We start from the raw sequence: 144,179 nt of genomic DNA, 5'->3' as shown, positions 1-144,179 counted from the left end.
CACTTTGTTCTCTTTGAGAAGACAAAGAGAACCCCTAAAGGGAAACCTAGAACATCTTATGATGGACTAGCTGAGCTCAAAGAGGTCAACCTAGCAAGACCTAACGAGGATCCCAAACATTTATACATTTATACATCTTATGATGGACTAGCTGAGCTCAAAGAGGTCAACCTAGCAAGACCTAACGAGGATCCCAAACATTTATACATTGGGAAGGACCTATCCCCAAAAGAGGAAACAAACCTCATTGACCTACTCACAAAATTCCAAGACTACTTTGCTTGGAAATATACTGACATGAAGGGCAAAGGATTCCCAGTGGAGCACGGCCCCATTAAGATAGAGAGCCTACCAAATGAACCCAAAGTAGGGCCCCCATTAAGACATAAGGCCTACCAAATGAATCGAAAGTAGTCCAGAATGGTCAAGGATGAAATTGACAAACTCATTGAAACTGGATTCATTTTACGAGATAGAGCACACGAAATGGCTATCCCTAATAGTCATAGTACTACCTAAGAAAAACGGGAAGATTCGGGTTTGCATTAACCTCAAAAAGGTTAATGCAGGCACAGTGAGAAGGACGTTACCATTCACATGGAGCATGTGGTGGAATAAGTAGCATGCAAGGAGGCCTACAACTGCTTGATGGATTCTCAACCTGTAACCAAGTGGAAATAGACACGAATGATCAACATAAGACTGCATTTGCCACAGAGAGTGGGGCACTTATGCGTACATAGTTATGCCATTTAGCCTATCCAATGCCCCAAGAATTTATGTGTACATAGCATACAAGGAATTCCTTAGGGAGTTCCTTGAGGTTTTTATGGATGACCTTTGCATCACTTCCAAATGGAAAGCACATCTCTAGTTCCTTAGAAAGGTATTAGAAAAATGCAAGTTATGCTGAATATCCCTTAACCCACTCAAATGCCAATTTTGGGTGAGGCAAGGTGTAATGCTAGGCCACATCGTTTTAAAACATGGCATCTCCACCCACTAACAACAACAAGGTGAAGCTAATTCTTGAACTTCCACCACCCAACCACTAACTTCAAGGGCGTCCAACATTTCATGGGATGTGTCAGATACTATAGACGATTTGTAATCTTGTGCACCAACATAGCAGGATCCTTGGATAGGCTTATTGTGATTTTTAAGTGGACGAATGCATGTTAAAAGGCCTATAACACTCTCAAGAAAGTCCTAGCACAAGCACACCAATTCTAAGATCTCCCAACTGGGATATTATTTTTCATGTGCATATAGATGCCTCAGCTTTTGCAATTAGCTATGTTTTAGCACAATGAGAAGAGCATAACATGGATTTCCTTGTTAGTTTTATCAGCCATCAATTGAATGATGCTTAAAAAAAACTACACCACCACAGAAAGAGGAGTCTCAATGGTCTATAATGTGAAGAAGTACGACCATTATCTATAGGCGAGAACAAATTTGTATTCTTCGTAGACCATCAGGCACTTCTTTACTTGGTCAATAAGCCTTGCGCCATGGGAAAGATAACCCGACTTGATCCACTAGAGTTTGATTTCATAGTAGTGACCATTTGGAAAGGCTCACAACATGTGCATGTTGTGAGAACTTGTCGTGCATCCCTAGAACTATCGGTATGGTCAGAGTGAAAGATGAACTACCTGATGCCCCACTCTTTAAACTCTGTGTTGTTCTAGAATGGGCCAAAGGGATTGCCCATTATTTGGCTAATGGCTTAGCCTAGGAGAGATCCCTAAATCTCGCCCCGATAGAACACAACATATTATCAAAAAGGCAGCCCCTTACCAAACTGATTGACAATTATACAAGTTAGGGATCATGAGGCACTGTCCTCAAGAGTTTTAATATGTTGATATCCTTGCGCAAGGCCACTCTAGCATAGCTGGAGGCCATTTCTAAAAGACACCACTACCAAAAGAGTTCTACTCATAGGACTAGTGGTTGGCCCACTTTATTTGGAGATGCAGCTGAATTTGTAAAAGGCTGTAATGACTGTTAATGATTTGATTTTATTCACAACCGTGATAAAATGTCCATGCATGCTGTAGTGTTACTTCAACCATTTGAGAAGTGGGGCATTGACTTTGTTAGATTTATTAGTCCAACAGCGCGAGGAACTCGAGTGCAATTTATCATTGTTGTTGCCACAAACTATTATACCAAATGGGTTAAGGCCTATGTGACAAGAAAGGTTAATGCAAGAGCAACAACCAAACTCCTTTATAAAAATATAATCACAAGATTTGGTGCCTTGCTAGAGTTAGTAAGTGATAGGAAAACCTATTTCATCAATAATGTAATCAAGTTCCTATGAGGTTCCTATTGGGCGAATTTATGGTAGTGCATCAAAGATCCTCACCCTACTAACCCCAAGCTAATGGTGAGGTGAAAAGCACCAACAAGATTATTTCTGCTATCCTGACGAAGACTGTGGAAGCCTCACACAATGACTAGGAACAAAAGTTACCAAGTACTCGTTGGGCTTACAGAACACTCTACAAAGTAGCCATCCACACAAGACCTTTTGACTTGATATATGGAACAAACACTGTCATTTCTATGGCCAAGCTTAAGAATTACCGTCAAGGAAAGGTTAACATGGAATGTATTGATGATTGACTGATTGTTTGAACTTGAATGCTTGGAAGAAGCCAAATCATGTGCCGTCTACAAAATGGTTGAAAAGTTGAGGTGCAAGGAATGGCTCGATGAAAAGCTTAAGGGAAAAGATATCAAAGTCGGGGACATGGTTCTCATGTACAACATAAAAAATTAAAATCACAAGCTAAAGTATAAAGGGATGGGATCGTTCCTTATGTGCGAACTGATCACTCCGCAGCAGCAGCAAAGACCTACATGCATTGAAAATTTTAGCGGTGTTAAAATGCAAGGATTCTTCAACAATGGTAGCAAACTTAGATGCTACTATGGCCCTTTAATAGGGAATGCCTTGAAGGCAATTTATCAAAAAAAACAAGACAAAATAAAAGAAGTTGCACTCAAACGAGAGGCCCAGCAACAAGAAGCCAGGGCTAGATAAGCAACTGCCATATTTTGATTAACATGGCCCAAGTTGTTAGAAGAGGAGGACTTGGAGGTGAAGCTTTCCAAAGGCTGCATGACCACAAAGACTAGCTTAGAGCACAACCTTGCACTTCTTGACACATGGGTGCTATAGCCATAACCTCATGTCCCACATAACTTGGTATATTGGACACTGTACAATAACCAAGTTACGAGCTCAAGGAGTAGTTACATTCAATACCTCATGTCCCACCCAACTTGGTGTATTGGTGTACGCGCTACAATAACCATTGTTGACACACACAAATGCACGAGCTCAAGGAGTAAACACATTCAATACCTCATGCATTGGATTGTTCACGGCTATGTTTTACATTGGTAATAACCCCTTGGAAGGGAAGATCTATTTTATGCTTACAGGGACCATGCGTGAAGAAATGCTCCTCAACATACGGACTTTGTGAAAGCTTATGGTAATAAAGGAGCTTGTTGAGTTACTAGAAAGGTTTGGAAAGATATCCATTTATAGGCAACACCTTGGTCAACATGTATGCCTAATGTTGCTCTCTTGGATAGACTGTTGGATTGAGACGCATTTTCATTTAATGATATACAAAGCACATGCCTCTCATAGAATGATATATAAAGCACATTCATGCACTTGACCCTTTTGAGAAAATGCAATACAAGGAGGTTTATGTACATCGTTGAAGTCTTGAAATCTTCTAATGGCTTGTGAGTTACAAGGGACTAAGAAATACATGTTATAATTACCCAAAAAAATGGATTTCATCACGTTTGTTGGTAGCTTTGCAATATGTGGTGGCAACATAGGAGCCCTAGATAGAGAGTAATGAATACATGCTCAAATTGCAAGAGAATGGGTTGTTACAAAGAATGTTTTTTTTGCAAATATATTTACCAACTACATGTTTGACATGTAGTATTTACATGGGGACACAATATTAAGTGATTGCTATCAAATTTGTTTGTAGCTTCTTGAATGTTCATGGCAACGCATGAGTCACAATCAAGGGGGGATGTTAAATACATGTTGAGATGATAGAAAAAGTCTAGAAGAGAGCTACTTGTTTTGGTGGCACCATAAGCAATGTACATTGAAAAGTTGTAGATATAAGAACCGTAGAAATAGAATACATGCTAAGAACGCATGAGTCACAATCAAGGGGGGATGTTAAATACATGTTGAGATGATCAAAAAAGTCTAGAAGATAGCTACTTGTTGGTGGCACCATAAGCAATGTGCATTGAAAAGTTGTTGATAGTGATATAAGAACCGTAGACATAGAATACATGCAATACATATTTTCATTGCATATGCCGTGAGTAAGCATTCAATTGCTTACATACGCAACATAAGGCATCTCTCTAAATGTGAGTACACTTTTTAACAACTCTTATATTATTATTCTTTGTCAAATGTATCTATGAACACATGCAACATGAGAGCATCTCTGCACGTGCTATCACATTTGTCATTTCATCTCCATTTTAGGTAAATATACTCATTTGGTCACTTTAACTAACTGACATGTCCAATTTAGCATGTAGTTCTAATTAGACTGGGGGCTTTATATCTCTTCCAAAGAGATGATGCTTGGAGAAAGGACACATCAAAACAGCTCATGTAGTTCTAATTAGAGTGGGGGCTTTATATCTCTTCCACCACCACAGAGAAGATGCTTGGAGAAAGGACACGTCAGAGTAAACTCAAATAACTAATTTATCGTACTATTATATGATTATCAAGTCATCATAAAATAACTAATTTATTATATGATTATCAAGTCATAAAATATCACATGAGTCATAAAGTAAACTCAAATAACTAAGTTATTATATGATTATATTATCATTATAAAATCAAGTCATCCCTTCAAATCATGGGGCTTTATACCTCTTCAAAGAAGATGATGCTTGGAGCATGGAGACATCATCTAATCAAATCACATGGTTTCAAGATGAAGTTACAAACAAAACTCAAATTACTAAGTTATTATATGATAATAATGACTTTAAGATGAATCTAATATAAAGTCAAGTCATTATCAACGAGAGTAAGAAAGGCATACTAAGCTTTCTAGTGAAATGTTTTTTTTCTCAAAATTGAATTTAATGGAGAAGGCCGCCTTGAAATACCTTATAGAGGCACACAAAAAAAAAAACTAATATGGATCGTACTAAACAAGTTTAATTTTTATTGATTTGTTTTGATACTATACAAGATCGACCACTAGTGTAAAGAAGATCGACCACTATACAAGATCGACCACTAGTGTAAAGAAATTAGGCATGATGTGCAGAGCCGAAGGTAATTTGTCATCGTTTACACCTTTTTGTAGCTTAATAAGGTCTTAATTACCTGTAAATCTGGCGTGATCAGAGTGTGAAAGTCGTGGATTAAGGCGGAGACGCGCTGTTGGGATCCTTCCACTTCCTCTTGTAGTCTAGCACAGCTCCATCCATCTTGGCGATATTGCCATTGAAGGGGAGATAACCCTGCAGCGCGCTCAGCTTGGGCGTTCGCAGCCCGGCGGCTGCTACCATTAGGGATTTGTCGCCGCCCGCCAGCGCAGGCTCCAGCGCCCTGAAGCCCTCGTCCGAGTGGTGATTAAAGAGGTAATGGTAGTGGTGGTGGTGGTGGTGGTAGTGATGGTGTTGGTGGTGGTGCACTTCATCAGAATGCTTATTACTGCAACTCAATGTGTCATCCGCCGGCGCACGATCTCGAAATGGACTGGCGGATTTTGAGTCGCGAACAGTACCTGCAACGCCAGTTCGATTATAATGAAGAAGCAGCTGGTGAGTCTTGGGCGACAAAGCCTGACGGAGACGTGGTTGGAGCCGCTGGTGAGAAATACTGCGCTCGCGCCGCTGGGCGGCAGAGGAAGAGTGGGTCAAGTGGGCGATGTGGTGAAAGGCCTTGGACAAGCTGTGGAGGCGGGGCATCCGGTGCTGCGCCTTGCTACTACGACTGGCCGGCCTGGGTTTCTTCACCGCATCATGGTTACACAAACCCACCTCTTCAGAACCGCAATTCATTCTCGCCGAGCTGTCGTACCGGCAGAACATGTCATAGATCGCTTGCTTGGAGTGCTTCTGATCTGGATCGGATGTCGGCTCAGATTCGCTGTTGATATGGCCGTGCGAGGTAATGCCAACTTGCTCTTCGACGCCGACACAGGTAGTAGGCAGAAAAACCAGCGGCTCATCTGCAGCTTGGACAGGCTCCTCCTCCTGTTCGTCTAGCGCTGCAGCACTAGTGATGTCGGGAGCTGGTGGACGTACTTTGTCCATGAAAAAGTCGTTGAGCTGATGGGCATGCTCAAGCTTCTTCGACATGGCCACCAGCTCGAAGGAGTCGAAGAGCGAGCTGCCGCAGTCCCAAGCCACCACGCCGACCTGGCCGGCGTCGGAGCGGGCCAGCATGAGATCATTTGCACAGCTAAAACAATGGACGCCATCAACCTCCGGCGGCAATGAAGCACACTTTCTGTGTCCCGCGGAAGTCAAGGACGTGGGACAATCTTTCACATCAGCCAGATTGACGGGCGACTGAGATCGCTCTATCTCCACCATCTCAACTGCTACGTCCTTCCGATGAGAAGTCGCAGAAAGAGCTAGCAGCTCGGCTTCGAGTTTGAAGCGGGAGGGAGTGAGGCGGCGGGGACGCCGATGAGGGGAGGCAGGGAGAGCCTCGGAGAGACCATCGAGGGCTGGGTGACGGCTGGCGTGCTGGTACCAAGCCCAAGCCGCTGCTTTGGTGCGAGAGGTGGAGGCAGCGCCGTCCATGGAGGTAAGGACGGGGGAGGGAAAAGGGCGGAAGGGTGGAGGCGCTACTGTCAGAGTGTGTGTGTGAGAGAGAGAGAGTGAAAGAGAGAGGGGGGGGGGGGCGGCAGAGCTCTCTCTGTGTCTCAGGAGAGTGCAGGCGTGCAGCTCGTTGTGAGAGCTGTGTGTGTGTGTGTGTGTGTGTGTGTGCAGTTGTCTGGTTGTGTGCGCTACCTGTCAAGAGAAGCGGGGCCCTGCTCCCGCGTGTTATGTGGACATAGGCCCTCCTTCCTCGTCCAGCTTGATTCCTATCGCCTACTTAGCATTTTAAAAATCCCGCTTTACGAATTGTAAGTCGTGCTCTATCATCTCTCACGCAACCCATCACGACACGAAAGATTTTAATACTTTTCTCCGGCCTTTTCACCCTATAACTTCCAAGGTAGCGTCAGAAATAATCCGTTTTACTACTAAAACTGAATGTTGAAAATCAAGGCCAAGCCAAAACCTCTTATAACTAAAATTGAATCTTTAAAATCAAGGCCTCGCAAAATTACAACCAGTTTTTCTCAATTTGAGCTCAATTTGAGCCATTTAGTACACTGCTCTGATGAACCCAACCTAGAAGCCTTCAACTTTATGACCTTGGCCTCCATTTAGATATTTTTTTAAAATTGCCTCCTAGGTTATAACCCACCGCCGGGGAGCACCCTCCTTGAGAGGAAAATGATCGCATGTAATTTCAGAACCAATCCTCTCAATACAAAAAAAAAAAGGTTGAAATGCCTTTCGAGGCCCCTAAATCCGTTAAGAAAGTCGGATTTGCGGAACGTATGCCGTCCAATCTCTTTACATATTAAAAAAAAGGTTGAGGTACACAATGACCAAATAGTGCCGTTAGTGCCCATTACTCAAAAAATTCCGATACAACCTACCTCATAGGCTCCAAAAAACTTGACAAATGTTGCTTCATCTTTTAGAGGATATCTCATCACATGGACGAATGGGGTACTCAAAAGTGTAGATTGGGAATACAACATTGAGACCCAACTACTTAGGGACTTGTCTCCTTTGGCAAGAACTTGTGCAAGCTGTATCTAGTACCATGAAATGAGCGAAGCATCTTCAAGAGGTTACCAATTACATTGCTAAGGTAGTTCAGAATGAACAACAATTGCTTGCAACCTCCCTACCTACAAATGTGCCCAAGCCACAAAAGCTCAAGAAAATAAAGTAGAAACTATGGTGCTAAAACTAGAGGGAACATCACCTCAAAGCCCAACGCATCATGTGCTACTTCTATCATGCCACCACCAGGCTTTCCGAAAAACAAGCTCCAAATATGCCTCCACATGAGGCGGATGGCAACAAGATGCTCACCGCCAATGTGGCTATGGTATACCGCCAAGGAGAGTGTGTTTCCTAGCTCAAGCTCACAAGCTATGAAAATGAATAATATACCTAGCTCAACTGAGAACTCCACCGTGGACCCACAAGGAGGACCAATTGCTAGTGCTAGGTGCTCAAATGCTAGTTCTATTGGCTCTTCAGACTCTTTAGTGGACATAACAACAGCTTTCCCTAAAGATAGTCCAAAGTCTCCTCAATCACCTACTTCAAGCTCTAGGGTTATTCAAAAAGAGACCATTGGCACCATGGAAATGAACCTTGAGCAGACTTCTCAAAGACCCTTGAGCACACGGATGGAAGGAATTCTAAAGGGACAAGATTGGGAGTATAACATAGCAACAAACATGCTTATGGATCTTGTCACCGATAAATGCTATCCTTTAGTTTGGCAAGCACTTGTGCAAGTAGTCATCGAGGACCTTGGAATCGAACCAAGTCTTCATTTGATGATGTTGGGCCCCTCGATCACTCCATGGAAGAAATGAGACAAGAGTAGAACATTGTTGTGCATGCCAAGAAATCTCAGGAGTTGTCAAAGATAGATGCATCTATAGTTGCTTAGGCCTCTAAGCAAGGGGACAAGTCATTAGCTAATTCACGAATTACATCTAGCATGACATCCCTACGATTTTTTCTAAATCCATCAACTGCTCCACAAAATCAAGAAAAGGTCCAAGAACCATCTAACTCAAGCATGAATAGAGCCCCAGATCAAATCCTAGCTAGTGATCCATATGTTCCTCTAGCTAGTGAAACCATGGCCATGACCACATCTTTGGAAAACTACTGCAATGTTGCCACCTCTTGGAACTCTAATCACACGGGTGAGATTATTCCAAAAGCTTCTACTTCATGTGTTGAAGCACCTGTGGTTTCAGCTATAGCACCTCTGGAACCAAAAAGAAAATGCGTTGAACTGGCTAGTGCCTATGGAAAAGTGCTATTTAGTGCATTGATTGATGGGGAAACCATGCACAACTTGATCTCTTTTGCTGCTTGGTGCCAAGTAGGAAAACCTGAACTTGAACCGAGTGAAGCTATAGTGAGAGGTAGCAAGAAGAAAATTACAAAAGTGCTTGGTTTATAAAAATTGTCACCTATTATGATAATGAGTATCTTGTTCGTGACTTCCTAGTCTTGCCTAAAGGTAACTTCAAAGGGCCAATCACCCTTAGTTACAATTGGTTGATAAGTGCAAAAGGTAAAAGTGACTCTGCAAAAAAAGAGATTGAACATATGGAGAACATCCTAAGTGCAAAACTTTGGTCTTTATGCAACCTTCAGTGAAGTTGCTAGCTCTCAAGGATGATCACAAGGAGGGAGCTTTGCCACCATCAAATGGACTTGAAGCTAGTTGCTCAAACCCCTCTACACCATTATAAATGGAAGATTCTCCAACCTCAACTTCTCCATCGACTACTCTGAAAAAGAAGAATCAAATAGCTCATAAACGAAAACCAAAACGTGTTGTAGAGACCACATATGAATCTACTAGGGAGTAGACTTCCCAAGAAGTTCGAATAGATTTTCAACCATTAACTCCTCTCCACAAAAATCAAAGCTTACAAAAAGTAGAAGAAACAACATCAGCAAATGGAGGAGGTCAAGGCTACAAACTACTCCTCCGTGGAACCAAAAGGAGCTTCTACAAGCACAAGGCTTCTATAAAGGAAATTATTGGATTCGGGTCCCTAAGCAAAAGCAAACTACCATCTTACCCTAGCCCAAGTATATCAAGGTTTCTTCTCAATGACCATAACCAATGTGCCCCAATGTCCAAATAACACTTGGAAGAGGAGACCTATCCGAGCAGAGGCCACCAGTAGAAAATTCTTCACTGAGAGTGGACAAGGGCAAGGCACTTATGGATGTGTCTACAACATCCCCACACCTCCCAACTTGGCTACCTAAAAAGATTTGAGGGTACAACATAGCTCAGGAAGGGGGGATTCAAACCATGCTTCAATATAAAAAATCCATAGACCTCCTTGCCAAGAGGCTTCTTCACCCATCAAAGCATCAACTCATGCTACTAAACTCCAACTCTTCAATGCAACACCCCCTCAAGAGAAAATAGACATGCCAATACATCATGAAGAGTACCTAAACCAAATTCACTCCTATGAAAGCACATTGCCACCTCTTCAGTTAGATGTAAGCACTTCTTGAGCACTCACATGTGTACCATCACCTAGGCCTTCTCAACATAGTACTTGGAAATGATGGTTTCATCAAGCTTACACCAAAGTGAGTATAGGAAAAACTTGAGGTGGTGACCCAAGGAGATAGTCTCATCTTTCTTAAAACCCTCTAAGACACCTTACTCCCAGACATTTCACCATGTTCATGTATCGGGAGGGAGCTTCTTGGAAAAATTAATACTGTAAAAACTAGTATTGACCCAACATGTAAGCATTAATACTTTGTACACAACTTAACATTATTTATTTCTTTCATAATCACAAAAAAATAAAAAAATAAATTAAGAAGAGAGCACTAATCAAGTAACAAGTAGGCATATACTTCATAATCTTTGGCTAATCAACATGTGTAGGGCTTTTCCTAAGGATTTTTATAGGTTTATCATGATGCAACAACAAAGTCTTCTACAACAGCAGAAACCTATACAAAAATCTTCATTCTTGATAAGTAGCTGCAAAGTCTTTTACTAAGATCAAGAGAAAAAGGATAAGCAATGCCTTCACAAGCTTCAAATTAAACAAGTGTATTCAAAACCTCCTCTTTGTACATCTCTCTTTTTCAATTCTATACTTCAATTGTTCCCTTGGAAAGCATATTTGCATTGCACTTGACTGGTTTGCCTTTCTCTTAGTGGCTTCCAAGATGAATATTTATGCTAGCATATTTTCTTTTAAATTGTCCTAGTCTTAGGATTATGTATCTAAAGTTAAAGTATACCAAAGGAGTATGGCAAGAACTCCATTTTACATTTATCAAACCATCTTCAACCATATTCTAACTCTCTAGGTAGTGTATGAGTAAAAAAGATGGTTGTGACATTGTAAAAAAGCATAAAAAATTTAAAAAACAAAAACAAAAACAAAACAAGACAAAAAACGTGACCAAAAAGATAGCCACAGCCATGTGGAATCCTCGTAGGTCTTTGGAAAACTAGCAATGGTACCATAAGACCGATGCCTTGATTTCTCATAGGGTGGAACCTTGTGTCTTTGCTTCACTAATAAACCATCGTTGTCAGAGGCTCTTAGTGGTTCTTGATATCCTTGGCGGGAGTCATTGCGCCATTACTTTGGTATCCATGGGGTGGTAGCCTATTACTCTTCATTTCACAAAAGAAGCAAAAAAAAACACACACACACACACACATACACACACTTCTGTTATATAAGTAATCATCTAATCACATGAAGTTTTACTTCTAGAGCTAACATATTATAGCTTCAAGTGGTTTGTATGTGCATCATTGTGTTTAAGACTGTGGTCGTAACCATAGGCATATTTTTTAAACTCAGTTCATGAACCATAGACTCTAGATCAACATTAATCTTCATCTTTGTAGTATCTTTGGGAAGCTTATCCAGTCTTATCCTTGATTTCATTACTGCTTGTTCAGCTATTTCCTTGTTACAACATTTGCGTGTTGCTCCAAGAACATATTAATTGTTACTATTGTTGCCATGCAGATCATCCCAAGCCTGCATTGCTTTCATCCTATGACCTCAAATGTTCTTCAACAACATCTTCCGATGAGAGTTGCCTCACTAATGCATTGTATGTTTTCCATGCCATATTGGGTTTAGGCTAGAGTTTAGGCTCCCCGAGGCATGAGAGAAGAGTCGCCATTGAATGGCCGAAAGGCCCGACAAGGTGCACCGAAGAAATGTGTGTATGGGCAAGTGCGTGAATGAACAAGGTGCACCAAAGAAATGTGTGTATGGGCAAGTGCGTGAATGAACAAGAAACACTATTGTAATTGCAAAGGTTACCTAAAATGATTCCCTCCCAAAATGTATGAAAGCTCAAAAATATCTTTAAAACACACTTTTTTTGAAAGCACATCTAGAATTCCATGTGTACATTAAAAAACTACATGAATTCTGACACTTTTTTTCAAGAGAGAACACGTGTGATTTACAAACTGATAATGTTTAACATAAAAACAACTTGGCTTTTAAATGAGATAGATGAAGTCCGCATAACTTAAAGAAATAACAATTTTTTCAAATAAAAAATTATTTTATAAATTTGATGAATGAAAGAGACTTTTTTTAATGGACTTTGAAACAAATTTTACCACTATACACATTATTTGAGAAGTGATAAAAAGAAGATTAAAATAGATAACATCATAAGCTCTATAATTTACAAAAAACCCTACAATCATTCTTGAATCTATTTCTAGACCCAAATAGCAAAAGCCAATGTATGAAATAAAAGTTCTTCCTACAAAGGTGAGGTAAAACTTCCTAAAGGTTTCCAAAGCAATAAACTAAAGTATATAAAGTAGTAGAGTCATGATAAACTAAATTATGTAAAGTAGTAGAGTCATGATAAAGTAGTAGAGTCATGATAAACTAAATTATGTAAAGTAGCAGACTAAAAAATCTAAACATCTAGCACTTGATTTGGATCTTCCTCTCCCTAGGCTCATCAAAGAGGAGAGGCATAGGTTCTTTTAATTCTAACTAGAACTTAGCAGTAATATTAATGAAGATCGCTCCCACCTCTTGATCTTCATCTGTAGTTCCATAGCACCCTTCACAGGCATAGTAATAAAGACTACTTGGATCTCATCCTTTTCAATTGTAATGCAGTTTCTCTTTCTCTTAACTGCACGTCACAATTGTACATGCAGTTTTAAAAAATGTATATAAGAACTAACACAAAATCAATAATAAGCAATTATATATTTGAATATGATTTTTTAAAGCACGAATAAGTGTATACTAGTTCCAAAAAACAAGTCAAGTATTGAATCATTTGGCGCAGAAAGTAGGTCAATCAAACGATGCTGAGGCTTCTCGTAGGGATTCATCAAGGCTTTGGACTCAGTCACATGCCTTAATTTCCTAGTTACTGCGGGAAAAGAAAGTACATTGGAGCATCCAAACTCATTGACATGTGCTTTAACACATCTTTGCTCAATGTCATCCCAATAACCAACCATGAGCATTTCAAAGGAACTTTTGAAACAAAAACCAAAAAAATCATCTATATTTGTTTTGACCCTATATTCAAATTTAGTGAAACATAAATCTAAAGTGTTTCAATAATAATGAAAAGAAACTAAAAACATAAGCTCTTGAAATCATACCAAACAAGAGACTCCATACCAACCAAGAGACTCCATACCATGTGATTCTTTTCTCAAAGCTGTAGTTTTACTGATGTAGCTTGGCTAGCACTATGAAAGATTACAAATCTCCACATATTTGATGTAGTTACCACTTTAAAATTCTGCAACATCTTTTGAATTTCTTGATAGGTATATGCTCTCTCATCATTTGTAGAACCACTCATATTAAAACCATATGGGATATCGACATAACAAGACCGTAATCTTTCTTTGGAATGATATTCTGAAGATTATTTACATCCCCACAAATCACTTTACAAGATGCTACTTTACTTTCCTATCTAGTAAGAAAAAATTCTTCTAGTTCATCTCCTTCAGTTGGAGTAGCATTTCTTAGAAGACATCTTGCTTTCTCTTGTGCCGAGCTCTTTCAAGGTACACAAGAAAGTTTTGTGGACACTCTGATTCCTCTTGAAAGAGTAGAAAGTTAGTATACAAGAATATAATATTAAGTGGTTGGTTTCTTAAAACATAATAACAATACTAACATACCATCACATTTATATCTTTAATACAAAAACAAAATAAATTTACCCAATCTCTGAAGGATAAGCCTGAGAGCTAGACTGCCCATGGATTTGGACAACCCTTGCACTAGCACAACAACTAGAGCATATACCCCCATCCTTTTGAACTGGGTTAGGACTCAAAGGACCCTCATGTGAACTCCCCATGGGCAACAAACATACATGAGCATAACAGCCTATGAGGTACTGGTCACACATACGACATCTATGCACCACGGCACCAAATCATAACAATACAAATGCGATTTAAGTAACATAATAGGCATCTAATCTAGAAGAAATAAACCAATCCAATTTCAGATAAGATATAAGTCAATCCCACTTTCTCTCACTACACATTTATGTGTAAATCAAGCATATACCCCTACTTAAATTTTAATCTTAAGGGTATCTTTACTTAATTTACTAAGGTCTTACTATTTTTTAAGGTAAAACCTTAATCTTAAGACCTCATAATAATTAATGTGTATCTAACTAATTAATTTCTTAAGGGTCAGCGCTACACATTTTTGTGTAAAATCCCCTAATCTTTCCAATAATTTTACATATGAATGACCTTAATCTTGATTTATCTAATCTAAATTATGCACATTTAGGTATAATAGTTTCATTAATTTACACTCCAATTCTTTTTATATTATCTATCTTACACATATATCCTTTAACTGTAATTTTTGGGATCTAAATATGAGTAGAATCCATCTAGATTCTAAAACTAATTTAGTAATCCATCTATAGGTAAAAAACTAAAGTATGCCTTTATTTAATTCAATTCTAAGATTTTACTTTATGGTAACTAGTTAATTTAATGTGTAGCCAACCTTAATCTAGACAAAAATCTAAATATGAGTAGAATCCATCTAGATTCTAAAACTAATTTAGTAATCCATCTATAGGTAAAAAACTAAAGTATGCCTTTATTTAATTCAATTCTAAGATTTTACTTTATGGTAACTAGTTAATTTAATGTGTAGCCAACCTTAATCTAGACAAAAAATTAAAGATCAATCTTCTAAACTATAGTTTTAACATATTCTACCTAGAATAATTACTCCTAAGGCTACAACATAATATAAATTCATTTAAATCAAGCTTCTAATCCTTAGACTATCTTTGCATAATTTTCAAAGCCTAAAAGTCACCTAATAATTTAATAGAAAACTATAATAAAATATTTTATAACAATTCTAATTCTATGAAATAATATAGTAAGCTATTTAATTTAAAAATAATAGATTTGGATAATTCTATATACATTTAACCTATAAATGAATAATTATAAACTGAGGATTTATGCAGTTCTACAAATGCATTAATTTAATTCTATGTAACTAAAGAGAGAGCCAAAATTTCAAGAGAACGGAACTTCTTTGAAAACAATAGAAAACAAGAAGACGAGGTACAAATTGTACAAATTTATATTACTTGTAAGAGGGCTTAAATTTAAATTTGACTTCTTGTAGTGATGATGTTGAGCTCTCTTTCCTTCTCTTCTTTTCCACAAGTTTTCTCCTTGGAAACAGAGCCTTAGCACTATGTTATGTAAACTAGCAAATAAACACTAGCACTATATACTTATACTATGGAGGTACTTGAATTTGATAAAAACTACTAGAATAATAATGGCTAGTAGGCATGAAAAATGAAGGGGGGGAGGGGTCCTATTTATACAAAAATGCAACCTAGCTATACTTTACATGCATGTTAATGCAAGTACATGCATGTACTTGCATGGCTTTAGTTGAAGTAGACCTTTCACTTAGTTAGCTAGCCCAAATCTTATCTCATGCAAGCACGATTGAGTTAGTTAACTAGCCCAAATCTTATCTCATGCAAGCACGATTGAGTTAGTTAACTAGCCCAAATCTTATCTCATGCAAGTACGATTGAGTTAACTCAAGCTTTCTCATGCAATAATTTGATATTTGAATAAATTGACCTTGGCCCTTTTAACCATTCCTAACACATCTTTAAATTTTTCATGTTTCTAGGATCCAACCTTATAAATCTAGTTGCCTACACATTAATTATTTTTTTACTTGACCATGCCCATTTTAAGTTATTTTCTATGCTCTAATTAATTTTTAGTCCATGTATGTATGTATGAATATGTATACACATGCATGGTAAAATTCACATGGGTTAATTTCTTAATAAAATCAAATATGAACATTCTTCACCTTGATTTTATCGCTTATTAATTTTCTTTTTATTAATTTTTATGTACCTACATGATTACATTACTTTCATGCACATTTGGCATGGTCACATGTGTCACTAGTGTGCACATATGCACATTTTTCACATCTTTGCACATTTAGGTTTTCTCCATGTATAATTTTTTTATTTATGGTTCTTCCTAGTTATTTAATTAATTTTTCTTAAGCCTTTGTATAAAGTTTGACTATATGCCAATCATCTTACCCTTACAATGTTCCTAGGGTACACATCTATACATGGGACCTAGACATAAATCTCCCCCACATTTAACTTTTATAAACTAATTTATCTATCTTACCAACTTAATTTTCCAACTCAACTTTGAAAGAATATGGACATATTTTGAATATTCTCTCAGTAAAATATTTTAGAACTGAAGTTTATTTACAAATACTAGAAATATATATAGAGGGATCTTACTAGAAATACCTATAGAGGGATCTTACTAGAAGTTTATTTACAAATACTAGAAATAACTATAGAGGGATCTTACTAGAAATACGTATAGAGGGATCTTATATTCTCTCCTACTTAAGATTCAAGATGCCCTCATCTTGCAGACTAGGGTATTCCTTGAATAACTTTTCTTCTTTTTCCCAAGTTACATCTTCAACTGGATAAAATTTCCACTTAAGAAATACCTATAGGGATCTTATATTCTCCCCCAAATAAGATTCATGATTCCCTCTCTCGGAGACTAGGATATTCCTTCAATAATTTCTCTTCTTTTTCCCAAGTTACATCTTCAACTGGGTAAAATTTTCACTTTAAAAGATACCCTCCTATAATCTTATTTCTAAAAGGGTTATCTCGAACCTCCTAAATATATTGAGGTTCAAGCTCTATCTGATTTTGAGTTGGAAGAGTTATCTGCTCATCGTCAAGAATATGAATAGGATTTGGAATATACTTCTTGAGAGCAAATCCTAGTCAAGAATATGTCTAGGATTTAAAATATACTTTGTAAGACCCCTCTGCCCCCTCTGCGCACCGGATTCCTGGTTGTTAGCAGCGGAAGTAGCTTCCTCTTGCACGGGGCAGGGTTAGAAATTTGAACTCTCATTATGGGATTTGAGTAAGTCAAAGGTGTGAGATAATCCTCTCCATATAATGCTTTGAATAATTGGCTCATCTTTATGCTACGATGATAAGAACCATTATAGGCAAGTTTCACCAAGGCCACACTATGATCAAAGAATATCCTCAATCACTTGATTCACCTTTTTTATATGGCCATTAGTCTCTAGGTGTGATAGGTTGTACTAAGATCCAAATATGTCCCTATAGCTTCAACTAATTCTCTCTAAAATTCCGAAGTGAACTTCATATCATGATCATTCATAACTCTTTCGAGAAATCCATGTAATTTGGAAATTTCCTTGAGAAAGACTTTGCAACACCAAAAGCTGTATAAGACTTCTTTACTAGGATCAAGTAGCAATCAAGAAATATAATAGGTATTCATTATTTCCTTATTTCTTGTCATGTACTGAAATACAACGCTCTCACAGTAGCTTCATAGTCATGATTAAATGCCATTTGTCATGTATTGAAATACAATGCTCACAACTTCATAGACACATAGGTAATGCCAGTTTTATTGCTGGACCATTTTGCAATTTTGCTCTATTTAATTAAACATTTTTTAAAAGTACACAATTTAAAAGCAAGATAGAAGACAATTTACGAACATGAAAAACTATTATGTGTGTGTGTGTGTGTGCGCGCGTGAAGTTTTATTAAAATCGTATGCCCATACTTCACGTACAAACTCAAAATCCTTCCCAAGAATCACAATCCTATTTAGGGGTATGTAACCTCTAATTAGCCTATACAGACTACGTTAAAGTACAAGGTTCGAGATCATGGTAGTGTATAATACTATCTCCCAAACAATTCCCAGTCATATAAGTACCATCATCAGAGTGATGTTTTCCCTAAAACTCGATGTTAGGCTGCAAATAAGCACGAACCCTCTCACCATAGTACCATAGGAAGCATCGATCTTTTGGAGTCAAAAGGAATTAGTCTATGCAATGTCATATCAAGGTGGGTTAAGACTGTGGATCCCATAAGAGAAGATGCTCAAAGTAGTCAACAATCATTTCTAGCTCCTCTATGGTCTCTTGTACTTAAGTGATTTGGGAGTCAAAAGGAATTGGTCTCTGCAATGTCATATCAAGGTGGGTTAAGACTATGGATCCCATAAGAGAAGATGCTCAAAGTAGTCAACAATCATTTCTAGCTCCTCTATGATCACTTGTACTTAAGTGATTTGGGATGCGAAAATCGGTTGAGCCATCTGGAAAAGAAGGAAATTGGATAAGTTTCAATTCCTTTTTAGATTTGGCTAGCTAATCAATCCTACTTAATTAACCACACTTTGATCCCAGCTATAAAACCCCCACCCCTCGATAAATAAGGTAAACTTGATAGTGGAAGACAACCACAAGGGGTGGTGCACCTCACTCGTCGAGGACTCTCCTAACATTATCTCAATGAATAGCTACTTTAGTATCTACTTGTATGAGATATTGTAAGAAGGCTTCGTCAAGAAATGTAAGGGGATTCCTGCAGAGCTCTATTTATCTAGACTTCTATAACTAGATTCATCAATTTATTCCTCATTAATTATCACAAGTACCAACAAAGCAACTCCCCATTGAGGCTCAACTTACGGTACCGTACTCCCCCTACAAATCCTATTTTCTAGCAATCCAGCCAATTCTTGGATTGTTTTCTCTCGTCTCATAAATCCCCTTTCCTTAATCACTCATTTCTCAGATTTTGTGACTAAGCCTAATCCCATCCAACTTAGCCAACCACCTGACCACTTAGTCATAGAATTCAAGCGTTAAGTTGTTAGGTTTGGGTTGTGCCTAGGTACAAGGAAGTCCTACTACACCAAGCCCCCTAATCATGCAAGAAAACACACATAACAGCCTCTGGCATCTGTGCACCACACGACACCAAATGATAAACAATACAATGGAAAATCGCACAAACATGATTCAAGCAATGCAACATGCATCAAATACAAAAGCAATAAACCAATAAAATTTCAAATAAGACATTGAGTCCTTCTCTTGTGGAATTTTTCTTCTTTCTCAAGGGTCTCGATAATTTTTTTATCAATAGCTTCCCAGGTCATTGGACCTTCCTTTAACCTTAGCCCTTTCATATTTCAAGTGTGTAAACTCATGATTTCACCTTTAACCATACTTGATTTAGATCAAATTTCTATTTACCAAGTCTTAACCCTTGGTTTTTTTTTCTAAAATTTAGCATTCTTTGTCTTTGAACAATTAGATGCGTCTTGTAACCACATATCTAATTCCATAAGTTGTACTAAGGTATTTTCAAAAGTATCGATGCGTTATTTAGGAGTCGGATTCTAACTCTCTAGTCCTGTTGTCCTTGTTTCTTGATCTTAACTTTCTTCTTTGACTCACGGTTTCTCTTAGCTAGGGGTGGGTAGGACGTTCATCTAAAAATAGGGTTCCACTCAGGGTTCCTCTTAGCTAGGGTGGGTTGTATGTTCCACTCCATCATCTTGCTTGGTTAAAATGGAAGTATTTGTGTTCGTCCAAGCACCTATCATAGGAAAAACTTTGCCATGTTATTTGGCCATAATTATGGCTTCTAAAATAGAGGATGGCTTTATATTCTTGACTAGACTGTCCAGAGGCATTATGTCTGTTATGGGCTGCCACACCTCCAAGAGGGAACTCAATGCATTCACCTTTGGAAAGAGCAATAGAACACAACTATCATAGGGCACTTACCAATGCTTTGACCTTGTGTCCCTTGAAGTCTCCAAGCTCACTTGAGAAGATCCAATCCTCCAAGCTCCACCTCCATGCTGTCACTGTAGAGTCACTCACACCACCACACAAGGTAATCACTCTCTCTCACTCCTCAATACAAGCATGCAACATACAAGTATAGAGAAGGCACAAGTGCTATTATGCTCTCTCTCAATCTCTCTCTCAAGAGAAAAGCAAGAACTCTCATAGCACAAAGGGGGATTGTGTCCATTCATTATGAGAAAATGCCTCACATACAATTGGCCCTTATTCAAACTTGGGCGCCCAAAACTTACTTAACTCATAGCACAAAGGGGGATTGTGTCCATTCATTATGAGAAAATGCCTCACATACAATTGGCCCTTATTCACATTTGGGCGCCCAAAACTTACTTAACTCAGGCCTTGGGTGGCCAATATCTCATAATCTATAACTTTTATAGTGCCTTTACATGACACTTATTAATGTCCTCAAATGGAGGAGAATATTTGTTAATCCAAAATGGGATTAACATCCCCCCCTACCTGATGTAGGTTCTATCCTCAGAACCTATTACCGAGGTCAAAAGACCTTGTCGCCGAACTCGTGATAACGATAGAAGTTCCAGCATGAGTGAAGCTTTTTTAAGGTTATTCTGAATGCAGCGTGTGATTTTGAGAACCCAGTATCGACCATATCCTCAAATATAACATGCATATATGATGGTAGACACCTTAAGCGATGATAATATAGCATCATGCCTCTATCACTTGGTCCTTGATTCATGTCTGAATTGCAGCTGATCAGCACTATATCCATCATATCTTTTTTTGGGTTGATCTATCAAGACCACAAGCAGTTTCAAGAATCGAACACTGGCTACAATTTTCGAGTCCGGAATATGGCGCCATGCATGTATCCAATTCAGCATTTGCTTTCTTTGCTCCCCTATATTTGTAAATTTGCTGGCATGAATACGGGGAAGTTGTAGTAGACATGTGAATCTCTTTGCTTTGCCTCTCGAAAGTCCAATGGTATCCACCTTCTCTTTAGTGGCATGTACAAAGGATCTACTCTCTGTGTTGGTGTGGTGCACACATATATTGATGGTGGCTATATTTTGGAATTGTAAGGTATCCTTTCCTCCAATCTAGCTGTGTAACGAAATCCTCCACCAGTTTGGGGTTGGAATCCTCTGTGATAATCGTTGTATAACCCCCTCTTGTGTGGATTGGATTAGCCTTCCTCCACCTGGCGGAAGCAATAACTGATCATAAATGTAACAATCCTTATTTCTAGCAGATCTGCCAAATGTGGATTTGCCAGCTTTGTGTGCCGTGCCACGTTGGACCATAACATGCTCTCTCCAACCAAAGGCAGTAGCTCTTCTAATTCTGGTCTTGGTGCTTGGAGAGGGTACGGTGCATACGGTTGCTTCGTTGGTGTGACATGTGAGATCCCTGTCCACACCCCACAACGAATTCAGGGGTGCTAGCATCAAAAGTAGCACTTCTTGCGCAGGACGACAGGGTCCTTCACTTGGGGCCTCGTCCATGGATATCCGAACAAGAGACAAATCCCTCGTTTCTTCCAAAACTGAACTCGGAAAAAACTTCCCTCGCCCGAAAAACACGGGCGATTCCTCCATGATAATTTTTACTCTAACGTAGTCAAAAGCCTTAACTAATTGAACTGATTTGACCAAACCCGTAAGTATCAAGTCAGATCAAGGAAAATATTGCACTTGGATCATAGAGACCAACGCTTTTTTCCTCATTGAGAGGCAGAGCTATTGATTCTTTTCCATAGAACAATTCTTATCGTACCATAACAGAAATTGAGTCTCATTTTAGGGATCCATCAGTCTAGCCTAACCCCATCCAGTCCCATGGGTTAGCCAACCGCTCAACCACTGTAGTGATGGGATCCAATTAGGAATTTGGTTAGGTTTTGTCTTGGGTGTACCGGGGAAAAGAGTTTCGAGGCCCCCTATAGCCGGATATTCATGCAAACTTAAAACTAGTCACACCACTTACACACCCAATATGAAATTGCCTTTTCCACAGATTCAGGTATGAAATTGCCTTTTCCACAGATATTCATGCAAACTTAAAACAAGTCACACCACTTACACACCCAATATGAAATTGCCTTTTCCATAGATTCAGCTGTCTTTAAAACAATCATTTAATGAAATTGCCTTTTCCATAGATTCAGCTGTCTTTAAAACAATCATTTAATGAAATCATAGTCACTGATCATAATCCTCCAAAATCTCCGGTTGAATTCTAATTTCGAATCATTCTTTCATAGGTGTACCTATAGCATCATTGGCAGCCAGAACGCTCACCACCTGTCCACTCAAGGGCCTTTTCGATGGTTCCTAGCTTATAGTACTCAGCAATATATTCACATATCAAAATGGAATCCCCGTTGAAGATCAGCAAGATCAACCAACAGATCCATATAAAAGAGCCATGGACTCATCCGTTGAGGACCAGCAAGGTCTATCAACCAGATCCATGCCCGAATTCAGAAAACAACTCTTACTCCTTGTTCCAATATCTTCCTCGACGCATGCGTGGGTATCGTCGGTGACCCAGAGCCCGAGCAGTGTATGGTCAGCACCCTCTAGGATCCTTCGCAAGTGACCTAGCGCTTCACTCATAGGCCGCTTCCTTGGTCCCTCATCCACCGCCGGAAGCTCACCATTTTAATCGAGTCGAGGCTGGTCAAGACCTCGGCCGACCTTGCTATGCGAGACGTCCTCCATTGACTCTTTGTCAGCTATTGCAACTTTATAAGATTAGGTCTCCACGACCTCATTCACAAGATGATCAAAATGCTTCCCCAGAATTCTTGACATAAAACAATCATTTAAAAACAGGTCATAAATACAGTTTCTATAACGAACTCTCGTCTTTCCACATTATTGTTCCACATTAATTCTCATTTATTTCATATGTATTCCCATTCTCATCACATCATTTTCCATTTCCTCACATCTTTTCTCATTTATCTGCATCTGATCTCATCCACTCCCATCTACCCATATCCACATCTCATCACATCACATTCATTCACATCTCATCCATTCAAACCACATCACATTCACTCACATCTCATCCATTCAAACCACATCACATTCACTCACATCTCACATCTCATTCATTTTACCTCACATTTCATTCATTCACATCTCATCCATTCAAACCACATCACATTCACTCACATCTCACATCTCATTCATTTTACCTCACATTTCATTCATTCACATCTATCCGGATTCACATCACATTCATTCATATCCATCACATTCACATTCATTCATATCCATCACATTCACATTCATTCATATCCATCACATTCATTCATATCCATCACATTCACATTCATTCATATCCATCACATTCATTCTCATCCCCATTATATCACATCACATCTGTCCACATCATATCTCATCATACACATCTCATCTCATTCATCCACATCCATCCAATCGTTCACTTATACGACTTCTCACATCTATCTATACATTCATATCCATCACTTCACATCCACATATATTTATGACACATCACATCTCTTTCCATCACATCACATTCTTTCACATACACATCTATATCCATTCTTTCACATACTCATTCACACCCATTCTTCATATACACATTCACATCACATTCTTTCACATACACATCCACATCAATTCTTTCACATATGCATTCACATCCATTCTTCACTTATACATTTACATCCATTTTCATCACATATCATCCACTCATATTCCATATCACTCATTTACATCCTGATTCACATGACATCACATCTCATCCATTCATTCACATCTATTTGATTCAAATCACATCTATTCACCTCACATCTCATCACCTCTATTCACATCACAACCACCCATCCATTCATTCACACTTATCTGATTCGCATCACATCTCGTTACATCTATTCACCTCACATCTCATCACACCTCTCTATGCACATCACATCCATCCATCCATTCACATCTATCTGATTCACATCACATCCATCCATTCACATCTATCTGATTCACATCACATCCATCCATCCATTCACATCTATCTGATTCACATCACATCTATCTGATTCACACCTCTCTATGCACATCCATCCATCCATTCACATCTATCTGATTCACATCACATCTATTCACCTCACATCTCATCACCTCTATTCACATCATATCCATCTATCCATTCACATCTATCTGATTCACATCACATCTATTCACCTCACATCTCATCACCTCTATTCACATCACATCCATCTATCCATTCACATCTATCTGATTCACATCACATCTCATCACATCTATTCACCTCTATTCACATCACATCTATTCACATCACATCCATCCATCCATTCACATCTATTTGATTCACATCACATCTATTCACCTCACATCTCATCACCTGTATTCATATGACATCCATCCATCCATTCACATCTATCTGATTCACATCCATCCATCCATTCACATCTATCTGATTCACATCACATCTCATCACATCTATTCATAGAATTTAAGAGAATTCTAATTTTTTATATAAAGATTCTTTACACATCTATTTATGCATAAAAATCAACTTCAGTGGGAATAACACTTTTATAAAAAACCTTTTATGCATCTATTTATGCATAAATTCAATTTTAAGAAAAATAACACTTTTGAAATAAAATTAAATCCTTTATGCATCTTTCTAGGCATAAAATCAATTTTAATGAAAATAACACTTTTGAAATAAAAACAAATCCTTTATGCATCTTTCTATGCATAAAATCAATTTTAATGAAAATAATACTTTTGAAATAAAAATAAATCTTTTATGCATTTTTCTATGCATAAAATCAATTTTAAAGAAAATAATACTTTTATAATAAAAATTTTCATTATGCATCTTTCTATGCATAGAAATTAAATTCAATGAAAACAACACTTTTATAATAAAAATTTCCATTATGCATCTTTCTATGCATAGAAATTAAATTCAATGAAAACAACACTTTTATAATAAAAATTTCCATTATGCATCTTTCTATGCATAGAAATTAAATTCAATGAAAGCAATACTTTTATAATAAAAAATTCCATTATGCATCTTTCTATGCATAGAAATTAAATTCAATGAAAACAACACTTTTATAATAAAAATTTCCGTTATGCATCTTTCTATGAATAGAAATTAATTTTTATAATTAATATCAGTGATATCCATGCATATTCATAGGTGAATATGTACATGGAGTAAATTAGAATATTTCTTTTAGAATGCACAAACAGTGGGAATTACTCTTTTAGAATAAAATAAAAATAAACTTTCTTTTCCACAAAATTCAAGAAAATTTTGCCATAACCTCCTTACAATTTCTCAATTTTTAACATTTTATTTTCTATTTAAATTTAACCCCAATAAGATATAAAGGACTCTAATCTACACAATTTTCAATTTCAAGAGAGTAAACAATAAGAAAAGTTTAATCAATTTATTTGTTAATCATTCTAGGATAAAGAAAGGCTGAATTGTAAGGAAGAGAAGGGGATGGCCTTTTCATCAAGGCATAACATCAGAATTTAATTTAATCAACTATGAAAAAAACAAGAAGATTAAGAAAACCATAGATTTAAAATTTAAAAGTAAGAAGAATTTAGCTTACATAGAGTTTGTAAGCTTTCCTTTGGCTTGAGGGATTGAGGGTTCTACTCTTGTTTAGATCAAGAGTGGCCACCAATTACTTTGGAGAGGATTAAGCCAAGAACAATTGAATTATCAAAAAAATTCAATGTAATTGGCTCTAGGTAGGAGTAGAGTAACAATGCATAAACACTATTAACCTTTTACAAAGGGGAAGGCTTCTATTTATAGGAAAAAATGAACCTCTAACCAAGCAAACTGATTCTAGAATTTTCCAGATCAATTTGGTCAATTTTTGACCATTTTTGGGTCAGCTTAGCTTACTTTTTGGATCTAGTTGAAACAGGAGAGAGGAGAGATGAAAATATCTCATTATTTATGAGTTTAAAACTCCTCCACACATGTGAAATAGGTGCCTCCTTCATGAGGGGAGATCCCCACACTGAGGTGTCAAAAATGCATTATTTCTTCTAAATATCTCTTCTTTTTTAACTAATAAACCTTGTCCTTAGTCAACTCTTCATCTTATGTGAGAATTTACTCATTTTTGGGAGATTTTCTTTTATTCTTCAATTTATCTCCTCCCTACATTTGGATTAATCTTATTGGTCCATAGGAACCTTAATTAGAGCATAATTCAAAAATTTGTGAAAATCTGGATCCTTAGGCTAAGGTCCTTTTTATCTATTTTCAATTAATTCCAATTGCACATTGGAAAGTTCTTTTTGAATTTTTGTTTCAAAGGAAACCATTTTAGACACTAGGAGGATTTTTATATCCAAAAATACCTCAATTTTGAATTATCTCTCTCTAGATATTTTCTCTCTCTAGACCAAAACAAGGTAAAACATGATCTTTCTTTTATTTCAAAGAGGGGAATAATTATAAGATCGGCAGGGGAGGTTCTTACACCTGCACACCTCAAAAGCCGGAGGGAGGAATCTTACATGACATCTAAGTAAGCTTTGGGTAGAATCCATCCAGTAGGTTCAAAGGGTGTTATTTGTATTAACACCTTCAACATGAGCTTTGGTTTGAGTAGTGGATTCCCGGCTCTTATTAAACCTTCTTACTATGTAGACAAGGACTCAAGAATAGAATCATCAGTAAATGGCTCAATTGTATCTTGTGGGAGAGTGTGACTAACCTCTTGAGTTCGCCGTGTGGTGGAGATGGGTCAGGTGCCAGCAACTCCTCGGGGACGAGACTATTAGTGGAAAATTCTAAGGGTTTAGAAGGAAGAGTAAAAAATATACAGTCAGCTTGAGATTTTTCAGTAAGGCGGAGCACTTGGATATGGATTAAGTAACTTACTTTGTGACATTTGAATACACAAGGTAAGTAGGATTAAGTGATGAACGTGATGCTTCTTCTTGACCTTCTCCTAAACTAAGGGATGGGTGGCTGGGTTTGTGGAGCTTCATAAAGTCTTGTAGCTCAGTGATATCCTCCGAAGATATGTTAGGATACTCAATATGTGTTTTATTAAAATTATAAAGAATGGTGGTTAACATGGCTTCTAGATGTTTGTGGATATTTTGGTATAGTTTGAGAATACCAAAATGATGATATAATGAGGACTCACATAGATTTAAATGCTGATGAGTATTATATACCTCTAACCACCCATGTCTTCTGATCCATTGATAACTTTGAGCTATAATCTCGTAGTTGGCCAGTGTTTTAGGAATATCATCTGGAACAAACAAGTCTAATTTATCGACGATGGTTTCCAGGATGTCAGAGTTTTGTAGCACCCAACACCAACTACGAAGGTTACGCACAATGGGGTACAAAGGATAAAAGTAAATATCTTTAGGATCTGTTAGTACTACTAAGTCCCCCAAAAAATTCCCATGATGATGGTAGGATCAACATCACGTTCTATGTTTTGTTTTATAAGTGTTAGTTCTCCTAGGCTCAGGTCATCAGACAGGTTTATATCATATTGAAGTAAAGAGAGGGTTAGTGTAGACAAAAAGAGAGTCGGAGTTTGAGGAGGGGCCCGATGAATTACTGGCAACGAACCTATATCCGAACCTATATCCGAGGCTCGCTCAAGGAGTAGCCGCATCTCGTCTATTGGTTCTTGTCATTGGCTACATTCTTAGATGGCCAGCTAGCATTCCAAATCTTGTATGCATGAGTCCTTGGTGGTTGGAGAAGGTCAGAAATAACGATTTCTCTTACCATCCTTACAACATCCAGCTCTTCAAAATGCCTTGTTGCTTCTTCTTGTGCTTGTCTAGCTGTAGCCTCCCTTTCTTGAGCCTCTGTAATCTTGTGAAGTCTTTCTATAGCCAAATTTTGACTTTCTTGGAGCTGTTGTGTTATTTGTGTTACCATATTATAGTAGTGATGTGTGTGAACACACTTAGGACCGCCGGGGCACTTTTTCCCTCACTAGGAGGTTTTTTCCCCCGTGCATTGTCTATACGCCCATTATCTTCTAGGGCTTGTTATCTTTCCTTTTTGGCACTCATAATACACTACTGTGTTGTGCTCAAGCTTCCTCATCTTCTTGAAGTTGTGTGTGCATTCCTGCAACCCTAATTCCAACAATTGGTATCAGAGCAGGCTTCCTCCTCCCGGGCAGCATCACCGGCACCTGCCGCTTCATCTCCTCCGATTGCGACGAGGTTTCACGAGCGTCTGTAGGTTAGTATATGCCGTGGGAGAGCCCGTAGGGCATGGTCATTTCAGAATTTTGATCTGAGGTCATTTCGCCCTCCGTTTTTGCATTCCAAGTACTGCGCAGGCAAATTCGTCCTACTGTGCAGATTTTCTGTCAAGATTAAAATCTGCAGGACAGGTGCCCATTCGTCTGTTTTGGGCTGTGCTACATAGCACAGGTCGATTTTATACAGGTTTTCCTCTTACAGACAGCATTTACATCTAGTAGTACAGTCATTGGCCATGGCTGACAACAATGATGTATTCCGCATGTTGGCTGCTGAGGATAAGTTGGATGGCACCAACTATCCATTGTGGGCATATATGATGCGACATGTATTGGTAGCAAAGGGGTTATGGAACATTGTGCAGGGTATTGATGCACGTCCTATTGTGGCTGGGAATGCTGCAAACACATCAGAAACAGGTACTGTTGATGATGGTGCAGGCACAAGTGCTGTAGCAGCTGTTCGAGAACCACCACTTTCAGCAGAGCAGATTCGTTGGGATGGTAGAGATGCGCAGGCTCATGCCTTGATTGCGCTGTCTGTCAAACGTACCATTATCCCACATATTTGCTCCTGCAGGACTTCTAAGGATGCTTGGGATGTACTTGCCACATTGTATCAGGCAAGAAATGAGGCTCGTGTTGCTTACCTCCGAAAACAGTTGGAGAGTGAGCATATGAACGAAGGTGATTCTATGGATAGCTTTTTGACAAAGATCAAGGATTTCAAAGAGCAGCTCATTTCTGCAGATGAAATCCTGTCAGACAGTTCACTTGTGCAGACTGTTTTGAATGGTCTACCAGATTCTTATCAGGGTTTTGCTTCCACTCTTCGCTTGATGATGAAAGGCAATCCCAATGCCTTATCATTTGAGGAGTTAGTTTCTGTTTTGCTGCAAGAAGATCAGTCAAGGCAAAACAGGAATATTATGCGTGTCGCAGATCAAGCTTTCGTTGCTAGTCAGAGAAGCGGGAAAGGTAAAGCTGGCTTTTCTTCTAGTAAGCAGAAATCTGCAAATGCTGCGCAACCAAAGAAGGAAGACAAAGATGAGAAGAAGGGTGACAAACAGAAGACATTTTGCAAGTACTGTAAGGGAAATGATCATGTCATCAAAGCGTGTCCTAAGCTGGCTGCGAAAGAGGCTAAGAAGAAAGAGGCTGGTATGGCTGTTGCAGATGCCTCTCCTTCTAACAATGAATCTGCTAATGTTGTGCTAGATACAGAATGGGCATTCAATGCGCAGTGCAGTTATGACCCATCTTTGCATGACACATGTATGTCTGCAGTAGATTCAGATGTATGGTACTTTGACAGTGGTGCCACTAAGCATATCACCTCGCAGCGCAGTTTATTCACTTTCCTTGAGTCTGCTCCCACAGGGAATACTGTCACTTGTGCCAATAACTCCTCTTATCCCGTTAAAGGAGTTGGACAGATTGTGCTGAATGTTGCAAATGGCAACACCTTTACACTTTTTGATGCATTGTATGTGCCAGGGATCAAAAAGAATCTGCTGTCAGTCTCCGCATTTGCCAAAACAGGTTTGGTTGTAAAATTTGTGGATGACAGATGTACTGTTCATGATCTCTCTTGTGGTGACATCATTGTAGCATCTGGTTCACTATGTCGAGGGCTGTATAAGCTCAATATGGATGGCAAATGTGTAGAGGATTCAGCATGTGCTATTATGGATACGCAGGCTATTTCAAATGCAAAACTGTGGCATGCACGTTTTGGTCATCTGAATTTTGCAAGTTTGCTGCGCCTGCAGAAATCTGAAATGGTGTCTTCTTTGCCTAAGCTTGAGGCACCTGTCAAGCATGTTTGTGAGGGCTGCATATTGGGTAAAATGCAGCGTGCTTCCTTTCCCAAAGATGGATCAGTGAGAGCTGAACGCAGATTGCAGCTTGTTCACAGTGATGTTTGTGGTCCCATGCAAACTCCATCATTTGGAAACTACCTTTACTTCGTGACTTTCATTGATGATTTTACCAGGCATGCATGGGTATATCCTTTGAAGGCAAAGTCCGAAGTGTTTTTGTGCTTCAAACAGTTTTTGGTTATGGCTGAAAATGTGTCAGAAAGTAAGATGGGCACCCTCCGTTCAGATCGAGGGGGGGAGTATATGTCTTCAGAATTTAATGCATTTCTGGCTGAACGTGGGATAAAACACCAATGTACAGTGCCGTATACACCACAGCAAAATGGTGTGGCTGAGAGAAAAAACAGGTCTCTCATGGAAATGGCAAGATGTATGGTTAAGAGTCAAAGTCTACCACATGGTTTTTGGCTTGAGGCTGTCATGTGTGCCACTTATGTACTAAACAGGTGTCCCACCAAAGCATTACAGGTTGTCACTCCATATGAAGCTTGGCATGGCCGCAAGCCATCTGTTGGCCATTTACGTGTTTTTGGTTGCCTAGCATATGCATTAGTGCCTGTGCAACATCGCAGAAAATTGGATGACAAAGCTGTCAAATGTATTTTTGTTGGATATAGTGCTGAGAGCAAAGGCTATCGTTTGTATCATCCACAGACAAAGCGCATTTTGGTTAGCCGTGATGTTGTATTTGTGGAAGATGCAGTTCAGCCCTTGGTTTCATGTACTAAGGAGACAGATATCAGCTCACGTGATGTCTATGATACATTGTTGCCTCTTTTCAGTGGTGCACAGTCAAGTGCAATACCTCATGAGGCAGTTTTTCAGCCTATGCAGGTTTTAAATGATGGCACAGATCAGCCTATATCTGATGCAGATGTGCATGATGCACTTGAGGATGAGAGACAAGAGATTGAGGGCTCTAGAAACATGCCTAGATGGCTGGTGCAGACTTTGCGTGACAGCAAGTTGGATGCCCCTTTGTCTAGTCGCACTCGTTCTGGCTCTCATGGTGCCTCTTATGCGTCAGATTGTTATGCATTGGCTGTTTCTAGTATGTGCGATGAAAGTGAGCCTGTTTCATTTGATGAGGCACAAAGTTCAGAAAATTGGATGGCTGCTATGCAAGCAGAATACGATGCTATTATGAAGAATAGTACATGGTCTTTATGTGACTTGCCCCCTGGCAAGAAGGCCATTGGCACTAAGTGGGTATACAAATTGAAGCGTAAGCCTGATGGCACAGTGGATCGCCATAAGGCTAGGCTTGTTGCAAAAGGTTATGCTCAAGAGAAGGGCATTGATTTTGATGAGACTTTTGCTCCCACATGTCGTATGACCACTGTTCGTAGCATCTGTGCATTAGCAGCTCATAATGGTTGGAATGTACATCAGCTGGACATAAAGACTGCGTTCTTAAATGGAGATTTGCATGAGGAGGTGTATGTATCGTAGCCTCGTGGTTTTGTTCAAAGAGGGCAGGAAAACAAAGTGTGCAGGTTAAAAAAGGCTTTATATGGTTTAAAGCAAGCTCCACGAGCTTGGTATGAAAAAATACATGCATATTTGACTGCACATGGGTTTCAGAATAGTCCAACAGAAAGCACTTTGTATGTTAAACGTGTGGATGGTGTACATCTAATCATTGCTCTCTATGTCGATGACATGCTGCTCACAGGACCAAATGAGAGTCATATTGCTGATTTTAAGGCTGATTTGAATGCCTCTTTTGAGATGTCAGATTTGGGGCATTTGCATCATTATTTGGGGATACAATTTAAGCAGTGTGATGGAGGTATTGCTTTGTGTCAGACAAAGTATATTGAAACATTGTTGCGGAGATTTGGCCTTGAAGACTGCAAGCCTATTGCTACTCCAATGGAGACAGGTTTGAAGTTGAGTCTTCATGATGCTGGAGATCACTTTGATGTCACACGCTATCAGACAGCTGTTGGTTGCCTCATTTATGTATGCATTACGAGGCCAGACATTCAGTTTGCAGTCTCACAGGTGAGCAGATTTATGCATAGCCCAGGCATTAAGCATTGGCAGGCAGTGAAGCGTATCTTTCGCTATTTGAGTGGTACTCGGCATCTTGGGTTGTTTTATCCCAAGGGGGGATCATTGTCGCCAGATTTACATGTTTTTTCAGATTCTGACTGGGCTGGTTGTTATGACACACGCGTGTCCACGAGTGGTTTTTGCTTCATGCTTGGAAGCTCATGCATATCATGGTTGAGCAAGAAGCAGCCTACTGTGGCCACTTCTAGTTGTGAAGCTGAGTACAGGGCAGCTTTCACAGCTACGGTTGAGTGTGTGTGGCTCAGACGCCTTATGGCTGATTTGGGTGTTGGGCAGCCATCTGCCACCACCATCTTCACTGACAGTCAAAGCGCATTGGCAGTTGCGCGGAACCCAGTGTTCCATGCTCGTACGAAGCACATTGAGGTGCACTACCATTATGTCAGGGAGAGACTCTCTGCAGGAGAGATCAGTTTGGCTTATGTGCCAACACAGGATAACCTTGCAGACCTTTTCACAAAGGCTCTGCCTCGTGAGAAGTTCGAAGCTTTTCGCAAAGCTTTGGGCTTACTCCCTTTTGTGGATTCGTCCACATAGCTAGACACTTCCCTATACATGAGTGCTAGCTCTTGTTCACCGCATCACTCCAGGGGGGATTTGTTACCATATTATAGTAGTGATGTGTGTGAACACACTTAGGACCGCCGGGGCACTTTTTCCCTCACTAGGAGGTTTTTTCCCCCGTGCATTGTCTATACGCCCATTATCTTCTAGGGCTTGTTATCTTTCCTTTTTGGCACTCATAATACACTACTGTGTTGTGCTCAAGCTTCCTCATCTTCTTGAAGTTGTGTGTGCATTCCTGCAACCCTAATTCCAACAATTTGCATCATAGCTTCTTAGTGTGTAGCCATCATTTTCTGCATTTTGGACTTATTGGTGTGTTGATGGTCTCATTGAGCGCTCTAATTTTTTTGGTATTTGCTTTGTTGCTCTATTCCCTTTCTTGTTGTAGTTGGAGCACTCTTTGTTCTGTTTCCTTTAGAGTTAAGGATAGTGAATGTAGTTGTCCTTATAGCTCTTCTTCCTTGGCTTGGGAGGTTTGCTTTAGCTCCCGTACTGTTGAGCATGGATAGCCGCTTGTTCCTTGTTATGTGTGACTTCCTTTTGAAGTTGCTTCTTCTGAGCTTGTTCCAGCTGCACTTTCAAATCTGTATTCTTTTTGATCTTTTGCACAATGGTTTGGCTCAAAACAAGATTGTTGTTTTCTAGTGCTTGGTATCTGGCTTCCTACTCCTCGGCTGCCTTTAAGCTTTTTAGGATAACATCCTTATGGGTTGCTTCTACTACTATTAGGTGCTCTTGCAATGTCTAAACTTGATTGGTAGCCTCTTGAACTTGCCTCCATAATGTTGCATTTTGGTCATGAAGCATGTGGGTTGTAAGGAGATAGCATCACCATACATGTTGCTCTTGTTCCCAAAGTTGCTAGTAGCCCCTTCCAATCTAGCATGTGGCAAGTGCAAGAGTTCATCCAGTCCCTCCATGGTCTCTTGAAAGAATCTATCATAATCCAAATTATGGAGGAAAGATGTCTCTGGCATCTCCTCCTCATCCTCTAGATGTTGCCTTTTACTGGGACTTGGTGTATCTTCAACTCTTAGTCATTTTCCTGTATCCAGTGGCTCCTCTGTGATTGAGTCGTACTAGGAGTGATGTGGCTTCTTCGTGTCCTTGGGGCTCTGCTTCTAGCAATGCTTTCAGTTCAGACTCTTTCTGTAGCCTAGCAGAAGTAGGTGTATGTTACATATCCGTAACGCCGCTCTACGGGCGTTACCACAAGAGGGGACGGGGCCTCTGGCTCACCACCCAGCCATAGAGGAAGAATGAGGATTGCCCCTCATCCCCCAGGCTATATAGTGTGTGGCCTACCGTCCACACTAGCCTGGCCGCCCATGACTCCGCATGGGCGTCCTCTCCCACCACTGAACCCCGGCAGACATGGCCATCCTGTCTGCCGTCAGTCACACAGGCATTACAGCCTACGTGACATTACCCCCCCTTAAGAAGAGTTTTCGTCCTCGAAAACAAACTGGGGAAACCTTTTGGAAATTACACTACGGCGTTCCCAGGTTGCCACTTCCTCATCCCTATCTGTCCATTTAACTAGTACCTCCTGGTACACTTTATGTCGGGTTTGTCTATCACGATACTGTAGAATCTTTTCAAGTTCATGTGGTATCTTTGGTGGCTCTATCAAGTCCACCAAAATCTCTGGAGAAACTGCGTTCTCTAACCCGTGAACTAATTTCTTCAGTTTACTGACATGGAAGACAGGATGGACTTGAGAACTCTCTGGTAACTCAAGTTTATATGCTACGTCCCCAATCTTCTTAAGGATTTTAAAAGGTCCACAATATCTCGGAGAAAGTTTATCACACTTTCCCGTTTTCATGGTTTCTGACTGCACAAGAACCTTAAGGAATACAAAGTCACCTTCTGCAAAGGTCACCTTTCTTCGTCCTTTATCCGCATAAGTTTTAGCGCGATCCTCCTAAGCGCTACGAATGCTCTCTCGTGCGGCTCTGAGCATATCATTCATATCTTCAAGGAAATCCTTGACAGATTGAATCTTCTCCTTTTCTAGGCCTACAGCCATCGGAGATCTTGGCTGAAATCCATACATTAACATGAATGGTGTAAATCCAATCGCTGAGTGTTTGGAGCTGTTATAGGCAAACTCCAATAAGGGCAAGTACTCTTCCCAATTAGATTGCTTCTTACTAACATAAGAACGCAACATATCCTCTAGAATTTGGTTAACTCTTTCAGTCTGACCACCATCAGACTCCGAATGATCTGCCATACTCATATTCAGAGTAGTATCCAACTTTTTGAAGACTTCCCTTCACAAATGACTGTTGAACTTTCTATCTCTATCCGACACTATATCTGCGGGCAGGCCATATAGCTTGTAGAGATGTTCAATAAAGAGTTTTGCCAACTCTGGTGTTTTAACAGTTTTCTTCGTGGCAATAAACTTTGCCATTTTAGTTAACCTGTCCACTACCACCCACACCGAGTCATTCCCTCGACTCGTTTTGGGTAAATCGGTAATGAAATCCATGGAAATGCTTTCCCATTTCCCAGTGGATGGAGTAGTCCTCCAACCTTAAGACATTCATGTTTATTGACCTGGCACTTACTGCATTTCAGCACATAAGTCTGGACTTCCTTAAACAAACTAGGCCAATAAAACTGTCTTTTTACTAGTGCATAGGTCTTCTGAATCCCAGGATGAGCCGCACTTGGAATATCATGACTTTCTTCTTTAAGAATTTGGGCCCGAAAGTCACCAATAGTTGGTACACATATTCTACCCTTGTAGAGTGAGTACCCGTCGTCAATGGAGTAATTATCATATTTCTCCCACATGTCCGGTCGAGCTCGACCGCCGCTACGGGCAATCCGACGTGCCATTAACTGGGGAAGTCATTGTTGGTAAGCAAATGTCTAGTAGTACTCACGCAAGCCGTGATTTGGTATTTCAACTAAAACCCCAAGGTAAATTTCATGCCTTGATTTTGCATCATGTCATTAGCACAGAAGCTAATGTACTGGAGAGCACTCTAGTAGCGCAAGTTCTTAGACTATGCTACTAGATATTTGTAGAATACGCTACCATGTTGCATCACCAACTTGTTAAAACTTCTCTTTGGAAACCTCTACGACCATAGGAGAAATAAACTAGAGCCAATCTAATCATGAATCACAAGGATTAGTTCCAAAGTTGAGAGATACTTCTCTCTTAGAGTAACATCTTTTCACAAGCATATGCTCTAGAATCTTGTTGAGTTTCTAACTACCATCAATCTACGGATGGTTAAACTCCACTCTAACTCAGAGTAAATGTAAGTTTTAAAAATTTTTCTTCAAATATAACAATCAAACTCCTATCTCTTATGCCATACTATATATGCGGGCAGATCATATAGTATGTGGAGATGTTTGATAAAGATTCTTGCACCACTACGGGTGTCTGGAGTTACATCAAATCACTTACAACTCTTTGTTGCTATTACCAGACACAACCCTTCAAGTATTGTCTGAACTCACACAACTATTCGAGTTTATGTGATATTTGAGGATATCCCTCCTTTCCCTCAAGAAAGGTTTTTGTCCTCAAAAACTCTTCTCTCAAGCGGACTACGCGCTAGTGTCATAGGTCCAAGAACAAATCTAGCCCGAGATTAATATCATATGTTATATTCTTGAGTCCTTCCAAGAAACTTTAAAACATCTTGCAACGGATGTGGTATAGTGTCTACGCACATATGGTGGTACTATTGATAAACTGCTTTGCAACAGATCAGTGGTTTCACATTTGTAACAAAGTGCTTCATTGTTGCATATTATTACCCTTCATAAGCGGTTACACACTTATGAATATTTGGGTGGGTTGTACCATCTATCAAGAAAAATTCCAAACTACTAATAACCACATTATCAATCCACAGATAATGACTGAGCTTGCTGCAAAGCCATAGGTTGCTAGATAATTGATGGTAATTACACACGCCCAATGTCTCATTACATCATACATTCAATATAAATGCAAACATCACAGTACTTCGTGATGATGAACTTAGGAATTTCATCCTATCCCTGTTTGGTGTTGGTATGAAGTATAACTATGAGAACATTATTTGCTGCCTCCTCATTATAGCGGCAAAGCTACCTACCCATCACAGGTGGCAATCTCTACCAAGCTATAACCAATGATGACAAGCAAATAAACGAATACTCTTGTAAGAACTTCATAACCATATGTCACACCAAACTCATAATCACTACGGATTAAATGCCAGGGCTTGCAAAATTGAATGTTGTCTGATAGGTAGAGGGGATCATCAAACTACGGATAACCTCGACAACTCACTAGGACTAGTGATGAGTAACTTTTAAGTTACTCCACTCTCCTTGCTTATTCCATACCATCGAACAAATCGGTCCCTCGATTTGAGCAACGTCAACATATTTATGAGTATCTCGATACTCATGGATTGTGATTCGGTAATTAAAATATTGATCTAGAGTATCTTTCACTTGAGGATCTTAATTTTATTAGCAGCTATGTATTAGTAGTGAGTAACTACGTACCCACTATCATCATACTAGTAGCTCCATACTAGTCTGTGAGTAACTCCGTACCCAATGGCGTACCTCCCCCGAGTGGGAGTACTATATACAACCAACTATAACAAGATGCTTAAGTCACTTGCTGCTAAGAAGTGACTACACAAATTGACCCCTCCATTGCACATTGCAATACAATTTCTGGTATTACAACACGATTTTTTGGACGTCCTTATCATAGAGGTCAACTTAAAAACTAGTGCATAGGTCTTGTGGAGTCTCGGCTGACCTAACCACACCATTGGTGACTTCCTACAAAAAATGTGGCACCGAAGTCACCACCTATGTACTTTAACTCCGTAAAGTACATGGTCTTCATCTATCATCTATGGAAAGTTGTAAAACATTCCTGCGATGGATTTTTATCACCCTAAAATTATTGTGCACTATTTTAGTGTGAAGAGCTTTTTTCCTGGGTACCATGGTTCATCTGTTGCTAAATTCTCCGATTTAACAAAAGATATGTGTGCCTCTCCGAACACTCCAGTTCAGCCCCAGACTTTGAGTTTACTTCTTAACACTCCGGTTAAGTCAAAACTCACCAGATACAGTAGGATTTACCACTAAGCTCTCCGGCTTAGCCTCCTATCCTAACTAAGCCCGAGTTTATGTACACTACATATGTCGGATCCGATACTAACAACAACCAGGCTCATCTGGAGTGAGATACTACTCACTATTGCCATGTAAAACCTTATTAAATCCATGGAATGCTCCACTCATTCCCAAGGGGTCTTACGACTTATAGGGTTTACACGCACATGAACTTTGTAAGCAAAATAGCCTGTCATGCAATATTACAATTGCTTATGTAGGAAAGTAATATATTTCCCAAATTCATATGGTAGCAACTAAAATGTGCTCACAATCGCACACTTATGTTGAACATAGGCAAGACTACGCTTGCAAAATGCTATAGGGCGTCCCCCATGCATGAAATTGTCTAACCAAACTAGTCTTACTGCTAACCTCTAGATTTAGATCACTCCGGAACTAAATCACTCTGTTATTTAGCACTAGCACACCATCATGGTCTTGCTACCTAGAGCTTCTCCGAACTCTGTAAAACTGGGTTTTATCCCAACTTATGGCTATATTTGGTAATTTGCAAAGTTCAAATTTTATCTTGCACACTTTATCACTACAGACAAGTGTACATACAGACCTGCCAAAGAGTCAAGTTACATGTACAAGCCTTGGCGTCCCATTCCACTAAGACTACAATCGATTCTGTGAGAATTTGATGTCCCATACCATCAAATTACCACCAAACCAATTGATGTGACATATAAAAAGGCTCTTTCCCCCCTCGAAAGATTACCACAAACTCTCGAGTAGTGGGATGTCGACGCATGGCAATAAAAAGAAGAGAAAAACCATGCTAGTAGGTTTAAGAACAGTTCTCTTCGATCAACTCCTATAAGGGCATTGAGCATTACATCTCAAGACTATACCCCTTTAGATTTACCTTTGATTTCTACAAATCAATCCTAAATCTGCTATTATTATCTAGGCGTATGCTAATCCCTCAGATTAGTACTCCTAGATAAACCATTCAATTGAGTACTGCTAGCAGCACTGCTAGTCCCTTTATCCCAAGTAATACACACCTTAGGGATTACTTTGACAAGGAAATCTACGTGACTAAATCAAACTAGTCACCACTCTCTAGGCCCAAGTAGTGACACTATTTTGTTACTACCAACAAGGGCCAGCTTGCCTCTCCAGCTTGCCTCTACGGGCCAAGGCTCTCTTGTTGCTACAAACAGTAAGCAACTTGTTTGGACACAAGGCCTAACCACATCAAGACTACGCTTGTACATGGTTCTCATTTGCCAAAGTTTATCACAATCTTCTAGCAACTGTTAAAAGATTGTGAAGGGTTATGAGCACTATGCCTCAATTAGGCTTACCTTGAATTCTCGTGATAAGCACTTCGTTTAATTTGGGCACAACTGATGCCATTGCCGGTCCTCTTAGCCCAAGTAAAACACACCGCAGTTTTAGATTTACACTATAGCCAAACTACGTGACTTTGATGGTCAATACTAAGTCTATGCTCAGCTTAAATTTAGTCTCTATGAACCAAATGTGTGATCACCACAGGTGCTACCCTCGTGGCGCTACGGCCATAGACGTGTTCACTAGGCACAACAGCCATAGAACGGCTCTCTCTTGAAGGACTCGGCACTACGGCCGTGGGATTTGTCTCTCTCTCTTAGCATGCGGCGCTACGGCCATGTGTGGTGGGTCTCTTTCGTGAAAAACGGGCACTACGGCCACACGGCACGATGGCCGTGTGGGTTGGTTTCGTGGGGTGTACCGTTGTTTTGAGTGTTTTGTTTTTTTTTTGTTTCAAAAAAATAAAATAAAAAAATAACGGGCCGAGCCGGCGGCCCTCGCCGCTTCGGGCGTGGCCGCCCACTCGTGGGGAGTGTCCTTAGGGCCGAGTCTGGCCGCCGCTGCCGCCACTGTGGTGGCTGGCCGCCCGCTTCATTTTTAATTAAAAAATGAACAATTAAAATATATGGTTTTATATATATATATATATATATATATATATATATATATATACACACACACATATATATAACGGGCCAGGCCAACCCTTGCTGCTTCGGGCGTGGCAGCCCGCCGCCCGCCTGTGGGGAGTGTCCAAAATGTCGCCCAGTCTGGCCGCCGCCTGCTGGCCGCCCACCCCGCTGGCATGGCCGCCCCACTGGGCTGGCCATGCCAGCGGTTGGCCGCCTAAGGCTGGGCTGGCCGAGCCTCAGCAGGGCGTTCAACTCCGCCCGCCCGTCCACCCGCCCAGCAACACCAGTGCATTTCTGCAGCAGCCGGCGTTGTTTGCTTTAGCTCTTCCCAGGCTTTCGCCGCAGCCAGTATTCACAAACGTCATTTTCGGTAGCTGGCCTAGCTCAGTTGGTAGAGCGGAAGGCTTTCAACCTTGTGGTCATGGGTACGAGCCCCATGGCCGGCGCCTCTTGTACATGATTCATCTCTAAACGTAAACAGCATGCGTTTCAGAAGGCACGCGGTTTAGCTCCTCAAGTGTAGCAAAAATCAACGCTTGGGCTGGCCTGGCTGGCCGGGTAAGGCCTTGCCGCCTTGATCCAGCAAATCGCCCCCCTCACAGGTCGCACATAATGGCTTTTGCCTGGGTGTTTTCGCTTAACACACAGCAGGCTTCACAGGTCGCACATAATGGCTTTCGCCTGGGTCAGTGTGTTTATGCCTCACACACAGCAGCTCTTCGCTGTGGTCTGGTTTTCGGCCCCCCCACACCAAACGTTGCCTTCGCCCCCCCCCCCCCCCCCCCCCCCCCCCCCCCGCGCCCCCTCCCCCACACACAGTATACAGATAGGCGATTTCTCTCCTCCCAAACGAATTACAATTTCAATGCAGAGAGAAAAAACAAAACGAAAATTCTTTTTGCTTACCTGCGATGCTGCTTGCTGTGTGTGATAGGGAGAGAGAGAGAGAGAGAGAGAGTGAATTCTTCCCTTCCATTCTTCCATGGCTGCCTCCCTCCACACCCTCCATTCGAGATAAGGATGAGGAGATGAATGGTCCAAAACCATCGAGTGGGCTCCGGTCCCCCGGTCACGCGCGGACTCTGACGATCCCATCGAACCACACTCTGATACCAGTGTTACATATCCGTAACGCCACTACGGGCGTTACCACAAGAGGGGACGACTCTGGCTCACCACCCAGCCATAGAGGAAGAATGAGGATTGCCCCTCATCCCCAGGCTATATAGTGTGTGGCCTGCCGTCTACACTAGCATGGCCGCCCATGACTCCGCATGGGCGTCCTCTCCCACTGAACCCCGGACATGGCCATCCGGTCTGTCGTCGCTCACACAGGCATTACAGCCTACGTGACAGTGTATTTGACATTGTTGAATTCTTGAGGGGAGAAATATTCTTGAATATTAGTTGTGCCGGACTTTGAGGAGGAGTTAGATGTTGTACTTCCATCCTCTCTTGACGTGTTGTCAAGATGAGAATTGCTTCCTATTGTCCCAGTACTTCTTGGTATGACGCTACTTCCTGGGCTAGCGATCCTTTGTGTCTCTTTAGCGACATCCGGTATAATGCCTCTCATCTTTCTCTCAGTTTTCTTCTTTCTCCCTTTCTTGATCTCCTTCATGATCTCCTTCTTGATCTCCTTCATGATCTCTTTAGTTTCCATTAATACAACCTGTCCTTCCTACATTTCTTCAGTAGTAAGTGGTGGTTGTTCTATCAGTAGTGCCAGTTGCATCCGTTCTTTTGGTTCCAGATCTAGAAGAGGCCTATGAGCTACATGCTTCAATACCTCTATCATTAGGTAAGGGTTGTAGATCTTTGATTGGCGGGCCTTTAGATAATTTTTCATCTCTCTATGGATGTAATAAGCCCGGCCATTCTCTTTTCCTCATGTACCTTGGATATCCTGTTTAGGGGCACCGTGTTATATTTGTCTACTAGCTTTACTTGCATAATGATCGACATTGTCCTGCAGGCCTTTTTTGTTACTTCATCCCTGCTATTATCATATTCCTCTCCATTAGAGTTGTACGAACTCTTCTTCAACATTGCATGTGGGGGCACCTTTTTGTAATTATGTGTGTGTATTTTAAATGGTGGTGGTAATTGTAGAGCCTCACATATCAAGTCTTCCGTGATCAAAACCTACTCTGTGGTGCCATCCACTTTAGTTACTGTTCCCCTCTTGGTGGCCTTGTTGTATATCTTAATGTATTCCTCACACACAGCTCTATATCAATATTTCGGGGGAGACTCTATGCCATCCGCCTTGTTGGAATTAGGGTTAGGGTCGCACAATACACACACACAAGATAGAGAAGCTTGAGAGCACACACAAGATAGAGAAGCTTGAGAGCACACAAACTAGATTAGAATGAAAAAATGTGTGCTAGATACAAAAGATAAGTACACACCCCAAAATGAGTAGATAAGTGGGTGTACATACGCACGAGGGAAAAAACCTCCTAGTGAGGGAAAAAGTGCCTCGGCGGTCCTAAGTGTGTTCACACACTTAGGACATCACTACTATATAATGCTAAGTGTGTTCACATACTTAGCATTATATAGTAGTGATGTGTGTTCACACACATCACTACTATATAATGCTATAAATCCCCCATGGAGTGATGATGTGATGATGTACAGGGTATGTAAGATCAATCTTGAAAAGGCAGTAAGCCCAAAGCTTTATGAAAAGCTTCGAACTTTTCACGAGGAAGAGCCTTCGTGAATAAATCTACCATGTTGTCATGTGTAGGCACATAGACCAAGCTGATCTCTGCTACAGAGAGTCTTTCCCTAACATAGTGGTAATGCACCTCAATGTGCTTAGTGCGAGCATGGAACATTGGGTTCCTCACAACTACTAATGTGCTCTGGTTGTTAGTGAAAATCCTAGTGCCAGACAACTATCCAACACCCAAATTAGCCATAAGACGTCTGAGCCACACAGACTCAACTGTAGCTATAAAAGCAACCCTGTACTCAGCTTCATAGCTGGAAGTGGCCACTGTAGGCTGCTTCTTGCACTGAGCCATGATATAAATGAATCACCAAGGCGAAAGCAAAACCCACTAGATGACACTCATGTGTCATAACATCCATCCCAATCTGAATCACTAAAAGCATGCAGCTATGACTCACCCCCTTTTAGATAAAATAATCCAAAATATTGAGTGCCCTATAAATAGAAAAAACTTGCTTAACAGCCTGCCAATGCTTTCGTACCTGAGCTATGCATAAATTTGCTCAACTGTGGGACCACATACTATATATCTGGCCTCGTGTTACATACATATGTGTACTCTTATCTTGTATATGCTGTGTTGAGTGTTGAGTGAAGAAGAAGAAGAAGATTTTCAGCCTCTCACCTTGTGTGTTCTCTATTAAGGTTTTGTGAGTGTGTGTGTGTGCTTGCAAGAGCTCAAGCTCTCTTCCCTCCTGCATCTTTTAAGTGAGGTCCACAACAACAATAGAAACACTGAAGTGTTCGATTAATTGCTTCCTCAGTAGTTTCTACCCTTTGGAGTGTTTTTGTTTGGTGCATGGGATATGGAGGTTTTGAGTCAATCATTTCATCATATTTGTCCATAATTTTGGAAATCTGTACGGCTGTATTTTTGTATGAGTCACTGAGGCCATATGTGAGTGCTCTTGTTGGTAGAGACTTACTTAGTCCTTGGGCAACCCCCTTCCTAGACTAGTCAATATGTCCAAGGTGTGGGCATCCAGGGGTTGGAAAGGGTTGATACCTATAGGATTTGTGGAAATGTTAGGTAAAGGACAGAAGCTCGATGGGATTGAAGGGACAGGAATTTGAAAAAACTCTAAGAGAGATCTACTATTTTTGGAGTACTACAAGTCTCTCTGACTCTTTCATGATTTTGTCGTTTAGACCCTCAAAAAGTAGCCCAAATATGATTCGCAATCGTTTTCGCGTTGTTTTGGGCGATTTTTTGTGATTTTATCGTTTAAACCCTCAAAAAGTAGCCTGAATATGGTTCACAGTCGTTTTTGTGCTGTTTTGGGCGATTTTAGTGCTTTAAGGGCCATTTTGTCCCTCGATTTCTGGGTCGAATTTTGAGGCTGTTAATCAGAGGCCAAAATGATCAATTTTGCCCTCGGATCGTTAGACAAAATTCAAAGATCTCGATGTCGGCTTTCCGATGAGCACTAGAACACATTCATCGGATTCACAGTTTAGGAGATACAAACCTCCAAATAGGGCTATTTTCCAAAGTTTTTTTCTTCTTCTTTTTTCTTTTTTTGGCCAACAGACCCCTTTCACAAGACATGAACTAGCAGGGTGCAGTTCACGGCGTGAAACAGACTTCATGGATTTTATCAAATTTATTATTATTTTTTGCACGAGGTCTATTTCATGACGTGAAACACTTCAGGGTTTACGCCATGCAACGCTTAAGACGTGAACCAATTTTTGGATTTTTTTTTTTTGCACTGGGACTGTTTCACGATGTGAAACACTTAAGGATTCAAGCTATGAAATGCTTAAGATGTGAACAGATTTTTTTTTTTTTTTGCCAGACCCCTAGGATGTGAACCCTTAAGGCGTGAGTGCACAAATGGTTCACGACATGAGCCACGTGGCTCACGTGGATTTTTTTTTAAAAAAATTGGGCGCAGACCCCTAGGACATGAACCCTTAATGCGTGAGTGCAGAAATGGTTCATGAATGGCGTGAGCCACGTGGCTCACGCAGATTTTTTTATTTTTTATTTTTTTTAGAGTCTAGAGGGAAATTCGAATTCCCTTGTTTGGCAAGGATATTTTTTGAATTTTTAAATGGGGAGAGATGGGCATTTTCCCAAAAAGGTAAATGGAAATCAAAAAAGGTAAACTTTTTAGGGCATCCCCTTACACCCTTCATAAATGACCCCTCAAGGCAATACTTGGTTCCCTACAAGAAGTGAGGTAGCTACTATCGAGTCATTTATCATATAGGTCATAGAGATATTCAAATAATGTCTCACACAAGTGCTATAAAAAGAATATATAACTTGCATTGTTCATATATACCTTTATTATATATTCTTCTTTTTCCTCAAGGAGAGGATGGTAGGAATAGACAAGGTTGAAATGAGGAGACAAAGATTATAACTCAACGATAATATTATGCATATATATTACAAATAAGGGAAGATATAAATGCCTACCTTCTGTGCAATGGGTTGACTTTTGCAAATAGTACATTATTGATGCATATAGTAGCATGGAAGAATTAAGATTAGTATGGATACATGATAACCAAAAAAACATTGTGTGCTAAAGTATACCAACAAGGGCTTGTAGATATGGTTAATATAAGTGATGGGGTCAATAGAGTCTATAGGGACATTACTGGACGTATGATATTTCTACCATCTATATATACTAGGGGCTTCGATATATGCATCAATTGTATCAAAATTCAATGGTAATTGTTAGGAAGATGGGTAAACCTGGCCTTTTTATTACTTTTATTTTACAATCCTAAGTGGGATGAAATAAGTAATGCTTTACTTCCGTATCAAGCTGGGCCAAGATCAACTTGACTTGACAGCATGGGGGGTCTTCTATGAGAAACACAAGGATATGATGCACTTATTTGTGTGAAAATAACATTATTTGGAAGGGTAATGGGATTTGTTTTTGTTATTGAATTTCCAAAAAGAGACTTACCACATGCACATATATTATTGATATCGAAAAGTGGATGTAAACCGATTGAGATTGCTCACTATGATATGTTGGTATGTGATGAACTTTCTGATAAGGTGATGTTTCCTAAGTTTCACAACATAATTAGTCATTGTAACATGATCAGTCATTGTAATGTCCATGGACCATGCATGTGGTATGTGATGAATTTTCTAATAAGGTGATGTTTCCTATGTTTCACAACATAATCAGTCATTGTAATGTCCATGGACCATGTGGGGAACAAAATATGCGCTCTCCTTTACATGGTTAATGGGAGTTGCAAACATCGTTATACTCAGAAGTTTTTTGAGACTATTATCATTTTGATGACAATGAGTATCCAACTTACATGAGGCAAGATAATAGCAGTTTGATCCAAGTAAAGGATCATAGGGTGGATAGTCAATGGGTTGTTCCGTATAACCCTTTTCTCTCTATGAGATACAAAGCCCATATTAACATAGAAGTATGCTCTACCATTACAATAGTTAAGTATTTATATAAGTATGTATACAAAGGATATGATAGAGCTACTATAGAGTTGCAAGATACACATGGGGTTATTAACGAGATTAGTCAATATCTAGATGCACGGTACGTGTCTGCATCAAAGGCATGATGGCGCTTATACCAATATGATTTGCATGATGAAAAGACTAATATAAAAAGGTTGTATCATAATTTGATCCAAGTAAAGGTTGTATCCAATGCAAAATAATGTGATATTCAATGACCATGATGATTTGTGTAATGTAATTATTTGTGAGGACAGAAACCAAAGAACTACTCTCACCAAATGGTTCAGAGCTAATCAATTGCATGCAGATGCAAATAGCTTGCTGTATGTTGATTTCCCTTGCAAGTGGGTGTGGAATGCATCTCTTTGAGAACTAAAAGAAACAGGGGGAATATGATTGGATGTATGTATAATGTTAGCCCGAGTGCATGTGAGCAATTTTACCTACGCATGTTACTCATAGTGTGTAAAGGCTATAAATCTTTTGAGGATGTACAAACAATGAATGAACATTTGTATCCCTGTTTTAAGACTGCATGTGAAGCCAGAGGAATGCTAGAGAGTGATGAGAAGTGGTATATGCATCTTCAAGAAGCTGTATTTCAGAAAATAGGATTCCAAATGCATCAACTTTTTGTCATTATACTGGTTTCTTGTGAGCCTATATCTCTTGGACATCTTCGGAGCAAATTCTCTACCAAACTTTCAGATGATTTTTTTCACGGCTTGTGCTGATGTTGGTGTTTGTCATTCTATAATGAAGAATCAATCTCTGTTGCACATGCAAGGCCTTCTACAACAATATGGAAAACGGCTACATGATTTTGAAGGGTTGCTTATTTCCTGATAAATCAAGTGTTGCTATTGTCAACAATGGTTTACTGATGAAAGAGATAATGTTTGATTCTGTTCAACGGTTTGATTTGTCTATTTTCATGAAAAGGATTCTAAATAGTTGTCAATCAAGAACATTTGATACTATCCTTAAGGTTGTTTCTTTGAGTAATGGTGGTGTTTTTTTCCTTGATGGACCAGGTGGATCACGCAAAACATACCTTTATAATGTCTTGCTATCTTAATTACGTGGAGAGAATCAAGTTTCTTTGGCATGTGCATCACCTAGAAATAGTTGTATTGTTACTTTCAAATGGTCGTACAACATACTCGTGTTTCAAAATCCCATTGGTTCTTAATGCTTCTAGCACATCTGGTATCAAAGGTAATAGCCCATTGGCTAAGGTGTTGAAGCTTACAAGGTTGATCATTTGGGATGAGACTCCAATGATGCATTAGTATGCATATGAAGCATTGGACAAGACATTAAACGACATTATGCAAAGTAATATAGTGTTTGGTGGGAAAATTATATTCTTTGGTGGAAAATCTTACCCGTTTGTGGCAAAGGGATTGCGTGAGGATATTGTTGATGTAACGTTGTGCCAATCATATATTTGGAGATATGTGAATGTTTTAAAGCTCACCCAAAACATGCGGGTCATTCAGAGCGCTTATGATTGTATAAACTAGAATTTGTTAAATGGACTTTACAAATTGGAGATGGCTCTATAGGCCATCCAAACAATCAAGGTAAAGTGGTAAATCCACCACGAATGTTAATCCATGGGAACTCTATTTGGAGTTTGATAGAATGGGTGTACAAAGATCTTCAAAGAGTGAATGCTTCTACAAAGACCATGCTATTCTTGCACTACAAAATCTAAAGGTCAATGAGATCAATGACCTAGCTTGAGTGCATTACCCGATCTTGAAATAGAATACCTCAGTGCAAATTTGGTTGTTTCTTCTGAGAATGATAGAATACTGTCTCCAATTGAGTACTTGAAAAGTTTGAACTTGGATGGTGGTGGTTACCCTCCTCACCTGCGTGCTTCTAAAGATGAATGTTCCTATCATGCTGCTCCAAAATTTGGACCCTCGACAGGGACTTTGTAATGGTACCAAACTAATTTCACTCAAATGTGATATAAGCATAAATTATTTACAGGCACAAACATTGGAGATAGGGTCTTTATTCCCAGGATAACATTCATACCAACTATGCTTCAATTACCTTTTGACATGAGAAGGAGACAATTTCCTATGATGCTAGCTTTTGGTATGTCAATAAATAAGTCTCAAGGATAAACATTGAGTGTGTTGGGACTTTATTTGTCCACACAAGTATTCACACATGGACAATTGTATGTTACTATGTCACATGTTAAATCATCTGATTCAGTGAGTGTGTGTGAAGGATACTGTGGAACATGAAAGCAGCATAGAAGATTCAAACAAAGTCTTCATCACAACCAATGTTATCTACAAAGAGGTATTGCAAATGGCATGTAAAAGAATATAAATGTAATCTATCCCCAAAAGGTAGAGAACGAGCTATTGATACAGCAGCCTACAAACGCCAGAGACTATATTCATAGATATCTCCGTATCGATCAAGTAAGCATTTGAAAGGAGAATGTTTACAAAGATGTGACATGTGTAATCTATGTTGTCTTTTAGTAAGTGTGCATGATATCAAGTTTATTGATGTTTCTTTTAGAATGAAAATTATTTGTGATACAAGAACATGAAGTTAAATAGGAGTTGGATGGCAAAATTGCTTCAATTTATCTCACACTGGCACTACCCTTACCGGTAATATTGAATTGATATATATAAATCTTCTTACATCATGTGGATTAAATGGTTGACATTGAGATAAAGCCACCATCATGTAGATCCACAATATAGAGTGTCCCATCTATTACTCAAGGGGTGGTTCAAATTGTTTGGATGGCTAAAGGGGCTCGGTGAGTTCCTATTTATTTTTTTAACATTTGGATAAGCAAATGTTTTGCCTTTGACTTGCTTTCATCTATAGTGGCATTTGACTTGCTTTCATCTATAGTGGCATTATTAATTTTTATTGGTTAGCTTGAAATATTGAATGTCCATAGAGAGAGAGAGAGAGAGAGAGAGAGATCTCAAAATCTTATGTAAATGATTAGTGTAGTGTAGTGTCATATTTGATATCATAGGTATATTTCTTAAGATGGATGTGGCAAGGAATCATTTTCATTTATTTATGGTGATGGAAAAGATATTGAAGGTATTTTTCTCAACGTATTCTATTTAATTTTCATGGCTCAATTGTAGACCCCCCATTTTAGGAAGGATAAGCAATAGCTATTAGAGAACACAAGTGTATTATAATATAGAAACTTGCTTTTTATGTAAATATAAATTACTATCGATACATTTTTTGCAACAAAGAATATCTTTATTTTTTTGAACCTAGATTATTGCTAGGTATATGGTCGAGACACTTATAACAATAGCTTTGGGTTCCTTGGAATTTACAATCTAAGAGCTTCATGTACATGTGATGTTGGTAGACTATTAAAAGCCTAATAAGTTAGATTTTCGATGCATAGGCACTGGACATTATAGAGTTTTCTAATTTGCTATCTACAAGCGTGTTCAAACGCCTTTCATCTCAAATATTGATCCACTGAATGAGTTTTGTCAGGTTTTATCTTTTTGCTTTTTTTCTTTAAAAATTATTCTTGCAATAGCTAATGTTATTACCTTAAATATATTTTTTGGCCAGATGGAGGCAAGGACTATAGGCCTCCAAACAGAGATAATACAGTCGATTCCCCTTGTACTAATATTTTGAGGAGATTTTTTGGGGCAACTAGGTGGCCGGTTTTGTGATGGAAACTCATGCGGCCCTAGCCCCACATGTGCCTGATGTGCTATGTTTTCATAGTGCCATGTTTGGCCCCTCGTTGAGGTTGAAGACCATGCAGTCAAGCGATGGGACCTTGAGCAAGTTATTGAAAAGGATGCAAATAAGCTTGAAGAAGTGAATGGTATTTTATACCATTGGATCAGGTACATGCTTATGGTCTGAAGAATGTATCTTATCCTTGAACTCCCATGGCCCTTTGTCCCCAAAGTTATTGTACCACTCTAGAACATACTTTTCGAATGGTCAATCTCCTCTTACTCAAATTAGGGCTGGCTTCTTGCTCTCTACCATCTCAACATGGGATGGCACTTGAGGGTGTAAGTGTGATCTTCCTTATTCTTCCACCTGGTTAACAAAAGTCAGAATAGTGGTGAGGAGTTCCATGAACATGTCCTCATCCCACTCTATACTTGAAAATTTTCCCTCCTAATTATCCCTACACCTTTGAGGATGTTAAGATCTGACATTAATTCCTTAAGAAACTATGCATAAGCTTCTCATTGAGGCATGGTTTGAACTAACAAGGTTGGAGTTGCCAGTATTTGCCTTGGACCTCAACCTCCCAATGGCTGCCTTGTTACACGTAAATGGCTACTGTGGTGCAAGGATAACCCTAACAAAGGATTTTGAAGCAGAGTTCGTTTTGCAGCTAGAGTATGGCTTCAAAGACTCATTTGTGAATTAGGTGTGATGCAACCACATCCATTTACCCTCTACATCGACAATCAATCCTACATCACCCTCTCCACAAATCCAAGACATCACGAGAAGACAAAGCACATAGATTCCCAATATTCCTTCATTCAAGAAATGGTTACAATGGCCCACTTATCCCCCACCAATCATACGTGGGTTGATTTCCTTACAAAAGTAGTACCTCGGATTAAACATGAAGAATGCTCAAACATTAGAATAAGAACATTTACATATTATTGATTAAAAGATACCATGAAGTGTCAAGTTAACCGATGCTTCCCCTTTGTATAGGACAAGCCCTTTTAGCATCAAGTTAACCGATGCTTCCCCTTTGTATAAGACAAAGCCTTTTAGCCATAATACACATTCCAATTATCTTCCTCGTGTGTTTGTGTGCTTTATAATTATGTGATCTTAATCTGTTAATATGGTAATTCTTATAGCTTGCACCTTCCCTTTGCCCTTTAACTTCAGTCTTTAGCGATGGTTGTTGAGTTGACCCCAAGGATCCTTATGATCTTACCCTTGTCAACATCTTTTTGGTCTTCTTCCTCATAATTTTCTTTGTCCTTTGGTCTCAAGTGTGATAATGCAGTTTCAGGGCTTCCATCATATCACCTAGCCCTTACCATCTGGATATGCTACATGACAATCGTCATAAGCATATTCTAGCTTGGTCAAAGAACACTATATCATAGCATGTAAAACACTAGTATAACTTTTAGTTTATAGGGGAAGTCAGGCTACTCTTATAATTGCATATTATAGAGGTGCTTCAAGCACATTAAGGTTGCATTTTGCCTGATCCCTGGGTGGAGGGGGCTAATAGTCTGGCCACATTTGCTTGTAACTTGGCTATCTAAGCGTTGGTGTGATGATGTTAATCAACTTCTTCACCATGGCATCCTTTTGATTGCATACATGTGTGTAATGATCCTCATTCTCTTGAGCCACCCTCAGCTTAGCAATCTTTTCTTGAGAAGTCTGTAAGGTGGCATCCTTTTCTCTATGTTGCCAACCTCTAACTTATTGCATTCTCAAGATTGCATTTTGTCTATAGCCATGTAGACTTCTCCAACACCTGGCTTTCTAGCCTTGCATACTTCTCTAATCGTATCTTTAACCTAACTTTCTAGCCACTTTTGGGCATCATTAGCCTCTTGTTAATTGGCAAGCATTTGAATCTACACAGAATTTATTCTTCCACTTTAATGCTTACAATCTTTGAATAAAATGGTTGGCAATGCTTTCAGTGGCATCTTAGCATTTAGTCTCAACTCTTGCCACACTCTTGTGGCAATATCTACTTGTGCTTGCAGTGTAGCCACTTGATTTATTTCCCATTCAAACACATCATTTCATTTGTGTTATAGCCTTACTAATTGCTACTCTTATTAGCACTTTCAAGGGTGGCATCATCTAAAGTGTTTGTATTGGATCAAGGCTTATTAGATTTTTTTCATTAGATCCTTCCATTTAGAACAGAACTCCTCTATAGCTCTTAAGGCCTTGACATAATGCAAATATTGTTCTTCATCCTTGGGACTCCTTTTCCACAAATGTCTAAAATAACCCATGTGCCCATACTACCCGACCATTCTTTTTAACCCTTATAGAAAATTTGTGTTAAGTAATCTCTCACTTCCTCACTCTATGTAGTAGCTAAATTGGATAAAAGAGAGTGTTGTGTGTGTTTGAGTGTGGTAGAGAAGAGCTGGGAAGGCTTTGAAAATTTTTAGGAGAAAGTGGTTTTGGAGGCTTTGGAAAGAGTCTTCTCTATTAGATTCATGTAGAAATTTTAGCATAGTGTTGTATTCTTCTAATTTCCACGAATTTGAATTTGGGGGGGGAGGGAGGGAGGGAGGGGGTTTTAGGTTTTTATGCATCTATGAACGTAGAAGTGGATTTCTATGGGCATAGAAGTGCACTTCTTCAAACATAGAAGTGGATTTCTATGGGCATAGAAGTGCACTTCTTCAAACATAGAAGTGTACTCCTAATGGTTGTAGAAGTTTTATCCTCTGATCATAAGAATGTCTAATTCCTTATGTCCAATTTTAGGAAGAGGGTTTTTGTTACCAGCTTTTGGATGAAAAGATGCTTCGTTGGGTTATAGCCCGTATATATATAAAATTTAAAGCTTAACATGTACTATTGTATGTACTTATCTATAGTGAAAGAGGGTCGGGTCTTTTATAAACATAAGGAAGAGATGTATAATTGTATGTACTTGTCTTTAGTGAAAGACGGTCTTACTTTTATAAACATAAGGATAAGAAAGAGATGTAATTTGTGGGGTAATATAGTGAAATAGGGGCTTATATAAGGAAGAGATGTATAATTGTATGTACTTGTCTTTAGTGAAAGAGGGTCTTACTTTTATAAATATAAGGATAAGAAAGAGATGTAAGTTATTGGGTAATATAGTGAAATAGGGGCTTATATAAGGAAGAGATGTAAGTTGTGGGGTAATTGATGGCTTCATTGTTCTTTTTTGGTTGGGATAATCATTTTTTTTCTTAGTGTAAAATATATTAAATAATAAAGAAGGTGTTATCTAAACTGATATGTGTGTGTGTGTGTGTGTGTCAGTGTAGAGAGAGAGAGAGAGAAAGAGAGAGAGAGAGAGAGAGAAAGAGAGAGAGAGAGAGAGAGAGAGAGAGAGAGAGAGAGAGAGAGAGAGAGAGAGAGAGAGAGAGAGAGAGAGAGAGAGAGAGAGAGAGAGAGAGAGAGAGAAGATTTTGATAACCAAAAAGGGCAAGGAAAAAGTGTGTGGAAGATGGTAATACCCTTGACATGATCTCCTCCCTCTCCTTGGAAGAACTCAAAGTTCAATTACTCAAATGTATCAAAGAAGTTGTGAAGACTTGTAGTAGGGAACAGCCACAATTGCCAGATTTTATTCTAGTTATGTATCCAATTTTCTGAGTGCAAACTTGATATTAGTTTTAGAATCATTTATTAATTTCTTATCATAGAAAATATGTAAATCATATCCTTTAAAGAAATTCATGAAAATATCTCCATGTATTAAAGAAGGATTATTGTGAAGTTTCCTTATGAATTTTATGAAATGATAGGTGGTTGCTCGATTAATAAATTAGGATAAATATTATATTTAATATGTAAATGTTTTTTTTCCTATGGGTTTAGGGTTTTGTACTTTGGTCATAAATTGTCTAATTCCTTATGTCCAATTTCAGGAATAGTGTTTTTGTTATTTTCTATTATATAAAAAGATGATTCTTTTGCTTAAACTCCCATATATATAAAATTAAAATCTAGAATATACAATTATATGGACTTGTGTCTGTAGTGAAAGACAATCTTACTTTCATAAATATATAAGGAGGAGATGTAAGTTATCATTTAACCTTCCCTAAGATTGACCTTAGAGTATGCTAAAGGAGTATGCCCAGTACTCCACCTTCCTTAGTGTGCCCTCTTTAGTTAGAATAATAGAGCCTTCTAGGTGAATTGTGAAAGTGACACTAGTTTATCTTTTTTTAAAATAAAATAAAACAAATACAAATACAAAAATACAAAAAAAAACCCCACAAGAAGATAACCATCGCCATGTGCAATCTAGGTAGGACCTTTGGCTCTTAGGGATGGAAGCCTTGGAACCATAGCCTTGATCTTTATGGTATGGGACCTTGTGGCTAAAAACCTATCAATAAAGGGCTTTAATTTAAAAAACCCATTGCTATGGGAGGTAATTAGCGGTTCTTAAATACTCTTATATGAGGTCTTTGAACCATTACTTAGGTCTCTGTACAGGGTGGTGCCCTACTTTTATGTTTTTAGAATCAAAAGGAACGCTTATAATAATCACTTAGCAGTTTCATTTATGAGGCTAGATAATAGCTAGAGATGGTTTCACCAAAAGATAGTGTGTGAAGACTCAGGTCATAACCCGAGGCATGCTTTTTGCTCTTTCTTAGTTTAGATCAAATTTGGACCAACCTTAATATTACCCTTGTCTTAACTAGAAAAGTTGACCAGTCGGAAATATCTTTTTCACTACTTAGTTGGTGTTTGCATTATACTTAATTGGTGTTTGCATTATACTTAATTGGTGTTTGCATTATACTTAAATGCACCTTACTCGTGTGGTACAATGTTGCCTTGTAGACCTTCCAAGATCTCCGACATTTTTCATGCATCTAGCAAACAGCCTTGACCAATCTTCATCAACATATTTCGAGGAAGAAGGGGGGCATGTTAACCCTCATTGCACACCTCTCGAGAGTCATTGTATATTTTACGTGTGCGATCGTCGCTTGTCTATGAAAGGCACACCACAGGCTTAATTATAGAGATTGTATTCTTAGATTAAGTGTTTACCCTAGCCTAAGCGGCCATGGACAGCCCATGGATTTTTTTTAAGTATGGTCGCCCAAGGTGTGAAGGCTAGGGGGGACAAAATAAGGATCATTTTATAGTGTCACCGCTCATTCTCTTATACTAATTCAATAGGGTGCTCTTCTTCTCTACTCTCCTATGCTATTACTTTCTTACTTGCCTCTTGCTTGTTTCGAGCTCTTATGTGCTTGATTGCATGTATGTGACAGAGTGAATGTGTGTGATTAAGTGAGAGGAGGGTCGAGCTTCCATTGGAGTGCGGAGTGGCATTGGAGTGGAGCTTGGAGTGTGGCTACAACATTGTCTCTTAAGAGAATCCAAGCACAAGCATCCATGAGGTGAGTGACACATCTTACTTATGCAATTGTGGTCTAGGTTATGGTATATTAACTTCTCGGTTTGAGTTGTTTTATGCTCCCGAGTGCGGTTAGGCAAAGCCCACAACATTGGCTAGTTCTTGCACTTCTTCTATGGTGCAAGGGCTTCCAATCTGGAGTACATTTTCATTAGGACCTTTCTTTGCTTAATTCATTACCTATTCTAACCCTAATATATCTCTCCCGATTGTAGCTTCCACCTCCCTTCATTCAAGACTCCTTTAATGCTCATAGTTGATTATATCTCACCCACTAGAAAACTTGTTCTAGGCAACTTCTTTTGATGATATCTTGGGCATACCCCCATACATCATGGCTTATGACCCATTTGGTCCATCTACTCATGTGACATTTCATTTAACACCCTGTATATAATTCCCTAAGGTTACATGCTCCCCCTTTATGCCCAAATAGTTGCACCATTCATCACTTGTTTTTCAATAGAGCCACCCCATAGGAGTTAGATCTAAAGTACATTTACCAACCATAACCTAGAGGTGGCACAAAATTTGGCACATTGGTTGAGAAGTAGGTATGATGATCTCATGAATGCATGGACCGTGTAAGACATTGCATAGTGTGAGTTGATTAAATGTTGAGGAAAGCAAGTTGATGGAGTAAGTCTTGTTGATCAAAACAAAAGAAAAATGTCAAGGAAAGCATGTCCCACTCTATACTTGGAAAATTACCCTCCTGATAATTCCCACACCTTTGAGGATATTAATATCTAGCATTAGTTCCTTAAGAAACTGTGCATAAGCTTCTCATTGAGGCATGGTTTAAACTGACATGGTTGGAGTTGCCAGTCTTTGCCTTGGACCTCGACCTCCCAATATCTGCCTTGTTAAATGTAAATGGCTACTATGGTGCAAGGATAACTCTGACAAAGGATTTCGAAACAGAGTTCGTTGTAGTTGGAGTATGGCTTCAAAGACTCATTCGTGAATTAGGTGTGATGCAACCATATCCATTTACCCTCTACACCGACAATCAATCCTACATCACCCGCACCACAATTCCAAGACATCACGAGAAGACGAAGCACATAGATTCCCAATATCGCTTCATTCGAGTACTTGATAGTGGCCAGCTTGTCCCCCCACAAATCATATGAGGGTTGATTACCTTACAAAAGTAGTACCTCGGATTAAACATGCTCAAACAATGTTGGTCTTTGCACTTAACCTCTCTTGTGTGTGTGAAACAAACGTTTCATACAAAAACATAATAAAGTAATAAAACGAACGTTTCATACAAAAACATAATAAACCTTAGAATAAGAACATTTACATATTATTGATTAAAAGATACCATGAAGTGTCAAGTTAACTGACACTGGCCTTTGTATAAGACAAGGCCTTCAACCATAATACATATTCCAATTATCTTCCTTGTGTGTCTATGTACTGTATAATTGTGTGATCTTAGTCTGTTAATCTAGTAATTCTTACAACTTGCACCTTCCCTTTCCCTTTAACTTCAGTCTTTATTAGCGATGGTTGTTGAGTTAACCCCAAGGATCCTTATGATCTTACACTTGTCAACATCTTTCAGGTCTTCTTTCTCATCATTTTCTTTGTCCTTTGGTCTCGAGTGTGATAATGCAATTCGAGGGCTTCCCTTGTGTCACCTAGCCCTTACCATCTGGATCTGTTACATGATAATTGTCGTAAGCATATTCTAGCTTTGCCAAATAACCCTATATCATAGCATGTAAAGCACTAGTATGACTTTTAATTTATAGGGAAAGTCTGGCTACTCTTATAATTGCATATTATGGAGGTGCTTCAAGCACATTAAGGTTACATTTTGCCTCATCCCTAGGTGGAGGGGGCTAGTAGTCTGGCCACATTTGCTTGTAACTCAGCTATCTGAGTGTTGGTGTGATGCTGTTAATTAGCTTCTTCCCCATGGCATCCTTTTGATTGCATACATGTGTGTGATGATCCTCATTCTCTTGAGCCACCCTTAGCTTAGTAATCTTTTCTTGAGCATTCTGTAAGGTGGCATCCTTTTCTCTATGTTTCCAACCTCTACCTTATTACATTTTGTATATAGCTATGTAGACTTCTCTAACATTTGGCTTTCTAGCCTTGCATACTTCTTTAATTGTATCTTCCACACCCAACTTTCTAGCCACTTTTGGGCATCCTTAGCCTCTTGTTAATTGGCAAGCATTTGAGTCTCCACAAACTTTATTCTATGCTTACAATCTGAGAATAAAATGGTTAGCAATGCTTTCGGTGGCATCTCAACATTTAGTCTCAGCCTCTTGCCTCACTCTTATGGCAATATATGCTTGTGCTTGCAGTGTAGCCACTTGCTTTATTTCCCATTCAAACACATCACTTCATTCGTGTTATAGCCTTACTGATTGCTACTCTTATTAGCACTTACTGATTGCTACTCTTATTAGCACTTTCAAGGGTGGCATCATCTAAAGTGTTTGTATGGATCAAGGTTTATTAGCTTTTTCATTAGATCCTTCCAATTAGAACATAACTCCTCTATAGCTCTCAAGGCCTTGAGAGCTATAGATCAAGGGTGGCATCATCTAAAGTGTTTGTATGGATCAAGGTTTATTAGCTTTTTCATTAGATCCTTCCAATTAGAACATAACTCCTCTATAGCTCTCAAGGCCTTCCAATTAGAACATAACTCCTCTATAGCTCTCAAGGCCTTGAGATAATGTAAATATTGTTCTTAATCCTTGGGACTCATTAGGTTTTTAAGCTTTTCCACAAACCTCTAAAATAATCCATGTGTCCATACTACCCGACCAATCTATCTCTATGGGTCAGTCCTCCCAGACCTACCCTCTTCATGTAAGGCAATACCTCTGGGGTCTTCAAAGAAAGTAGCACGCTCATAGCATGCAAGTAGCACCACACAAGTAGCACATAGTGGAAAAATAGGCCAGCTAAAATTGTTCTCGTCCTTCACGATAGGTATCTTCAATGAGTGATCCCAAGATAGAGTTTGTACATAATAATAGACTATGTCGTACACTTGGTATGGAGTGGCGTATCATTCTCGCCACCTCTTCTTAGCCATCTACTCCTCTTGTTGTGCCTGGAGGAGGAAGCCATGGTGTACTTATGATTCTTTTTAGGTTTCGCGGGGGGGGAGAGAGAGAGAGGGGGGTTTTAGGTTTTTATGCATCTATGGACGTAGAAGTGGATTTCTATGGGCATAGAAGTGCACTTCTTCAAACATAGAAGTGTACTTCTAACGGTCATATAAGTTTTATCCTCTGATCATAAGAATGTTTAATTCCTTATGTCCAATTTTAGGAAGAGGGTTTTGGTTACCATCTTTTTGATGAAAAGATGCTTCTTTGGGTTATAACCCATATGTTTAAAAAAATAAACCTTAACATGTACAATTGTATGTGCTTATCTATAGTGAAAGAGGGTCAGGTCTTGCTTTTATAGATATAAGGAAGAGATGTACAATTGTATGTACTTGTCTTTAGTGAAAGAGGGTCTTATTTTTATAAATATAAGGATCAGAAAGAGATGTAAGTTATGGGGGAATACAGTGAAACAGGGGCTTATATAAGGAAGAGATGTAAGTTGTGGGATTATTGATGGCTTCATTGTTCTTTTTTAGTGGGGACAATTAATTTTTTTCTTAGTGTAAAATATATTAAATAACAAAGAAGGTGTTATATAAACTAATATATATATATAAAGAGAGAGAGATAGATAGAAGACTTTGATATTTTTATAAATATAAGGATCAGAAAGAGATGTAAGTTATGGGGGAATACAGTGAAACAGGGGCTTATATAAGGAAGAGATGTAAGTTGTGGGATTATTGATGGCTTCATTGTTCTTTTTTGGTGGGGACAATTAATTTTTTTCTTAGTGTAAAATATATTAAATAACAAAGAAGGTGTTATATAAACTAATATATATATATAAAGAGAGAGAGATAGATAGAAGACTTTGATAGCTAAAAAGGGTAAGGAAAAAGTGGATGGAAGCTGGTAATACCCTTAACATAATCTCCTCTCTCCTGGAAGAACTCAAAGTTCAATTACGCAAATGTATCAAGGAAGTTGAAGACTTACAGGGAGCAACCACGGTTGCCAAATTTCTCAATGCAGAGCTATGAAAGCAAAATTCAGAATTCTAGATGTAGTGGCTACAAAAGGACACAGAAAATAGGTGCCCTTAAACAAAGAGTCAAGATCCTACAAAAGTAAATGCCTAAAGGTACGTGCCAAACAAATCTCATATACTTGATGAATATGGACTTCTTCCCCCACTGAGACCATTATTTTTTGGTGGAACTTGAGAAGATTCTAAGTGTTTCTTTGAAGTCAAACCCTTCATGGAGTACTTTGGTTACTTGATGAATATTGACTTCTTCCCACTGAGACCATTATTTTTTGGTGGAACTTGAGAAGATTCTAAGTGTTTCTTTGAAGTCAAACCCTTCATGGAGTACTTTGGTTACTGGAAGCACTTGAAGATGCATTGAGGATGAGATATAATGAGAGTTTCCCTATTCCAAGATGAGACACCTTGGTGAATTAAAAGGAGTGAAGGATGTAAGGGCCCATTATTTTAGGTAAGAAAAATCATTTTAATTAATTATTTAATTCTTTCTATGTTCCAATGGTAGGAAGATTTAATTTGGTGCATGTAATTATCTTTGTTGTGTGTGGGAATGAGATGGTGAACATTATTATAAGAGTATGGTTATTAAAAGGCAATAGTATTGTGTATGCATAAGGGAATGGTATTTGTATAAGGTAAACAAAAAAGGAGGGGAGAGAAAAAGAGAGTACAAGATTATGTCAAAGATAGATGGATATATATATTTAAAAGAGAGTACAAGATTATGTCAAAGATAGATGGATATATATATTTAAAAGAGAGTACAAGATTATGTCAAAGATAGATGGATTCTCTATATTTAATAAAACGGCATGTAGCTATTCCTATATCTCTCATATTATTGAGTATTTTGTAGATCCTACAATTGTTTTTTTAGATCAAGGAGGACGTAACGGACCTGTCTTTTATGAGACCCGATGATTTTGGTAGCGGAAAACAATAGTGAAACCTCTTTTTCGAGTTGTACTACCACTAGTCCATAATAATTTCGGTTACCCAATCGAGGGGACACCGACCCAAATTGAGGGTTTAACTAGTTTTAAGTGTACGCAAATCGAAAACTGGGTGTTTTGGATGGTGTAGTACGTCCAAGTGATGCTTCTATGGTAGTGTAAAGAACAACTTATATTCCAGTTATGTATCTGATTCTCTTAGTGCAAACTTGATATTAGTTTTAGAATCATTTATTAATTTCTTGTCATAGAAAATATGTAAATCATATCCTTTTTGGTAGATAATTAGGAGAAGCTTTGGAAGAAATTCATGAAAATATCTCCATGTATTAAAGAAGGATTGTCGTGAAATTTCCTTATGAATTTTATGAAATGATAGGTGGTTGCTCAATTAATAAATTAGGATAAATATTATATTTAATATGTAAGTGTTTTTTTTCCTATGGGTTTAGGGTGTTGTTCTTTGGTCATAAGATTGTCTAATTCTTTATGTCAATTGCAGGAAGAGTGTTTTTGTTATTGTCTATAAGATAAAAAGATGATTCTTTTGCTTAAAATCCCATATATAAAAAATTAAAGCCTAGAATATACAATTATATGGACTTGTCCGTAGTGAAAGATAGTCTTACTTTTATAAATATATAAGGAGGAGATGTCAGTTGTTGTCGGTTAACCGCTCACTTTTTTTAAAGAGTAAGTTGTGTAATTTTTGTTGTTTGATGTCTATAGTGTCAAGGGACGTTCTTTTTCCCCCCCTTAGAGTGAACTAGATTAATACCAAAGAAGTTGTTGTATACAAACATATACATATATATTTAGTTTTTTATAAACTAAAATAAATACCAAAGAAGGTGTTTTATACAAATATATACATATATATTGTAACCACAGTAGTAGAGCTGAATTGGTAGAAGAGGATGAGTGTTATCTCAAAGATCCTAGGCTCAATCCTCGCTAACTACAATAGATTTGCACCCTTGTACTAATTAATTGTCAATAATGGTGAGTGTAAGTTGTATACACAAGCCAGTGTAAATACCTATTTCCTATTAATTTCAAGCCTTCCTTTAAAAAAAACATATACATATATATCTTTTACTTATTAAAAACAAGCTATTCCCCCTTCCATCATATGTCCAAAGGAGAGGAGAGAGAGGGACAAGAGAGAAAGGGGAGCAATTCACATTTCCCCTTTCTCAAATTTGAATTTTCGACTTGCACAAGCCATAGTTCATATTTTTCAGTCATAATGTCAATGCTGAAGAAATAACTGAGCAATATACACTATATGGGCAAGGGGATTTTTTTTAAATGTTTAACTCCCGTCAATGTGTTTGACCGTGCATATATCTATATGGATATTTACATCCCAAACAAGCTAGAGGCCAGCATGGAGTCTACTTTGTTTTGAATGCTCCACACTGGGAAATATTGCCCATCTGCACACTGGATCATTCTTAAAGTGGGGAATGGAATGGATAGAAAAAGGGTTGTTGCTGTTTGGAAAGTGATGAAAATATGACATTGATGATTTTTTTTCACGGATCGTCCAAGTTTAAGGTACTTCCCAGATGTAGACACTACTGGGGTTAAAGATGAACAGCTAAATAATAGTAATCCAAGATCAAGAAGTAACCCCATCCCTGTGGATAGTGATGAAGATGTTTACAATTGCATGGCAAATATCACTCTTTTTGGGACCCACCAAATATGAGGGAAGCAATAGAAAATGGTCATGATTTTGTATCTTTGCACCTCAAGAAGCAAGTGGAAGATACTATCTTCATGTAAGGAATTCCAAGGGATATGTATGACCATCTTTCGAATATATATTTCATGATGGTGATCATTGTATTTCATGGTGATCGTTGTATAAACCATCACTTTTATCGTTGTAAAAATTCCCACTATTGCTAATACAAAATATGTTTTTTCTATAAATTTCCTTATTTCAAATGAATGGAACATGCAAATTTTATGTATTTCATTAATTATTTATCATCCTTACCTTTAGTTACAGTAATGTTTGAAATACTTTGTAATAACCTTTAGAGGTCTAAATTTTGTGTATTTCATTCATTATTTATCATCCTTACCTTTAGTTACAGTAAGGTTTCAATTACTTTGTAATAACCTTAGAGGTCTAAATTACTTTGTAATACTATAGTAAAGCACCCAATGTCTACTTTTGTAATAAGGTTTAAATCACTTTGTAATAACCTTAGTGAAACCAAGGTTTTGCGTTAAGTAATCAATTAATGACAAAAATCTAATAGGTACCCATGACAAAAAACTAATACACCCTCTCCTTGTAGCGATTCTCAAAACAATTAACTCCTCAAAACTTTTCAAACCTTAGTTCTCTCCTTTTACGCTTCAAAGTTTTTTTTGGTAGAATCTACACAATTCTACACATGATGGAGAAATGGCTCAACATGCAAATAATGCATGTTGAGTACACAATAATCTCCAAGAATTTGCACAATTCTACACATGATGAAGAAATGGCTTTCTTAACATGCAAATAATCCAACTGAAAGGCCTCGACCACTATCATTCAACGATGGTAAGTTGGACGAGACCAACTATGCACTCTAGAGCAATTCCATGAGATCCAACTCTTATTTTGGCATGGAGGAAAAGGATCTAGAAACATTGTGTGAACCTTCATCAGGAGCATTAATTATGTTATGGCTATGATTCAGCAAACATACTACTGTAATCAAGCCCTAAGTCAAAGGTAGATGGGCTTTTTTTTCAAATGATGGTGTGTGTGAAAAGATAAGGGGGTGATCAAGGTGAACTAGCGGCTCTTAGTCTATGTGTGTCACAAAACACAAGGTGAGAAGGCACTGCTATATCTTGCTCTTATGAGCTTGCCCATTGCAATGGTTGCCCATTACAATGGTTGGGGTTTAAAGATTTTATAGTTAATTAAATGTCCCATCTTAGCGGGCCATTCGATTAAATAGTTAATTAAATGTCCCATCTTAGCGGGCCATTCGATTAATATTGTTCTCTAGTGCCATGCATTTAGTTCACAAGTGGGGAAATTTTGATTTCAAGCTTGTGGACAAAAATTATTTGTTAGAATAATTCACCTCTCCTTGTTAAAAACATTCTTCAATGACTTGGAGATTGAAACCATGAGGTTGTAGCTTATGGGATGTATGTGGAGGCAAGATAACACTATCAATTTTCATGTACCTCTACCACAACATCTAACCCAATATTGCTCTCATGTTCATTGAGAACTCAAATGTGAGTAATGCTTGTTGACATATGTTTAGTGGCACTACGGTTTCGTCAAAGTGCTCAAGCCACATTAGCCTTTTGTTTTTCATTGACATGATGGCATCTTCCTCACACTCACCCAAGTGATACTACCCTACCCATTGAAGTAATGAATAACGACAGCATCTACCTTGATAAATATTCATATGTCAATCCCAAAGTCTAATCTCAATCCATACACCACTCAATAGCCTCTATGAGTCTTTATGAGAAGGCACCTCTATGAGTCTTTATGAGAAGGCACCTCTATGAGTCTTTATGAGAAGGCACCTCCATGAGTCTTTATGAGAAGGCACCTCTATGAGTCTTTATGAGAAGGCACCTCCATTCCTTTCTTTAGAGTTGTGCACCCACGTTTCTAATCTACATTCTAAATGTTTTGTGTAGAGGGTAAGCCCACAAATGTGCCTAGGCATATACTTTTAAGTATTAGTTGATGAAAACTAAGAAAATCCAAGAAAAATGAAGTTACAAGTGAGTTGTAGGCTAAGGACATGTGTGAAGTACCGTTGACTTACCTCATCACTTTATATATAAGTCAATTTCTCTAAATTCTAATCGCCTTTTATATGTGAGCCATAGGCTAAGGACATGTGTGAAGTATCTTTGACTTATCTTGTCACTTTATTTATAAGTCAAATTCTCTAAATTGACTTTATCTATAAGTCAATTTCTCTAAATTCTAATGGACTTTTATACTCTTAAGAATTCTTCTCTACTTTTCCTCTTTTTTCCAATTCGCAGTGGTCTCAATTATTGTAAGCTCTCACTAATGTGTGCAAATATTTTCAAGTTATGGAATCTCTAAGATATCCAATTCACATTGGTCTCAATTGTTGCAAGCTCTCACTAATTTGCACATATTATCAGGTTATGGAATTTCTAAGCTATCTAATGGGCCCAAGCATTTGAGTTTACATGAAGGTTTAGTTTTAGAGATGTGGGATTGAAACTTTGCTTCTCTTTACCTATGAGTAAGCCTCTTACTTGAAAGCTTTTGTTTGAATGAAAAGAAGCTTAAGGTCAGACGCTTGTGATTCTAGTGGGTTATGCAAGAAAATATAGAGAGAATATCTTCAAGTGGGTGTGTCAGATAAAGAAGTCAAAAGTGATGTATAGGCTAGTAGGCTTGAATCCTGGCAAAACTCTTGTTATGAAACTCCCAAGGAGTGAAATGGGAGTATAGTGAGAGAGGTGCTTCAAAGTGATAATGTGCAAGCAAGTGTAAACCTTAGGACTTATAACCTCTTTACCTATGAGTAAGCCTCTTACTTGAAAGCTTTTGTTTGAATGAAAAGAAGCTTAAGGTCAGACGCTTGTGATTCTAGTGGGTTATGCAAGAAAATATAGAGAGAATATCTTCAAGTGGGTGTGTCAGATAAAGAAGTCAAAAGTGATGTATAGGCTAGTAGGCTTGAATCCTGGCAAAACTCTTGTTATGAAACTCCCAAGGAGTGAAATGGGAGTATAGTGAGAGAGGTGCTTCAAAGTGATAATGTGCAAGCAAGTGTAAACCTTAGGACTTATAACCTCTTCTAATATTATACGAGATTGGTAAATTAATTTAACAGGTAGTAATATTCTATAACATCAGTAACTCAATTTGACATGAAATTATAACTACCCTAACAAAAGTATTATTGTCTGAGTGGTCACATTTCCTTTCTAAAGCGGCAATATTGGCATCTTAACAACCTTCTTCCCATAAAATGACTTTGTACCCACTCATATGTGTGGAGACGGACCTATAATGCATCTGGAAAGTTTAGAGACATCCCAAGCAAGATGTCTTTTAATCATTTTACTAATAGAAATGATTGAGGATCAGAAGACTCTAACTACCATCTAAAAAATGGAGGTGATTCAGAGTTCCACCCCCCTTTCCAGTACAAACAGGCCACTAACACATTCAGCTCGAATAAACGATCCAGTGGTTCCCAATACATAAGGTCCATATCACCATTGCCAATGCCAACAATGACTGACATCAGCTCCATTAGCTTAGTTTTTGACATAGGTTTGTTTATTCACACTGGGATCAAATGCAGCTTTCTTATCCAAAGAGGTTCACTGGATTCACTAGACCTTGCTTTATTTTACAATGCAGCTTTCTTGTCCAAAGAGGTTCACTGGATTCACTAGACCTTGCTTTATTTTTTTACAATGCAGAGGTTCTGCAGGCCTTGGTTTCCTTCAGGACGTGGCACAATACACACACAAGGAGACTTTAGATGTGCATGTTCACAAGGAGCAATGCAAGGTGTGGATGATGGTTTAGCACACGACAAAGTTGTTTCTATGAGAGCTTTTCTGTTAAAATTACAGCAATGTGATGAGCTATGGTGGATCAAATGCTAGAATCAACATCATTAACAAAGAGATTAGATGATAATTAAGACGTGATTTAGTGAGCAATTAACTGATAGCTTAATGTAGGCATGGATAATCAAAAACCAGTAAATTCTCATTAGGCCAACGCCTCAATTTATAGAGTTTACATCATGGCATCTAATCCCACGGATTTCTCCTTGATTCTCTCCACCTCTTTTGCTTAATTCTCTCCACCTCTTCCCAGAATATCTCCACACCTCCTAAATCTTCTCATGCTACCCTTTATTCTCTCCAAGTAGATTCTTCTCACCTTTTCACAGGTTCTCTCACATTTATAGATTCTCTTTTATACACCTGGACCCTATACCAAGTTTCCCTCTTACTTGATAGTCGGTCGCGACCAGTGCCTCAAGTCCCTAAACTCATAGTCCTTGACACACTCTCTCTCTCTCTCTCTCTCTGTCCAAGGCTACTAGAAGTGCCCGTGACCTTGACTAAAGTGCTCACACATACATCTACCACATGGCCTACATCATCGGTGGCTCAGAGGTGGTTTTACTCTGTTGGGGCAGGTTACATTAGGTTGTGGGGTCTCTCTCTCTCTCTCTCTCTCTCTCTCTCTCTCTCTCTCTCTCTCTCTCTCTCTCTTAGAAAAGATGATCCGACTCCACTTCCTTAGGAGCCTCCATGAAGTTTGCCAATGTCATTCCTTCTCCACTGGGTTTGCTGTAGCAGTCTCTTGCCATGTGTCCTGGCTTTCCAGAGTTGTGGCAAGTGAAGGTCCTTCCTCCTACTCTGCCTCTTCCTCGTCCTTGTCCTCGAGAGAATCCTCCTCGGGTAAAGAATGCTTTTTCTTCTCCTGCTACTGTTGAGTCAAGCCATTTCTTCTCTTTGCCTCTACTCTCTTGCTCTAGTAGAGCTCCTTCTATCTCGTGTAGCTTCAATTCAGGTACATTCTTTAGTTTTGCTACAATATTTTTATACTCACATTTGTCCACACTCTTCAGAAGCACTGCTAGTGCCTCATCACAGCTTCTACCTTTTTGCCAATACCTGCTAGTTGTTGCTTAATGCTTTTATATCTGTTCAAGTGTGTGATTAAAGGTTCACTTTTCTTCATATCCAATTTGTAGAATTGCATTAACAGATTTATCTTTGAATTTTTAGCTTGTGTGCCAAATAATTTATTGAGTTCATCCCATGCATCTTTTGCCCATTGTATCCCTGTGATGTGATGAATGATTTCATCACTTAAACTGAGTGCAATAAGTCCCAATGCTTTTTCATTCCTGATCTTCCACTCATTTTCACCTCTCACCTCTGGGCATTCATCTCTTCCCTCAACTAGCCCCCACAGATTTTTCCTCATCATCATGAGCAGATACATGGTTTTTGTCTACCATGTGTAAAACTGCTCATGATGATGTGAAGGGGGTCTTACCTCTTGATCCAATTTCAAGATTCAAGGGCAGTGTCTACCCTTTTACAACTCAATCTGGTGTTTAAGAGATGATTACAACAGATTTATTAGCATAAAATCACCAGAAATTACATCAAATTAAGGGTAACCAATTTGTACGGAATGGTTGGAGTATCAAACCATCTCCGAATTGCAATATGAAGTTATAGGGATCTGTATCAGATACCTAATGGTTAATTTGAACCCTCAATTGCACCAAAAAATAGTGATTAACACTGATTAGCAAATTAATCCTCTGTTTTGTGTTCCAAAAAAAAAGAGTATGCCAGGAACCCAAATCTGAGGCCTTAGAGTTCAAATGAGCTCAAATGCTTTCAAGGCCATCAATAGCAATTAGTCTAGTAGAGGATTAAGCCAAGAAACACAAGATTTGACCAAACATTGAATGCTTAATCTCTGTTTTACCAAAGTCACTTGCAGATTTGATGAAGAGCTTGGATCTCACTGTAGACTTGATCAAATCAAATCAAATTTGATGAAGAGCTTGGATCTCACTGTAGACTTGATCAAATCAGATTTGATGAAGAGCTTGGATCTCACTGTAGACTTGATCAAATCAAACTCTGACTTCGCTAGCTTGTAGAGCACCCTTGAAAACCCCTAGGGCTAAGAGGAATTAGACCCATTTGATCTGGAGCAGTAGAGATTTCAATTTCTCCTTAGAAAAACGGCGCCTACAAATCAGCAAAAATCGGCAGCTCCAGTAGGCGGTTTGCGATTCTGTTTGGATGGGCTAGAGCAGTAGAGTGTTCGCTATGTATACCTAGAAGGGCTTGCCCTAATATTGCTCTTGGAGGGAGATCAAGCCCCTCCACTGGCTGGGAGTACAGAGGGCTAGTTGAAAATAGTAAAAAAAAGTGATTATTTCTTAATCATCTACTAATCCTAATTAGTTAGATAATGGGCTCATAAACTTGATGGATTCTAGGCTAGGCTCTGATACCATGTTAAAATTACAGTAATGTGATAAGCTATGGTGGATCAAATGCTAGAATCAACATCATTAACAAAGAGATTAGATGATAATTAAGACGTGATTAGTGAGCAATTAAGTGATAGCTTAATGTAGACATGGATAATAAAAAACCAGCAAATTCTCATTAGGCCAATGCCTCAATTTATAGAGTTTACATCCAAGCATCTAATCCCACTGATTTCTCCTTGATTCACTCCACCTCTTCCCAGAATATCTAATCCCACTGATTTCTCCTTGATTCACTCCACCTCTCCTTGATTCACTCCACCTCTTTTGCTTGATTCTCTCCACCTCTTCCCAGAATATCTCCACACCTCCTAAATCTTCTCATGCTACCCTTTATTCTCTCCAAGTAGATTCTTCTCACCTTTTCACAGGTTCTCTCACATTTACAGATTCTCTTTTACAACCTCTAGCCAAGGGCTTGTTCCCGCACACACCCTATTCACTTGCATATTTCAACATTTTTCATGTCCATCTACACGAACAACACCAACATCCAATAGTAGAGGGGTATGGATAGGAGCTTTGCCATGTGCATGTCGACAGACGCCAAGAGAAAGACACGGAGAGGACACGGATCATACAAAGGAGTTCGGGCATCAACCAAACCCAACAAACCAGAACGTCTAGGAACAGAAGTAGAAGGATCATACTGAGGATACAACGTCTAGGAACAGAAGTAGAAGGATCATACTGAGGATACAACGTTGTGAGGGATCCATCTAGACAAACACACAAAACACATAGACACGAGGCATCATAGAAAATCAGAGACATTTATTTTTATAACACATACCAGAGACATTTATTTTTATCCATCTAGACAGACACACAAAACACATAGACACAAGGCATCATAGAAAATCAGAGACATTTATTTTTATAACACATACCTAGTGCAAGAAAACAAAAATCTTTGATGCATGCAAGTTAAACCTCATCAAACCATACCACATGGATGCATGGGCAAAAAAAAAACTTTAACCTAACTAAAGTAGAGGAAAGTCATGCGCAAACACACATAGGCATGCATGGCAAAAAAAAAAACCTAATTAAACCAGGCATGCACTAGGCGTGAAGGCTTTTAAAAAAAATATAAACCCGAATTAAACCATAACAGAGGCGCCCCATTAAACCAAAGCATATGATGAGAGAAATCCCAACATATCACCTAGAATCGAGAGAGAAAGAGAGAGAGAAAGTAGGGTATGGTTATAAAACCTTAGCAAACCATACCGCACGGACGCATGGGAAAACAAAAACCTAACTAAAGCAGAGGACAAGCATGCATAGACATGCATCGGCATGCTCGGCCAAAAAAACAAAACTAATTAAACCACACATGCACTAGGCATGAAGCCTTATTTTTTTAAATGTAAACTGTAATTAAACCACATCAGAGGTGCCCCATTAAACTAGAGCACATGATGAGAGAGAGAGAGAGAGAGAGAGAGAGAGAGAGAGAGAGAGAGAGAGAGAGAGAGAGAGATTAGGTATGGTTATAAAACCATAGCACAAGGATGAGAGAGAAATCCCTACATATCACATGGGATTGGAAGCCGGGAAGGTCGACCACGATGTAGAGGAAGCACAACATACATATCACCTAGAATCAGAAGCTAGGGAGGAGCACGAGGTCGAGGAAGCGCCAAGAATAATCAGAAGCTGGGGAGCACGAGGTCGAGAAGGCACTGCCTTCATATCGACGTTGGGTGCACCACTAGGGAAGCCATCATGACGTTGGGTGCATCATCAGTATCAAAAAGGGGACATGCATCAAAAACCCATGCATAATTTCACATCACCATCATCTACGAAATATTCTGGTCAAAGGTCTAAAACCTTAACAAGCCTAAGGCCCAAAACACATTAAAACCTTAATCCAAAGGCATATTTCATAAAAAAAATAATAGCAAAAGTAGACGTTAGGTGCTTTATTGATTGTTTTGGGCTTTCCTCTACATGGAGCACATATGCTAAGGTTCTTCACGCTGCAACGATTCACATAAGGTAATTGCTATCAGATTTGTAAGAATGTGGGAGCAAAATTCGGTAAAGGCACATCACCGTGGTCGTAGTAGGTACTACTTGCCACTTCCATTTACACTTTCTATGTAAAATTAACGAGACTGTCTTCGCCAAGTTTGTATCTACATGTGCGCGGGCTATACATTAATTACATGTATATGAGTAGGCTATCAATAGGGGCACACAATGAGAGAAAAAATATATAATTCATTAATTGAAAAGATTCTTTAGTAGGATTTGGCTTGAAGCTTAGAAGAATTGTCAAATAGACCTAAATTAGTCATGAGCGAGGAGGCTTCGTCATAGATGATCACAACTCTAATATTTTGGATAAATCTAGGAGAAAATCAAGGTGTCTCTCTTTTTCTCTCTTCTATAGTGTACTGCCCCCCCTCTCCATCATCATCTCTCTCTCTCACATACACCACCACCAGCACCACCACCACCAATAACAACAACGACGATTGCCGTTACTCACTGAGTTGGATCGCATGGAGATGGAAGCAAGGAGAACTGCAATGCTGTTCAAGCACCTTTCACCGGCCACAACAACAAAAACAAGCAGTTATACGCTCCTTGAAGCCCTTCCCTGTCTAGGCTACAGCCCTGCAGAGTCCAATTCAGGTAAGGAAAAAAAGATCTGTCTCTCTCTCTCCCCACACACACACACCTCAAATTGCCATTTGTTTTGCAGAACCTCCCTTCTTCGACCCCCTTTCTATGCGGAAGCTTCTAGACGCCCACAACATCGAAGAGCGTGATGCAATGTTTGAATTGATGGGCAGCAGCGATCTCTTTATTTTGAAGCAGATGGGGAGGGATGTCTTCCTGGGCGCTGATTACAACCAGCCCATGGAGGCCCAACGGGACAAAACCATGGACCGGATACGCTTCCTGCTGAGTAAAGGGGTCTTCAAAGGCTGGCTCACCAGCTATGACCACCCTCAATCCGCCTTAGCTAGAGCGGCTGTGCACGAGTGCTTTGGAATTTTCGACCACTCTTTGGAAATCAAGCTCGGGGTCCATTTTCACTTGTGGTAAGAAATTTTTATTTGATTCTGCAAAGCAAGGCTGTGCTATGTTTAGAGAGATATTAGATCATTCATGAAGAAGAAATCTCCAAACATGGAAGGTCATGTCTCACAATGCTCTCTCTCTCCCTCTCTCTCTCACACACACACGTGCCCCCGTGCGTGCGCGCGCACAAAAATATACACATGTATGTGTATGTACATATTATATACTTATATGTGCATTTGTATACATACACCTACATAGATACATGTGTGTGTGCGTGTACACACATATTTGTATGTATGCATGTATGTGTGTATCTGGATGTATGTGCGCGCGCACACGCACACACTTTTTTTTTGTGGGTGAAACCACTGTTTATATTAAATAGTAAACTGTACCGCACGCGCGTGCGCGCGCGCGCACACACACACACAGAGGCACATGTATGTATTGGAAAACTATTTTTCAAATCAGTAAATAGTTTTACGTCATAATTGCAAGACATAGTCATAAAGAGAATTCAGTTTCGATGTCACTTTTTTGGGAGAGCTACACTTTTAAGTCTTCACAAAAGTGTCCATATTTCTGTGGCCCTTGTGGCTACTTCACGTTGACTGACAGACCTTGGGGCTAAGGGGGGGTGCAATTCAGCATCTTGGGACAGGTCGGCATCATCGAAAATGGCTACAAGCCACTGAGGAGTACAAAGTCAAAGGATGCTTTGCCATGACTGAGCTTGGACATGGCAGTAATGTGAGAAACTATCCCAAGCTCTTGGTACTGCCAATCTTGTTTGTGTGTTTTTAATGCAGTTCAACACCTTTCTTTTTCATGGATAGGTTCGTGGCATCGAGACGGTTACTATCTACGACTCATCCACACAAGAATTTATCATAAATACCCCATGTGAGTCTGCTCAAAAATACTGGATTGGTGGAGCTGCTAATGTAAGTACTTATTTTTCAGGTATACAGTAGCACTTACCTTGCATGTGCATGAGTTGTAGATTCCAATTCAATTTGCTATTGATTTCAGGATGCAACCCATGCAGTTGTCTTCTCACAGCTACATATTGGTGGGAAGGAGGAGGGTGTCCATGCATTTATTGCACAGATAAGAGATGATAGGGGCCAGGTGTGCCCCGGAGTCCGGATAGCTGATTGTGGGCATAAGATAGGCCTTAATGGGGTAGACAATGGAAGAATATGGTCCAGATTTGACTCTTCATCACTTTTCTTTTGGTTTGTTTTTCTTTACTTGTATGTTTGTGGGCATGTCTAATGACACTCTTGAATGTGGTATTAGGTTCGACCATAAGCGCGTGCCTCATGAGAATCTGCTCAATTCGGTCGCTGATGTGTCTGAAAGTGGAGAATACATAAGTCAAATAAAAGACCCTGATCAAGTACATGCTTGCCTTTACAGTTTTTAAACAGTTTTGTAGATTGATTATCCAAGGGTTTGCCTTTTCTATTTAAGATGGTCAGAGAGAGCATATTATACTCAGCATATGTGATAGTTAATTGTAATGGGTTTGCAAATGCAGAGATTATACTGTATCAGCTGCTTTAGAGTGCTGTCTGTGTTGCAAAATGCAGAGGTTTGGTGCATTTATGGCTCCTCTTACATCTGGCCGCATTACAATTGCAGCGAGTGCTGTGTACAAGGCTAAGGTACATGCTGCCCCAGTTTTCTTTAACAAAAATTGCACTTGCAAGTGCACTTTGAATGATAAAGGCTCTTTAATTATGTTTGTTGGCAGATTGGATTGGCTACAGCTATCCGTTATGCTCTAACAAGAAGAGCCTTTTCTCTCAGTCCCACGAGCCCGGAGGTTTTACTTCTTGATTATCCCAGCCATCAGCATCGGCTTATCCCTCTGCTAGCCAAAACGTAAGCCTTTTGCTCATCACTTTAATTAAAGAATCAGAATCAAAATTTGGATGGTGTACACTATAGACCAGTGGTGATGTATTCTTTATGAGGATATAGCAAAAACACACACACACACACACACACACACACACATGCAGCAAGCAAGCAGAGATGTAGAGAAACACAACACTCAAAGTAGGTTGTTGAGAATTAGTGAAGTGATAAAGGTAACAAACACACTCAAAGTAGGTTGTTGAGAATTAGTGAAGTGATAAAGGTAACAAACACACTCATAAGAGTGTGTACACACCCACGCTTAGAGGAAAAAGCCTTCTAAGGAGGGGAAAAGAACCTTGGCTCATTATTAGCCTACATCCACACATCACTACCATATAAATGGTTACAAATCTCTTGCAATGAGCCTCTCCTTGACATAATTATAATACACCTCAATTTGCTTTGCGTGAGCATGAGGCACTGGGTTTCTCACTAGTACACAAGCATAAACAAGATTAGAGACTCCAAATAAAAGGAGTGTAGGCAAGCTCACCACTCAACCGTAAACCTCTCCCAAGCCAAGGACTAAGGTTCCATTCCCACATGCCAAGCCAATCAGCCTTGGCATCCCATCCCACGAGTGCCTGTCTTGAAGGACCCTTGGCAAGACTGCGTGTGATCTGCCATGTCCATAGTAGGAGTAAGCCTCTTGGTCTAGGTCCTAACCACAATGACTTATTATTGCTGCTAAATAACTGTCCAGTTGTAAATAGCCAATATACTTGGTATTATTAACCATGAGCCTTAGCTGCCTGTATCAACCTGCTTCTCTGATCCTAGGGCTCCCCTAACCCTATTGGATTAGACTACTAATCTTAGGGGGTTTGTACTAATCACTCATGTTTTGCATTTAGGAGATCCGTGGAGTTGTAACACCCTTACTTATCTATCTTTTGGGAATGATGCTTGTTACATCTTATCCAAAATGCATCCTGTAGATATATGTTTGTCAGGGGTCTCTAGTTTTGGCAACTCTGACACCATTTCTTGCCTTTTAAGATGCAACAAACAAACTGCCAAAATTGAAGTAACCAAAGCAAGCATGCCATCGCTCCACGTCACTCATAGCACGTGTGGCAGTAAAACTGAACAAGCATCTCTCATACATGTTCAACTTGTAAAGCCCATAGCTTAAAGTACCGGATACTACAGTGATGTCTTTATCACTTCGGTCATGAACTATACACTTGCCATCAACTAATCTGACCACTGGCCCTATCCTAGCAATGATAAAGATTGACAGCAAGTTCTTTTTAATGCCTAGAACAAACAAGATTTTGAGAGAGTGATTGATCCACCATTTGCAGCAATGTGAGCACAACCTTACCAACTCCTTTCACTTATACGAGGAGGAGTTTGCTTATGTGACTATGCCTCCTCTTGAGGAGCAGACTCAAGGGAGGAAAACAAATCACGTTGAGCAGTCATGAGCCGAAGTGCAGATGCAAAACCTTGGTAGGAATCCGGTAAAGCCATGAGAACAATAGACACCAAATGAATTAACCAAATAGGCCTCACGTGACACACTTATAAGTATGCAGGGTAGAGCCAGGTATTAAATAGCAGCTAACGGGCAAAGGTTGGACAACACAGGGTGACACATGGCAACGATGATGTGGCAATGGTGACATGGCACCGATGACATGGCAATCGAGTACAGTTGGCCAATATCAATACAATTGGCCGACTAGGAGCATTGGTGCTTATACATTCGTGGGTAGCCAAATCATCTTATTCATCTACTTTCCTCAGTGTTGGAGTTCACAGAGCGTTTCTCTATAGGCAAAGTGCTAGCCATGAGTTATAGTAGGTCATAGGGCTATGATTTGATGTCATCATTCTTAGCCACATCTTGTATTTGAATTTCAGTTATATTTCTTATTTCTTGTACATAATACAGAGCAGTAATTTAGGACTCTTGGTGTGCGTTGTATGTGTGATTCCGCCGCACTCTTCTATCTCTGGAAAACCCCTGCACATAGGTGCAAGTGTGCTGTTGGCCCTAGACAATAGACTGAGATTCACGCTAATTCGCGGAAAACTATACAAGACATACGAAATAACTAATATACGAAACGAAAGCGACCAGTGGAAATACGTCAGTTTCTTACTCATGTAAATGAACTATTTCTTGGCAACGGCGACGACTTTTCCGGAGTCTTATTTCGGTTATGGTCGACCGGATGTCCCGGCATATTGCCCGATTGTGTTGTCGAGTATAGTTGGTGTAACTTTTTTTGTTTTCCTTTTTTGGCATCATTGTGCGTTGACTACTTGGACAGGGTAGAGCACCTAGATTCCAAGAGTGCACAAGTTTTGGTTTGTGAAAAGTGAATATGTGGGTTCTCTTCATTGCACCTCGGGATTCTCTTTATTGCACCTTCCGTGCTCACCAAACACTTACCCCATCACGCAGGGTTGAAATCCCTCACCCAGTCTTTGATCACTTAATATTTGTCATGGATTCACAACTCACCGATTCACCTACGCGTCCATGGATGCATAGGCGGCTAAAATGGAGGCTATATCTGGCCGTCTCGACAGGATGAAGTCGGCACCTAGTATTCCGGATCTAGAATCTAGAAGGGCCCATGCTTTGAAGCAAGTATTGGATGATTCCGAGGACGAAGTGGAAAAACTTTCTGGAGGAGGATGTACTGGATGAGCTTCGCTCCCAGTCCACCAGTCATCATTCTAGGAGAGACGCCTTTCGCATCACCAACGGTCTCCTTCGTGGAATCCCTCTCCACCACCAGATTCTTCAGACAGTTCCCGCATGTCTTCATTGGCTCGACGTTGGGGGAATGTCACAAATCCCTAATTTCCTAGGCTCAAGATTAAACCCTATGCATGTACATGCCCATGGATGGGTCACCATTTGACATGTGCACGTGACATGCCAGGTGTTTTGTTGACATGTACTATGAATGGATCCTGGGGAGCCCATTGACATGGCAATTTCCAAGCGTCACTAGTAGATGGGGCTTCTTTCCTTGATGAGCTCAAATTGAAAGCATAAGTGCTTGTGAATTTGATTTTGATTTGTATGTCTGGTTTTGAATGCCTGGGCAATGCGTGGTTCAAAATGTTGCATTTAGGCTTGCTCTGCCTGATCATTGGAAATACATAATGCTTTCCATATGAGCTTGTTGAAGCCATATGAAGGACCTCCTCCAATGGAGCCATACTTTATCTTCTATATTAGCTAGGATTAGGATCTTTGTAGGACATTGACTAGCTATTTTATGGGATTTTTGATGATGTGCTATCCAAGGACGTGGAGTTGGCAGGTAGGTGTAGGGATAATTTCAAAAGCCTATAAATAGCAAGGGTCACTTCAGTCTTTAGTTATCTAATCCCTCATAGTTGGGGCTGGTCATAGGCATAGTAGAGTCCTTTTGGAAGCCGTGTTGGCTGGGATTTATATACATCTTTATACATGTATACAGAAAACACTGTTTTCAGCAACATGTCTCTCTTCTCTCTGTTCATCATTGCGTTCGCAAGGAAGTTCTTCCACATGTTACACCCTAGCCAGGAGAGGCAAGAGATCTTTGATACCGAGAGATCCATCAGGTGTAGATTGTGCGCTTTGCAGAGGGAACTTGAGAAACACCATGATGACCAATGGATCTCAGATGTATTATGCACCGTTAGGGCTGAGTTGTAAGACTCTTTTGAGTAGCATGTAGAGTGTTGTTATCATGCACAAGAGTCATTCTGGATTCAGATGGGAGGTGGATAAAACATGCATTTCTTTGCTGCCCATGGCCTCTCTTATAACAGGGAATGCGATAAACAGCTGCAAGCTTGCAGGGAGTGCTCCACTCAGAGCCTGACATGGTTAGGAGTATTTCCTATGGATTTTACTGCCGCTTGTTATCTATTGTGACTCAATCCCTTAAAGGGATAGGGCACAACAAAAGGTTTGGGAATCCCTGAATAAACTGATTTCGGATGACATGTGTGCCTTACGTGATGCCCCTTTTTCAGCAGATGCTTAAGACATTCAATTCAGGCATTACCACATGGTAAATGTCTTGGGGATGATGGCCTCTCTCCCATGTTTTTCATGAGTTTTTGGGATGACATTGGGGATGAGATCACGGCCACATTACAGGATATGTGGAACACAGGCTCTATGCCTCCTTTTCTTACTGAGGGTCTTATCCACCTCATCCCTAAGGGTGGTGATAAGACTAACGTTGCCTAGTGGAGACCTATCACATTGCTTGTGACTGCATACAAAATTCTTGCCAAGGCAGTGAGCATGAAATTGCAGCATGAGGATCTTATCCACCTCATCCCTAAGGGTGGTGATAAGACTAACATTGCCTAGTGGAGACCTATCACATTGCTTGCAACTGCATACGAAATTCTTGCCAAGGCAGTGAGCATGAAATTGCAGCAAGTGTTATGGATAGTCATTCATGACACACAGAATGGATTCCTCTATGGAAGAAGCATCTTTGAGATAACATATTTTCCTTTTGGGAGGTGGTAGAGTGGGTCAAGGCAAGTAATCAGCCCTTGGCAATCTTGCTACTTGATTTTGAGAAAGCCTATGTGTCATGTGCACAGAGTGTATCTACTGTGTGCAACACGCACACAAGACTAGCTTCGAGGCTCGAGGTAGGCTGATTGACGAGCTGGGATAGACTGACGGGTGGGCACCCAAGTGTGGATGCTTGTTGACCGGCCAAGAGCCTATAAAAGGGTGGCCAAGGTTAGTCAGCTGTTCATAGAGTCTCGCGAGTCTTTATGAGAGCTCTATGGTCAAGAGCCTGGATCTAGTGCAGGCGTGCACCTGCGTCATACGGCGGAGACCGGTAGTAGTCTTGAGGCCCACTAGGGTAGCTCCTTGGCGGTATGGGACATCATGAGGTAGAGACTGGTCAGTGCGTCTTGCTAGTTAGCTTAGCTCGTGGCTCGGTGGAGATAGCCAAGATTTGTGGATTTTGCCCACGGTTGTCAAGGTTGGGTGGTGAGTCAAGCTTGCACCCCCTTCACGTTATTTGGCTTTGTTTTGCAAGTTTGGAGTCATGTTTTAGGAGCGTTCTATGAGGAGATCTTTGGGGATTTGACAGTGGTATCATGGCTTTTATGTGTGGCCTATGTGTTTTTTTTGTGTGGTTTTTATATGCCTTATGTGCGGCTTTTATAAAAGCTCTCTAGCATGGTTTTTTGAAAAAGAAAAAGGCAACACATAAAAGCACATGCTTTTGGGGAGACCTATAAAAAATGCCTAAAGTGGGCTTCGTCTCTTTCCAAACCAAACCCGTAACCGAGCAAGGGAACACGCACAAAAGAAAGTTCTCCACGCTGATGGCTAGCACGACAGAAGGAAATTCTTCGGACCAACCTTCGAAGAATTCTACTTCGACTCCAGGAAAGAAAAACCGTCTTCTCAAGGCTTTGAAGCTCAAGATGGAGGGACGTTGCTTCATCTGTGAAGAAAAAGGACATATGCGTAACGAGTGCCCGAAGAAGAAGGGTGCTAAGACCAACGCATGACCCAAGACGAAGGCAGCTAACCAGTTTTTTTTTTTTTTTCGGAAAAAAGATCCTTCTATTAGTTAATGAGAAAACGCCATAAGGCTACAAAGCTCGCCTCGCAAGGAGGGATAAAAAACACAGTGAACTCCTGAGCTCCACCCCCGTGGCTGGCCGCTCTCTGGGGGGGGCTACCTAGTAGTACATGTGGGAGGTGAGAAAAGCCAAACTGGAGGCCTGTAGTGCCAAGTGACATCCTCGCCCCTCGCGGTGAGGAAAGGGCCAGGCTGCCAAGTGCGGAGGAAAGCCTTGCGGCGCCCTCTCATGCGATCCGAGTCGCCCTGGAGTTTCCCCCAGTGTCAAGGTGTGAATGATGTCCACCCAGAGGGCCTGTATGACCTCCGCCGGTGGAGTCGCCTGGCGGTCAATGGCCTCCCTGCATCGGGCTCTCCAAATGTGCCAAGCCGTCATGCTGCTGATCAACTCCCATCTGTGCCCGACCCCCTCCTGAGGGGCTGCCGAAGAGAAGTCTGGCGTCGGAACCACCGCCATCGCCCTGTCAGAGACCTGGATGGTCGCACTGCCAGGGACGTCCTCATATCCAAGGGCCGGGCCGCTGTCCGTGGCCCAAGCCACCGCACCCCACGTCACCAGCATCTCACCTGGTGAGCCTGCAAAAACCATCCTGAGAGCGCGCTGCCAGACCTGCTGTGCCTGTGGGCAATCCCATAAGCAGTGCCGCTGCGACTCTTGTGCATGGCCGCACCGAGGGCAGGACGCTGGGACCTGGGTGACTGCCGAAAGCTAGCCAAGCCCCCACAGCCAGTCCTCTATGCGCTGTGAGCCAGAGAAACAGCGTCACCTTCCGGGGCCGGAAGCTGGCCCAAAGGCGCTGCCAGAAGTCCCTAAGAAAGGCAGGGGAGAGCCCCTGTCGCCGCCAATGCTCGGCCGCCGCCGGGGTGCTCGCTATCCTGTGTCTCTGAATCCTCCGCCCCAGCCTCGCTATGTACTGAAAAAAGGGGATGCCTGGGCTGGTAGGGGCCAAGTAGGGGTCTCGCCAAAACCACTCACCTGGATCCCACTGAAGGCGAATAAGAGGCCTGCTGTCCCAAGCCCATAATCTCCAAGAACAGTCCTCCCCTATCGAGGCCGGTGAGGGGTCTACATGCCACTGTCTCTGATGAAAGCCGACCACCCGCACCCTGTGAAGAATACATCCCTGGAGCCCATCCAAATCTAGTCGTGTCCTCTGAAGCTGGCCACCCTCTCCCACCTCGAAAGTGAGTGGGGCGACTCTCTCCGCTGTGCCGCAGACCGCTAGAAGGATCTCATGCTGAGTGAAGACACCCATCCACTGTGGAGGTGGAGGGTCCTGTACTGGGGTCCGCCACTCCCGGGGGATGGCCGCCTCAATGTCCTGTCTCATCAACTCTCTGCCCCTCATCCCACTAAGTCTCCTCTCCTGAGCCTCTAGAGGCAGCTGCTGAAAACCTATCCAGTCGTGTAGGGACTGGGCTGGGCTAGAGCTCAGCGGGCCCCACGACACGTGAGACCGCGATCCAACCATATGGCCACTGGGGAGATGAATCAAGGGGTTCCAGATCAAAGGCTGCCTCAGGCGCTCCTCATCGGTGCCCGGGGGAGTCTGGAAGAGTGACGGCCTCAGATGCGCCCAGGCCCTCAGAAGGCTAGCTGCAAAACGCTCCTCGAAGCCAAGGCCCACTCCTCTGGATCGCTGCTCTGTAAAGATCCACCTGATGCTGGGGGTCCAAGGGCCGCTAAGAGAAGGGGTGCGGCTGAGCATCCTGGAAACAAGAAACTCCTTCCACGGCTCAGCGCCTGGCAGGAGGCCACGAACTACCAACTTGCCAAGCAATGCTCGGCTTTGGCAAATAGGATCAACAATGCCCAGGCCGCCTCTCTCCCTCGGCTGAGTGATCACTGCCCATGCCACCTTGGCCCTGGCGGGCCGCCCGTCGCCACCGGACCAAAGAAAGTTCCTGATGAGCCTCTGCACCTGGCCAATGCACGCGCGAGAGAAGGCCCAACAAGAAGTGATGTACCACATAGTAGCAAGCAGAACCTGGTTGGCCACAACTACTCGGCCAGCCAAAGATAGACGAGCGGTACTCCAATACAGAAGCTTCTTCCGAATGCTCAGAAGAAGGGGGGCTATCTGCTGCTCCGGAGATATGTCAATGCCCACATAGCATCCCAAATAACGCACTGTAGTGCCGGGGGGCAGCCACTGAAAACTGTCAACTGGCCTCCAAGTCGGGGGGGGCATAGAGCTGACCCACAACCCACACGACTTGTGCCAGTTGATCAAAGCGCCCGAAGCTCTGCAAAACCTGTCCATGGCTAAGGCGAAGCGGCGGAGGTTCTCCTCACCTCCCTGAAGATAGACAGTAGTGTCATCCGCAAACTCCGAGTCTAGGAGCTCCTCCGAGGTGCGGATGGGAAGCTGGAGGCCCCGCAAACCTGTATCCTGTGCCGTCAAAAAAGTGCTCATGGCCTCCGCCACAAAAAGAAAAAGAAAGGGCGCCAAGGGGCACCCCTGCCGCACCGAGCGCGAGAGCTGGAACCTCTCTCCGCGCACGCCCTGTATCAGCACCTGGCTATGAGCCGATGTGTAGAGTGCAGAGACCCCACGGATCCACTGAGGGGGGAAGCCCATCCTCTCCATAGTGCCTTCCAAGAAGGCCCAGTCCACCCGATCATATGCCTTCTCGAAGTCGAGAAGGAGCACTGCCAGATCCTCCTGTCGAAATCTAGCCAGAGCCGTAGCCTCCCAGAAAGAGAAAATGTTATCCAGAATGCTCCTATCCTGGATGAAGCCTGTCTGCGTGGAGTGGATGATGTCCGGAAGGTGAGGCTGAAGCCGCCTGCTGATCGCCTTAGCTAGGACCTTGTAGGCCGTGCCTAGCAAGGTGATCGGTCTCCACTGTCTAATCTCCAGTCTGTCTCCTCCCTCTTTGGGGATCAAGTGGATCAACCCCTCTGCCATGCTGTCTGGCATGACTCCTGACTCCATAATCTCCTGGAATGCCAATCTGAAGCCCCTATGTAAGAGGCCCCAGTACCTCTGGAAGAAAGCCACCGAAAGACCGTCCTCTCCTGGGCATTTGCCCCGAGGTAATGCCTGAAGAGCCTCCTCCAGTTCCGTATCCGAAAAGGGGGAGAGAAGGGAGTGCTGCAAATGGGCCGGCACAACCGGTCTCGTGAAGCTCCAGACTGCCTCCCGAGCCTCTCTCACCCTGTCATCTGCTGGCTCAGCAGAGAGAAGATCCCTGTAAAAATCTGTGGCTATAGCCCGAACCCTAGGGGGATCCACCACAACTTGGCCATCAGCTTGCCGAAGACGCCTGAGACCCTCTCTGAAGCGAGGCCCTGTCGCCTCAAAGAAATCTCGAGTCACTCTGTCTCCAGCCTGTGTCCAAAAAGAAGCCCGAGCATGGAATCGGAACTCCACCCTCCTCTCCTCGATGGATCTGATCTCAGTGCGAGCTGACTCCATCTGCTCTGAGATCCAAGGGCTCGTAGGATCCCTCTCCTGGAGTCTCTGGAGGGACGCTAGACCCCTCCGTAGGCTCCTCTCCTGCTCTCTGAAGGCCTCCAGCCGGTCCAAGGCAGCCTGTCTGAGCATCTGGCTGATCTCCTGCAAGCCACTGGCAAGATCGCTGGCTGCCGATCCTCTCCTGAACTGTAGCTCCTGCCAGACCTGCTCAACTCTGATCGCAATCTCGGGCTCCTCTATGAGACAATCTGGAATCCGGACGCTCTGGCCCTGCTCTCCTCTCGTGGGGTCCTCGATCTGGAGAAGCACTGGAAAGTGGTCTGAAAACGAGGAGCCTGCAAGTATGCCCACTGTGCCACCTCTATCACAGGCCCACTCATCAATGTAAAACCTGTCGATGCGGGAAAGGTTAACTCCTGTGGCCCGTCTATCCGAGCGCGAGAAAGATAGACTCCCCTGCAACCTGCCAAACTCCGGGAGAGTCCACGGATCCTGGCCTCTCACCTGTAGCACTAGTTCCTCCCAGGCAACGAGCTCCGGCCCATGAATGGTCTCCTGGCTGCCCCCCATCCTGTCCTCTGCATCCTCCAGCATGTTGCAATCCCCTCCGAGGCACCAGTGGTCTGCCAAGGGGAGGGACTGCCTAATGGTGCTCCAGAACTTGGCTCTCCCGGTCGCCCCATTAGGGGCGTAGAAGTTGAGGAAGCCAATGCGGTCTTCCCCAACCCGAAGGATGATCCACTGCGCACGACCCTGGACCAGAATGCCAGAGTCCACAACCTCGGATAGAAGCTGCTCGCTGACTCAGATGCATACTCCACCCTGGTTCCCCTGGGAGCCATATGCCGGTGACCAAAAAGTGTGACTCTTGCCTGGCAAGATCTTCCCGCAGGTGCGGGTACGCCCGGCAGAAAGGTGGTGCTCCTGGATGAAAAGGATATCTATGGGTCCTCCAACGAGAGCCCTCTGGATCTCCTGGCGAAGTCTGCCCCGACCAATGTAGCAGCGATGTCCACCGAGACCCTGGATGTTCCATGAGAGGATCCTCATGGATGAGCTATGGCAAGTGAAGCAGCCTCCACTGGCTCACCCCTCTCAGCCGGCCCAGATGATCTGCCCTCCACTCTGTGAGTCTTGGGCGCCGGCTTGGAGGGAGAATAATCACTGTCTGTCCGGGTGCGGAGTCTCTCCAAAAAGAGGGTGACCTGTCTCTGTGTCCAGCCCCACTCCGGCTTCGCCCTGTCCAGGGCATAGGCGTGAGACCAATCCTCTGCATATATGTATCTAAAGGTAGGCTGCACCCTCGGGGCGGCATGGAGGAGAATCAGAAGCACCGCCTCAACTGAGGTGTGGACCGAATCTGCCCGCCAGTCTCCTATACCAAACAAGCTCATGCGGGCTGAGTGTAATCGGGTCTGCAATAGGTCCGTGAGCCCCAGGTCACTGAAGTGGTGAGAAAACTCCAGTATCTGATCACGCAAAACTTCCTCTACAGAGTTGCAATCCCATGCTGTGTCTGGGGCAACACTGAGAGGAAAGGAGAAAGCCACCATGCTGCTCACCACTGAGGGAGAACGAGAGGGATGGCACACCACGCAAACTCGCAAGGGCGCGACCAGTGTCTCGAATGGGCTAGCGTCCGGCTGGAGGCACCTGAAAAAACCGTAATCCACTGGTAGCCCCATCACTCGCGGGGGCCCCCCAGGGGAGGCTGGAGAGAACTCTGTGGCGGGCGAAGCAAGGATCGCCATCTCCACCGGCCCGGAGTGGCGGTGGAACAGCCGCTGGACTGAGCTCTGGCCTACCCAGCTGCGCTGCCCCGGGGCAGTGGGTGGTCTGGCGAAGTATCCTGGAGAGGCCGAGGGAGGGATGGGGGCTCGCGGCGAGGAGGGGGGAGAGCGAGGAGAGGATGGAGAGGCATCTGCCAGAGGATAGGTGTCAGGGGGGGCCGCCGGGGGAGGCGGGAGGGGGGGGGGCTGGGGGGGGAGAGGGGAGAGGGGAGGGTGGAAGGAGTGCTCTCCGGGTGAGGGGAAGGGGAGCCGGGGGTCGAAGAGTGCGGCCCAGGATCCTCAGGAATCTGCTCCAAGGAGGGGGCGGGGCCCCCCGCGGGGGGGGGGGCCGGGAGCGGGGTCTCCATGTGGGAGGCTCCACCAGCGGCCTCAACGGGCACTGAGTCTGAATCCTCGTCCATTGGGGTGGGACCTGCTGGCCGCCTATCCCAGACAGGAGCATAAGTGCGGGTAGGTGCCTGTACGCCAACCGGAGTCGCCTGTCCACCAGCCTGTGCTGCCTGCTGGCGTCTGCGACGGACCTTGCGGGCCGGGCGTTTCCGCCGGCGAACCTCCTGCCACCCGCCAGCCTCCTGGGACTGCGTGGCATCCTCCGCCGGGGCCTGCTCGTCAGATGATGGCGCCTGCTGTGGCGAGCCAGGGATGTCCGGTCTCTGAGGTGGATGGCCACCCCTCGGATCTCCTGCAGGGGGTCCAGAGGCGGCATAGCGTGAAGGATGAGCCCCCTTGCGGGGACAGGCGCGTGCGAGATGGCCCATCTCCTGACATGTGTAACACTGGCCGGGGAGGCCCGAATACTCCACGCGCTGTATCATATGTCCTCCAGAAAGACAAGGGAGAAGGATCGTCTTCGGGAGGGACTCCGGTGACGGAACCACAACCCGAATGGCCGGGAGTCCTGCTGCCCGAGCAATCACTGAAGCCGCTGTCTGAGGCGTCTCCACCACCTGCCCGAACGCCTTGCTAATGGATGACAAGAGGGGCAAGTACTCCCTACGGAGTCCAGGAAAGCAGATAGTGACGGGGAAACCTGTCGCGCCTGCTAGCGGGTCAGAAGCGGGGTCGAAACCATGAGTCCATCGCGCCAGGAACGCCCGGGATGAGCGGAGGGCAATGGGGCTCCGAGCCAGCACCATCTGAGCTGCCTGTGGGGACTCGAAATCCACCTGGTAGTATCCACGTCCCAAAAAATCTACGCTGACGATCTTGGTGGGCACGCCAACAAGGCTGCCTTGCAGAAGGTCGCGAAGCTCTCTCCGCATCGGACGGCTACCCACTATCTTGCAGACCAAGGAGGAGGCCTCAAGAGCGGAAACTGTGGAAACAAACAACTGAAGATCTTCAGCTGTGAACTCCAGACGGAGACCGGAATCGGCAGGGTTAGTCGGAGCGGCTTCGATGGAGTCCTCCAGAGGGAAAAGGCCAGAAACCGGGGTCACCAACGGGAGGGACACAGCCCTGCGAGGAAAAAAGAGAGGCGGAGGGCTACAGGATAGCGGGGGCGGGGCCCGGGGGGGGGGAGCTGAGGTGGGGAGGAGTTAGCGGTGGGCGGAGGGGCGAGACGAAAGGGAGGAGAGAGAAGGCGGAGGGGGGAGAGGTGGCGGGGGAGAGAAGAGAGGCGGGGGAGAAGGAGGCGAAGGGGATAGAGAGGCGGAGGAAAAGATGACGGGGGAAGGAAGCAAGCGGCGGGGGGAAAGGCGGGGAAGGCAGCGTGGAAGGTGGCGAGGGAAGAGAAGGCGGGGGGAAAGAAGGCGGAAACGAGGAGGGAGGCAGGGGAGCGAAGGCGGGGGAGGACGCTAGGCAGAAGGCGGGGGAGAGATGGCGAAGAGGGGCGCAATGAAGGAGGCGGGGGAGAGGACGGAGGAGAAAGCGGACTGGCGGGGGGGAGAGGGGGGCGCGATGGCGAGAAGCAGCGGGGGGGGGGGGGGGGGGAAGCGGAGCTCGCAGGCGAGGTCAACGTCGCGCATTAGTCTAAAGGCAGCTAACCAGTTGTCTTTGATAGGTACTTCAGTTAATGTACTTTCTCGCCCTAGTTCATGTTCTGATTGTATATTAAACTCTAAAGTTTTTGGCGTGCATGATCTTCTCCGAGTTTATGGAGGAGTGAATGGCCATAGAATCCACATTCTTCTGGACCCTGGAAGCTCACATAACTTTGTTAATTACATACTTGTGCAGAAATTGGGTATGGACACAACACCTAGCGATCATACCTACGAAGTACGTCTACTTGCGGGTCGGCAAGTGTGGGATCGAAAGGTGGAGAAGCTACGGATCTAGATTCAGGACTACGAAGATATTCTAGAGTGCTATGTTATGCACCTAGAGCATGTAGACTTGCTATTAGGGATTGAGTGGTTTAAGACCCTTCAGGTCCAGATAGATTGGTCTAGTCATACTTTTTCTTTTGAACATCGGAACACCAAGTATTGTATCTTAGGTGATTGTATACATCCCTCTCATGATAGAATGTGTAGTGGAAGAAGGGAAAGTGGAAACACGAGAGAGAGAGAGAGAGAGAGAGAGAGAGAGAGAGGAAACACAGGTGAGAACTTGCTCTCAATATCATCATCCAAGAATACATGTCTCGAGCAAGAGGGGAGAAAACCTCGTATGTGAGGGACTACAGCAAACAATGCTAAGCAAGCAGTGAGTAATGAGGGAGGCAAGCCAGCTATATATATGTCCATGTGTAGACAGCCGACTAGAGATAAAATCCTCCACGACTGAGGAAAATACCCAAGACTCCATAAAATGGGAAAAAATATGGAAAAATATATGTGAGGGGTGACCAGCTCCTCTAGCTAACATGGTCAGCCCTAGAGGCTAAAATAGGACACCACACAGGAAGCCAGCAAGAAGGGGATGATGTCTAACACCCCCTCTCAGCACCGGATGCTGAGTGAACTCCAAGAAGCTCGGACGCTGTCCTCGATCAAAGATGAAAGACTGTAGAAATAGGTACCAAGAAAGCTCCACAAGTAATCTCCTCAGCAACTCAGCTACAAAAGCAACAGAACAAGCTGCCAGGTACGCCGCTCCTCTAGAAGAAAACAACCATGTAGGCTGTGACGTGCTGCTCCAAGTAATGATTCCAAACCCAAGTGTAAGAACACTCCCTGAAGTCGAATGTCGTGTATCCATATGAAAAACCTCATAACCAACCAAGATCAGACCCTGTATATAATCAATCTTCGGAGAAGCAAGCTGCTCCTCACTGGAACCCTCAAAAGAAATAGAGTCAATCTCTCCAACTCTGTACCAAGAGTAGCCAAGTGCTGTACAAAAGCATCCTCTGAAAAGATCGGCATCGCAAGATGTAAAGACTGTAGAAAAGATGGGGTCCATATGCTCAAACTCCGTATCATGAGTTGCCCAATGCTGTACATAAGTACACGCCATCGAGGTGGGCATCGCAAGATGAAAGGACTCTACACCCCCCTCTAAAAACTGATGTCGTCGGATTGGTACAAGCCCAACCTGATTCTGATCCAAATCCAAGAAACTCTGGAAGTACCACTGTGCCCCAGGCACGGTTAGCAACCACAGATCCCAAGCATCCCACTGGGTCCAAAAAACCATCCCCCAAAACAACAAACCTGCAGAATTGGCACGGGGAGGGGCATCCTCAGAAGCATCACAAAGAGAGGCAGAGGTAGACTCGTCACAATGAGGAAGGGAAGTATGAATATAAACTGCAGTGGTAACAAAGTCCTCAAAAGCATCGCAGATAGCAGAAGACTATTCCATAAGTAGAATCAGCAACAAATAAATGATCCATGTGAAAGGATCACACCTCAAGGGCAAAACACCCTCCTTGTTCTGCAAACACTGCAAAGAACACAAGCTCGGACACAATAAACTCTGCTCAGGATCTTTGAAAAGATCACTGCTCTCCTCCAAAATCTGTAAACACCTGTCACATAAGAAAATCTCCACAAATACAAAACAACTCCCGAAACTGATCCGAGAAAAAACGCAGATCTGTCCACCTTGCTGAAAATGAGGAGGGAGCATCCAACACTGAAGATCACCGGCGCTCTGATACCATGATAGAATGTGCAGCAAAAGAAGGGAAAGTGGAAATACAGGAGAGAAAGAAAAAAAGCTTTATTAACGTCTACTAGAGGCCGAAGTCGGCCTATGAGACAAAACAATATACAACTGTCAATGTCCTTTTGGTATCCAGATAATAGAAAAAGGTACAAGGTGCTGAAAAGCTAAAAACTGAAAAGCTAAGGATCGATGGGAGAGTGGACCATCAAAACTGACAAGGGATGGATGGAGCTCTATCACTAGGGGCTCAATGTGCAGTACTGTATGCATCGGGTATACAATCATGCTATGCAAATCTAGCTAGCTCCATCCAGTACCATAGTGGGGATGTAGGATGGTGTACATCAGTGGAGGAGGGGCAAAGACCTCCTGTAGGATCCTCCCTAGATCTGATTGAAAATGTGTGAGCCTCTCCTGGACATAAAGTTGGTGGCGAGATCGGATCTGAGTGATCTCTCTCCCATGAAGTCAGGGGGCCTGGTAGCTTGGTGCTCTCTATCTCCGTCGAGCTTGGAGATCCTCTGCGCACTGAAGTGTGACCCCCTGTTGTGGTGGTGGTGGGGGTGGTGGCATAGCTCTCTGAAAGAAATCTGTAATTTGGGACTGCTACCTACCTCCCTGTGTCGTTTGTGTATGTAGTAGTGTCTCTCTGTGTCGTTGTATCTCTATCAGGAACTGCCTGAATCGGTGCTGGTTTGCCGACTCCATGATCTGGCGCAATGAGTGGGGCTCCCTGAAGAAAGTGGGGTCTCTCTCTCGGACAGTGCTGTATGCTCTACATCTACATACAAAGTGCTCCTCACTCTCTATCTCCTCCTGACAGAGTCTGCATATCCTCTCAGTGTGGGGGGGTCGTGATGCTCGACCAACCTCTATCTCAAGGTGATGTGATGATACTCTAAGCTGACCAATGGCCACTCTGACCCTGCGTGGCATGTATGTATCCAGGTCTCTGTATGAATCAATCCGCTGAGATACGCATAAACTGATCTTTGTAGTATAGCATCTTCGGCGTTAGAGGTTGACTGGGTGTAATCCAAGTCTCTTGAGTGTATCGCTGCCATAAATCCTGCCAAAGGACTCTGTTCCTCTCACTGTGAGAGAGCTGGATGTGTGGTGCATGTATATCATACTAGAAAAGTGGCAGGTGATCTATGTTGAGACCATGCTGAGTGAGCCACTGTATCATCTGTGAATACCATGATCTCCTATCTCCACTCTCTGCGAGCTGCCTGGACACCTCAAAAGCTCTATGTGAGAGTTGATCTGATGGCATATCTCTGATCCTCTGTATGAAGCAGATCGTCTGGAAGAGGGCCTCTACTAGCATAGGAGGTGCAGCAAACTCCGCCCGGACAATGTCGTGGGACGGAGGGTTTGCTGTTGCGGATCATCCGTGAGAGCATGAGAATCTGAGGCCTCTCTATCTGAGACCATGTGGAGGTGGCGAGCCCAGGTGCCCATACTGCTGCAGCATACATCAAAGCAAGGGTGACTAGTGTGTCAAACAACCACCCCTTCGTGCGGGGCTCCTGGAAGTGTGCTTGGTGACACTGTCTCTCTAGCATGGCCAGAGCTGCATACCCTCATGTGAGTCTATCCCTGGCTGCTTGTGCCATAGTAAATCTTCCTGGCGGAGTCACAAATGTAATCCCCAAGTACACATATGAGTCTACCACCTCTACCTGTCCTCCTGCTAGTGTGAAGATGGCCTGTCGTCGAACCGGCCCTGAGGTGTGGAAAATCATGACCTTGGTTTTCCCAAGGTTCACTGTAAGTCCCCTCTGTGTGCAGAAGTCATCGAGTGCATGGAGATGATGCTATAGTCCCATCCGCGACTCAGAGACCAAAATAATATCATCTACATATAGCATAATGTGGATTGTGGTACCTGAGATGTCTACCCCGTCCCCACCACCATGAACAATGAAGTCAGCCACCTCATCGATGTATAGCCCAAATAGTGTAGGAGAGAGTGGGCATCCTTGCTTCACACCTATGGTGCTAGCAATAACATCAGATAGCTCCCCGAGGTATCGTATGTGTCTGAGGACCTGCTCATATAAAGCATAGATGCCCCAAACCGTCTCTGATGGGATCCCCAATGATTGGAGGCGTTGGAAGAGTCTCTCTCGTGGCACTGTGTCAAATGCTTTGCGGAATCCACAAAGCAACAATATAATCTCCTCTTCCGCGCCCTAGCTTGATCAATCAAACATCTTAGAGTGAATATATGGTCAATAGTGGAGAAAGCTCGTCGGAATCCAGCCTATCCTGGTGCTCTCAGTCCCTCCTCCTCTGCATATGAGCTCAACTTTGCCTTGAGCACTGCGCCATAAAGTTTGGCAATGTATGACCAATCATGATAGTCCTGTAGTTGCTGGGGTCTAGCATGTCTCCCGCTTTGTGGAGAGACACGATGGTGTGCATAGTCCACTCAGCTGGTAGGCCCTCCACCAGTGTCCTATTAAAGAGGTGAGCAACAAAGGGTGCCAGTGTGTCAGCTGCATAAATAAGATGCTCACTCTGTATACCTGTGTGGTCAGCCGATCTCCCATGCTGTAACCTGCAGATAGCTCTCTCTACCATCGAGGCGGTAAAGAAAGTAGAGGTGGTAGGGCGGGGCTCCTGTGGCTGTGGTATGGGCGGTTGCTGAGGGATATGGTAGAGGCTCTTTGCACATGTGTGCCCTATGTGTGGGATCCTCAATTGGGGTACGAGGGCGAGGCTCTCTCATCCTGCGCCATGTAGTGGCTGTATCTCTGCTCATGAGTAGGTGGTATATATCCCAATACTGTGCCTCTTCATATGCACGCCTCTTAGGGCGTGAGGGTCCTTATCTATTGGCTCACTTGTCTCTATGTAATGGTCCCCAGTGCTCTCTGGGCACAGAGGTGTCTATATAGCTCTCTGCACTCATCATCATACCACCGATTCTGGGGCATGCTCCCAGATCTATCTGTGGGTGCAATGTGTGTATGATGGGGGAAGCTGTGGGTGGCGGCTGTATGTAGTAGAGATGACAACTGAGTGGTGAGTGTGTCTAGAGGTGACAGGGGATCCATCTGGAGTAGCCCGTCATATACATGATGCTCATATATGTCTGCTAGGTCATGGGTGAAGTAGAAAGTGGTATGTGATGCCTGTGTGGATGCTGGTGTGGAGCTTGCCAGTGACAGCAAGAGGTACGTGTGATCCGCACCAATAAGACAGGGGGGATGGTGAAAGATGTCACTGCCTGTGTGGTCTCCATGGACCCCATGATGTAGTCCACTGTGCTACTCCCCCCCCTTGATCGTGGAAAGCATGTCAGTGCTCCTGAATCCTGTCTCATCCCGTTATAAATAACGAGATGGTGTTGGGCTCCCAACTCAAGTAAGTGATGACCATATTTGGTGTTATGTGGCCCCATGTCCTCTAAAACCCTACAAGCTCCCGTGTCCTCCACCTTTAGTGTGTGCATCACCTCGGGGTGCTCGAAATCATAAATGTCGCATTGTCGGCTCTGTGTCCGTGCATTGAAGTCCCCCATAAGGAGGACTTCCCCCAGGTTGGAGTAGTGTATGATCTCATTTGAAAGGGCTGCATATGGTGACTCTCCCAATGGCCCTGTGTCCTCCTCCTCCTCCTCTCTACTCTCCTCCTCTGCTGTCATGGCATATCTCGATCCTCTAGGAGAGAAGTAGCATAGAGCAATGTATAACACCTTGTCTGTCGAGAGCTGCAGTCTGATCCACATGTATCTAGCCTCCTGGTCACGTGCTACCACCCGTAGGCGCTCATGTAGTTCTCGCCCAGAGTACCACTATACCTCCAAATCCTCTCGATGTGCTCTGCTGTGTGGTCCCCTTGTGTGTAGACTCCCACTGATAACCCTCTACTTTGGGTAGCCCCCTCTCTGGGCTCTAGTGCATCTCTGTAAGTAGTATGATGTCCGGTCCCTCCATGACCTCCTCCATCCTCCCAGGATGTGTCCAAAATGCTCCATTGCAGTTCCAAACTGCTATGTGTATCTATGAATGTGGATCCTCCATAGCCGATGTCCCATAGGCCGCTTGGCACTAATCAGTAGCCTTGCCATCGATGATGACAGGGCCATCGCGATAGAATGCTCTCTTACCCTCTTTCCGGGCCTGTAGGACTCTCGGCATGCATGTTTTCCTGTGTTCTATCTGCATCCCCGTAAGGGGGATCTCCTTGTAATCCTCATAGAATCACCCTCTTCCTCATGAAGGTGGCCCTCTCTGTCTCTCCTGCAAACTGTAGGATGAGGGCTCGCTTGCGTGTTGAGTCTTTCGCGGCTCTCCATGCTTTGGTGAAGGGGAGAGGGTCCTCTTCCCTGTAGCCGAGCTTCATGCATAGAAGCTTTCCATCTTTCTTGGGAGTGGAGTCGGGTGTCTCAGCTATACCTGTGAGTCGAATGTTGAGGCGGCGGGCCTGCCTCATCTTCTCCTCTTCAATGGTGGTGTGAATGATTTGGTGTTCTTCCCTTGGAGTCTTCTCCCTCACTTCTTTACAGATGTCCTTCTTCACCACTTCAACCCATCCTGTTTTCTTGGCTTCGAGTTTCCCCTCCATGTCCTTTGTGATCTCCTTGGAGATCTCTTCTTTGATGGCCATGAGAGTGTTGTCATTGATCTCCCTTTCTTCCTTCTCGGTGTTCTTGACGGCTACCAGTTCCACTTTCAATGCACTCACTTGAGTGCCGAGTTCTCTTGTTCAAGTTCCATGACCCGTACTTCGAGGGCCATGATGTGTCGGTGTAATTTGTTCTCCACCTCATTGAGGTTGGAATCGGATGTCTTCTTGTTCCCCTTGATTAGTGCCTTCATTGCCGTCTCGAGGGCCTTGAGCTTCTCTTGGAGACTTGGAGCCATTCCTTGAGATTACTCTGCAGCGCTTCCCACAGGCATAGAGGAGCGAGAGAGGGAGCACAGTAGAGAGAGAGAGAGAGAGAGAGAGAGAGAGAGAGAGAGAGAGAGAAATGAAAATGATATATTAACATCTTCAAAAGGCCAAAATGACCTATGAGACCAAAAAGGTTACAACAATTGGTGGATCTGATAAAATGTCTGTGTAAGAAAAGCTAAAACAACTAAACAACTAACTGAAGCTGAAACAACAACTATGGGGAAAAGTAAGGTACTAGGAGTCCCTAATGGATAACATCTGGGAAGGAAAACTCCAGCAACAAAGGTAAGCATCATATACATCACTATCCAAAGATGTCTCTCATCGGTCGATGGCGGATATCCTCAATGTTCTCCATGGTGAGTACTCTGACTGGATGTCTCCCATGCCATGCTAGTATGGTTCTGATCCTCTGTTGTAGTCTTCGTCGGTGTCGAGATGGGCCTCTCATCTTGGGGCGCCTGACCGCCCCAGCTCTATAGCCCGATCAATCAATGTACCTGTGGTGCGGCTATACTCTAGGGCTAGCTGCAATGCCTGCTGGCCTGACTGCTCAATCTGTGGTCGAAAGAAGTCTGTAATCTACCTCTGTAGGTGTCTCTCCCTCTCTGATCCCCTCCCTCTCAAGAGACCCTCTCTATGTTTACGCAACTCCAGCAAGTAGAATCCGAGGCATCTCTGATCTTGGTATCTCATGACTGTGGAAAGTGGTCCGAAACCCTCTCTGAACAGGCAGTGAAAACGGCCTCGTATCTCATAATATACTGGACAGTGACATATGTAATGTAACTCTGTCTCTGGCTCCATCTGGCACAACTGACAAATCCTGGCCTCAGTTGGTACTCCTTTGAATCTGCCAGTCTCAATCTCTAGCTGGTGTGAGGATGTGTGCATCTGACCAATAGCACACCGTACCCCATGAGAAAGATGAGTATCCATGTAGCTGGGTCTAATCACAAACCCATCCTCCATGAGCTAGAGAAGATGATCTCTATAGAAAGCCAGCTTCGTACCAAGCTCGTGTGTCGGATGTATCCATGTCCTCCTAGTGTCCAGCTAAGTCAAGTCCTGCCTGATAAGTCTGGTAATCTCTGCCCGTGTGAGAGAGAGGGAGGGTGCATCTAGGGAGTATTGAAATGGAGGTAGCCTGTCCATACTAAAGCCATGCAGCTGGAACCAAGCTGCCATCTGTGCACACCAACATGATCCGTCTCCCTGTGATGCCAACTCACGTGAAGACTCTAGGGCTAAGCGAGCATATCTGTCTCTAGGGAGAGCCCAAGTGCTATGTATAAAGGAGACTGATCAAGTGAGTGCCTCTACTACCAATGGGGGGGCAGCCATCTCTGCACGGATAATATCATGTGGTATGGAGGCCTTGGCCCTAATCATCCGGGAAATCATAGAAACCAAGGGCCTCTCCATACATCTCCATCCATCAGTGCTACTAGCTCGGCTGTGGTGATCCACTGAGGGTCCCCATATCTCCACTCCATACAGCATGGCTGAAGTGACCAAAGTGTCAAAGAGCCAAAAGCTTTGTTGGAGGTTCCTCAAACTGAACATGCGAACAAATCCTCTCTAGTCTCCCCAATGCTGCATAAGCTCTGGTCAATCTGGTCTCCGCTGCTCTCCTCAAGGAAAATAGTGGGCCACTAAAAACCACACCAAGGTAAGTATATGCATCTGTATACTCCACTGTCTCGTGACCATATGTAAAGGTGGATGCTGACCTCCTAACCCACTGTGGTGTGGTGTTAAACACCATCACCTTGGTTTTACCAAGGTTAACAGACAATCCACTGTCCTGTGCAAACGTGTGCAATGCATCCAAATGACGCTGCATCCCCTCTGGAGAATCTGAGATCAACACAATATCATCAGCATACAATAACAGCGGAATCCATGTCCCTACTAGCTGTGCTCCTCTGTCACCCTCCCGCTCTACATAGTCCGAAACCTCATCCACATACATCCCAAATAAGGTGGGAGAAAGGGGGCAGCCCTGTTTCACCCCAATAGTGGAGTGAACCATCTCAGATATACTGTGAGTAGTACGTATCTGCCCCACAACTGTCCTGTATAAAGCCATGATTCCCCAAATCAGCTCTGTGGGCACTCCCATCTCCTGTAGTCTGCGCATCAGTTTGGCTCTCGGTTCTGTGTCTAAAGCTTTGCGGAAATCCACAAAGCAACAATAAATCCTCCTGCCATATGATCTGCCCTCCTCAATAATAGCTCTGAGTGTCAAGATATGGTCAAGAGTGGAGAAGCCTCTCCTGAACCCTGCGTGCCTTGATGCACGTATGCCCCCATCTACTCAACTCCTGCTCAAGAATAGATGCATATGTCACGTGCATCCCGCACTTGGATGCCACGTAGACATTCTGTACAGAAGGTGCAGAACCTGGGATGGTGAACTGGTCCCATGTGAGCCCAGTCCGGGACGAGTCAGCCAGGGATCCATCTCAGTCGTCCGAGGTCAGGTGTGCATTGTCCTGCACATGAGTCCGAGGTCAGGTGTGCATTGTCCTGCACATGAAGCAGTGCCAGTCCGCGCTGTGAGTCTCCCTCTAGAATGATGTCAGATGTGCTGTGTATCTGGTTTGCAACTGGATGCCAGGCATCTGTAGGCATGTAGTTTGCATGTAGAGATGGGGCCAGCCCATAGGGCTACCCCAGTGTAGGTATTTGCATGTGCATACTTAGACGGGCATGGGGGAGGTGTAGAACCACCCCCAAGGGGCCAGGAGGGCCCAAGACTTTGCCCACCAGCCAAGGCAAGGGCTGGAGGGGCAATCGGCCAGCTCCAGACCCTCTGGACAGGCAGCCGACAGAGGGTAAAAACCCTAGAACAGAAGGCGGCCAGGTGTGGGGGCAGTCCCACACCTCTGCGTTGAATGCCCAGCAGCCAGGGTGCTGTCCCAGGGTCATGCGCAGGCTGGACAGGGGCTAAACCAGTGAGAAAACACTTTATTAAAGTGTGAACTCATTTTATTACAAGACTCAGTCGTGGGGCTGTTATGAACAGGCCGACTGCATGATTTGAGGGGTATAAATACCCAAGTCTTAAATCAATTCATCCCATCTCATAATTCACCAAGAGCCTCAAGCATTCAAGGGCCAGGACAGCCAAGGGTTTGCTAAAGCTAAGGGGTGAAGGACTGAAGGTCAAGGGCAGGTTCTCCAGCCAAGAAAAGGTCAAGTACTTTTGTATTTGTTTCAGATTTACATCATTCTAATAAAGCAAATACACCATCCGTGGTGGGGGCCCTACAGAGGGTAATTGGGACCCAATACTGTGTCCTTCTCCATCTCCCCCTTCTCTCTCTATTTTCTGCACATCGTCTTTCAGTTTGTGCGTTAATTCCGTCGCGAAAAGAGTGCTGTTTTCTGAGTTTTGAAGTACCGATCCTTCTCCGAAGCTTCCGCATATTACAGTGGTATCAGAGCCTACTTCAAGGACGAAGATTCAGCAAAGAAAACTAGAAAATTTTTCGCTCGTGTGGTTGGTTTTTAGACGCCGGTGGACTACCCCTTTCGGAGTGACTCCTGTCCCTCGAAGGACGGTTGGTTTTTAGCCTCCGGAAGCCTCCGGAAGTCTCCCACACAGATAGTGGATGGTCAGATTGCGTTCCGGAAAGGAACTGCATATTCCCGCTATGGCGAGCTTTGGCGACGAGAGAGAACCAGAACCATGGGACCAGAGTGCACCAGGCAGCCCAGCTAGGGCACCCGGCTTGAGTGTACAAGACATGTTCCAGCAGATGATGCGAGCAACCGCAGACCAGACAACCAAGTTGGACGAGCAGAAGGCGCGGATTTTGGCTCTGGAGGAGTGTTCTCGCTCTCCAGCGTCGCGTTTTCCATCTCCTCCTCCCTCTCCTTCCGTACCCCAGATACCAGATCCTCGTCACAGGGACCCTCTCGAGGGGTCACAGCCGCAGTCAAGCTCCTTGCTTGAGATGCAGATACGGGCATTGGAGATTCGACAACGAGAAGACGAAGCCATGCCACGAGTGGAACACGAGCGTTACCTCCGAGCTTTGGACGCCAGATTGACACCGGCGGCGCCCTCAAATCATTTTCCCGAGAAAATGAACTTCAGTAAGTATAATGGTAAACTCGATCCCACTACTCTGTATTCATGGTTACATCAATTTGAAGCTTACTTTGCCGCAGTTAGGAAAACAGATATTGACAAAGTGATCTTAGCCAGTTGGTATTTGGAAGGTGAGGCCATTCCTTGGTGGACTCAGTGGGCTCATGCCCACACCAGATCAGGTATGGCAGCTTATGGTTGGGACGAGTTCGTCCGTGACCTTAAGTAGCGGTTTTTACCGCCCCACTACCTTGAGCGACTCGAAGACGAGTTCAGGGGTGCGCGTCAGAATGCGCAACCAGTCCTTCAGTTTGCCAATAGAATTTCGACCTTGTGTCTACAATTAGGCTTATCTGATGCGGACAAGAAAGGGCAGTTTTTGTATGGCCTGGACACGCACATCCAATGGGAGGTGCGTATGTTTAGACCAGCCACCTTTGAGGACGCACTCTCGCTTGCGCAGAGTGCAGAAATGAAACACAATGGTGGCAAGCCCAAGACTTCCCAGCCGGCTTCTCCCAAGGCTAACGCTTCGGGGGGCAAAAGCCAGAACCAGACGGGGTCTTCCCCAGGACAGAGCCCGGGAGCCTCTGGCTCCAAGAACTCGAACAATGCGTCTAAGCTTACTCCAGACCAGAAAGCGGAGGCAGGCAAGACAGGTGGCAAGTTGAGTGCTGAGGAGCTTGCTCAGTACAGGAAGGAGGGTAGATGTTACTTTTGTCACACAAAAGGACATACTTCTCGGGATTGTCCGAAGAAGCCTCCAAAGCCCGCCGCCGCCTCCACAGCTTCCGTGGTGAGCACAGCTCCCACACAGACCCCAGCGGCTACCCCTAGTTCTTCAACCCCCGGTGCTTCAGTTGGAGCAATTATTAGCCGGGAGCTCGAAGATAAGCAGAAGGGCGCCCATGACCAGGAGTATGAGCGCAACGAATTGCTCAAGTCCTTTGGCTACATAGGTGGCCAGAGAGTCGTTGTCTTGTTTGACAGCGGCAGCACGGAGGATGTGATCACGGAAGAGGCCGCTAGGCGTGCCCGTTTCGAGCTCACTCCGGTGGACAAACAAGTTGAGGGATTTAGCACAGGTATGACTACGAGCGTCAAGTATGAAGCTCTAGGTGCTAAATTAGTGATTCAGGGCATAGAGTTTGTGCGTGACTTTATGGTTGCCCCTCTTGTAGGAGCAGACATAATTTTGGGTATCCAGTGGTTTCACAAGTTCCTTCCTGATGTCAAGTGGGACAAGCACACGTTCTAGATCGATCGGAATGTGTCAAACACCCCTGTGACCATTAAGTGTGAGCCAGGTATTCCAAACTTTCCGCTCATAAGCCACTTGCAGGCTAAGCGAGCAGTCAGGAAAGGCGCACAGTGTGCGATGATTTACATCCAGACAGCCCAGACGGTGGCCAGTGCTTCCGAAAAGTACTCGGTTCTCCATGAAAAGTTCCAGAAGATTTTTCTTCGGGACAGTCTCCCTCCCCAGCTTCCCCCGTCCAGACCGGAGGATCACAAGATTGACCTCCTCCCAGGCTCGGAACCCCCGAGCAAGTTTCCGTATCGCCTTTCTAAGGCAATGGAATCGGAGTTGGACCGCCAACTCCAAGAATTGTTGCAAGCTGGCTTCATCCGCCCCAGCGTGTCGCCGTTTGCAGCACCGATCTTATTTGTCAAGAAGAAAGATGGGTCTTCTCGGTTGTGTGTCGATTATCGTGCACTCAACAAGCTGACTATCAAAAGCAGATTCCCGATGCCTCGAATTGACTATATTCTCGAGAGGCTGAATGGAGCTAAGGTGTTCTCTAAATTGGATTTAAAGAGTGGGTACCACCAGGTTCGGATTGTTGAGGGGGACATCCCCAAGACAGCTTTCCGTACAGAACGGGCCCACTATGAATTTGTGGTCATGCCATTTGGTTTGACGAACGCCCCAGCTACATTTAACCGCATGATGATGCGTATTTTCCGGGAGTTGATCGGAGTGTGTGTGTTCATATTTCTGGACGACATACTCATATTTTCAGCTACAGTTGAGCAGCATGACATTGATGTGGAGACAGTCCTTAAGTTGCTGGAAAGCAACGAGCTCTATATCAATGAAAAGAAGTCAGAATTTTATCTGTTCCAGGTACATTACTTGGGATATATAATCAGTGCCGAAGGCATTCGACTTGATCCGGCTAAAGTGGCCGAGATTGTGAACTGGGAAGTACCTCAGACTGCTTATGACATTAGATCATTTGTGGGTATATGCCAGGCATATTCCACCCACATTGACAGGTTTTCTGATCTCTCGGCAGACCTCACCGATCTGCTAAAGGGAGTGAAAACAAGGAGGCAAAAGATTCGAATGACTCCACGAGCGTTGGAGGCATTCCAGAACCTCAAGGTGGCTTTGTCTGAAGCGCCTTGTCTAGCCCTTGCCTCGTGGGACGAACCATTTCAGGTGATCACCGATGCGAGTAACATCGCAATTGGAGGTGTATTGCAACAGAATGGTCATCCAGTAGCTTACATGTCTCGTAAGTTACTGCCCGCCGAAAAGAATTACTCAGTCTACGATCGTGAACTCCTAGCAGTCATTCAGGCCTTGAAACATTGGAAACATTTTCTGTATGGCCGTGACTTCGAGGTTCGCACTGACCATCAGGCATTGCGCTGGATTCAGACGATGCCCAGTGCACAGTGGAGTGATCGACAGCACCGCTGGAGTCAGATATTCCAGCAGTTTGGTGGCATGATTGAGTACCTTCCAGGAAAGGCCAATCCAGTGGCCGATGCTTTGAGCAGGAAGGGACAAGTATCCGCGATTCAGACCACTAGACTGGACCTTGTTGGTACAGGACTAGAAGACATGAAGCACACGTACGCGGATTCCGAGGAATTCGGTACGCAGTGGGAACAGGCATTGGATGCCACAGGACCATGCCATTTTCTGATACGCGATGGTTGGCTTTACTACAAAGGCCGACTGTGTGTCATGAAATCATTCCGGGCAGCTCTTCTCCATGATGCCCATGACGCCATTACAGGTGGTCATAGGGGCATGAATTCGACTCTGGAGAAGTTAGAACGGCAATACTATTGGCCAAAGATGAGGCGTGATGTGTTTACCTATGTACAACGCTGTGACATTTGTCAAAAGGTGAAAGCTCCTCGTGGAAAGAAGATAGGGTTGTTACAGCCTTTGCCAATTCCTGAGGGTCCTTTCCAAGACATTTCGATGGACTTTGTCACAAATCTGCCTCCCAGTCCGAGTAAGCGTAATACACAGTGTTTGACTATTGTTGACAGGTTCAGCAAATTTGTGATGCTTATTCCTTGCAGGGCCAATGTGACCGCCGAGGATGTTGCCCAGCTTTTCATTCGGCATTGGTACCCGATTGGTGGGATTCCTAGGACCATAGTGTCAGACCGAGATGCCAAGTTTACCAGTCATTTTTGGAGGGCATTGTTTGATAATTTTGGTACTAAGTTGAATTTTTCCAGTGCATTCCACCCACAGACAGATGGCCAGACAGAGATATATAACCAGTTGGCCTTTGATGTGCTGAAGTGTTATGTCCACGATCAGCAAGGTAAGTGGGAATCGTTTTTGCCTTTAGTTCAAGCTGTTCTGAATGACTCTTTTTCTTCAGCTATTGGCAGGACTCCATATGAGGCAGCGTTTGGAAGGCCTTTCCAGTCGTTGTTAACCAGGACCTCGTCTTCAGTACCGGAGGCGAACAGAGTGACGGAGTCTTACCAGGAGATCCTAGAGTCCGTTAAAGACAGATTGGCTAAAGCGCAAGAGGCCTACACTCGACAGGCCAATAAAGACCGAAGGGACATGAAGTTTTCGGAAGGAGATTGGGTATATCTTCGGATTATGAAGCAAAGATTAAAGCAGGTGGGCAAGCGATGCCCAAAGTTGTCTTTCAGGAGCTTCGGACCATTCCCCATCCGGAAAAAGATTAATGAGGTGTCTATGCAGTTAAAGCTACCTCCGAGTTGGACTATGCACGATGTATTTCATGTCAGTTGGTTAAAGCCATATGCAGGTCCACCCCCTTCAGAGGTCAAAGACGAAGCGGAACCAGACATCATTGATGAAGCAGAAGTAATGGTTCCAGAACAGATCCTTCTGCACCGTTTCAAGCATGGCTCAGGCCGAAGACTACGACAGTTCCTCACGAAGTTTCAGGACCGAGGAACTCATGAAGCGGTATGGCTCGACAAAGAATTTTTCGAAGATTATCCGGCTTTATTGACGGATTATTTGGAGGCTATGCAGCTTCCGTCAAGTTAAGCAGAAGGGGATGTCACGTGCATCCCGCACTTGGATGCCACGTAGACATTCTGTACAGAAGGTGCAGAACCTGGGATGGTGAACTGGTCCCATGTGAGCCCAGTCCGGGACGAGTCAGCCAGGGATCCATCTCAGTCGTCCGAGGTCAGGTGTGCATTGTCCTGCACATGAGTCCGAGGTCAGGTGTGCATTGTCCTGCACATGAAGCAGTGCCAATCCGCGCTGTGAGTCTCCCTCTAGAATGATGTCAGATGTGCTGTGTATCTGGTTTGCAACTGGATGCCAGGCATCTGTAGGCATGTAGTTTGCATGTAGAGATGGGGCCAGCCCATAGGGCTACCCCAGTGTAGGTATTTGCATGTGCATACTTAGACGGGCATGGGGGAGGTGTAGAACCACCCCCAAGGGGCCAGGAGGGCCCAAGACTTTGCCCACCAGCCAAGGCAAGGGCTGGAGGGGCAGTCGGCCAGCTCCAGACCCTCTGGACAGGCAGCCGACAGAGGGTAAAAACCCTAGAACAGAAGGCGGCCAGGTGTGGGGGCAGTCCCACACCTCTGCGTTGAATGCCCAGCAGCCAGGGTGCTGTCCCAGGGTCATGCGCAGGCTGGACAGGGGCTAAACCAGTGAGAAAACACTTTATTAAAGTGTGAACTCATTTTATTACAAGACTCAGTCGTGGGGCTGTTATGAACAGGCCGACTGCATGATTTGAGGGGTATAAATACCCAAGTCTTAAATCAATTCATCCCATCTCATAATTCACCAAGAGCCTCAAGCATTCAAGGGCCAGGACAGCCAAGGGTTTGCTAAAGCTAAGGGGTGAAGGACTGAAGGTCAAGGGCAGGTTCTCCAGCCAAGAAAAGGTCAAGTACTTTTGTATTTGTTTCAGATTTACATCATTCTAATAAAGCAAATACACCATCCGTGGTGGGGGCCCTACAGAGGGTAATTGGGACCCAATACTGTGTCCTTCTCCATCTCCCCCTTCTCTCTCTATTTTCTGCACATCGTCTTTCAGTTTGTGCGTTAATTCCGTCGCGAAAAGAGTGCTGTTTTCTGAGTTTTGAAGTACCGATCCTTCTCCGAAGCTTCCGCATATTACAGCATATAATCTAGCCAATGTGTGACCAATCATGATGGTACGATAATTCCCAGGAAGCATGGGATCACCTGACTTGAAGATAGGCACAATCGTGGACATATTCCAAGTCTCAGGAGGAGCAACATAAAGAGAAGACATCTTCATGGGTGGAGGTGATCACAGAGACACAAAAGAAGATGGACGAGGCAGAGAAATGGATCGAGGTCGCCAAGAAAGGGAAAGGTAAAGAATCGCCACCCATCCCCACTCCCACCATCATCAACATGACCCTTGAAGAATTGCAAAGGAGGAAGACCCGGGCCTTACATTTATGAGTGTCCGGTCTAAAAGACCGTGATGATGCGGAAGGGGAAACCAAGGAGCTCTTCTCTATGATGGGCATTGAAGCCACGCACACAAAGGCATGGAGAGTGGGAAAGAAGAGAGAAGGTAGTGGCGAATCTTCTAAGGAGAGAGCACTTATCATTCGTTTCCCCTCCATGGAAGCAAAGGACTTCTTGAAGAGACGTCCTACACTCGAGAAGACGGAAATATTTCTTGGAGATGACCTCACACTCTCGCAACTTGCCCACATGAAAGAAGTTATGCTCGAGATAAGGGCAGCCCGAGAGAAAGGGAAAGTGGCTTTCCATAGAGATGGTAGAGTGGTGATTATGGAGAGGCACTCTTCATGACAGCGCGAGATCTATGGGACTACACTCAAAGTTGCTACTTGGAATTGTAATGGATCTCTACGCCTTGATGTAGGGGCTTTTGAGGATAGTTTCATTGGGAGGGACATCATCTTCTACTCTGAGATGCATCAGGCTCCTGGACAGTCCATGCCACATGCTAGTAGGGATACAGATGGGAGATAGCTTGTAGACAGGAGACTCGTTCAGAGCATAGAGGACGGGGCTCAGGAGGAGTGGCAGTATTGTTTAGAGAGGAGCTGGAGCCACTGATACATATAGTCCGCAGAGATGAGCAAGCTAGGTACAGGTTAGACTGAGGGCAGAGACGGGCAGATATCTCTACATTGCTATATGCTATTTTGCTCCTAGTACATCAGTGTATGCATCACCTAGCAGGCAGTCTCCCTTTTCTATTTTGGATGATGACATTTTCGGCACAATGGTGTGCATCGTCCACTCCGCAAGCAAACCCTCTGCTAGTGCCCTGTTAAACAAGTGTGCAAGAAAAGGAGCCAAAGAATCTACTGCATATATGAGATGCTCACCCTGTAGGCCCATATGGTCGGCGGCCCGTCCATGCTCTAGGCGGCGGATAGCTTCCTTTACCATCGAGTGAGTAAAGAAGCTAGCTGTGGTAGGTCGAGTCTCCTGCTGCTGTGGGGCGTGGTATATGCCCTCTGCATATGTGTGCCATGTCTGTGGGTCTGCAATGGGTGTCGGTGTCCGGGGCTCTCTGAAGTGCCGCCATGAGATAGGGCTATCTCTACTCATGAAGAAATGGAAGATCTCTAGCTCATGCATCTCTGCGAAGGCCTGCCTTTTGCGGCGAGTAAGTCTCCTCATCTCTCTCCTCGACTCCTGCTCTGTGATGGCTCCCAAGGCTCTCTGTATGCAGAGCCGTGAGTATAGGGCTCTGCACTCGTCATCATACCATCTGTTCTGGGGCATAGTCCCAGATCTCGCAGGCTCTCCTGAGCGGACACGATGTGGGAAGCTCTGTAATGCAGCCGTGTGTAGGAGTGATGCCAGCTGGGCTGTAATGGTATCCATAGGTGCCACGGGATCCATGAGTAGGAGCCCATCCTCTACTCTGCCAGTGTATATGTCTGCCATGTCATGTGAAGTAGATGGTAGTGTGTGGCGTCGGTATGCGGGGGACTGGTGATACTGGTGATCCGGCTAGTGAAAATGCCAAGTATATATGATCTGCCCCAATAGGACGAGGTGGGATGGAGAATGAGGTGACAAGCTGTGATGCCTCCAAAGACCCCATAATCTAGTCTACCACCATGCCTCCGGTCCGTGTATGACCTCCATGTGGGTAGCATGTCAGCCCTCCTGATCCCGGCCACTGTAGCATCCCGTTATAAATAACGAGACGATGCCTGGCTCCCAACTCTAGTAAGTGGTCCCCATAATGTCCTTTGTCTGGTCCAATGTCCTCTAATGCCCGACTAGCCCCTATCTCCTCTAGATCCACAGGGTGGAGGATCTCCATGTCATCATAGTCATACACCTCACACTGTCTGCTCTGTGTGTGGGCATTGAAGTTGCCCGTAAGAAATACTTCCCCTAGTGTAGAATAATGCATAATCTCCTCTGGCAGACAAGTGTATGGCGAGGCTGCTGTCTCCTCCTCCTGTGGCATGTCCTCTGTAATGACATAGGAGGATCCTGATGGAGAAAAGTAACATAGAGCTATGTATATAACCTTGTCCTGTGAGAGCTGTAAGCTGATCCACATGTATCTGGCCTCTGGATCATGTGCTACCACTCTCAGTCTCCCTTGTAGCTCCCGTCTGAATAGAACTGCTACTCCCCCCGACCCTCTCGAGGTACCCTGGCATGTGGTCCTCCTGTATGCTGACTCCCACTGGAATCCCTCTACTCGAGGTAGCCCTCTCTCTGGGCTGTGATGTGTCTCTGTCAGAAGTATGATGTCTCTCCCCACCATAACATGCTCCAATCGTCCAGGTTGCACCCATAGTGAACCATTACAGTTCCATACTGCCATGTGTATCTGTCAGTGGCCTGGTCTGTGTCCCATAGGCCCCAAACCGCTAATCCATAGGCCGGCCATCAATGATGACCCGACCATCTCGATAGAAGGCCTTCTTGCCTTCTCTCCTCGCGTGTAAGACTCGTGGCATGCAAGCTCTTCTATGCGCTAGCTGCATCCTCGTGAGATCATCATCCAAGAAAATAGGAGCTCCCTCTAAGTGTCGTAGTATGACCCTCTTCCTCATGAAGGTGACCCTCTCCGTCTCTCCTGCAAACTGTAGGACGAGGGCTCGCTTGCGTGTTGAGTCTTTCCTGGCTCTCCATGCTTTGGTGAAGGGGAGAGGGTCCTCTTCCCTGTAGCCTATCTTCATGCATAGAAGCTGTCCATCTTTCTCGGGAGTGGAGTTGGGTGTCTCGGCTATACCTGTGACTCGAATGTTGAGGCGGCGGGCATGCCTCATCTTCTCCTCAAAATGATTTGATGTTCTTCCCTTTGAGTCTCCTCCCTCACTTCTTTACGGATGTTCTTCTTCACCACCTCAACCCATCCTGACTGCTTGGCTTCGAGTTTTCCCTCCATGTCCTTTGTGATCTCTTTGGAGATCTCTTCTTTGATGGCCGTGAGAGTGTTGTCATTGGTCTCCCCTTCTTTCTTCTCGGTGTTCTTGACGGCTACTAGTTCCACTTTTAATGCACTCACCTCCTCCTTGAGTGCTATGTTCTCTTGTTCAAGGTCCTTGACCCGTGCTTCGAGGGCCATGATGTGCCGGTGTAGTTTGTTCTCCACCTCATTGAGGTTGGAATCGGATGTCTTCTTGTTCTCCTTGATTAGTGCCTTCATTGTCGTCTCGAGGGCCTCGAGTTTCTCATGGAGACTCGGGGCCATTCCTTGAGATTACTCTGCAGCCCTTCCCAGAGGCAGGGAGGAGAGAGAGAGAGAGAGAGAGAGAGAGAGAGAGAGAGAGAGAGAGAGAGAGAGAGAGAAATGAAATGAAATGAAATGTTATATTAACGTCTTCAAAAGGCCATAATGACCTATGAGACCAAAAGTTACATCATGGTGGATCTGATACAATGTCTGGATAAAAAAAAACCCAGAAAATGAAAAATAAAGATGATACTACTGGCACCTAGAAAATGAAACTGGAACTGGAAGGTACACTATGGAGGTACCTCCATCTCATAATATGTGCCGCATCGGACACTGGCGGATCTCCTCAATATCCTCTGTGGTCAGCACCCTGACTGGGTGTCCCGCATGCCTCGCAAGAATAATCCGAATCTGCCGCTGCAACCTCCGTCTATGCTGGGATGCCTCCTCCGTAGTCGTGGGCGTCTGGACCACCCAAGCTCAATCGCACGATCAATCAGTGTACCCCTGGTGTGGGCGGTATCCATGTCTTGCTGCTGCTGTGGTCCATCTGGCGCAGTGATGGCTGGACTAAAGAAGTCTGTAATGTGCCTCTGAGTCTGGCTCTGTGTGCGCCTAAGCAGGCTATCTCTGTGTCTCCGCAGCTCAAGCAAGAACAATCCCAAACACCTCTGGTCCTGGTACCCCATGACTCTGGAAAGTGGTCCAAAACCCTCTCTGAATAAACAGTGGAAACGACCACGTATCTCATAGTATGCAGTACAATGGCATATATAATGCAGCTCTGTCTCTGGCTCCCTATGGCATACTCGGCATATCCTGGCCTCAGCTGGTATACCTCTATATCGGCCAATCTCAATCTCAAGCTGGTGTGAGGATGTGCGAATCTGACCAATAGCACATCGTACTGCATGAGACAAGTGTACATCCATGTAACTGGGTCTGATCACAAAACCATCTGCTGTGAGCTGAAGAAAATGCTCTCTGTAGAAAGCCATCTTCGTGCCCAGCTCCTCAGTCGGCTGTATCCATGTCCTCCTAATGTCCAGCTGAACTAAATCCTGACGGATGAGTCTGGTAATCTCTGTCCGTGTAAGAGTGAGAGAGGGTGTCTCCAGAGAATACTGGAAGGGAGGCAATCTGTCCATGCTAAAACCATGTGCCTGGAACCAAGATGTCATCTGTCCATACCAACAAGCCGTGTCTCCCTGTAAAGCTAACTGTCGGGAGGACTCCAGGGCGAGGCGTGCATATCTGTCTCGGGGGAGATCCCACAAGCCATGTATGTAGGAGACTGATCTCGTAAGAGCCTCAATCACCAGAGGGGCAGCCGCCAGCTCTGCTCGAATAATCTCATGAGGTACCACAGCCTTGGCTCTAATAAGCCTAGCAATCATAGATACCAAAGGCCTCTCCATACCTCTCCACCCGCCTGCGCTGTGATGGCCCACTGAAGGTCCCCATATCTGCACTCCATAAAGCATAGCTGATGTCACTAGAGTGTCAAAAAGCGAGAGTTTCGTTCGAGGTTCCTGAACTGAACCTGCGAACACATCCTCTCCAAACCACCCAGGGCTGCATGTGCTCTAGTCAATCTAGTCTCTGCTGCTCTCCTCATCGAAAACACTGGCCCACTGAATACTACCCCAAGATATGTATATGCATCTGTATACTCCACAATCTCCTGCCCATATGTAAATGTGGAAGCTGATCGCCTAACCCACTGTGGCGTGGTGTTAAACACCATAACCTTGGTTTTGCCAAGGTTGACAGACAATCCACTATCATGTGCAAACTCATGTAAAGCATCCAGATGACGCTGCATACCCTCAGGGGAGTCAGAGATGAACACAATATCATCAGCATATAACAATAGTGGGATCCATGTACCTGCTAGCTGGGCTCCTCTGTCCCCCAATCTCTCAATGTAGTCAGAAGCCTCATCCACATACATACCAAACAGTGAAGGAGATAACGGGCAACCTTGCTTCACTCCTATAGTGGAGTGAACAAAGTAGAGACCCCTTCTGGGGTGCGTACCTGTCCTGCAACAACTGATCTGTATAAAGCCATAATTCCCCATATGAGCTCTGTGGGTACCCCCATCTCCTGTAATCGCCTCATCAATCTGGCTCTGGGCACTGTATCAAATGCTTTGCAGAAGTCCACAAAGCTACAATAAATCCGTCGCCCATGCGACCTGCCCTCCTCAATAATGGCCCGCAAAGTCAAGATGTGGTCAAGAGTAGAGAAACCTCTCCTGAACCCTGCCTGTCCCTCTGCTCGAATGCCAACTCTCTCTGCCCATCTACTCAACTGCTGCTCAAGAATGGATGCATACAATCGTGCTAGTGTGTGACCAATCATAATAGTGCGATAATTCCCTGGCTGCATAGGGTCCCCTGACTTGAAGATAGGCACGATGGTGGACCTACTCCAAGTCTCGGGTAAGCCTTCGCACATAGCACGATTGAACATCACTGCTAGAAGCTCTGCCAGCATGTCTCTCGCATGAATAAAGTGCTCAGCAACCAATCCATCGTGATCATATGCTCTCCCAGTCTTCATCCTATCAGTGGCCTTCCTTACCATCTCTGCGGTAAAGAAAGTACATGTCTGTGGGCATGGTGCTGGCGGGTCAGGAAAAGGTGTCTGTCCAGGAACTGTATATAGAGATGCTGCATAACTACCCCAGACCTCTGTAGAAGTGATGGCCAAAGCAGGGGAGGACTCATGAAACAGACGCCAAGCCTCCCTCGAATCCTGGCTCAAGAACAGCTGGTATAATTCCTGCTCTAGCTGAGCAAGGAAGGCCCGCTTCTTCCTTCGCACAAGGCGTCGGAAGGCAATACGTGACTGTCGGTGAGTAGTGACTCCCAAAGCAACCTCCCGCTGCAGTCGGGCTCTGGTCTCTCTGCACTCCTCATCATACCAGCTGTTCTGGGGCATACATCTAGAATGCTGTCTCTGTCCAGGCTGAGTATGTGGATATGCCTCTCTCGCTGCATCATGTAAAGTCTCTGTCAGTATATGGGTCAACTCCTCCAAAGGTCTCCCTGGCTCCTCTGTGTACAGACGTCTATAAATCCCATCTGTGTAGACAGCATCAGTCTCTGAGGTAAAAGTATATCGAGTGTGATCTGCCCCTCGTGTCCTCTGAGCTGTGGTAAAGTGAAAAGAGATAGTCAATGTCAACAATGCATGATCCACTACTACCCCAATGGGCCGAGATCCAACTATGAAGTCCTCAATGCATGAAACAAAGCTGGGCATAGCCATAACATAATCCACTGTGCGAGCACCATGTCTATGTGGAAAGCAAGTAAATCCAGCTGCTGACGGAAACCTCTGCAAGCCATTAAGTATGGCCAACCCATGCGCAGTCCCCATATCTACCAAATATCTCCCATACTCTGTGCACTCCACATCCTGTGAGCGTCTGTCTAATCCCATATCCAGAGTGTCCAACTCTCTCAGCATCTCCTCCGAGGTATCATAAAAGGCTGTCTGGTGGTTGCCCGTCCGGGCATTAAAGTCCCCTAACAGGATGATGTCTCCATCCCTAGAGAACTCCCATATGTCATCATCTAGCACAGAGAAAGGAGACTGCCCTCTAGGTGCTGCATATGTCGATGTACTAGGAGCAAAATAGCATATGGCAATATACAGGAATCTGCCTGTGTCGGCCCTCAGTCTCACCCACATATATCTGGCCTGATCATCTCTCCGAACTATGTGTAGAAGCGGTTGCAGCTCCTCCCTGAAAAGAACTGCCACCCCTCCTAATCCTCTACTACTGTGTACCGATCTCGTCCCTACTCTGCAAGCTGTCTCCCATCTGTATCCTGTCACCTGTGGCATCATCTGACCAGGGGCCTGGTGAGTCTCCGAGTAGAAGACTATATCTCTATCTCTAAAGCTGTCCTCAAAGGCACCTACATCAAGTCTGAGGGATCCATTGCAGTTCCAGGCTGCCAGCTTTAATTTGGTCCCATAGGTCTCGCACCGTCATGTAGAGCGTCGCTCCACGATGACCACCCTCCCTTCTCTATAAAATGCTATCTTACCCGTTTCTCTTGCCGCTCTAATCTCTGGCATGACTTCCTTCATATGTGCAAGCTGTGAAAGAGTAAGATCATCACCAAGAAAAATGCCTGTATTCTTTAAAGTGGGTCGTCTCTTCAAGAACTCCTTCTTCGCCTCATAGAAGGGAAGCGAAGTATGAGAGCTCTTTCCTTTGATGTTTCCCCGTTGCCTCCGCTTTTTTTGCCCACTCTCCAGGCTTTTGCGTGTGTCGGACTGTCAATCCCCATCAACACCATAAGCTCTTTCACCTCCTCTTCAACTTTATCCCCGTCTTTAAGGCCGGTAATCCTCACATGCAAAGCACGTGTACGTCTTCGTTGTTCCTCTTCCAAAGTCATGTTAATGATTGTAGGTGTAGGGGTTGTTATCTCCTTACCTTTACCCTTCTTGGCGACCTCTATCCACTTCTCCGCTTCATCCATCTTCTTTTGCGTCTTGGTGATGACTTCCACCCATGAGGAAGTCTTTGCTTCTTGTTGCTTCTCTTCTTCCTTAATTGCCCGTACTTGTTCCTTGATAACCTCGAGCTCTTCTATCATGGATGGCTGAATTTCACCTTCTTCAAGTCCACCATTTGCCTTGGCCTGTGCAAGCTCCCTCTGAAGAGCTGAAATTACGCCTTTGAGCGTGTTGACTTCCCGTGAAGGTCTTTGACTTCCGCTATGAGGTCCTCCTCCTCCTCTTTCCACCGCTTACCCTCATTGAATACCATTTGGAGAGAGAGAGAGAGAGAGTTATGTTGCTGCCTTGGGGGGCCTGAGGAATGGTGGCTGGAAAGAGGGAGGCATAGGGGCTGCCGGACAGTAGCACGCTCGCGCGCGCGCGCGCGCGAGAGAGAGAGAGAGAGAGAGAGAGAGAGAGAGAGAGAGAGAGATTTTATTAACGTCTTCCAAAAGACCGAACTCGGCCTATGAGACAAATCGGAGTACCTGTATGGAGTATCCTCTGTCATCCCAACAAAATGAAAAAGTACTGAATAAAAAAGCTGAATCTGGGTGTGCAGGGGATGGAGCTCTATTACTAGGAGAATGCAAAGCTATATGCATGGAGTATACAATCATGATATGCAACCTAAGCTAGCTCCCATCCTGTCCATACTGGGGGTATAAAATGGTATACATCAGTGAAGGGGGTGTCCACAGCTCCCTGAAGAACATGCCTGGGTGTGCTCTGAAGCGAGCCAGAGAGGAGAGGGAGCAAAGTGAACAACAAAGAGAGAAGCGAAGAGAGAGAGGGTGGGTGGGGAAAGGGGCGAAGAGAGGGCGAAGCAAACAGCAAAGAGACAAGCGAAGAAGGGCTACCGGAGCAGCGAGAGAGGCGAACAATGAAGCGAAGAGAGAGAGAGAGAGAGAGAGAGAGAGAGAGAGAGAGAGAGAGAGAGAGAGAGAGAGAGAGAGAGAGGGCGAAGAACAGGCACATGGACTGTTGGATAGTAGAGAGAGAGAGAGAGAGAGAGAGAGAGAGAGAGAGAGAGAAAGAGAGAGAGAGAGAGAGAGAGAGAGAGAGAGAGAGAGAGAGAGAGAGGGCAAAGCAAACAACAGAGAGAGAAGCGAAGACAGAGAAGGCGCAGAGAGAGAAGCGAAGAGAGAGGGCGGGTGGGGAAAGGGGGCGAAGAGAGAAGGCGAAGCTAATAGCAGAGAGAAGCGAAGAGGGCTACCGGACAGTAGCGAGAGAGAGAGGCGAACAGTGAAGCGAAGAGAGAGAGAGAGAGAGAGAGAGAGAGAGAGAGAGAGAGAGAGAGAGAGAGAGAGAGAGAGAGAGAGAGAGAGAGAGAGAGAGAGGGCGAAGCGAACAGGCACAAGGGCTGTCGGACAGTAGCGAGAGAGAGCGAGCGAGAGAGAGAGAGAGAGAGAGAGAGAGAGAGAGAGAGAGAGAGAGAGAGAGAGAGAGAGAGAGAGAGAGAGAGAGGCGAACAGGCACAGGGGCTGCCGGATAGTAGCGAGAGAGAGAGAGAGAGGCGAACAGTGAAGCGAAGAGAGAGAGAGAGAGAGAGAGAGAGAGAGAGAGAGAGAGAGAGAGAGAGAGAGAGAGAAGGTGCAGAGAGAGAAGCGAAGAGAGAGAGGGCGGGTGGGGAAAGGGGGCGAAGAGAGAGGGCGAAGCGAATAGCAGAGAGACAAGCGAAGAGGGGCTACCGGACAGTAGTGAGAGAGAGAGAGGCGGGAGAGAGGCGAACAATGAAGCGGAGAGAGAGAGAGAGAGAGAGAGAGAGAGAGAAAGAAAGAAAGAAAGAAAGATTTTATTAACGTCTTCCAAAAGACCGAACTCGGCCTATGAGACAAATCGGAGTACATGTATGGGGTATCCTCTGTCATCCCAACAAAATGAAAAAGTACTGAATAAAAAAGCTGAATCTGGGTGTGTAGGGGATGGAGCTCTATTACTAGGAGAATGCAAAGCTATATGCATGGAGTATACAATCATGATATGCAACCTAGCTAGCTCCATCCTGTACCATACTGGGGGTATAAAATGGTATACATCAGTGAAGGGGGTGTCCACAGCTCTCTGAAGAACATGCCTGGGTGTGCTCTGAAGCGAGCCAGTCGCTCCTCACCCTCTCTATGAAACTGAGCTCTGATCTCTGTCATCTCTCTCTGGTATAGGCGTGGTGTCCGAAAGCCAGGTGTCCTCTGTCTCCTGCGGGCTCTAAGTGTCTCTGCTCTCTGGAGAGTAATTCCCTGCCGTGTAGGGGCTGGGAGGGGTATGGATCTCTGAAAAAATGTAGTAATCTGTGTCTGTCGCCCCCCCTCTCGGGCTGTCTGAGCCTGTAATAATGTCTCTCTGTGGCGCTGTATGTCTAGAATGTATCTCCCCAGTATGCGCTGGTCTGCTGCCTCAAGATCTGGCGTAGGGAATGTGGCTCTCTGAATAAAATGGGATATCTCTCTCTGATGGCTGTATATGCTCTGCATCTGCATATATAATGCTCCTCACTCTCCACCTCCTCTCTGCACAATCTGCATACCCTCTCCTCTCGGGGATCCGTGCTGCTCTGCCAGTCTCAATCTCCAATCGGTGTGATGAAACTCTGAGCTGACCAATAGCCACTCGGGAGCCGTGTGGTAAAAAGCCCTCCATGTATCTAGGCCTCTCTATAAATCCATCATCAGTGATACTCATGAAGTGATCTCTGTAGTATAGCATCTTCGGTGGAAGAGGCTGTGTAGGCGATATCCATGTCTCTCGTGTATAGAGCTGCCATAGATCCTGTCTCAATACTCTGTTCCTCTCACTATGAGAGAGACGGATATGTGGTGCATCCCTGTCATACTGGAATGGTGGTAGATGATCCATGTCTAGGCCATGCTGTGAGAACCAATGTGTGACCTGTGCATACCATGATCCTCTGTCTCCTGCCTCAGCCAACTGTCTAGATGCCTGAAAAGCTCTGTATGATAATCTGTCCTGTGGCATCTCTCTGAATCTGTCTAGCAGGCATATAGTCTGAAATATGGCCTCTACCATCATAGGAGGCGCAGCAAACTCTGCTCGGATAATGTCATAGGAGAGAGAGAGAGAGAGAGAGAGAGAGAGAGAGATTTTATTAACGTCTTCCAAAAGACCGAACTCGGCCTATGAGACAAATCGGTGTACCTGTATGGGGTATCCTCTGTCATCCCAACAAAATGAAAAAGTACTGATCTAAAAAGCTGAATCTGGGTGTGCAATAAGTACAATGAGTGGGGGGAGGGGATGGAGCTGTACTACTAGGAGAATGCAAAGCTATATGCATGGAGTATACAATCATGATATGCAACCTAGCTAGCTCCATCCTGTACCATACTGGGGGTATAAAATGGTATACATCAATGAAGGGGAGCTGAAGAACATGCATGGGTGTGCTCTGAAACAAGCTAGTCGCTCCGCACCCTCTCTGTGAAACTGAGCTCTGATCTCTGTCATCTCTCTCTGGTATAGGCGTGGTGTTCGAAAGCCAGGTGTCCTCTGTCTCCTGCGGGCTCTGAGTGTCTCTGCTCTCTGGAGAGTAATTCCCTGCCGTGTAGGGGCTGGGAGTGGGATGGATCTCTGAAAAAATGTAGTAATCTACGTCTGTCGTCCCCCGTCTGGAGCTCCTGTAATGATGTCTCTCTGTGGCGCTGTATGTCTAGAATGAATCTCCCCAGTATGCGCTGGTCTGCTGCCTCAAAGATCTGGCGTAGGGAATGTGGCTCTCTGAATAAAATGGGATATCTCTTTCTGATGGCTGTATATGCTTTGCATCTGCATACATAATACTCCTCACTCTCCACCTCCTCTCTGCACAGTTTGCATACCCTCTCCTCTCGCGGGATCCGTGCTGCTCTGCTAGTCTCAATCTCCAATCGGTGTGATGAAACTCTAAGCTGACCAATAGCCACTCGGGAGCCGTGTGGTAAAAAGCCCTCCATGTATCTAGGCCTCTCTATAAATCCATCATCAGTGATACTCATGAAGTGATCTCTGTAGTATAGCATCTTCGGTGGAAGAGGCTGTGTAGGCGATATCCATGTCTCTCGTGTATAGAGCTGCCATAGGTCCTGTCTCAATACTCTGTTCCTCTCACTATGAAAGAGACGGATATGTGGTGCATCCCTGTCATACTGGAATGGTGGTAGATGATCCATGTCTAGGCCATGCTGTGAGAACCAATGTGTGACCTGTGCATACCATGATCCTCTGTCTCCTGCCTCAGCCAGCTGTCTAGATGTCTCAAAAGCTCTGTATGACAATCTATCCTGTGGCATCTCTCTGAATCTGTCTAGCAGGCATATAGTCTGAAATATGGCCTCTACCATCATAGGAGGCGCAGCAAACACTACTCGGATAATGTCATGAGGTACTGACGGTTTGCTGCGTATCATGCGGGCCATCATGAGGGCCTGTGGTCTCTCCATCTGTGTCCACAAATGGGTAGCAAGGCCTGGCGTCCATACCGCTGCTCCATACATCAATGTTGGTGTGACTAATGTGTCAAATAGCCACCCCTTCGTTCGGGGCTCCTAAAAATGCACATGGTGGCACTGTCTCTCTAGCATAGCCAATGCTGCATATCCCCGTGTCAATCTAGCTCTAGCTGCTGAACCCATGGTGAAGCATGTGGCTGTTGCAGAGAAGGTAACCCCTAGGTACACGTATGATGTCACCACCTCCACCTGGCATCCTGCGAGAGTGAATGTCAGCTAACTCTTGCCCTGTCTCGATGTATGGAGGACCATAACCTTGGTTTTCCCAAGGTTCACAGTAAGACCCCTCTGTGTGCAGAAATCATGGAGTGCATGTAGATGCTGCTGTAGACCTCCTGGAGACTCAGACACTAATACAATATCATCAGCATAAAGCATAATATGTACTGAGGTACCTGCTAAATCAACTCCATCTCCGCCTCCCCGTGTAATGAAGTCAGCCACCTCATCAATGTATAACCCAAATAGCGTGGGGGAAAGTGGGCATCCTTGCTTCACACCAATGGTGCTAGCAATAGTCTCGGACATACCTCTTGGACATCTGACTCGCCCAAAAACCTACTCATATAATGCATAGATGCCCCATGTCATATCTGCTGGTATGCCAAGAGACTGCAGGCGCTGAAAGAGCCTCTCTCGTGGTACTGTGTCAAATGCCTTGCGGAAATCCACAAAGCAGCAATAGAGCTTTCTCTTCCTCACTCTGGCTTGATCAATCATACATCTCAAAGTGAATACATGGTCAGTGGTAGAGAAAGCTCTCCTGAAGCTTGCCTGCCCTGATGAGCGTAAACATGCTTGCTCAGCATATAAGCTAAGCTCTTGCTCCAACACTACACCATAGAGTTTGGCCAGCACGTGGCCAATCATAACCGTCCTGTAGTTGCTCGGATCGAGCATATCCCTTGTTTTGGGAATCGGCACAATGGTGTGCATCGTCCACTCCGCAGGCAAACCCTCTGCTAGTGCCCTGTTAAACAGGTGTGCAAGAAAAGGAGCCAAAGAATCTGCTGCATATATGAGATGCTCACCTTGCAGGCTCATATGGTCGGCGGCCCGTCCATGCTTTAGGCGGCGGATAGCTTCCTGTACCATCGAGTGGGTAAAGAAGTTAGCTGTGGTAGGTCGAGGCTCCTGTGGCTGCTGTGGGGCGTGGTATAGGCCCTCTGCATATGTGTGCCATGTCTGTGGGTCTGCAATAGGTGTCGGTGTCCGGGGCTCTCTGAAGTGCCGCGATGACTCCCAAGGCTCTCTATATGCGGAGCCGTGAGTATAGAGCTCTGCACTCGTCATCATACCATTTGTTCTGGGGCATAGTCCCAGATCTCGTAGGCTCTCCTGAGCGGACACGATCTGGGAAGCTGTGTAATGCAGCCGTGTGTAGGAGTGATGCCAGCTGGGCTGTAATGGTATCCATAGGTGCCACGGGATCCATGAGTAGGAGCCCATCCTCTACTCTTCCAGTGTATATGTCTGCCATGTCATGTGAAGTAGATGGTAGTGTGTGGCGTCGATATGTGAGGGGCTGGTGATACCGGTGATCCGGCTAGTGAAAATGCCAAGTATGTATGATCTGCCCCAATAGGACGAGGTGGGATGGAGAATGAGGTGACAAGCTGTGATGCCTCCAAAGACCCCATAATCTAGTCTACTACCATGCCTCCGGTCCGTGTATGACCTCCATGTGGGTAGCATGTCAGCCCTCCTGATCCCGGCCACTGTAGCATCCCGTTATAAATAACGAGACGATGCCTGGCTCCCAACTCTAGTAAGTGGTCCCCATAATGTCCTTTGTTTGGTCCAATGTCCTCTGATGCCCGACTAGCCCCTATCTCCTCTAGATCCACAGGGTGGAGGATCTCCATGTCATCATAGTCATACACCTCACACTGTCTGCTCTGTGTGGGCATTGAAGTCGCCCGTAAGAAATACTGTCCCCTAGTGTAGAATAATGCATAATCTCCTCTGGCAGACAAGTGTATGGCGAGGCTGCTGTCTCCTCCTCCTGTGGCATGTCCTCTGTAATGACATAGGAGGATCCTGATGGAGAAAAGTAACATAGAGCTATGTATATAACCCTGTCCTGTGAGAGCTGTAGGCTGATCCACATGTATCTGGCCTCTGGATCGTGTGCTACCACTCTCAGTCTCCCTTGTAGCTCCCGTCTGAATAGAACTGCTACTCCCCCCGACCCTCTCGAGGTACCCTGGCATGTGGTCCTCCTGTATGCTGACTCCCACTGGAATCCCTCTACTCGAGGTAGCCCTCTCTCTGGGCTGTGATGTGTCTCTGTCAGAAGTATGATGTCTCTCCCCACCATAACATGCTCCAATCGTCCAGGCTGCACCCATAGTGAACCATTACAGCTCCATACTGCCATGTGTATCTCTGTCAGTGGCCTGGTCTGTGTCCCGTAGGCCCCAAACTGCTAATCACCCGACCATCTCGATAGAAGGCCTTCTTGCCTTCTCTCCTCGCGTGTAAGACTCGTGGCATGCAAGCTCTCCTATGCTCAAGCTGCATCCTCGTGAGATCATCATCCAAGAAAATAGGAGCTCCCTCCAAACCTCGTAGTATGACCCTCTTCCTCATGAAGGTGACCCTCTCCGTCTCTCCTGCAAACTGTAGGATGAGGGCTCGCTTGCGTGTTGAGTCTTTCCCGGCTCTCCATGCTTTGGTGAAGGGGAGAGGGTGCTCTTCCCTATAGCCGAGCTTCATGCATAGAAGCTGTCCATCTTTCTCGGGAGTGGAGTTGGGTGTCTCGGCTATACCTGTGACTCGAATGTTGAGGCGGCGGGGATGCCTCATCTTCTCCTCCTCAATGGTGGTGTGAATGATTTGGTGTTCTTCCCTTTGAGTCTCCTCCCTCACTTCTTTACGGATGTTCTTCCTCACTACCTCAACCCATCCTGACTGCTTGGCTTCGAGTTTTCCCTCCATGTCCTTTGTGATCTCCTTGATGGCTACCATTTCCACTTTCAATGCACTCACCTCCTCCTTGAGTGCCATGTTCTCTTTTTCAAGGTTCGTGACCCGTACTTCGAGAGCCATGATGTGCCGATGTAGTTTGTTCTCCACCTCATTGAGGTTGGAATCGGATGTCTTCTTGTTCTCCTTGATTATTGCCTTCATTGCCGTCTCGAGGGCCTCGAGTTTCTCTTGGAGACTGGGGGCCATTCCTCCAAATAACTCTGCAGTCCTTCCCACAGGCAGGGAGGAGAGAGAGAGAGAGAGAGAGTTATGTTGCTGCCTTGGGGGCCTGAGCAAGGGTGAGTGGGGAAAGGGGGCCACAGAGCTTAGCGGGGAGGGAGGCGGCGGGCCAGGATAGCGAACAGAGACACCGCAGCGAAGGGAAGGGGGCTAGTGGGCGGCGAACAGAGACATAGCAGCACAGGGGGCTAGGTTGAAATGAAAGAAGCGAAGAGAGAGAAGTGAAGAGAGAGAAGGCGCGCGCAGAGAGAGAAGCGAAGAGAGAGAAGGCGCAGAGAGAGAAGCAAAGAGAGAGAGAGAGGGCAGGTGGGGAAGGGGGGCGAAGAGAGAGAGCGAAGCGAAGAGAGAAGCGAAGACAGAGAGGGCGAAGCGAACAGCCGAGAGAGAGAGAGAGAGAGAGAGAGAGAGAGAGAGAGAGAGAGAGAGAGAGAGAAAATGAAAATGAAAATGATATATTAACGTCTTCAGAAGGCCAAAATGACCTATGAGACCAAAAAGGTTACAACAATTGGTGGATCTGATACAATGTCTGTGTAAGAAAAGCTAAAAACAACTAACTGAAACTGAAATAACTATGAGGAAAAGTACAGTACTAGGAGCTCCTAATGGATAACATCTGGGAGGAAAACTCCAGCAACAAAGGTAAGCATCATACACATCACCCAAAGATGTCTCTCATCGGTCGATGGCGGATATCCTCAATGTCCTCCATGGTGAGTACTCTGGCTGGACGTCTCCCATGCCGTGCTAGTATGGTCCTGATCCTCTGTTGTAGTCTCCGTCGGTGTCAAGATGGACCATACTAGCACGTCTCCCATGCCGTGCTAGTATGGTCCTGATCCTCTGTTGTAGTCTCCGTCGGTGTCAAGATGGGCCTCTCATCTTGGGGCGCCTGGACCGCCCCAGCTCTATAGCCCGATCAATCAGTGTACCTCTAGTGCGGCTATACTCTGGGGCTAGCTGCAATCCTTGCTGGCCTGACTGCTCAATCTCTGGTCGAAAGAAGTCTGTAATGTGTCTCTGTAGGTGTCTCTCCCTCTCTGATCCCCTCCCTCTCAAGAGACCCTCTCTATGTCTACGAAGCTCCAGCAAGTATAATCCGAGGCATCTCTGATCTTGGTATCTCATGACTCTAGAAAGTGGTCCGAAACCCTCTCTAAACAGGCAGTGAAAACGGCCTCGTATCTCATAATATATTGGACAGTGACATATGTAATGTAACTCTGTCTCTGGCTCCATCTGGCACAGCTGACAAATCTTGGTCTCAGCTGGTACTCCTCTGAATCTGCCAGTCTCAATCTCTAGCTGGTGTGAGGATGTGGGCATCTGACCAATAGCACACCATACCCCATGAGAAAGATGAGTATCCATGTAGCTGGGTCTAATCACAAACCCATCCTGCGTGAGCTGGAGAAGATGATCTCTATAGAAAGCCATCTTCATACCAAGCTCCTGTGTCGGCTGTATCCATGTCCTCCTAGTGTCCAGTTGAATCAAGTCCTGCCTGATAAGTCTGGTAATCTCTGCCCGTGTGAGAGAGAGGGAGAGTGCATCCAGGGAGTACTGAAATGGAGGTAGCCTTTCCATACTAAAGCCATGCAACTGGAACCAAGCTGTCATTTGTGCATACCAACATGATCCGTCTCCCTGTGATGCCAACTGTCGTGAAGACTCCAGGGCTAAGCGAGCATATCTGTCTCTAGGGAGAGCCCAAGTGCTATGTATAAAGGAGACCGATCGAGTGAGTGCCTCTACTACCAATGGGGGGGCAGCCATCTTTGCACGGATAATATCATGTGGTATGGAGGCTTGGCCCTAGTCATCCGGGAAATCATAGAAACCAAGGACCTCTCCATATGTCTCCATCCATCAGTGCTACCAGCTAGGCTGTGGTGATCCACTGAGGGTCCCCATATCTCCACTCCATACAGCATGGCTGAAGTGACCAAAGTGTCAAAGAGCCAGAGCTTTGTTCGAGGTTCCTGAAACTGAACCTGCGAACACATCCTCTCTAGTCTCCGCTGCTCTTCTCAAGGAAAATAGTAGGTCACTGAAAACCACACCAAGGTAAGTATATGGAGATAGAGTGCAATGGAGGACAGGCCAGCACAGCGTGAGCAGGGCAACGCCAGGTGTAGCACAACAAGGGTGCGCAGCACGAGCAGGGCAGCTCGGGCAGGTGGGTATGAAGAGGCACATCACAGCGCGAACAGGGCAGCGCCAAACGCAGCACATCAAGGGTGCGCAACGCGAGCAGGCGGGTACGAAGAGAGAGAGAGAGAGAGAGAGAGAGAGAGAGAGAGAGAGAGAGAGAGAGAGAGAGAGAGAGAGAGAGAGAGAGAGATTTTTTATTAACGTCTTCCAAAAGACCGAACTCGGCCTATGACACAAATCGGTGTACCTGTATGGGGTATCCTTTGTCATCCCAACAAAATGAAAAAGTACTGAACTAAAAAAGCTGAATCTGGGTGTGCAATAAGTACAATGAGTGGTGAAGGGGATGGAGCTCTACTACTAGGAGAATGCAAAGCTATATGCATGGAGTTTACAATCATGATATGCAACCTAGCTAGCTCCATCCTGTACCATACTGGGGGTATAAAATGGTATACATCAATGAAGGGGGTGTCCACAGCTCCTTGAAGAACATGCCTGGGTGTGTTCTGAAGCGAGCCAGTCGCTCCGCACCCTCTCTGTGAAACTGAGCTTGATCTCTGTCATCTCTCTCTGGTATAGGTGTGGTGTCCGAAAGCCAGGTGTCCTCTGTCTCCTGCGGGATCTGAGTGTCTCTGCTCTCTGGAGAGTAATTCCCTGCCGTGTAGGGGCTAGGAGTGGGATGGATCTCTGAAAAAATGTAGTAATTTGTGCCTGTCGTCCCCCCTCTGGAGCTGTGACATTATCCGAGCAGAGTTTGCTGCGCCCCCTATGATGGTAGAGGCCATATTCCAGACTATATGCCTGCTACACAGATTCAGAGAGATGCCACAGGACAGATTGTCATACAGAGCTTTTGAGGCATCTAGACAGCTAGCTGAGGCAGGAGACAGGATCATGGTATGCACAGGTCACACATTGGTTCTCACAGCATGGCCTAGACATGGATCATCTACCACCATTCCAGTATGACAAGGATGCACCACATATCCGTCTCTCTCATAGTGAGAGGAACAGAGTATTGAGACAGGATCTATGGCAGCTCTATACACGAGAGACATGGATATCGCCTACACAGCCTCTTCCACCGAAGATGCTCTACTACAGAGATCACTTCATATGAGTATCACTGATGATGGATTTATAGAGAGACCTAGAGACATGGAGGGGTTTTTGCCACACGGCTCCCAAGTGGCTATTGGTCAGCAGTTTCATCACACCGATTGGAGATTGAGACTGGCAGAGCAGCACAGATCCCCCAAGAGGAGAGGGTATGCAGATTGTGCAGAGAGGAGGTGTAGAGTGAGGAGCATTATGTATGCAGATGCAGAGCATATACAACCATCAGAGAGAGATCCCATTTTATTCAGAGAGCCACATTCCCTACGCCAGATCTTTGAGGCAGCAAACCAGCGCATACTGGGGAGATTCATTCTAGACATACAGCGCCACAGAGAGACGTCATTACAGGCTCAGACAAGGTACTGACGGTTTGCTGCGTATCATGCGTGCCATCATGAGGGCCTGTGGTCTCTCTATCTGTGTCCCACCAATGGGTAGCAAGGCCTGGCGCCCATACCACTGCTCCATACATCAATGCCGGTGTGACTAATGTGTCAAATAGCCACCCCTTCATCCGAGGCTCTTGAAAATGCGCCTGGTGGCACTCTCTCTCTAGCATAGCCAATGGTGCTCCTTGTGTCAATCTAGCTCTGGCTGCTGAACCCATGGTGAAGCGGGTGGCTGCTGCAGAGAAGGTAACCCCTAGGTACACGTATGATGACCTGGCGTCCTGCGAGAGTGAATGTCAGCTGACTCCTGCCCTGTCTCGATGTATGAAAGACCATAACCTAGGTTCACAGTAAGACCCCTCTGTGTGCAGAAATCATCGAGTGCATGTAGATACTGCTGTAGACCACCTGGAGACTCAGACACTAATACAATATCATCAGCATAAAGCATAATATGTACTGAGGTACCTGCTAAATCAACCCCATCTCCGCCTCCATGAGAGTAATGGGTCGCTCTGGGAAGCATTAGTATACAGACCCTTCAGTGATGGTTATTCATGCCTCGTGGTGCCTATGCTTATATGGTGGATTTCCTATCACATATCTACATTGGGACCCTGGGAATGGACTGATGTGACTAACCCATGAGGAGCATAACTTTCTTGAGCTACACTGTGCATAATGCCATGTTGTTCATGCTTGGACAGACCCACAGAGTTCCCACTCTTAGACCTCACTTGGAGGCATATGACATTACATCCCCCATTCATTCAGAGGAGATTCTGGTAGAGACTCTGGCACTCGTACATGAGGAGCTAGATATCCTACTTCTGGCTGTTTCTACACGGTGGGTTGCCCACCAACCAGTGGAGATCTTTTTTTGGTGTGGACCCCTCTTGTCCTGGATGCCCAGCTCCATCCGAGATAGTGTATCATTGCTTATGGGAGTGCAAAGGAGCACAGAGGATCTGGGTATCTATAGCCCAGCTCTTGGGAAGATTGAGGAGTGATCCTATCTATATTACCTGGGTGCTATTGCATGGTTTACTCAGTCTGGCCCGAAGCTTCTTTTTGAGGGCAGGGGAGCAGATCCTGTTATACTTGTCCATAGGGGCATTGCTCAGAGATGTTTGCTCTTCAGTGTAGCTTCTAGTTACGATACACACCACCTCCGCCGAGTATTGACACCACTTGGGGGATTATTACTAGTATCACAGCGTAGCATATCTGGAAGACCAGATGCTCAGAGGCCTTCAAGGGTATTCATGTTTATGACTCCCAGTGTATTTGCAGTATATGGAGTGACATCGTTCATACTCTTTTGGCTACCTGGGCCCGTATACAGGGGTCTTCTAGAGCTGTGCAAACAAAACGCAGAAGATTTATGAGAGAGTGGAACCATTGTATTTTCTTCTCTTCCACTCCTACGGGGCTTTTATGGCAGCATAGTGACCCCGATTGGTTGAGATCTCCCTACCTTTTGGTTTGAGATCTCACTTTGCATGATTTTATATTGCTTAATCGAAGCCTCTTTTCTGAAAAAGAAAATGGTCTTAGATGTCTTTGGGAAACCTAGGCCACCTCCTGCTGACGGTAAATGCAATCAGTCATCGGTGTTATGAGCTCTCTTGCCATGTGGGATAATCCAACTGCGAAGTTGGGCACATCTCCATGGGCCTTATGTACATTTTCTACATATGCTTGATTGGAACGGAAACTGCCTGAGCGTGCCCAACGGAGAGTGTTCACTGTGTTCTATGCTGCACTGGGGGAAGAAGGGCTTGCCTCTGTGTTTGAGGGCATGTTGGAGAAAAGTTTAGGAGGGAACGTCTCAAACAAGTTTCTGTTGAAGAAGTCCTACTTTTGGCGCTCTTCCTTCTGTTCGGCGCCTTTCTGGTGGCTTCTACAGCTGCTGCTAGCTCTTCCTGTGTTTGGCCTGGACTGCGGGGCAGCGGAGCCTGTTCTGTGACTTCTGGCTCGTGATGGGGCCACTTTGCGGGTGGGGGGTTAAGAGAAGTTGAAGGAGAGGGCAGAGAAGTGACTGCTGCATCTGGGCCGCTTAGTTGGTTTTCCTGGGGCAAGTCCTCCCATCCAGCTGCATAATAAAGCACTCTAGTCAACAATGTAGCGGCGGCTGCAAGCTTCCCTTGGGGGTTTGAGTAGACTGTGTGCAGCTCTCTAAAAAGATGATCCACCCAGTTCACTATCTGACCTTGGTGCGCCTGAGCCAAGCTGGTCAAGCTGGTCCACCTGGTAACTGTGATTCTTTGGCCGGCATGATAAGATGTTCTTGAATGTTGGCCCATTCTACGCCATCCTTGTTGGGGCTACCCCAGAATAAATCTCTGGTCAGCTTCAGTGCATTGGTAAGCCTGACATATGGCTGATCCATGTGGGGGAGTGACAAAGAAGTTTTAGGCCTTAATGTGGCTCCCACTTCTTCCTTTTTTCTTTCGGTTACGTAGTCTCCTTCCTAGAGTGGCCAGCCACAAAGGAAGCCTCCCCACCGTCACGTTTTTTTCTGCTTCAGTGGAGAGCTAAAATCAGTTACTATCATGTACTTTCTCTTTTGCTGTTATTCAGATCTTTCCTCCCGAAAAAATGCACATGCTTTTCTCTTATTAATGACTGGTATAAGACATAATTCTGTATTTAATGATCTTGCTTCTTTTGCTGTGTTGATGATACTGTGTAGATATGCCTTTAGTTTTGCTGCAAATGAATTGAAGAATTTGTATGTAAATCGGACATTGGTGGATGCAAAGACTATACATGTGCTTGCAAGTGGTTATAAGGCGATGTTATCATGGCACAACATGAGAACACTACAGGTTACTTTTCATTTTCAGCCTTCTGTGTTATTTTCTTGATGAGTGGCCTTGCATATACATGAATGTAAGAAAGGGGGCATAAAAGCAGGCCATGGAACTCTTCTACAGGAGTGCCGTGAGGCTTGTGGAGGCCAAGGTCTGAAAACGGAAAATCGGATAGGTCAGCTCAAGGCAGAGTACGATGTGCAGCTGACCTTTGAAGGTGATAACAATGTTCTTATGCAGCAGGTATCTATGTTTAACTAACACCAAGCATAAATTTCAACATTCATTTGCTTCTTGCTCCCTTGGGAGTGTCATCAAAAAGAAAACATAACGATTTACTTAAGCGTACAGGAGATAGTTTTTTTATTATGTCTACTCACACATACTACACATATGTAGGTCTATTGTTTACTAGCTTCTTACATTTTTGGCCTCTAGTAGGAGTGTTTGATATTTATCTTTTTGTTTACTTGCAAGAGATGATACACACATGCACGAAAGAGAGAGTTTGATACACACTTGTAAGATGAATATTTAGCACGCCTAGTATAGGAAGATTCTCTCTCTCTCTCTCTCTCTCTCTCTCTCTCTCTCTCTCTCTCTCTCCACCCCGCAGTGAGATAGTTTTGAGTTCTGTTTTATTTTTCGTTCCATGATGAGATATGCCATAGAAATTATTGTATCACTTTGGTCTCATAGGCCCATTGGGTCTTTAGTAGATGCTCTCTCTCTCTCTCTCTCTTTTTTTTTCGTAATAGAAGATATATTACTAAAATTACTTTACAAATGGCCACATGGCCGCCATGTGATGTACTAGCTTTCCCTCACTAATTACTCCGAACCATAGGTATGCTCGGAGTACCCTCATCCAATATCTAGCCGTGTCATTCTCCATTAAATGAGCTGTCCGCAAGGAAGAGACTTGCCACAATAGTAGCCCTTTCATACAACCTATGTGAGCTGTAATACCAACTTTTGCATCAAATATGAAGGCATTCTTAGTTAACCAGATATGCCACAGACCTGTCCACTTGAAAAAATAAAAGAAAACTGAATGTTCTGGGTTATCTGGCCCATTCGGAATCTTGCCAAAAATCCAGTCTTTAACCTTTACGGATCTATCTATCAACGGAGTCTATACGTGAGAAAGGAAATCCCACACCTTCTTTGCTACCGGACATGAAATGAAAAGATGCGGGCATGTTTCCAAGCATGGGGTACAAAACATACAATTACCAGAAGCAATCCACCACCACTTTCGCAACAACTGGTGGTCTCCAACTAGCATGCGTCATAGGAACACCTTCCCTTGATATACCACCAACCCTGTAAAATTACTTTCTTCCACTAGGCCCTACTCTTCTTGATGTTCCATACCCTATTAGCCTTCTGAGTGATCCAGCGCTTACCTTCCACCATCATATGGTACACTTAATTTGTTGTACGTTGGACAATGTCCTGAGGCTTTCTAAATGCCCAATCTAACCAAGGTTGTTGATCCTCCAACTGAGGAATATCACCAAACGGTGTAAGTGTTGTCCTCAGCTTCTCCCATAACTGTACATATCCACGTGGAACTTGAAAATATTGATGGATTTTCCGAAAAGACAATAAGCGGTCTCTACGTGGCAACAAAGCATCCGGAATTTCTATATATTAATGCATAACGCTGAAGCAAGACCAAAAGTATCCCAAATAGTAGTAGCCTTCTAAACATTATCTCTTTGAGCCTTTAAGAAACATGAAAGAATCATCTGTCAATGCCTAGCCGACCATCTGCTCTTCACTTTTGGAAGTGTAAGTCCTATAACTTCGCCGTTCTCCGCTAGCTTATCGAGTCGAGATAAGATTGGATATGTAGCAATTGCAAACAAGAGAGGGCTAAGTAGGCATCCTTGCCTGACCGATTTCGTCAAATGGATGGGCTCTGTCACCCACCATTAATCATAAGCCTAGCCACTGCATGTTAGCTAATAGTATAAATCAAAGAAGACATGCAAGGGCCAAATCCCATAGCCTGCATAAGCTGTGAAAGAAAAGACTAACTAATGTAATCATAAGCATTTTCAATATCCAGTTGAATGATAATCACCTCTTGCCTCGAATCCCTTGCATAATCAATTCCAATTTGTACATTCAGTATATTATGCAAAATATTCCGGCCTTTAATAAATCCATATTTCCTTGGATGAATCAAAGTAGGAAGAAAAGACTACAACCTGGTGGCCAAGACCTTTGCAAATATACATGGCTCCCATCAATGTGATTGGTCTCCATTGACATAGATTAACCGGGGATGGAACTTTAGGCAATAAACTTACAAACCTAATCTTCCAACTCGTAAGTATGATACCTGTATTCCACACTAACTAAAAAATAGAAGCGAGAGGGGCCTTCAACTCATCAACATACTTCGTGAAAAACTCATTGGGGAGCCCATCCCATCCTGGACTTTTCTCGTTTAGGCAAATGCTTCAACACAGCTTCCACCTCATCCTCAGAAATCTCTCTTTCCAATTCATTTGCAGAAACATCTGATACTTGGTGATGAACCAAGTGAAACAAAGACTCTCTAGCTGCAATGACATCAAGAGATATGATCTCTGCGGACCCAACAAATGGCGATAAAAGTCCATACACACATCTAGAACATAAACAGGATTAGTAATCAATACTCCTTGCCTATGTTGTGTCCCGATAATATTCTCATGTGTATGCTTTTGCTGCAAACGAGCAAAGAACGTATGTAATTGACAATTAGAATCCATTAGGGCATCCATTCGAGTCATAAGCTTGTATCTGGCTTATTGATTCTCATGCAATGTTGCAATCTAATGGGACAACTAATCAATAGCTATGATGCGATCTCAACATCAAGGCAAGAACCATCCTCTTGAACCATCTAGTTCAAATCAACCAATAACGATTCTAGGTTCTACCTAAAATATGATGCATTATGAATCTCATATTGGCGGAGCAAGCTTTTGAATATTGAACATACAACACTCCCAAGCTAACACCCCAACTGAGATTACATGGCTTCGAAAGTTTTGTAACTCCTGCAACATAAATTGATGGAAAACAGTATGCTCCAAGAAAGCCTGGTTAACCTTAAGAGGAGCCTTTCCCAATAATAGCCTATAAGCATCCACAGAATGGCTATGCTCTCTCTCTCTCTCTCTTCCAGAAAGGTCCACATGCTTCAGAGAGTTGGCTACTTTTGTAACTCTTGTCATTCAAATGGTAGTTTATTTAGAAAGCTAGGTTGTCTTTTTTTTCTTTTCCCCTATAATGCAGTTACTTCATGGACCGTTTGGTCTTTTGTAGACATTAATATACATTTTTTTCTTCTCTCCGCACGCATGTGCGTGCACAGGCAAATAGGCCTATGTTTTATTGCCTTTGGCGTGCGGGTGTTATGTTTGGTCCTCCTTTTCAATGCTTGGAGTTCTTATCCTAATATATTTTCCTAATATTAAGGTGAGCAAGGCTTTGCTTGGGGAGTACTTTGCTGCTAAGAAGAGAAGGAAACCAACCGAAGCTCTTGGCTTGAAACATATTTACGACACTTTCCCTCCTATCCAGACTTCATCTGATATTTTGATTTTACAAAGCAAAGACTTCCAAGTAAGACTCTCTCTCTCTCTCTCTCTCTCTCTCTCTCTCTCTCTCTCATTTTTGGAACTCAGCTTGTTATGAATCTATGAAAAAATAAGTTGCTGAAATCTATGTTACAAGTCATTTTTGAGTCTTGAATTCACAAGAGTATCTTTTTCTCAGCTTGCTTTGTTCCGACTACGCGAGCGAGACCTGCTACACCGTCTAGCAGCAGAATTGTCTGCCAAGACCTCCAAAGGATTGTCTTTGTCGGATGCACTATTGACTGTATGTATTAAGCTGTTACATTTTCTTTGTTGGATGCCCCTAAATCTGATGTGGCATTTTTTCTAAATAGTGTCTTATTGATTTGCACTTTGCGTGTGTAGAGCTATCATCTTGCAGAGGATTTGGGGCATGCTTTTTCAGAAAGGTCTGTGCTCGAGACTTATATTACTGTGGAGGAAAAGCAGTCTGATGGCTCAATAAAGGTCTGTTCAACACCCTTTTGCCTCATATGTAAAATTATCTGTTCAGCACCCTTATACCTCTCATGTAAGCTTGTCTTTGACAACAAGTACAAAGGATGTAATGGATGCTGGCTTGCTCTATTCTCCTTCTAACAACAGTCTTTGTGCAGTCTCTACTGGGGCTTCTAAGGGCACTTTATGTGCTAAGCACTGTTGATGAAAATCCAGTGTTCCTAAGGTAAGCATTTTAAAGGTTAGGCCATGCCTATAGCCTGGCTATAGATTTAAATCTTGTCTCATTTTCTCTCGTGTGTTCTTGGCTTTGGACAGGTATAAATACATAACATGCCAGCAAGCCCAAGCCATACAAAACGAGATAACACGGTTATGTGCAGATGTTCGACCACATGCTTTGGCTCTTGTTGACTCTTTTGGAATTCCTAAGCCATTGCTTGGTCCCATTGCCTTTGATTGGGTCAAGTACAACTCTTGGGAGCAAGTACAACTCTTGCAAGAAGGGTTGTCTCCGACCCTTCTTGCAAATTTGTGAATAGTTCATTTGACCAGCTAATCTACAAATATCATAGCTATCATTTTCCTAAATAATAAGAGCATCTAATTGGTTTTGAAGCAAATGTTACTAAGTGCTTATCTTCTTGTTGAGGAGAGTTCCATGGGACTCTAGTGTTGAAGTCTCTGATTTTGCCAAGATACTTTCGAAAGTGCTTAAGTAATGGCGTTCATCTACTATAGGTTAGTAGCCAGTGCAGTTGAAGTTGTACTTTGAAGGAATATTATGGCAAGGCAGGTGTCTTACCGAGTTGATTATGCCACATGAAGAAGTGATTGGCATGAATCCATGTGCAAATTGCAACTTTTATCATGGAATAAGGTAGCTGACATGGGTATCACATTTGGAATTAGTTCCCTATAAAATCCATTTATTTCTTTGCTAATCCAAGACATGTACTTCATGGAATACTAGGATAATCTCCATTGTCCCACTATGTAGCTTTAAGCCCTTCCAAATTTCATAGAAGGCCAAAGGTGTAGCAAGTGAAATTAAAGGTATTGATTTTGCAAGATGAACATTTGAGAAAAAGAAGTTGATTTGAGAAAGCAAAGCAATATGCAAGAGATGAGTATGTTGTACAGTGGGAACAACTTTTTGCAGCCTTGGATGTTATTTTTGACAAAATTCAAATGACGTTAACTTGTTTTGGGTCACCACCAGTGAGTGTTCTGGTGTTGCAAAATAAAGCTATTTTCAATGTTCCATGAGAGTGGTAGCCAAGAAAGACAACCAATCCAGTCTCCCCCAAGGAATTGTTTGATCAAAAAGTTGGGAGACCACTATGGCCACTTTGAAAGCTAACATTTGTTGGTACCAACACTTGCAAACATGTTGACCAATCTACCCCAGAGAATGAACTAGTCATGGATCTAACACTACTTGTTGAAGTGTGGACTCTTAAATGAAAGTTCTCCTATTGAGAATACCTTGTTGAAACCATTAACCACTTCCATTTATTGCTTTGGATCACCAAAACTTGTTTTGCACAATCTAAAACTGTCACTTGCATGCATGTGCCCTGGCTAATCCTCTTCATGACCAGTTTTCATCTTTAATTAAGTTAGGAATTAGGTCATCATCAACTTCACCATCATCCAAAGCATTGAAGGGCATTGAAGACTTGTCGATAGCCATCCAGACCTAGTCAATTGGCAACAAGACTTCAAGACAGGAGGTGGCTAAGCCTTAGGTAATGGCTAGCACATGCAATAGCATATAATAATAAGCGCATGAATTTATTCAGCATATTTCATAAATATCATGTCCAAAGGTGGCCAACAGCTTTTGTTATTGGCCAACCAACAACCTTCACACATATATAAGCATAAAGGCATAATTCAAGTTCATTCAAGTCATTTTTGTCATTCAAAATTATAATCAGCAATAGATGTCGTGTAAGAGGCTACAGATCATCCCTTAGAGGCTGACCAAGGGCCTGACCATGTACGTACATTTAGACAACCATATTTTAGAGAAAAACCTTGACACCTATCTCTCTCTTCTTCTATCTCCTCTATCTTAATCATGTTTAAATCAACATCTTGTTCTTAATCAAGCTTAGGGTTGTGGATTCTTTATATACATAATTCCTATGGACTTATTTAGATGTTCATATGCTCGATTTCGAAACAAAACATTAGATTTGATTAAATTTACCCTCTAAGCAAAAATCATTGCATGAGCTACAGGGTGATATAGCACATGATTTGGAGGACTTTGAAGTGGTTGAAGTTGATGAAGGCAACACCTCTAGTGCCTTACCAAGCTCCCTATAGACTATTTTTGAAGTAGAATTACTCCAAATTCTTGATTTGAGCTAATTTGTACCAAGGGGTGGAAGGGTGAAAAATAAAACTTATTTTGTGGCTTAATGATTTTTCCCCTAATCTAATTAGCGAAATGGTCCTAGATCCTAATGGAAATGTTGGGATTTGATACCACTTGAGATTTGAGTTGAGAGCTCGTGGTGGATCAAAAACAACTAGGAACATAATGTTGGCATAATCTAGGTGCTAATGGTTAAGAAAATGATTAGCAAAATGACACACTGTGGGTATAGATCAAAAGCACACATGGCTTAATCTTGCTTAATCAGCTCCTAAATAATATCTAAAAAATCTAGCCTCCACCTCCCTTGATTTGAGGGGTCATAAATGCTAATTGGACGCTTTTTGGATGCCAACTTACCCACTTGAAGTAGGTGAGTTTTTATGGAAAAATCTAGAGGCTTCTTGCACTTAATTGCTACCTTTTTACATGCCATTTTGACCTTGGAACCCAACTATATCAAATGACTAAGGTACATGCTCGACATTGCTACACAAATGTTCCACCCTCTAGTACATTGCTTTTTAACACCTTCACCCTTTTTCCTTCATGGAGGATGTGCAGAGGGTTACAACATTAGAGGTGTATAGCTTCTTGAGTGGGTACAATCAAGTGTCGATTGTCCCAAGGATCGGCATAAGATATAATTTTCTGTTGAGTGGGAGACCTATACATTCAAAGTGATGCCTTTTAGGTTTTGTAACAACCTACCAACTTTCTAGAGGTTGACATGTATTATTGCATTTAGGAAGCAACATCGAAATTTCTTAGAGATGTTCATAGATGATTCATGTGTGCAGTTAAAGTGCAAAAATTGCATCTAGCACATCCAAGGGAGGTGTAAGAATAATGCAAATTGAATCTCCCTAAACCTTATGATGGCCCATAAAATTGAATCTCATGAAATCTCATGGTGGCCCACAAAATTGTATAAGACTATGGTAGCATGGAATCGCATAATTGAAGCAAATATCAAGACCATCATAGAATTATCACCACCACATAGCTTCAAAGAAGTTCATATTTTCATGGACCATGTGGGATAATATTGGCGCTTCATCTTGGAATTTGTAGTGATTCCAAAAATACTATAAAGACTATTGGTGGAGTTTGTGTGGACCGAGATGAATGTGATGAGCCTTTTCAAAAGCTAAAGCAAGCCTTGGTTAATAACATATCCTCCAACCACCCAATTGGAAAGTGAAATTCCATGATGCTTTAAAGTTTGCCATTGGATGCATTCTTACACAACTAAGTGATCACATTTGGATTATCCCATTTACTTCTCTTTTAAGTCTAAATGAATAGTGCATACATAATTTTTCTGCCACAAAAAGAGAAGGAAATCAACTATGGTGTATGGAGTAAAGCATTTTCAGCATTATCTTATTGATACATATTGATAATTATTTTAATAATTATTTCAGCATTTATGTGGATGATGAGGCCTTGTTGTTTTTTGTGAACAAGCCATGCCCAAGTGGAAGGATTTTTTGTTTTTGGCATTTTCACTAAGCATTTTCATAGCATTTTTTATAGCCTTTAGCACATGATAAGACCTTAGATTATGGTTCAACTCTTATCACATATTTTCTACTTCACCTTTACTCACTTAAAAAATGGTAGAATCACCTATACCTAAATCTGTGGTGGCTGATTGATTGCTAACCAAAATCATAGGAAAGAAACATTCTAGCAAACTGTGAACTACACTAACACCCACTTTTGAATAGCTAGTATCTCCCAAATGGTGACGAATTTAAAGATGCTCAAAATTAGGAAGTTGTAGCCAATCATATGGATTATCATCCTAAAAAGCCTCATCAACACAAATATCATATGCGTGGAGATATTAAAGCTACAAAAACATGCATAATTATGTAGCAATTTCATGATCTCACCTACCACCAATCAAGCTAATGGATTACCCAATGTAATTCATTGTTATTAGAGTGAGTAATACAAAAATAGAAAGGTATATTAAGGGCTGATCAACAAGCCAATTAGGTTTTGAGAGATTGAGTTAATCTGCCATGTGTTAAGTTCATCTAGTTCATTCTAAGCTGTAGTGCACAAGAATTAACCTTTAATAATACGAGCATTCTTGAGTCCAATCTAATTGTTATATTATGTTGTAAAGTCTCTCTATTTGTATGTATTTGATCTTGGTATTTAAGCAATCCATAGTGCTTTCAAGCTATCCATATTGCCCATCGTGTTTTCAAGTAGTCCACACCACTTTCAAGCAGTTAACAATACTTTATAGTAGTATTTCTAGTTAGTGCTTTTTAGTACTTATACAGTGCTAGTTAGCTACTACAATATCTTGGTACCATCCAGCTCTCTAAAAGTAGTTAAAGAACAGTCTCTGTAGTGCTTTATAGTAGTATTTCTAATTAGTGTTTTTTAGTACTTATGCAGTGCTAGTTAGCTACTGCAACATCTCAATACCATCTAGCACTCTAAAAGTGATAAAAAAGAAGTCTCTGTAGTGTTATCTACCCTGTACCACTTTCTTGAACATAGTATCAAAGCACAACCTATGGTAAGCCCTATGTCCATGTGTGAATCCTAGAAAGCCTAGGAAGTATTTCATCTCATTCCATTACTTTCTCATCTCATAATGGCTCCAAGTCATATCACTCTCCACTGATGTAAGTACGCTTGACAAAAAAAACTATAGTGCATGGAAGTTTAAAATGCATACTCTACTAATGATTCAGAACATGTGGAAGATTGTGACAGGTGAAGAAGAAAGACCAGACCATGGTGGAGAACAAAGGAATGATTGGGATAGAAGAGAAAATTAAGCTTAAGACTTCATCAACATCAATGTCAATGACAACATGGCTGGATACGTCATAAGTGTTGTAAATGCAAAGGAAGCATGGGACATCCTAGTAGATACATTTGAAGGTAAAAGTACCATTAGAGCTATGTATCTAAGGAGCAAGCTTATTGACACTCCAAATAATTCAAATGAAAGTGTATATGATTATCTACTAAAGGTCAAGAACATCCAAGGTGACCTTATAATAGCAAAGGAAGCATGGGACATCCTGGTAAATATGTTTGAAGGTAAAAGTACCATTGGATGTATGTACTTAAGGACTAAGCTTACTAACACTCCAAAGAATTCAAATGAAAGCGTATATGATTGTCTACTAAAGGTCAAGAACATCTAAGATGAGCTTATAGCAATAGGTGAAATAATCAAAGATGAAGAGATGACACAGACAATCCCCAAGGGAGTGAAGAAGGAGTACAAGCACTTTGTTACCTCTATTGCTATGAGAGAAAAGTTTTTTTCACTTGAAGACCTTACATCCCTTCTACTTCAAGAAGAAGAAAGGTCATTAAAAGACACACCCAATTCAAGCAAACAAGAATCAACACCTACAATCTATAGAGGAAGAGGAAGATCCAACTTCAGAGGCAAAAGTGGAACATGAAGATCCAACTTTAGAGGCACAAGTGGAAGAGGACGGTACCACAACTACAACCCAAGAGGTCCACATGAAGATTCAAACTTAATTTTGACCTAGAGAGAGAAAATATTCTAGACAGAGATAATTCAATTTTTAGATATCTTTGGATGAAAATATTCCTTCTCATTAAAATAAATTCCCCCGAAATAGAAGTTTAAAAAGAAATTCCTAAGGTGCATTAGAAATAAATTATAATGTGCACAAAAGACCTTAGCCTAAGGGTCCAGATTTTCTAAAAATTTTAGATTAAGGTTCTTATGGACCAATAAGATTAATCCAAATGTAGGGAGGAGATAAATTGAATAATAAAAGAAAAACCTCCCAAAAATGAGTTAATGCTCACATAAGATGAAGAGTGTACTAAGGACCAAAGAAAACAATTAAAAACTGAATTTTGACACCTCAGAGTGGGGATCTCCCCTCATGAAGTAGGCGCCTTTTTCTCATCATTACCCCCAATTTTAAATCAATTAAATGAGATATTTTCATCTCTCCTCTCTCCTATTTCAAAACTAGATCCAAAAAGTAAGCTGAAACTGACCCAAAAATGGTCAAAAATTGACCAAACTGATCTAGAAAATTCTAGAATCAGTTTGCTTAATTAGAGGCTCACTTTTTCCTATAAATAGAAGCCTCATCCTTTGTAAAAGCTTAATGAAGTTTATGCACTATTACTCTACTCCTGTCCTGAGCCATCTACATTGAATTTCTTAATAATTCAATTATTTTTGGCATAATCCTCTCCAAAGTGAATTGGTGGCCACTCTTGCTTCAAACAAGAGTAGAACCCTCAATCCCTCAAGCTAAAGGAGAGCTTACAAGCTCCATGTAAGCTAATTTTCTTACTTGTTTAATTTTAAGTCTATGATTTTCTTGATTTTCATGTTTTACAATTGATTGAATTAAATTCAAATGCTATGCCTTTGAGGAAAAGGCCACCCCCTTCTCTTCTTTATATTCCAGTCTTTCTTAATCCTAGAAAGATTAACTAAGGGATTAATTAAACTCTCTTATTGTTTACTCTCTTGAATTTAGAAAATTGTGTAGATTAGAGTTCTATGAGTCTAATTTGGGTTAATTTAAGTTAAAAATAGAATGATAAAATGAGAAATGGTCAGCCATACAATGGAGGTTATGGCAAAATTTTCCATAATTTTATGGAAAAGAAAGTTTGTTTTTATGTTATTCCAAAAAGGTAATTCCCACCATTTTGCATCTAAAAGAAATATTCTAATTACTCCATGTACATATTCACCTATGAATATGCATGGATATCACTGATATTAATTATTAAATTTTATTTTTATACATAGAAAGATGCATAGAGGAAATTTTTTTATTGCAAAACTATTATTCTTATTAAATTTAATTTCTATGCATAGAAAGATGCATAATGAAAATTTATTTATTATAAAAGTGTTATTCTTATTGCATAAAAAGATGCATAACGGAAATTTTTTTATTATAAAAGTGTTATTCTCATTAAATTTAATTTCTATGCATAGAAAGATGCATAATGGAAATTTTTTTATTATAAAAGTGTTATTCTCATTAAATTTGATTTTTATGCATAGAAAGATGTATAAAGGAAATTTTTTCATTACAAAAATGTTATTCTTATTAAAATTGATTTTTATGCATATAAAGATGCATAAAGGAATTTTTTTATTATAAAAGCATTATTCTTATAAAAATTGATTTTTATGCATAAATAGATCCATAGAGAAATTCTTTTTATTTTAAAAGTGTTATTCCTATTAAAATTGATTTTTTGCATAAATAGATGCATAAAAGGATTTTTATAAAAGTATTATTCCCATTGAAGTTGATTTTTATGCATAAATAGATGCATCAAGAATTTTTATATCAAAATTAAAATTCTCTTAAATCCTATGTTTAAATTCTATGAGTATTTGATAAATAAATAATTAAATACTCTAAGAGAGAAATTTCTATCGTTTTATATTCACACGGAATGAAAAAAGAAAATTCACGATCTATTGAGAATTGAAATATTCAGATAAATGATTAATTTATTCCTCATTGGAATTCGTAACTAATTTAAAAATCAGTTAAGTGAATCTTCAAAGAAAGAAATTCAGTAAAATAGTAATTGAATTATCAAACCTTTTTGAGAAAGCTAGTTCAGGAAAAATCTTATCCGACTCCAACCTTGAATCAGACTATGACCATGACCAAACTCTTTCATCAGTTTCGAGGAAAGAAGATGTGACCATTTTAGAAAAGTACACTCAAAACTCCTGCCAAATCTGAACTAAGTTTGAGACCCTTCGAATTGATCTGTGGATCAAGGTTACAAAATTTGAGGAATTCTGGTATGAAATTCAAAATTCCATTCAAGAAGTTTTGGGGATACTGATTCAAGAAATACTCCTTGTATATTCAAAAGAAAATCAAACTGAAAACTTGCATAGAAACCTTGTTTTCTTAAAGGACTGTCTTACGCCAGAATGCTGGAGGGAGCATTTGGTATATGTTTTTCTAAGGGAAGTTGGTTGCAACAACTGGCGGGGAGTGTTCAAAGGACAGCTCACACGACAAAGCCTGCCCAGGTCTTGACCAGCCTCGGTAGTATGGACGAGGGACGACGAAGTAGTCCCTGATGAGTGAAGTGCCAGGACACCTAAGGAGGATCCTGGAGGGTTCTGACCAGGCGATGCACGAGCTCGCGGTGCCTAGGACACCCATGCATATATCGTGGAAGATATGTATGATGGACGAAATGATTATTGTAATCTGTTACTGGATCTCGTTGTGCTGACCAGTTGGTCTCAACGGAGAGTTCAAAGTAATACTCTTTTTGTGAGAAACAAGGAACTGGATGGAATTTTTGAGTTATCTGTAATCAATAACTGTTTGTCAATGGATTATTTTATATGTTAAAGTTTTAAAGAGGAGTGTGTGTGTGTCTGTATTCGAAAGCAAAAGTTAAGAAAGGCATTCAATTATGGGTGGGTGAGTAATTGTCTGGTTCTACCTATTCCAGTGGTTGGACCCATGGGTCGGATGGATGGGCTGGAATCAGTGGAGTTTTAATAATTAAATTGAAATAATAGGAATACGCTTATAGAATTAGAGTAGTTAAATAAAAACCTGAAGAATTTCTCAAATGAGTAAATCAACGGCTGTGCCTGATTTCGGTTAGGAAAAGAACATTGATTTCCTTAAATGATTAGATCGACGGCTGTGCGTGATTTTGGTTAGGAAAAAAGTGTTGATTTTCGCAAATGATTAGATCAATGGCGGCTGTGCCTGATTTTGGTTAGGAAAAACCGTTGATTTCTTCAATTTAAGTCAGTGATAGTTTTCTTTCTATCTGGTTTAATCAAGTGAAGGATAGTTTAGTCTCTTGACCCCGTTAGAAAATTTGTTTAAAAAATCAAAAAGGCGGAATCGTCCCCGTTTTCCAGGCAAGGAAAATTTTCTCAATTTCGGTTTCGAAATGACCACGAGCCCCGTGCAAGAGGAAGCTACTTCCGCTCTACTAGCAACCAAGAATCCCGGTGCACTGAGGGGGAAAAGGGGTCTCACAGCTGGTATCAGAGCGCTGTTGTAAACTTACGAAATAGCAGCAAAAATTGCCTAAAATTTTAAAGTAAATCTGGGAAATAATGTTTTCACTTGTTAAGATTATGTTTGAAATGAAGTTCATAAATTGAACTGGATTTTTAGATGGATACCCCAAATCTGTCTAGCATTCCTGGACTCTCCCAGAGTCAGGATATGATCACCTTTTTAGATGGATACCCCAAATCTGTCTAGCATTCCTGACTCTCCCCCAGAGTCAGGATATGATCACCTTTGCCTTCGAAAATCTCATCAACCCCGCTACAACCCGAGAAAGCGGAGTGAGACTCGCTCGTCACTTTGAGGATCTATACTTTCCTAATCCAGTAGAGCGACATCAGCATATGTGGTTCTCTGGAGGGCAAAGTATTAACGTCAATACCAATCAACGGCAGAGACTCAGACATAATATCTCGCTAGCCATGATCTTGATAAGGCTAGGAGTTATTCATTATGTCCAACTCTATAATCATTCACCCCGAAATTTTAGAATTTCTTACCATATTTTTAGACTTCTTAGCCGCTTTATTCTTAGGAGAAGAATTACAGCACCATTATCAGTGATGAATCGTGTATATCATAGCATGTCTCCATCGCAGTATCGCCTTTTTATGCGTACGCGATTGAGGCAGTGACTTTTGGAGCCGAGACGCTCTATGTATATATCAAATCTTTTGATAATAAATGATGTTTTGCAAAAGATTCTAAATTGTTTTCCTGGTTGTGAATATTGGTTAATAAAATTATCAGTGTGAATCTTGTTTTCAAGAATTATGATGGAATATTTATTGTTTAAGAAATAAATCTAAAAAATTAAATAGTCATAAATCTGATGAGACAGAGTTAAGTTGACAAAAATCTCATTTTGTCAGAATCATAAGGCGTGCGGCCCGTGCTAGGCAGCTCGATCTTCTTACCGATGATGAAGAAATAGATCTCGACGCTCGTAAAGCCCTGCACCGATCCCAACCTAGTCCCTTCAAGGGTGAAGGGCAATAGTTAGGAGAAGTAGCGGAAAAATAGATCGAGGCAATGGAAGAGTATTTTGATGTAACCGGTTATAACGAGAGAAGCAAGATGGCTCTCGCCAGATTGAAAATTGTGGAAACCGCCAGGGTCGCATGGAGGAACCATTGCGAGACAAACCATCTCGACCAAAATACCCAGACCTAGTCAGATCTTAAAGCTTATCTGTAATTAGTAAAAGCTTCTAGGTTACTGAAAGGACTTAGAAAGAAGCAGCTCATTTATGTTATCAAAATGAGTCCGGTAGACACAAAGTTAAAGGCTAAAGTACCAGAATGGTTAAGTGAGTATGATGATTTATTCCCAGCAGAGCCAACTGAGATGCCTCCAATTCTTTTGGGAAGTAGATCATGAGATAGAATTGACCCCCGGAACTCAGCCCCAGTAGCCCAACGCACGTACAAAATGCCAGTCCATGAAGCCGTTGAACTCAAGGAACAACTTAGGTAACTGTTAGAACAAGGGTTTGTAAGACCCAATGTTTCACCTTGGGGAGCGCCAGTTCTCTTTCAGAAAAAGAAGAATGGAACGTTAAGACCTGTGTGGATTATAGAGGTCTCAATCAGTTGACAGTTAAGAATAAGTATCCTATCCCCAGAATTGATGAGCTTCTGGATAGGCTAAATGGATCCCAGATCTTCACAAAGATAGATCTCAAATCAGGGTATTACCAGATCAGGATTAATGATCAAGATATCCCGAAGACAGCCATCAATACTCGCTATTGGCACTATGAATTTACTGTCATGCCGTTTGGATTGACAAATGCCCCAGCTACATTCAATCACCTAATGCAGGACATTCTCAGAGAATACTTGGATGATTTTGTTCTTGTTTTCTTTGATGATATTCTGATTTACTCAAAGAATGCAGCTGACCATGAAGCTCACGTCCGTAAAGTTCTTGAGACTCTAAGGAAGCACCAACTCTTTGTAAAAAAGAGCAAATGCACTTTCTCTGTCGACCATGTGGAATACTTGGGCTTTCTGGTATCCAAAGACGAAATTTATCTAGATTCTGCAAAAGTCCAAGCAGTCATAGATTGGCCTGAACCAAAGATAGTGAAAGAAGTCAGGGGATTCTTGGGATTAATTGGTTGGTATAGATTTTTTATCCCTAAGTATGCTCTCATAGCTTCCCCCCTAACTAATCTTCTCAAGAGGAATACCCTGTTTGAATGGTCTGCCAGATGTTAGAGCGTTTTTGATAAGCTGAAGACTGCCTTGGTAACCAATCCCATTCTAAAGTTGCCAAATTTCTCTCTAACCTTTGAGGTAGTAATAACAGATGCCAGTAGTTTTGCCCTGGGAGGTGCGCTCATGCAGGAAGACAGATATCCCGAAGACAGCCATCAATACTCGCTATTGGCACTATGAATTTACTGTCATGCCGTTTAGATTGACAAATGCCCCAACTACATTCAATCACCTAATGCAGGACATTCTCAGAGAAAACTTGGATGATTTTGTTCTTGTTTTCTTTGATGATATTCTGATTTACTCAAAGAACTGACCATGAAGCTCACGTCCGTAAAGTTCTTGAGACTCTAAGGAAGCACCAACTCTTTGTAAAAAAGAGCAAATGCACTTTCTCTATCGACCATGTGGAATACTTGGGCTTTCTGGTATCCAAAGACGAAATTTATCTAGATTCTGCAAAAGTCCAAGCAGTCATAGATTGGCCCTAACCAAAGATAGTGAAAGAAGTCAGGGGATTCTTGGGATTAATTGGTTGGTATAGATTTTTTATCCCTAAGTATGCTCTCATAGCTTCCCCCCTAACTAATCTTCTCAAGAGGAATACCCTGTTTGAATGGTCTGCCAGATGTTAGAGCATTTTTGATAAGCTGAAGACTGCCTTGGTAACCAATCCCATTCTAAAGTTGCCAAATTTCTCTCTAACCTTTGAGGTAGTAACAGATGCCAGTAGTTTTGCCCTGGGAGGTGCGCTCATGCAGGAAGACAGATATCCCGAAGACAGCCATCAATACTCGCTATTGGCACTATGAATTTACTGTCATGCCGTTTGGATTGACAAATGCCCCAACTACATTCAATCACCTAATGCAGGACATTCTCAGAGAATACTTGGATGATTTTGTTCTTGTTTTCTTTGATGATATTCTGATTTACTCAAAGAACTGACCATGAAGCTCACGTCCGTAAAGTTCTTGAGACTCTAAGGAAGCACCAACTCTTTGTAAAAAAGAGCAAATGCACTTTCTCTATCGACCATGTGGAATACTTGGGCTTTCTGGTATCCAAAGACGAAATTTATCTAGATTCTGCAAAAGTCCAAGCAGTCATAGATTGGCCCTAACCAAAGATAGTGAAAGAAGTCAGGGGATTCTTGGGATTAATTGGTTGGTATAGATTTTTTATCCCTAAGTATGCTCTCATAGCTTCCCCCCTAACTAATCTTCTCAAGAGGAATACCCTGTTTGAATGGTCTGCCAGGCGTTAGAGCGTTTTTTGATAAGCTGAAGACTGCCTTGGTAACCAATCCCATTCTAAAGTTGCCAAATTTCTCTCTAACCTTTGAGGTAGATGCCAGTAGTTTTGCCCTGGGAGGTGCGCTCATGCAGGAAGGTCATGCAGTGGCCTATGAATCGCAAAAACTCAGAACGCATAAGAGAAATTATGTTGTCCATGACTTGGAGCTACTTTCAGTAGTCTATGCCCTAGTTGTGGAGACAATACCTACTGGATCAAAGATTCACTTTGATGACAGATCATCAGAGCTTAAAATAGATCTTCACTCAGAAGGATCTCAGCATGCGCAAAGAAGGTGGATGCAAACCCTACAGGAATTTGATTTTGAAATCAAGTACCGCCCAGGCAAAGAAAACGTGGTAGGAGATGCCCTAAGCAGAAAAGCCTCCTTGCTTTTCTTGCAATCACAGTGGTGTCAAATCCATTGATTAATGAAGCAAGAGAGAAGATCATGCAGGATAGATTCTTTGGCCCTATTGCTACCCTACTTATGTCGGAAAGCAAAACTCCTTGGGAGTTGAACCAAGTTCAAGGGTACAACCTGGATGAAGGAATTATGTATTATAATAGCAGGCTATGTATTCCTAATGATGAGGGAACTAAGAGTCAAATTCTGAATGAAGCCCATGATAGCCTCAGGACATCCAGGTTTCATCAAGACCTACATGTCTGTAAAGAAAAGCTTCTTTTGGCTTGGAAAAAAGAAGGATGTACTTAATCATGTACGTCAATGCCTGATATGTCAGAAAGTCAAAGCCGAAAGAGTGAAAATGCCTGGAAAGTTACATCCATTAGACATCCCCCAGATGAAGTGGGAATGTATCAGTATGGATTTTATTACTGGACTACCTTTATTGCAATTAGGTTACAACTCCATCTTCATGGTAGTTGACAGACTACTAACCAAAGTTGCCCATCTGATTCCAGTAAAAGAAACCTACACTACAGTGGATGTGGCCAGAGTGGTCCTCAAGGAAATCTTCAGATTGCATGGCCTACCCAGCAGAATAGTAAGTGATCGAGATCCCAAATTCACATCAAGATTCTAGACTGCATTCTTCGAAGCAGTAGGAACTTTCTTGGATCTCAGCACAGCTTACCACCCCGAGACCGATGGTCAAGCAGAAAGGGTGAACCAAATAATTGAAGATATACTTCGGTCATCCTATGGTGGCAGCCCCCAGGGAACCCAAGAAGTGGCTAAGCTATCTGCACTTAGTCGAATTCACCTATAATGCCTCTTATCACCAAAGTATCGGGATGAGCCCTTTCAAAGATTTGTATGGACAAGAATGCCTAACACCATTAACTTGGTCCGACCCATTAATTAGGGTCGAGATGTCCAGACAAATGCTTGACGACATGGAGCAGCAAATGCAATCAATCCGCAAGGATATAAAAGCTACCTAGGATAGATAGAAGCAGTATGCAGATAAGAAGAGGTCAGACAGAAAATTCAAAGAAGCAAATATGGTCTTCATTCGAGTACGCCCCAAAAGAAGTTCTCTATCTCTTGGGAAGTACAAGAAGTTATCCCCCAAATACTGTGGGCCATATCTGATTACAAAGAAAGTAGGTGACTTAGCCTATGAACTTCTTCTGCCTCCTCATCTCAAAGTACATAATGTATTTCATGTCAACCTACTTAAGAAGTATGTATCGAGCCCAAATCATGTGCTTAATGATGAACTCTTAACTTCTTCAACCCAAGGGCAGATGGAACTCCAACCTAAAGAAATCCTTAATGTTCGAGAGAAGGTTCTCACAGGAGCAGAATTCTGAGAGAATTATTAGTCAAATGGAAGTTCTATCCTTTTGAAGATGCCACCTAGGAGAAAGAAGCCAAACTGTGCGAGATTACCCCCAGTTTGCGAGATGTGGACATCTCGCGTTTTTCAAGTGGGAGATGTAAGATTCCTCCCCAGCCCCTCAAAATGTCCAGTTTCTTCCCCTGT

The 144,179-nt window shown here is 43.0% G+C and overlaps 1 protein-coding gene and 1 non-coding gene across 2 annotated transcripts; both read left to right on the top strand.

Moving 5' to 3' along the window:
• The first annotated feature begins 40,463 nt into the window (after nucleotides 1–40,463).
• TRNAE-UUC (transfer RNA glutamic acid (anticodon UUC)) lies at nucleotides 40,464–40,536 on the top strand. Its single transcript has one exon. It is a non-coding gene; the product is annotated as a tRNA-Glu (tRNA).
• A 30,131-nt stretch (nucleotides 40,537–70,667) lies between these two features.
• Nucleotides 70,668–129,873, top strand: LOC147625811 (acyl-coenzyme A oxidase 3, peroxisomal-like). Its single transcript, XM_086817380.1, has 15 exons — nucleotides 70,668–71,312; nucleotides 71,383–71,725; nucleotides 72,341–72,458; nucleotides 72,545–72,652; nucleotides 72,741–72,913; nucleotides 73,011–73,110; nucleotides 73,304–73,378; nucleotides 73,468–73,598; nucleotides 125,042–125,177; nucleotides 125,286–125,405; nucleotides 128,643–128,789; nucleotides 128,943–129,047; nucleotides 129,149–129,250; nucleotides 129,400–129,467; nucleotides 129,560–129,873. The coding sequence occupies exons 1-15, from the start codon at nucleotides 71,180–71,182 to the stop codon at nucleotides 129,777–129,779; spliced, it is 2,079 nt and encodes a 692-aa protein (XP_086673506.1). The 5' UTR covers nucleotides 70,668–71,179; the 3' UTR covers nucleotides 129,780–129,873.
• Nucleotides 129,874–144,179: the final 14,306 nt, after the last annotated feature.

This window comes from Cibotium barometz, chromosome 23 (assembly GCF_041138505.1).
Source record: "Cibotium barometz isolate CiBa-2024 chromosome 23, ASM4113850v1, whole genome shotgun sequence".
Classification (NCBI taxonomy): domain Eukaryota; kingdom Viridiplantae; phylum Streptophyta; class Polypodiopsida; order Cyatheales; family Cibotiaceae; genus Cibotium; species Cibotium barometz.
Note: the sequence above shows the minus strand (reverse complement) of the source record. Positions and strands in the feature narration are given on the sequence as shown.

Coding starts and splice junctions, on each gene's coding strand:
- LOC147625811 (XM_086817380.1), top strand. CDS start 71,180: ATGGAGATGGAAGCAAGGAGAACTGCAATGCTGTTCAAGCACCTTTCA. Junction 72,914..73,010: donor GTAGACAATGGAAGAATATG/GTCCAGATTTGA, acceptor ATGTGGTATTAG/GTTCGACCATAAGCGCGTGC. Junction 129,468..129,559: donor GAAAATCCAGTGTTCCTAAG/GTAAGCATTTTA, acceptor GGCTTTGGACAG/GTATAAATACATAACATGCC.